The sequence below is a fragment of the Manis pentadactyla genome, chromosome 5 (genome assembly GCF_030020395.1).
Source record: "Manis pentadactyla isolate mManPen7 chromosome 5, mManPen7.hap1, whole genome shotgun sequence".
Lineage (NCBI taxonomy): Eukaryota > Metazoa > Chordata > Mammalia > Pholidota > Manidae > Manis > Manis pentadactyla.
The window spans coordinates 72740356-72884534 of NC_080023.1; the positions used below are offsets into that span (position 1 = coordinate 72740356).

The window sequence follows — 144179 nt, forward strand, 5'->3', positions numbered from 1 at the left end:
TCATTTCCTGTAATTGTAAAATGATAACACTAAAAACTTTGAAATTAATGTTAATAATATGTACAATTTTTTTATTTGTGATTGAGTCAGTCTCATCAGATGTTATTGTCCCTCATTCAGTAAAATCCTGTTGAAAGTAAAACTTAAATAATCCTTTTATATCATGACCATTATTTTAAATCTAGTTCAAAGCCTTCTAAGACAGATTCCATTTCAGTAAGAATGTATTTTCATCCCATTAATGCCAAGTGTAAGCATAAATCTTCAGAGGTGAAATGGACTTAAGAAATCATCCATCTTTACTATTTTATATTCTAGAATATTTATGAAAATAATATATTCTCTATTATTTTATATTCAAAGGCTTCTAAGACAGATTCCATTTCAATAAGAACGCATTTCGTCCCATTAATGCCAGGTATAAGCATAAAACTTTAGTGGTGAAATGGACTTTATAAGTCGTCTATCTTTACTATTTTATATTCTAGAAGAAAGTAAGACTCAAAGGAGTTTAAGAATACTCCAACATATTATATGCCAGGGCTTGCACCCCCAGATTATTTGACTTCAGATGTTTTTCTGCTGGTCTCCTGGGTTTGTTCCCTCCACACAATTAAGGAGATTTTCAGGTTTTGGGTAGGTCAGTATGTTAGAATTGTACGTCAGATGACTCAGACACAAATATCAATGAGTAATAGTCCCCCAAAGAGAATGATAACTGTACTTCTTGGTATTAAATTCCTCTCCAATTAAATGTAAAGAATTTTCAAGTTTTTGTTTTGTGTTCATTTAAATACCTTCTTAAAAGAAACAAGTATAATTACATGATTTGGATCATAAGGAAAAGGAAAAGGAAGAGGAATTGGAATCTACAAAAAGGGGTGAAAAATGAACTGTGACTAAAACAAAATGTGTGCATTTGTCTTCCCATCCATCCATTCATCCTTCATTTAATGAGCAGTTATGTGCCCTCAAGGAATCCCCCTTCTAATTGGTGAGATTGGATTCTAGTGGATTTTAAATCATTTTTTTCTTTGAAGAGGTATGCTAATTTTGTTTAATTAGTCAAACCTTACCTTAAACCCAGGAATCTGTCTCATGTATTGATAATTCTTGTAAATCCATCAGTTTCTCTATAGTAGGAATTCATTCTTTGCCTGCTTTTTAATACTATTCTGCCATCTGGTGGAAGGAAGAGTTCCATTTCAAATACTAGTGATTTTTTAAAATTGCCACATAGATTTACATAATTTTAAACATGTAACAGAAGATTCTTAAATCCTAATTATAAATCAAGACCCAGGATTTTGCATTAATTTAAAACAAATCTTGCTGAATTTCAGCCCCCGAAAAAGTGGTAGGCAATATATCTAGCCCTGACTAGACCCAAAATAATTAGCAACTAATTATGAATGCAGCTACTTAGAAATTTAGTGGCTAAGACTCAAGGGGAGCCTGTGAAAACAAAGAGAATGAATGTTCTATTGAGTACTGTAACTTTAGTGACAAATTTCCAAAAACCTGCAAAGAATTGAGAAATTAACAGTTTGAAATTAAATACAAGCAAGGAGAAGTTATTACACTTAGATATAAAAACAAAATTATGCGAAGTTGTGCTTATATTTCAAAAATATTTAGGTGATAGACAAGAAGTTATGCAAGATGCTATTTTAAAGTGTGAATCAACTTTTCAAGGCATCATTGCTTCAATACTGTCCAAAGTTACCGCATCTTCAATCTGTCCTGCAGCTTCATTGTACTGGTCATTCTTCGCCATAGTGCCCTGTTCTCGGGTCCAGCCCACGCAGTTGCTGTTCCTTGGCCTGGAGTGCCCCACCCACTCCTTATCCTTCTTGACCTAGCTTGGATACCATCTCCTCTGTGAATGAAGTCTTTGACCCACAGCCTAAGGTAGCTTGTATTTGCATCTAGACACACTTATCAAATTACACTGGCTTCTTTTTTCCATTTATGAATCTCTCTTCCTCATCAGATTGTGAACTTATCTCATACTTTTTGTACATCCAGCACTCACTGTGGACCTATTATACTGTCAACCCTCAGTATATATTATTAACAAAGTGAGTTCTGTCTGTAGCAATGAAAGTATTACATATAGATACAGGCAATTCTATTATGTACGTAGCATTGTGCTACATTTGAGAAGGTCTAACAAGAAAAGCAAAATAATTATATTGTTTGACCTGTGAGAAAAAATTAGAGATCTAGAATAAAGGTTTTTAGAGGAAAGAAAGCAGCAAGGTGATTTAGAAAAAGAAAACCGATATTATAGGAAGAAGTTAGTATTCTCTTGATGAAGAGTAACTAGGTTCATCATAGTCATGTAATTCAGCATAAATGCCTTTTTGACGGCAAGTGTAGAGAGACATTAAAGAAGTCACTGAAGATTTGGGGAGAAATTTGCTAGCCCCTTGTGACATTGCACCACAAGCTGGAAGGGGAGTGAGTGTGAATAGCTGATGCCTGGTGACCTCTTCCAGCCTCATGTTTGTGTATCAAAATTTGGAAAATTTAATAACCATCACCCAAATAATACTTTTCACAATCTGAGATTCCCCAAACCTGTATTTACCAGGGGTAGTTGTGGAGGTAGGGGAAATGGGATCTGAGGAAAATAGTGGTCCTTGTAGTGGGTAAAAATTACATGTCTGAAAAAAGAAACATGGTGTCAGTCATTTCAGATAACTGTAAGCTTTTAAAATGAATATGTCATTTGAAAACACAACTAGAAGTTTACCTGTCCACTAGAACTTTCTCCAGATTGAGCTTGTAAAACAATAGCAGCAATAAGGTAAAGCAACCTATGGCAATACATTAGTCATTACAAGGAGATTTTATTCTAAATGGAAAGAGGTAAGCCATTATTGAGCATTATACCTGTGAGTGATGTAGCTTCACCTTGAAAATAAGCAGCTGAGTATCTAATAGGGAAAAGCTGAATTAATTTTTGTCCACTGATTCAGAACATGTCTTTAAATTTATTTCCAATGTTTGTATTTATATTTCTAAAGATTAATTACATGTTATGCCACTTTATGTTCAAATCAACAATGTTCTCAAGTTCTCAGCATTTCTAAGTTCAAAGTGAGTAGGGAAATATAAATTTACACTTTGCATTTTCAAACACTAATTTTGAAGGCTCCATCACTTTGAAAGCTCCTTTGGTACAAAATGTGCAGGGGGCAGAGTTTCTTGCCTATTTGGTGCCCTACATATTCAAACTGTAACAAAATACAGATCAAACTCATGGATCTCATTTGTATAGATATGGAAGGCCTGGCAATTCCGAACATGAGACAGTTTGGGGTAAGGATATTGTAAATGAAATTCAGTGCAAACCGTGTAATGAAGACCTAGGCTGCTGTGAATGCTCATTCTATACTGCTGTTTATTTGAGATCCTCCTATGTTCCAGTCAGGACTCTTCGGGGCTTTAGATGCATCTTATCACCTTCACACAACTCTGAGGTAGTCTTTATAACTCATTTTACAGATTGGGAAGCCATGGGTTGGTTGCCAGCTCAAGGTCATACAACTAACACATGGCGCAAGGAGCAGGGATTTGTACTGGCAGACCATTGGGCTGAGAAAGAGTGGTGAGGCCCTGGTTCTACAGTTTTTCCAGACTCTCCTTTCCTCTTCGGTGTAATGACAAGATACAGGGACTGCTTTCTAGACCAGAAGCACTATGTGTCTAGAATGGAAATGGAATGGCAAGCTGAGGAGTACTCACAAGCCTGGGGAAAGCAGTGGCAGAGCTCAAAGGCCAGCCATGATGGGAAATTTCATTCTGAGGGAAGAGCCTGGAATTGAAGAGTTAGGAGATCATTTTTAGTTTTTTTAAAAAATCTAACTCCTGCTCCCACCATAGATTGTTTAGTTAAGAGTTCTAACTAAAGTTTAGTTCTGCCTCTAAATTCAGTTTTTATATACCTAGTTCAGTGGTTTAAGAAACTTTGATGCCTTTAGAGAGGACATGCCATCTCTGGCTCAGAACATTGCATACATTTCCCACTCTTTCTTACAATCTCACAGTTCAATCTGTACCTGTTTGGTCCCTGACGTTACCTGAATTTGTGACCTCTACTCACAAATCTTCAAATGCCAGTATCATGCGTTAGTACTGGGGATGTATCATCACTGGTTCAAAGGAGATTTCTTTCTTTTTTTTAAAGTATCACTGATATACAATCTTATGTAGGTTTCAAATATACAATACAGTGGTTCAACAGTTACCCATATTATTAAATCCTCACCCCCTCTAGTGCGGTCACTATCTATCAACGTAATAAGATGTTACAGAATCATTAACTGTATGAGATTTCTTATGTAATATACAAATAAATCAACCTTGAGCTTCTACTCCCATGAGAATTACCAGGCCTTCACAGGTCTGTAATTGAAGAAATTACAATTTCTCAAGAAGAAAATGATATGGGAAAAATCTTGTAAGGCATAATGGGTTGGTAGAGAATAAGCACGATATGAGTAAATTAAATGAAGCAAATCAATGTAGTCTTTACTAGCCAGCTGATTCTGAAAGCAAACCTTTTTATGGTCTTAAATCACATTTAATTTCAATTTCACTTACCTTAGGAGTTTCAAACCAATCATTGTACTCTGGAATTGAATTTTGGAGGAAAAACAAAATTCATCATATTCTATTAAGATTTGTTCCCAGCATCTGAAGCATGTATATCTCTTTATATATGTCACTCTTCAACTATTTTATATGTATTTGAAACTCAACTGTGCTTTGTGTTAGTGCTATTTTACTTTGCCTGAATTTAGGCAACTCATCTCCCTTTCCTTTCCTTTTCATGTTTCTTCTTTGTAATTTTTCTTCCTTGTGGATCCAAACCCCTGAATTTCCTTCTTTATTGGATAAGAGGACCTACTAGAAATCATTAAATGATCCAACACAAGACTATCTTATACTCTTTTGCCTAGAGCAATAGAACAAGTCCAAATTAGAGTGTATGTCTTTTTAATTACCTTTGCTTGAAATGGTCCTCGGAGCAGCACATTCAAGAAGCAGTGTGATCTTACAGGATCTCTAGGCTCTTCTAGTATTTAAGCCACATTACTGATGCCTTTACGGTCATGGGCAATATTAGTCAAAACATTCAAAGCTAAACTGGATAATTGGTTCCAGACTAGGAACTCCAACTTCTAAAAGTATCTCGATTACATAGAGATAGGCTTATGGACTGCTTACTGAAAAAATAACTTCATCTCCTTGGTTGGATTAGAGAAATGTTTTTATCACAAACAATCCACAAATAAAAATTGTCACCACCAAGAATATTAAAATGCTTCTGCAATATATGATCCAGGGCAGCTGTATGCAACAGAGCCTTAACTGAAAGAAAAATTTAAGGTTGTAAAATTTCTATTATTAAACATTTTTTTCATTTCAAAATGAAAATTATTTTCAAATAAAACATTTTTAGCAAACATTTAGGTGGTGTCTTTAGTGTTAAAATTATGTTTCACTATTCCAAAACATTTAAAACAGTAATTTAGGTATAATTAATGCCTCCAAATATAACTTGTTCTCAACAAAGTCACAAATTCACAACATCACAAAATTGTAATGAGTTAAGACTGCTCATGGTATTGCTTGGCAGCTACTCATAAAAACATTCTGAATATTGGAATTCTTTCTAAAAATTATTTCCCTACTTGGAAAAATTGTAATAATTCAATTTTGATGAATCAAATTGAATTCACATATTTACAAAGGACATGGTATGAAGTGGTCTGGTTAAGAATAAGTGATTCATATGTTTTTTACCTTTATCTTGCATCAACCTACCACTTCAGCATTTTATTAAAAATAATAATAATAATAATAATAAGGGAGAAATGTGGGATTCACATAGAAATCAAGTATAAAAATCAAACAATCATATCTGACTTGATTGTTCATAGTTCATGATGCGTGATCAAAACCGAAAGTTTATGTGATATGACTGCCCTTGCACTGTTCACCATGTAAGAACTTATTCACTATGTAAGAACTTGTTCACCATGTAAGAACTTGTTCGTTATGCTTCAGAAGATTGGAGACTGTTGAGAATTAGGCTTGGGGTTGATTAATGATTGTGCATTGAGTCCCCTATACAGAATTTTATTGTCATTAACAACCATTTGATCAATAAATATGAGAGATGCCCTCTCAAAAAAAAAATCACACACACAAGAAAGAATAAGTGATTCATTGAGCTAAGAAAAGAGATAAATACAATTCTGAAGTCAATCAGAGGTGATTATTCTGATAAAAAACAAACTCTTCCATAGCATTCTTCAGATGAAATTCCTTGGGGCACATTCTCTCAGAGACCATCACAGATTAAACTCTGAACAACAACAATTTCTTAATTATTTGAAAAAACAATCAAAGATATTTGCATTGATAGTTTCCATCTCAGATAGAAAAATACGTAAAAGAATTTTACCTTCCTTTCAGATATTGTAAGCAGACTATAGTGGGTGCTAGGATCTTTTGTTGCCTTGCACCAGACCTTGGGAAACTCTATGATGGTGTCTTTTATATTTTTGCAACCTAAATTTTACTGTATTAATAGTTAACCAAAGCAAAGTTTGAATGAAAACACACATTTTCTCTTATGACACATTTTCTTGCTATTAATTTACAGTAGTAATACTTACCTGCGACTACATGGGACATCAGGACACTTCAGGGTTCTCCACTGTTATTTTCCTATTACCCTTATTTTGTGGACATGAAATGTGCAGGACTTTTGCAGGGCCTCCCTCTCCCCCAGCCCACCTGCACAGTGGCATGCAAGCTGGAATTAGTCATATTAAGCAGTGTGCAGAATCATCCACATTTTTAACTGAAATTGGTGAAAAGCACTTGAATTCTTTTTTTCTGTTGAAACTTACATTATGACAAAGGATATTAATAAGCAGCTACTATATAACAATTGGATATTTGTTTCCCATAGGAAACATCTCCCTGAACCACTCTCACACTTTTTTTTTTTAAGTAGTAGGGTCTAGGAAGCACAGTGGTGATGTGATATGAAGTGTGAGTCCTGAGTTGGTCTTTCACATATAATTGTGTAAATAAATGATTGAAAATAAACTTGAATAAGCATTTGGATTTTTATGGAGTTTTATTAGGATATTAAGATATTGAAAATGATAGACATTAACAGTAAAAGAGCATTATTCCATTTTCTTCAAGTGCAGATGATCTTATGGACAAATTACTGTATAATTTTTCAAGCTTTATAATTAGTATCATAAATGGATGAAGAGAGTGGTGAGTTAAACTCCTGTTCACAAACAGTATACAGTATTTTGCATATTGATTTTAAAGTTTTATTTCCAAAGTTAATGTTAAATGCTTGATGCACACGCTGTTACCAAGTAATTATTCTCATTGTCTTCTTGGACATGCAAACATTTTGCTAAATATAAATCTATGAGTATCATGCTGCATATATTTCAGAAGTGGTCATAACAGAGGAGATGGCGAAATGTTTGGGTTCTTTCAAATCTTAATTCAAAACAGGAGATTTTCATCTACGTCTTCTGTAAAACACAAAAACAAAACACACTTAGAAAGTAGCCAGAGTACTAATGTAAACAACGCTGGAGCTGGGGGCTAGACAGGCCACCTAATGGCAGTATGCAGGTTTCCCACCCTGGCAGGGCATCAGCATCACCTGTGAAGTTTTAAAAAGATACAACCTCAGGCCTTAGCCTTGGCCTCTGGAACCAGAATCTCCAGGGGCTGCCCAGTGGGCACTAACTTTAGGAAGCTGTGTAGATAGTTCTGATGGAGGGCTGAGAACCACCAATAGAGGAGGTTCAGGGGACGCCCAGCAGAGAAGTACCTATAAGGGTTGCTAAAATAAAATAGAAATAAATAGAAGTAGAGTGCCAATTAACTCACATTTCCAGTCAAGTAATGGTAGAACAACTTGCTGCCACAGCAATGGACGATGAGAGCAGCATCCTCTCAAGGAGGTAAGCCCATCAGTATGGCCTTCCCTCCCTCAGTAACTGTGGAAGAAATACTTAAAGCAGATTGACTTTTGAGCAACGACCTCATTGTACGCTTTCCCAAGTACTTAAAAATTCAACGTGTTAAAAATGGCACTTATCATCTCCCCTAAATCTGCTTCTGTTATTTATGTTTTCTTCCTCTGTGGAAGGATTCTTTGTGTATCCTGTGTGGCCTGGGCCAGGAACCCAGACATCATATTTCTCTTTCTCTGTCTTTCAATTCTGCCCCTACATATTTCCCAGGAAATATTGACTTGTTCTTTCTACATGCTATATAGAATATATATTGAATATGTTTATGTTCTTGAATATATCTTGAATATGTTTCCTTTTTGTTTCCCCACTCTAACTGCCCTAATTCAAGTTCTCATCGACTCTTGCCTGAATTTACCACAACAACCTTTTCATGTACTCTGTCCTCTCTGCAGTGTAACTAAAGAATCTTTTTAAAATACAAATCCAGTGAAGTCACTTCCTTGCTCTAAACACTTTAGTGATCCTCCATCACTATTTTTTTTTTTTAGGTAAATGCCTTGCCATTTTCTTTCTTTTTTTTAAATTTATTTATTTATTTATATTTTTTTGAAGAACATTCTGTTTACTAGGCTCTCCCCTACCCCAAGTCCCCCCACAAACCCCATTAGAGTCACTGTCCATCAGCATAGTAAGATGATGTAGAATCACTACTTGTCTTCTCTGTGTTGCAAAGCCCTCCCCTTTCCCCCACCCCCAACATTATACATGCTAATCATAATACCTCCTTTCTTCTTCCCAGCCCTTTTCCCTCCCTACCCTCCCATTCTCCCCAGTCTCTTTCCCTTTGGTAACTCTTAGTTCATTCTTGGGTTCTGTGATTCTGCTGCTGTTTTGTTCCTTCAGTTTTTCTTTTGTTCTTATACTCCACAGACGAGTGAAATCATTTGGTATTTGTTTTTCTCCGCTTGGCTTATTTCACTGAGCATAATACCCTCTAGCTCGATCCATGTTGTTGCAAATGGTAGGATTTATTTTCTTCTTATGGCTGAATAATATTCCATTGTGTATATGTACCACATCTTCTTTATCCATTCATCTACTGCTGGACACTTAGGTTGCTTCCATTTCTTGGCTATTGTAAATAGTGCTGCGATAAACATAGGGGTGCATCTGTCTTTTTCAAACTGGAGTGCTGCATCCTTAGGGTAAATTCCTAGAAGTGGAATTCCTGGGTCAAATGGTATGTCTATTTTGAGCATTTTGAGGAACCTCCATATTGCTTTCCACAATGGTTGAACGAATTTACATTCCCACCAGCAGTGTAGGAGGGTTCCCCTTTCTCCACAGCCTCGCCAACATTTGTTGTTGTTTGTCTTTTGGATGGTGGCCATCCTTACTAGTGTGAGGTGATATCTCATTGTGGTTTTAATTTGCATTTCTCTGATAACTAGCGATGTGGAGCATCTTTTCATGTGTCTGTTGGCCGTCTGAATTTCTTCTTTGGAGAACTGTCTGTTCAGCTCCTCTGCCCATTTTTTAATTGGATTATTTGCTTTTTGTTTGTTGAGGAGCATGAGCTCTTTATATATTTTGGATGTCACGCCTTTATCAGATCTGTCATTTACGAAAATATTCTCCCATACTGTAGGGTATCTTTTTGTTCTATTGATGGTGTACTTTGCTGTACAGAAGCTTTTCAGCTTGATATAGTCCCACTTGTTCATTTTTGCTTTTGTTTTCCTTGCCCAGGGAGATATATTCATGAAGAAGTAGCTAATGTTCACATACAAGAGATTTTTCCCTATGTTTTTTTCTAAGAGTTTTATGGTTTCATGACTTACATTCAGGTCTTTGATCCATTTTGAATTTACTTCTGTGTATGGGGTTAGACAATGGTCCAGTTTCATTCTCCTACATGTAGCTGTCCAGTTTTGCCAGCACCATCTGTTGAAGAGACTGTCATTTCCCCATTGTATGTCCATGACTCCTTTATTGAATATTAATTGACCATATATGTTTGGGTTAATGTCTGGAGTCTCTAATCTGTTCCACTGGTCTGTGGCTCTCTTCTTGTGCCAGTACCAAATTCTCTTGATTACTATGGCTTTGTACTAGAGCTTGAAGTTGGGGAGTGAGATCCCCACCACTTTATTCTTCTTTCTCAGCATTGCTTTGGCTATTCAGAGTCTTTGGTGTTTCCATATGAATTTTTGAACTATTTGTTCCAGTTCGTTGAAGAATGTTGTTGGTAATTTGATAGGGATTGCATCAAATCTGTATATTGCTTTGGGCAGGATGGCCATTTTGACGGTATTAATTCTTCCTAGCCATGAGCATGGGATGAGTTTCCATTTGTTAGTGTCCTCTTCAACTTCTCTTAAGAGTGTCTTACAGTTTTTAGGGTATAGGTCTTTCACTTCTTTGCTTAGGTTTATTCCTAGGTATTTTATTCTTTTTAATGCCATTGTGAATGGAATTGTTTTCCTGATTTCTCTTTCTATTGGCTCATTGTTAGCGTATAGGAAAGCCACAGATTTCTGTGTGTTAATTTTGTATCCTGCAACTTTGCTGAATTCCAATATCAATTCTAGTAGTTTTGGAGTGGAGTCTTTATGGCTTTTTATGTACAATATCAAGTCATCTGCAAATAGTGACAGTTTAACTTCTTCTTTACCAATCTGGATTCCTTGTATTTCTTGGTGTTGTCTGATTGCCGTGGCTAGGACCTCCAGTACTATGTTAAATAACAGTGGGGAGAGTGGGCATCTCTGTCTTGTTCCCAATCTCAGAGGAAAAGCTTTCAGCTTCTCGCTGTTCTATATGGTGTTGGCTGTGGGTTTATCATATATGGCCTTTATTATGTTGAGGTACTTGCCCTCTATACCCATTTTGCTGAGAGTTTTTATCATGAATGGATGTTGAATTTTGTCGAATGCTTTTTCAGCATCTATGGAGATGATCATGTGGTTTTTGTCCTTCTTTTTGTTGATGTGGTGGATGATGTTGATGGATTTTCGAATGTTGTACCATCCTTTCATCCCTGGGATGAATCCCACTTGGTCGTGGTGTATGATCCTTTTGATGTATTTTTGAATTTGGTTTGCTAATATTTTATTGAGTATTTCTGCATCTACATTCATCAGGGATATTGGTCTGTAATTATCTTTTTTGGTGGGGTCTTTGCCTGGTTTTGGTATTAGGGTGATGTTAGCTTCATAGAATGAGTTTGTGAGTATTCCCTCCTCTTCTATTTTTTGGAACACTTTAAGGAGAATGGATATTATATCTTCTCTGTATGTCTGATAAAATGCCGAGGTAAATCCATCTGGCCCAGGGGTTTTGTTCTTGGGTAGTTTTTTGATTACCGCTTCAATTTCTTTGCTGGTAATTGGTTTGTTTAGATTTTCTGTTTCTTTCTGGGTCAGTCTTGGAAGGGTGTATTTTTCTAGGAAGTTGTCCATTTCTCCTAGGTTTCCCAGCTTGTTAGCATATAGGTTTTCATAGTATTCTCTAATAATTCTTTGTATTTCTGTGGGGCCCGTCGTGATGTTTCCTTTCTCATTTTTGATTCCATTGATGTGTGTTGATTCTCTTTTTCTCTTAATAAGTCTGGCTAGAGGCTTATCTATATTGTTTATTTTCTCAAAGAACCAGCTCTTGGTTTCATTGATTTTTTCTATTGTTTTATTTTTCTCAATTTTCTTTATTTCTTCTCTGATCTTTATTATGTCCCTCCTTCTGCTGACTTTAGGCCTCATTTGTTCTTCTTTTTCCAATTTTGATAACTGTGACATTAGACTATTCATTTGGGTTTGTTCTTCCTTTTTTAAATATGCCTGGATTGCTATATACTTTCCTCTTAAGACTGCTTTCGCTGCGTCCCACAGAAGTTGGGGCTTTGTGTTGTTGTTGTAATTTATTTCTATATATTGCTGGATCTCAATTTTAATTTGGTCATTAATCCATTAGCTATTTAGAAGCGTGTTGTTAAGCCTCCATGTGTTTGTGAGCCTTTTTGCTTTCTTGGTACAATTTATTTCTAGTTTTATACCTTTGTGGTCTGAAAAGTTGGTTGGTAGGATTTCAATATTTTGGAATTTACTGAAGCTCTTTTTGTGGCCTAGTATGTGGTCTATTCTGGAGAATGTTCCATGGGCACTTGAGAAGAATGTGTATCCTGTTGCTTTTGGGTGTAGAGTTCTATAGATGTCTGTTAGGTCCATCTGTTCTAGTGTGTTGTTCAGTGCCTCTATGTCCTTACTTATTTTCTGTCTGGTGGATCTGTCCTTTGGAGTGAATGGTGTGTTGAAGTCTCCTAAAATGAATACATTGCAGTCTATTTCCTCCTTTAGTTCTGTTAGTATTTTTTTCACATATGCTTGTGCTCCTGTGTTGGGTGCATATATATTTATAATGGTTATATCCTCTTGTTGGACTGAGCCCTTTATCATTATGTAATGTCCTTCTTTATCTCTTGTTACTTTCTTTGTTTTGAAGTCTATTTTGTCTTATACTAGTAATGCAACTCCTGCTTTTTTCTCCCTATTGTTTGCATGAAATCTTTTTCCATCCCTTGACTTTTAGTCTGTGCATGTCTTTGGGTTTGAGGTGAGTCACTTGTAAGCAGCATATGGATGGGTCTTGTTTTTTTATCCATTCAATGACTCTATGTCTTTTGATTGGCGCTAAATTAAATCACCCATTTAAATTTAGGGTGATTATCGATAAGTATGTACTTATTGCCATTTCAGGCTTTAGATTCGTGGTTACCAAACGTTCCAGGTTACTTTCCTTACTATCTCAGAGTCTAACTTAACTCACTTAGTATGCTTTTACAAACACAATCTAAAGGTTCTTTTCTATTTCTCCTCCTTTTTCTTCCTCCTTCATTCTTTATATATTAGGTATCAGATTCTATACTTTTTCTCTATCCCTTTATTGGCTTTGGGGATAGTCAATTTAATTTTGCATTTGCCTCGCAATCAGCTGCTCCATCCTTCCTACCATGATTTTACTACCTCTGGTGATAGCTATCCAACCCTAGGAACACTTCCATCTATAGCAGTCCCTCCAAAATAGACTGCAGAGATGGTTTGTGGGAGGTAAACTCTCTCAGCTTTTGCTTATCTGGAAATTGTTTAATCCCTCCTTCAAATTTAAATGATAATCTTGCTGGATAAAGTAATCTTGGTTTCAGGCCCTTCTGCTTCATGGCATTAAATACACCATGCCACTCCCTTCTGGCCTGTAAGGTTTCTGCTGAGAAGTCTGATGTTAGTCTGATGGACTTTCCTTTGTATGTGATCTTATTTCTGCCTCTGGCTGCTTTTAACAGTCTGTCCTTATCCTTGATCTTTCCTGTTTTAATTACTATGTGTCTTGGTGTTGTCTTCCTTGGGCCCCTTGTGTAGGGGGATCTGTGGATCTCCATGGCCTGACAGACTATGTCCTTCCCCAGATTGGGGAAGTTTTCAGCAACTACTTCCTCAAAGACACTTTCTATCCCTTTTTCTCTCTCTTCTTCTTCTGTTATCCCTATAATGCGAATATTGTTCCACTTGGATTGGTCACACAGTTCTCTCAATATTCTTTCATTTTTAGAGATCCTTTTTTCTCTCTGTACCTCAGCTTCTTTGTATTCCTCTTCTCTAGTTTCTATTTCATTTATTGTCTCCTCCACCGTATTCAACCTGCTTTTAATACCCTCCATCATGTTCTTTAATGATTGGATCTCTGACCTGAATTCATTCCTGAGTTCTTGGATGTCTTTCCGTACCTCCATTGGGATGTTGATTATTTTTATTTTGAACTCCCTTTCAGGAAGAGTCATGAGGTCCATATCATTTAAATCTTTCTTGGGAGTTGTACTAACAATTTTACTCTGGACAAGGTTCCTTTGGCGTTTCATGTTTGTATATGGCGCCCTCTAGTGTCCAGAAGCTCTATTCTGGAGCTGCTGAGCCCCTGAAGCAATGTTGGGGGTCGCAGGGGAGCGGTACTGGTGCCTGGGGGGAGGAAGGAGCTGTTCCCCGCCTCCTGGCTGCTTTGCCTGTTTCCACTGCCTGAGCCAGTGGGCCAGGCACACAGGTATAAGTTTTTGTCCCAGAGCAGCCAGATATGGATCCCTGATCCCAGTCTCCCCAGGAACTCTGCCTGTATTAACTTTCCAACCCGGTAGTCATGCGAGTCTCATGAAAGCACCATGAAATGTAGGTTTGTGCTCCCAGAGCAGATCTCCAGAGTTAGGTATTCAGCAGTTTCAAGCCTTCCACTCCCTCTCTGTTCCATTTCTCTTCCTCCCGCTGGTGAGCTGGGGTGGAGGAGGGGCTCGGGTCCTGCGGAGCCACAGCTCTGGTACGTTACCCCGTTTGCTGAGGTCTGCTCTTTTCTCCATGTGTGTGCAGTCTGATGCCCTCCTCTTTCCTGTTGCTCTCAGGATTAGTTGTGCCAATTAAGTTTTCTAATTGTATCCAGTTTTAGGAGGAAGCCTCTGTCTCTCCTCTCACACCGCCATCTTTAATCCTCTCTCTCCATCAGTTTTAAGATGTGTTTTTTAACTAACTTAGTGGGACCTGTATGGTCTCATCTGTTTAACCTGTTAATCTCACTTGGAAGGTTTTTCTAAAGATTGATGTGGATGTATGTTAATACAAGATATGTCAGGGGCACTAAAATAAGACTCCTCCACCTCTTAATTGAGCCCCATTTTTGTATACAAGGAAAATGAGACTTGCTGAAGATCTGTGGCATGCCCTAATTCACATTGCCAGTTAATGACAGAGCTCATTTAGTTCAGATAAACGGCAGTTAAAATTCAGGGAAATACTGGCTAAAATTTATCTTTTTGTCCTGTGAATTTTTCAGCCTTGAAAGAAGGAAAGGTATACTTACAAATAAGATTTTTTTTTCTTTCTCTAGTTTCTTTCCAAAGCAGTAACTTGTTTACTTGTTCTGAATGTTTAATATCTGGTTTATTGGCTTACTATGTGATAATTCTTTCCCTCCTTCAAAACAAGAGAATCATGGCCAAAGCACAGTGAACAAACAAGATCATTAGGAGCTTTTTGAGTCTATGAACTTTAAACCCTTCCTGCTCCTCCTAGACCCACCCAGCACAGAGCCTGAGTGAGCCTACATGCCAAAGAGCTGCCAGAAATTTCGAAAGGGACAGTGAAGCACAACTTAAGTGAATGGCCTCCATTCAGATTTGCCTTATGACCACTCCTTTAAAACTCCTCTGCTATATAAAGGGGCGTACATAAATGTTCCCTGTCCCAGCTCAGTTTTGCCCTCAGTAATGGTGGAGTAGAGGGGATAGGGCATCTGTACTTGGGGATGTTTTTGTCCCGTTAATGAAGGAATTGAAAAGACAGTTCTAGGAACTTTTAGAGATATATTTGAATTTTTAAATTCAAGTTTAGAAAGGAAATTTATATATAGAGAGAGGAAATTGGCATATTTTTATGGTCTGAGTTTTAATGGCTGGTTAACTTCTATCAGTGCTAACAAGGTGTAAACAGTATGTCATAGCCAGCCTCCAAGATTTCCTCCTACCTACATTGTACTGAGATCTGTCTGTGTGACCAACAGTATATGGCAAAAGTGATGGTATGTCACTCCTGAGATTAGGTTATAATACATTGTGGCTACAGTCTTAGATTCTTTCATGCTCTGTTTCTATTTCTCTCTCTCTGATCACTCACTCTGGAGGAAACCAGATGCCATGCTTCGAGCAGTCCTATGGGGAAACCTCATGGTGAGGAACTGAAGCCTCCCAGACAATAGCCATGTGAGTGAGCTCAAAGCAGAGGCTAAGCCAGAATCATCCAGGTAAAGTACTAGATTTACTGACCCCAGATTCCTGACCCTCGGAAACTGAGATTTTAAGCTTCTATGAGTGAGGGTAATTTGTTATGCAGCAATGGACAACTAATACACAGCACTCGTATTGCTTACAGAAAGATGCATTCTTTGCTCATTACAGTTGTGCTTGTTTTACAAAGTAATATTGTAGAGGAAAGGATGAACATTTTCTGCTTGCCCTTTTTATCAATAAACAAATCAATCCTTGTACCTTCAGCTCTTTATTTCTAATTTCAAGGCACTGAACATGTGCATGAAGAATATTTTTAAAGTGAAGATCACACAACTTACCTCTTTTTGGGAAATTCTGACTTGGTGAACTTACTGTTCTTCATTGTTTGGCTGCATATTCATCTTACATGTATGTTGTAAACATCTGTAAAAACTTCTGCTTTAGAGATCTGATGTTCATTGTTCGTTTATATTCTACAAGCAGTTTTGACTGTTCATTTTTTAAACATCTTTCAAATCTTGATTTGGAAAACATGCTTGCTTAGAAAAATCAACTCTAACTTGGGAAAAGTAAAGGAAGTAGAGTGTAGGTTAAGATATAACTTAGTGAAACAAATGTCCAAATTTAAATTCCTCCACTGCAGGGATAAAGAAAGAATCCTCTGATTTTTTTTCCTCTGAAGATGCAGTTAAGGGTCAATTTTGTATTAACGGAGTAATATCTGTACACACAACTTGTGAGGTAAGACCCAACTTTTAGTGAGTTGGTAATGAGTTCTAAGATCCTTCTGACACCTCCCAGGGGCAGAATCCCGCCCGCTGTTTTACTCATGTTCATATGTGATTTTTTAGAAGTTTGGTCCAATACCCGGCTAAGGAAGGACATAGGCTCCTTCCTTCTCACCAGGGTGGCCTTCTGATATTTGGCATGGCTCTCTGTATTCACGTCTTTTTCTTCGGCTTAGCCAACTGCTGAGACTGAACTGCAGGTAAACCCTAACTAGTCACACTTCCCACCCTCTGAAAACAGAGTATCATTGAGGAAGTGAGAAATAACCTCGCAGGACAGCAGGGCACTGGGGAAGCCGTCCAGGCAGCGCTGCCGCCTCACGGTGCGTGGGTTTCACCTGAGCGCAGCAGGACGCTCACGGGGGCCGCGGGGCCGAGGGTGTCTGGAGAACAGGACGCCCGCTCCCTGGGCCGGTGATGAACTTACCTTCTTTAATTCCAAAGCAGTGGCCCCACTCCTTCAGAGTGATGTGCTTGTCCTTGTTGGGGTCGCATTCCTCAAAGAAGCGAGTGATGCAGTGTTCCATGGGCACCAGAGAGGCTCGCAAGGGAGCGAGCTCGGAATGTGTCAAGGCTCTGCAGTGAAGTAAAAGGCAGCCTATCAACTGAGTAGCTCGTTTACGAAAATCAGCTCTTAGGATCACCAAGGGCATTTTTCTTCCACAAGGTTGCTGAGTATGCCGAATAAACACGAAAAGCTGCAAGTGAAATAAACTACTCATGGCAAGATAGACAGCACTAGGGATGTCAATTCACCAGGTTTCCTTCTTCACTGGGAACTGTTCTCCTGCCACCCTAAATTTATAGGGGTGTCCCCCAGCCATCATGTGTGTACAACCTGGTTCTTACCCAGTTGTAGGTGCTTGACCCAAATTGGGCTGATCAACTTATCTTGGGAATTTAGGATTAAGAATGAGAAAGAGCTGAAGGAGTCTCTGAGGGAGGCTGGGCCCTAATGTGTGAACCTGGGGACTCAGGTATGGTCACAGACTGTTATTTTCAAAGCAGTTTGATGTTTAGGCATTTGTTTGACAACTCAGTGCTCCAAAGTGAACTGGGAAATTCCCCTCAATCTGTTTAGGATTCTCTTTGCATCACTAACTAGACATACTGTTAGGGAGATGACCTAGAAATGCGAGGCAAAGTGTTTTCACCTGTCCATTGGATGTTGGTCCAGTTCACTAAACTGCCAGTGCACAGGATACACATACATGTGGTAGTTCTTCTTGAAGTCCCTTAACAGAAGGTCGATGGAATGGTTCCCAGCCAACAGCCTCTTTTCATCCAGGTAAATTTTCTTGACCTGGGATTAGGAAGGAAGAAGATCATCAGAGAATCAGACAAGTGTAATGGAGTTATCCCTTGATGAACTTTACTTGAAAAGAACAGTAACATGACAGAGGAAAACAAGTGCAAGCTCTCATATGAGACCAAATGAAATGCCTTCTCATCAATACTACAGCCTATCTTATTTCTACATAGAATAACAGCTAACATTTTAAAAATCTGTGGCTTTCAGAAGATTTAAGTCTCTTGATCTTTTAGCCAAGTAATACTCATTGCACTCCTTAAAACTATGAGGTTTTAACAAACAAGGCTGAACTGTCCTAGGCAAAATTGTTGATTAGTTGGTGAAAAGTCCTGCTTTTTCCTCTCTTAGCATACCCTAGTCTTAGCTCTCTGTGTGTCCATCCCGTGCCTACAGAGTTCCAGTTTAGCCCTGGTGTGACCCCACTGAAATTTCTCTGTTTTGTGTCTAATGCTCTCAAGGATTTCTGTGATGATATATTAAAGAGAGAGAGGATAGAAATTATTTTGGGGCAATGCATATAAAACTCTCAGCTTGTGACAGTTACCCACTAACTAATTAGAAGCAATCAGAACAGAACTTCTACCCATTCCCTTGACCACATCTACCAACTTCCCACCTTGTTATGGTGGCTGTACTTCTGTGCTCCTAAACTAAGGCCAACCCTACTCTTCTCATCTACTTAAGAATACCTTACGGGGTTGGGCCCCTTCTCTGCTCCTCATTAATTTTTCATTCTCTACTGGGTTATTTCCAGAAGCATACAAACATCCTTTACCATCTCCCACTGGGACTCTTGAACTCACTTTCCCCTCCAGCTGCCACCCCATTTCACTTTTCCCCTTATAGCAAAACACCTTGAAGATACTGCCTATACTTCCTGCTTCCACCTCCTTCCTCCTATTGTCTTTTAAACTCTGCTCAGGCTTCCTCTTCCCTACTCAGCAGAAACAGCTCTTGTGAAGTTCAGCTATGACCACCATATGCCAAGTCAGTGGCCAATTCAGTTCTCAACCTATAAAGAGCATTTCACACAGTCAAAAAAACATACTCCTTCTTGTTTTATTTTTTCTTAGCACATTTTGTCTCACCTGACATAGCTCTACATATATTTGCATGCATGCTCATATGTGCATATATGTATATATGTACAAATATATAATCTACATATATATAAACACTATTTGCTCAGAGTCTGTTTCTTTGTCTAGATGTAAACTCATAAAGATAGAGATTTTCTGTTTGGTTCACGTAAATCAATTCCAGGTATCCAGGATACACTCAGTAGCTATCTGATGAATGAATTTTCTTTGGGACTTTCTGAATCAATACTCTGAACTGTTTAATCTAAATATATTACTGACATTGTAAGGGGTTTCCCTTATATCATAAATCTATGTCTGGCCTAGGGACAAACACATATTTAGATTTTAATAATATGTTTGGGCCTGAATATAAAAATGCTGAATTGGAGTTCACTTTGCTCAACCCATGCCTACTCAAGGTGAGTTGGAGCCCTTGCTCAGGCCACTGCCCTTAGCACAGGAATGAGGTGGTTTGGTCAGGACCCAAGCCTTGTATCATGAACGATGACCATTATTATCCTGTTAATCCACATGTACTGGGCTTTTGCTGATAGACAGAGGGAGATAATCTCCCACCCCACCCCAACATCCTTTTTCCTCAGGCCCTGGAGATAGGTGCTTAGGAAGCTGACCCATGGATAACTTACTTTATTTCTCTGCTTCTCATTTAGATGCCCAGGGTGTTCAGGGTTAGGTTCATAAAGCTGCATGAGGATATTCTTGAGCCAGTCTCTCATCCTTAAAGGAAACTGAGTCACTTCAAAGTCCGTGCAAACAGGAATAGCTGCTCCAAACAGAAAGTGAACAGGTTGTGATCTTTGGATTTTACTCCTTTTCTATGGGAAATCTTCACAACAGGAAGCTTAACAACTTCTGTGTGGACAGCATCCTCCCGGCCCCACAGGTGGCAGTGGTCCCTAACCCTACAGAGCAACAGAATTGCCTGTGGTGCTTTAAAAACACACCAGATGCCAGCTTCTAGTCAAAGAAATTCTGATTTGATTGGTCTGGGGTGGAGCTGGGCATCAGGATGTTTTAAAAGCTCCATAAGCAATTTTGACGTGCAGGCAGAGCTAAGAGCCACTACTCTTGATCAGAGTTGAAATTCAGAGGTGAAGGACACAAAATCTATTTGTTAGGAGAAGAGATAGAAAGGTACAAGTTAGTTTATACTGTGGCAACAAATGGTGTTAAATCTCACTGTCGGTGGGGAACAAATTTTATTTCAGTTTTATTGAGATATAAATGACATAAACACTGTATAAGTTTAGGGTTTACAGCATAATAACTTGACATACATATATTGTGAAGTGATTACCACAGTATGTTTAACTAACACCCATCATCTTGATAGTTACAAAAAAATTTTCCCTTGTGATGAGAACTTTTAGGATTTACTCTCTTAGCAACCTTCAAATACACTACGCAGCAGTGTTAACTATAGTCATCATATTGGACATTATATCAAAAGTCTGTTTCTTGATCTTGCTACACATCCAGTTCAAGCTGGTAGGAGGGCTCTGCTCATCACAGTATCTCTGGGGCTCAGGACGGTGGAGCCACCACCACCTCAACATGAGGTGAACGAAGCATGGAGAACCATACCCCAGCTCTTAAATGCTTCTGCCCAGAATGCATATGGATGATATTTGCTCAAATTTCATTGAACAAAGCAACTCACACAGCCACATCTAGTATCAAGAAGGCTGAGAAGTTTAATACTCTAGTGTGTCCAGAAGAAGAGCAGGACCAGAAATATCAGGAAGCAGTGCTAATGTGTAGAATCCCTTAGCTATGAAGAGACCCAGAACACACTTGAGAGTATCCCAGGGGAGGAAGACAATTTAAAAATCTTTGGGAAGAATATGTTGTCATAAAACTTCCTGGTAGAGGCTTACCTTAAATTGGAAACAAGACAAGTAATTTAGCAAAATTCCAATGATTCATCTCAATTATTAAGTGGATAACATTATCATTGCACTTCTGAACTTTGGCTGCACAGTAGAGTTGTCTAGGTTACTTTGAAAACAAATAAAAAACAGTGCCAAAGTCCCAACCTAGTTAAAAAAATCAGAGTCTCTTACAGTTAAAGCCTGGGCATTTTTATTTTTATTTTTTTCAAGTCTCCCAGTCTATTTTAATGTGCAGCCTGGGTTCAGAAGTAAATCAGCTTTTCCCTTTTTGCATATAAATGAGTACATATATATATTTCTCAGATATGCATCGATTCACCCCAAACCTGCAAAGCAATGGTAGTTGGCAGTAGTGCTGGAATCTTACATTTGCAGGCTCCAAAATAATCCAGCTGCAGTTGGTGCCCCTTTTTGGTGCCCTCCAGTTTGCATTTAGTGGCAAACAGGTGACAGGAGCTAGCATAGGTTTGATTGTCAGTGCCACAAACCTAGAAAAGATGGGCATGAGAAAAAGGGCATGTCTCTGAATGTTCATTGGGAAAACACTCTACTCCTTAAAGCTCATAGGTTGTCTGATAAGCAGTGCTGTGCCAAACATGCGGTCAGGTAGGTGAGGGTATTAAAATCATAACTGTCCCATTTGGTGCAAAAAAAAAATCAACTAAATTATACCAATGGCCATGACAATTTAGTTCTAAGTAAGCTGAGTAGAATGAAAACTGTAGATGTAAGGGTACAATGAATTATAATATGAGTTCTACAGATCAATGTCATTATTACCTCTTTAGGGCACAGTTAAAATTCTTTGATTTTGCTGATGTTTGTTCCTATTCAATATTCTTCATATATTAGATGGTAATTGGGCATTTATCTTTTCTTTATTAACAAAAATTTTCAATTGCAAACTACTTTCACTCAAATCACTAATTATCTGGGTCTCCTTAGAGATCATTTTGTCAGATACTTACTTGGTCAAGGAGCTTTGTAGGAGGACAGGTCACTGGATCTTGGCAAACACAGTGGGGTTTTCCCTGTTGGTCAGCCTTACACATGTGTCCTCTTTTACACTGGAAGTGCAGGCAAGAATCTAATAGAAAAGTTTGGAAAGGAAACACAAGCAAAGCTAAATTGAGTATGTAAACTCAAATTCATCCAGATGGCTAGCTCCATTTTCATTAATAAGAGAAAATTTGGGAAAATATTGGAAATAATCTTAATGAATGTGTTAATTTTCAGGTGGGACCTTCTGGCATCAGACTATTTTACACAATAGACTTTCTGTGCAGTTTAGACTGGGGATTTCAAAAGAACAAAGAGCTCTTCTTGGTCTGACTGTAATGGTCGTAGTCTGAAGTCAATAGTTCAATGTTTTACAAGTTAGTCCAAAGTTAAGTAAGCTGTGAGAACTTTATTGTGTTGAAATTCAAAATGTTTATGATTGGGAATTAGGTCTTAATTAAAGATGGGATCTAAATTTACTAGTAAGTTATAAATTTGAGAATTTATAAGGTAGTATTAATTCTTCTCAGAAGCAAAAGGATTTAGAGAAAAGGAATTCTAGCTCTTGCAGTAGCATTGCAACAGGACTTCCAATGTGTAAACACGTTTACCCATAGTTGAATATCACATGTTACAAGAAAATGCCAACACTTTATGGGAGCATGTCCCTGGGGAGCACTGGGCAGGGAAAAGATGCTATGAAGTGATCCACGAAGGGATGAGGATAACACGATGGGGCCAATTCCATGTTTTCCTTGATAAAGGTGTAAACAGCTTGCCTTGTCCATGCTCACCAGTGCTGTGTACCTTCATGCTGCCTTCACTTGAACTTTCATCTTCATTCAGTGAGCTCTCTACTTTCTTGGCCTTTATAATAACAAGAGGAGAAGATGAAGTCTATTTAGGGGAAAGCTGTTACATAATTTATATCACACTGTGCATACCTTCATAGAGCTTTCCTACCCAGATCATTTCAGATCTCAAAAAGATCTCAACAGCCAAAACTGTGGAAATAGACAGCAACCCTTTGAGATAAGGAGCCAATTCTATCTTGATCAACAGGACTCAGTGTTGTATGTACTCCAGGAATTACTCAATAAAAGTTGGAACTAACATCAGGAGCAAAGCTGGAACCTTCCCATTGGATTAGATAGAACAGTAGAAATGTAGTATTATCATGCAATTCTGTAGTTAAGACAAGGTTACATCAGTAATGTCTATGAAGCTGTTGGTAAAGGTTTCTTACCAGGTTTGAAAAGTGTAAGAAAACTCATACCTTACAATGGCAGCAGAGCTCCTAGTAATTGAAGTTACTATTGACGTTGCCCACCAAATCTGTGTCTAGTCCTTCTGGCGGGTAGCTGCCAGGGTTTTGCATAAAAGCTCCAAATGATTGACAATATGCTCCCCATCCCCTTCCCCCTCCTCCCACTAAAGTTTCCTGATGACCATTTTGGTGTGTGTTCACTTCATAACATTGTGGCTGAAGTCTTTGTCATTAATCGTTAATCATTATAACTGTATCAACAAATCTTGCTGTATCTCTTACTATGTTAGAGGCATTTTGTTAGACACTGGTGACTCAACTTGAATACGACCTGGAACCTGCTGTCAAGGCATTAGAGCCCAGTTACCACTGTCTTGCATCCCCCGTATCTGTCAGAATTTACCATTCCTGTTAGCTCTAGGGACTTCCAGGTGCCTGAGATACAGGTACCTGTATCTCTGTGCCTGAAAACCATGGAAATCTATTTGGCCTGCTCAAAGGGCAGACTGGAAGTGCTGAAGAATGAACACCCCTCCTGGCATTTCTCAGCTGTACAAATGTCCCCCAGCTCCCTCACTCTTCAAATGGGGTAATTCAGAGGAATGTGCTTCACGTGGCTTTAATGATGTACTCTGATGAGCTTCCTTTCCTTCTCAGTATCACTTCTCCATTTCTCTCTGTTCCCTGAACTTCTCAAATAAATTGCACTCAAATCCAGTGTCTGCTTCTAGGGCAACCCAAATAAAACAGGCAGTTTCAGCCTAATGATGGAGATGCAGAGACAAATAATTTCAATATGTTTTAGTAATGTGCTGATGGAGATAAGCACAGTGGACTGTGAGCACAGAGAAGGGTCCTGGCTGTTTCCTGTAAGGCTAACTGCTTCATCAGACAAGTATTATTGTAAATACCCTCACCCCTTGGTAGTCTGCATGTTCAGTGGTTTCTGCATTCTCATTCTGACGTGCTCTTTCTCTTTCCTCCTCATATTTGAGGTGGTAGGAAATGATCTGAGCTCTTTCAGCGTCTCTGAAGGTCTCCCCTGCAGAGAAGTAGTCAGCATCACTTGCATTGTGTCTTGGGTCAGCATCGCCATCATCACCAGCCATGTCATGACCGGGCGTGATGTCACCATCATCAGTAGGTTCCACAAGCAAAGCCTCAGAAACCGCCTTTTTAACCATCTCCTTGTGGTTCCTGATAACTTCAAGGTCAAGTTTTCCCTTTTGGTTCTGCCATTCAGTATCTTGATTGTGCTTACTGATTTTTGATGCAGTTTCCTCTTCCATTTCTGCATTGGAGTTATCCTCTTCTTGTTCTTGGTTACTCTGCTCAAATTCATCTTTCTGCATCTTGCTTACTTGAGTTGGTTGATTGAACTCTTCCAAAATACCATCAGATTTGGTACTGTCTTCCTCCTGGTTGCTGTTAGAATGCTCCTTGGGAAATTCTCTCTCCTTTTCTTGGCTATCACTGTGGGTACCAATGTCACCTGGCTCTTTTTCCTCTTCCTCATCTCCATTGGGAATATTTGCATCCTGCTCTTGGTTTTCTTGATCCTTTAGGTCTTGGCTATGTTTGCTGCTCTGGCTCAACTGAGGATGTGAATCATTTATAGGTTGTTCTTGGTTTTTCTCTGTCTTTGTGATGCTTTCTTGTTGGGTAGAATGTATAGTGGAACTAACATCAGGAGCAAGGAAATCAATGTTCTCTGGAAGCTTTTTCTTTTGAGGCTCGCTCATACCTTCTCTTAGGTCTGATGTACCTGCAGGTGGCGTATACGCCAAGTTCTCACTTAAGTCACTTTCACTTTCTTCTTGATCCTGTAATCCCTGCTCTTGGGTGTAACTCTGGTCCTGATCTGCTGACTGGTCATGGTTTTCCTCCTTTGACTTTAGTATTGAAGATTTTTCAGCCTTCAAAGAAAAAAAACGTTTATTCTTGAAAGAAATGATAATGCAATATCTACATCATATTTATAATTCATAGGCTAACATTCAATATTCATTATTCTTTTTCTTCACATCATGTCAGGCAAACTTATTTATAATGTTCTTCACATTCTATAGCTATAACTTTAATCTGAACTTGAATTTCATAAAGTGAAACAATTGCATAGCACCTTAGCCATAGCAGTAAAACTTATTCTCACCATTCTAGTGATTGAAGGCAGTTGATATGTTTATTGTCTTTAAATTAAAGTGACATGAGAATGAGGTAATATCTTTGTCCATACTTTGAAACTGAGACCTTTGAAGACTTCGGAAGTTATATGAGTATAGTCCTGTTGTTTTACCTTATGATTGGGATGGTCTTCTACAGATATGAGTGTTTCCGTTTCCTTTTCTGCATCTTCAGCCCTGACAACAGGGACTGCAGTGGTGTCCAATGTTACTAACACTTCAGCCTGCTGGATGGAACTCAGGGAATCAGCAGTTGGTTTGGAATGATCAGAAAGGAACCTTGCATTTGTCTAAAAAATTAGGAACTGGTTTGTGTTATTCATGTCCAGACATTAATGTTCAACATTTCTCATTACTCTTCTGTTATCATCATTATTAGTAGCAATATGCTTCATACGTAACATCAATTAAAAGATATTCTCTAGAATTTTTAAGGATAAAAGCAAATATACAGATACTAATCTTAAAGTGAAACAGAATTCCAATCATGTTTGAGAAAATGTTATATATGTAGATATGGGTGAAAACTGGGCAAAATTAATTTCACTAAAAGTGACCTTGGAGTTTTGGAATTGTTTTCTGTGCTTTTCAAAATTTATGAAACACTCATACTTCATTCTTTTGTAAAGTGCTATCAGAAAATTGAAGTCAAATTAAATTAACCATAGGATATAGCACTGTGCATTTTTAAAATTTAATCTTTGTATTATCACTGATAATTAGCAGAAAAGGTTATAGGCATTTTATTCAATATTTGTTTATTAACACTACCAGTTACCTTAACACTTTATACCCATCAAGAAATCTTATGACAAAAAATAGTTTAATCTAGAACTAATCTGAAAACTGTGAAACAAGACACCAAATCTAGTGGAGAAGAACAGCTGTGGAGTATTATTTCCACTAGAGGGATGGTTCTGTTCATTTGCCAACAAGATTGGAGGCATAGATGAAGAGCTGGGCAGTGAGACATGATGGAGAAACTGAACAACTAGATTTAGAGATAAGAGACCTCCCTTCATATCAATTTGTTAATCCCTACTCTGTCATCTCTCAAGGTGAAGTGAGCAGAACTATCAAGATAAGGTTATATATATATATATATATATATATATATATATATATATATATAAAGTGTCTTATACATTTTAAAGTTACTGGAATGAAAAAGTACTACTGCTAGTAGTAATATCTATTAGAGAGATATGGACACTCAGCTGTCAGATGGATCCAGGTGTAAGTACAAAACAGATTCTATGTGAATCGACTTGTCTTTATACCATTAGCAGGTCCTGCATTGCTGACTGGGTAACACAGAGAAAGCCATGGAGTACAGTATTTATATTAGACGTGCTTTGCTGTTTTGCTTCTCATCACCTTTTCAACTAAAGGTAGTAATATATTTGAAAAAAATTTCCAAAGAAGCCATATTTAGGAGGAAAAAGTAGAAAGCATGGTGGCCAGTTTGGCCAAGCTGCTGGCAGAGGCATTGTGGAAGGCAACAGATGGAGGAGGTTTCAGCTGATTGATGGAGAACGGCTCCCCCTTTCTGTTTCTGTCCTCCTCCACTCTCCCTCCCCAAGCTGGAAGAAATGCACAAAACCACAGCAGCTTATCTTTTCTCAGAAATTTTCTGAAAATGAAATTGTTTTATCAATATGCCCACATCTATATTTATAATAACATACCCTCTGGAAATCTGTGGGGGATCTCCTAACTACACAGAATCCACTTATATCTGGAGAATCCAGTCAGGGAGAGAAAATGATACAAGATTTTTAATAGGTAAATCCTATGAGAAAATATTTAGCTTTCTAGCATTTGGGTGTGTATGATAACAAATTGTCCTAGAAAGGAAACATCTGGAATGTATTTATATGCAAATGTGTCACTCAAACATTCAGTTCAAAGGCACTTTTGAGGCCTGTTTACATAGCGGCAACAACTTCAAGGGCAAAATACAGACAGGAGGGAACAATGGTTCTGGTGGGAGCTCCTTTCTGTGCTGCACATCATTTATCCACTTTCATAATTTCAGAGGACAATGTATGATTTTGGCTAGAGTGACTCCACACTACTTAATCAGGATTCTTAGCAATGGCCATAAATTCTGTTTTCTAAGAACTGCTTGGTCTGGGAGGCATGGCTCTTGTCTTTGCTGTCAACCAGAAGCTAGCCATCAGCTATCCAAAAAAGCAAGGACAGGATCTTAGATGTAATGGAGAGGGAAGGAGAGAAGTGACAAAAGAGAAACTGCTTTATCTGTTTAAAAGAGGCTGATTCCTCCATTTGGTGAAAAAGAAAAAAATGGCACAAATCCTTCAGTTTGATTAAGGATGATTTGGATCATTTGGGAGACCTCCAAGTGATCATCTAAGCCGTGGTTCCATTAAAAAAAAAAACACACAAACTGTTGGGATATTTTGAGGCTGCTGACATGGTCTTGAATGATTTGATTTGTGTGTGGCTGATTTATTGCTGTGTGGATGGTGAGGCCAGTATACCTCACCAGGAAGAAAACCATGTTCCAGTTCTATGTACTTTCAGCATGTTTGCCTGGACAGATCCCCAGGGATGAGTTAGGAGCAGATTTTTGCTCACCATACTATTTCCTGCCTCCACAATATTGGTTCCTCTTTTTATTACAGACTCAGAATTTCTCAGCCACTATGTATTTTATTTTGAAACAAATGCTGCTGGAGATTGTGGGCATACACCCTACCATTTCACATACTAATTTCTTAGATATCGCATACTAATGTGATGTGATGAGCTTCTGTAGCAGAACCTCTCTTCCCATTGTTTTTGATATTTGGCCACCTTTCCTTGAGAATAAACTGATAATCAACATCTCAGCTGTATATTTATTGTATCCTGTAGAACAATGGTTTTATTCTTTATACTGAAAGATGTATATATTTTAAGTATCTTATTTCAATTTTTCTAGTCATTCATTCTCTGATTGGGAAAAAATAATCTGATTAAAATGAAAAAGAGAATTTCAAACCACTATTTAAAACCATATTCTTTTAAATGGAGGATTCCTAAACTAAATGTCAGGAGGGAAAGGTGTAATAACAGAAGAAGGGATAGTTACCGGGACTGCAGCTGTGGTTCCCAAAATGGATAGGAGAAAAAGTACAGTCTTCATACCTGTGAACCAACAAAATAATTAGCAGTGGAGGATAAAAGTTTGTGAAAGATTAAAAGATAATCTTCTTAGTAAATATTGAGCTTGATACTATCTTTGGCATTTAAAGGTGATTGTTTTCTTTATGGACTAACATGTCTGAAGACAGATTAATCACAGTTTTTACCCAGTTGTGTCTCTGAGAGAATGACTCCTTGATTTTTGAGCCCAGCTGTATTTGGCAGAACCTTGATTTTTGAACCCAGCTGTATTTGGCAGAACCTATCTCTGTTTATGATTGTGTTTCCTACGCAGATCTTGCGTCTTAAGATTTGTAAGTATTCTCAGTAAAGATAAAAGTCACAGAATGAAGTAATATAGTTTGTCAGGTTTGGATAAAACAAACTGCCTCTTGGTGATGGTTGGAAAAACCCATACACTGGATGCAGATTTTTAGGACCAAGACACTGCACTTCCCCGCAGGTGTCATCACGTGGTGTGGTTTAGAGCTCTCGCACTGGCGATCTGAGCTGGCAGCTGCCTGGAGGTGGACAGGGCTTGGTAGGCACTGTCTATTTTCAATTAGTATTTTTAAATCCAGAGGTTTCATGTAAAAATCCAGATGCAGTTTCTCTTGAGCCATTGGGCCTCTTGGTCACACTAGGCCTTCCTGGCAACAGTTGGCTGTGTCTGAGGAGACCATCCTCTATAGGGACACTGGCATTTGGACCTGGCCTGTCTTATCTGTTATTTGCCTTACCTTTGAGTTTAGTTAGTTCCAAACAAACTTCTCCAGTTTAGAGATGAGATAGTAGGGCTCAGGAGGCTAAGTAAATTGGCCTGTAGATGAACTCTTTTAAAAACAGTGGGCTGTGTTTCCTTGCAGAGGACCCCTAAGCCTGCTAGTCTGAACTCTGACCAGGATTGGGAATACATTTGTTAGTCTTTAATACAGATTCTCTGGATCCCCAGAAAGAGTAGATGACTCTTTTAAATTATTTTTTTGTATCGTTTTATACATAAATGCATCCACAGAGCTTTCAATAACACTTTGAGCTTTATAAAGAGAGAAGTTTCTTCTGCGAGTTATCTATTTCCAAATAAATTCTTAAATGGATATTTAAAAAAATGTCAAACAACTTCTACTGGTTTCTTACTGTAACAGCTATCACTTCATGCACACACACATGTTCACAAACTCTCCTCCTCCCCTCTCCCCTCTCCTCCTAAAATAATTCTCACAATTCTTATTCAAATCATTATTTAATTTTCATGACAATGCAAATAGTCTTCACAGCTATGCCAAGTAGTCATTTTCTGTGTTGAATCATACTTAAATTTCTTTTCTTGAACGATATTTTGTTTTCGTCTGGACCTAGAAATTGCCTCCTTTTTAAATGTACTTTTCCATGTATCCATCATTTATTCTTCCCAAATTTCCCCCCCCAAAATTTAAAATTCCTTTTACTATGGTAACAAAACAAACCCATAAGGCCCCCCCCCCCCTCCAGTCCCATGCCCGTCTTTGAGATGCCCCTCCCGGGGTGTCCATCTCTGGCTCGGTTTGACTGAAGCCCTGGCAGCTGAACTGCTTTTCCCTTGGGATCTCATCACCACCAGCACCACCTTGGCTAAAAGGAATTCCCTTTGCTCTTTTCTTGTGTTTGAGTTCTTTCTTCCTGGGTCCCACAGGGTTTTCTTTTTTGGTGTTCTCACTCATTTTCATGGTGCATAAGCTTCAGACACTTTCTGAGAAACAGTATCTAGGGGACAGCTTTTGAGATTGCATATCAGGAAGTATCTGTATTGTATCCTTCATTTGATATGGAGTTTTGTAAGATATAGAGTTTTAGATAGGACATTTTTTTTCTCAGAATTTTAAAGCATGTTTCATTTCCTTCTAGCTTTCAGTGTTGCTCGTAAGAACTCCAGTGTCTATTTTTTCCAATTAAAAAAAATGATAATTGCTTTTTTTTTTCTTTCTCCAAGCTTTTAAGTTTTAACGTTTATCTCTGGAGTTCTGAAATACTACAATTTCTGCCTTAGTTTGGATCCTTTTAAATTTCCTGTAGGCACTCATGAAGCCCTTTGAATTTGGACACTGATGTATTTCAGTTCTGGGAGATTTATACGTGTTAATTCTTTGACAATTTTTGCCTATTTATTTTTATCACCTTTTCTTTCTGTAATTCATATTACAGAATTTAGTATGTTAGAATTCTTGGGTTGATTCTCTGGTTTACGCACCATTTACTTGTTTTCTATCTTATTTATACAATCCTGGGAAACTTAATTTTATCTTTCATCTCTTCTATTGACTTTTTTAAGCCCCTTTTCTTACACACTTGTAATTTATTTCCCAATGGTCCCCCTTTTTAAATATTATCCTCTTCTTATTCAGTTAGTGTAATATATACTCATCTTTTTGAAGATGATAATCAAATCTTGAGAAAATTTCCTCTGCTCCCTGCATTTTCTGTCTCTGTACTATCCTTTCTTTTCTGGCATGTTTGTTTTGCCCTTTGTTTTTCATGTTGAAAGATTTCCCCAAATGTCTAGTGTCTTCAGTTGTCCAGTAATATTTAGCAGTGAGTCGACAAAAAGCCAACTAGAAGATTCATGGGTAGGACTTGTCACTTCGTAATGCTTCCATGGGGGCGCAGAGGCAGGAATATAATGGATTTGTTGGGGGACCCCAGATGTGATTGTCTGATCTTTTCTCTGGGGGAGGTTTCTTTTTCTGGAGACTTTCATATCTTCTCCCCTGGGGAAGGAGGTAAAGGTCTGGTTGCTAGCATTCTGTGAGACCAACGGGTGAAGGGACTAGAGGTCTCAAAGTGCACATGCTGACTCGCACATAGTCCCCAGGTTTCTGAATGGCACTGCATCCCACCCTCTGCAGTGCCTAGCTCAAGTTGAGGGCCAGGGAATATCCTTCTCTTTCCTGTTTAGGGTGAAAAGGGAGGCACCTGGCTGTGCAGGCATGAGGAAGGATCTTGCAGCTGTTTATCTGATAGGCTTTCAACCAATCCTCCTGATTTTAGCCTCTACCTTCACTTTGCCTTCCAAACAACCTGGTGCCTCTAGTTCTTGAAACTTCTCTGGTTTTTGTGGTATGAACTGACTTCTTTGTCTGTAGTACCCCTCTCTGAAGTTCTGATCTTACTTCTAATCTTTGCCTGTCCTTCCAACAGTTTTTCATCTTCTAAACATTTTTTGCTGTCTTGTATCTTCTTAATCCATGTTTTCTTTGTCATTCTGAATTTATATTATCATTATTTTTTTCTATCATACTGGAATTTTAGCAGGGAGTGACAATATATGTACATTTTTTTCTACTCCATTTAATCAACAATTTCCATGTCTTCATCTGGTTTATATCCCTCTTATTATTATTATTTTATTTTTTTAGGACATAGGAATTACTATGGGACTTCAGTTCTAATTTCATTAGCATATGAAGTTTTTATTGAAGAAAAGGAGGCTATAGGTGCTAGCATAGACTTCCTCATCATGTTAGAAACAAATAACATATTTCCACCTATCCACTATGTAAACCCCAAAGAATGGGTCACCTGGACTAGGGAACGGTGTGTTGAAAGGATGAGCTGAATGTGGAAGGTGATTTAGAATTGAGGATGGGAGGAAACTGCAAACTATTTATAACCTTAAATAAGCTAATCTATTCCAGCTTTAATGAAAATAACATGTACTCATCTTGGAGAAATTTAATTCCTCTAAGGGATCCCTCTGAAAATCACTATACATAACTTAAGTAGAAATTCAGAGTATGACAGTGGAATGTGTATTGTTATGTCTTTAAATAAACATATTTAGAACTAGTAATGGTGTAGAGCAGATAGTGGAAGTTTATATTATTGTAGTGCCTCAGGTTTACCAAATAGATTTCAAATGGAATATTATCTTATTTGACCTTTGCAGCAACCCCATGATATGACAGATGAGAATGAGCTTAGAAAGGCTATGACAAGACATGCCTATGGTCACAGAGTGGTTAAGAAAGGGAACTGGACTTGAATCCTGCTTTCCTGGCTCTTGCTCCAGTGCTTTCCCAGGTCTGCTGCAAATAAACATCTCCATTTACCTCTTGAACAAAAAAGTAGGGAAGAACAGAAAAAACCCCAAAAAACCAAAAGCAGTATTGGGAACAATTCAGAATCTGCCTTGAGTTTTTAAAGAGTTCCAAACATTTTAAGGTTTAAAATTTTGCATACGTGGCAAATACATTTTCCGATGTTGGGGAAAAAAGGCTTATCATAGAAAGCAGGTTGAATTATTTGATATAAAAAGTCTCTTTAAATAGTGCTTTTTATAGTCTAACCAAGGCAAAAGTATATAAAGTCAATTTCCCCTGAATGAAGAATATGTTTAAATAAAAGAATGTAGCAACCTCTCACCCCCACACCGCAAAATCTAACCCTTCAGTTACATTAGAAAACACCTTAGAATTAAGAAAGCACCACACTGCCAGGAGAGCTGCATTCTGGCTCCAGCAAGGTCCTTAACTGGCCAAGAGACCTTGGGCAAATCACTTACCCCTTCTTGATATAGTTTTCTTAAGTGATAAACAAAGAAGAGGATGACCTAGATGATTCTCTAGCTCTACTATTTTATAATTCTAAAATTGGAAATAATTCTATGAATCTTATGGACCATGAACTGATGCTACCTTTTTTCCTTAAATTACTAAACTCACTAAAAATATACTCTAAGATTTTATCGTATTAAAATACAATATTTTAAATATAGTATTTAATGTTTTGAGTAAATACGTAGAATCTATTTCCTAACTTGATAGAATCTATTTCCATTATTGATGATGATTTAACATATTTTATTCTCTTAGTGAATGTTAATTGTAAAGAGTCATTGAAAAATGCAGTTTAATTCCTCTATAATCCAGAATTTAATTCATTCATTTCACCAATGTTTATAAATTTAATGGAACTATAGACATTTATATTTTAGATCATCATGTTATTACTATTCTATTGTTTCAGAAAATTGTAAAAATACAAAATAATGTATTTCGTGTAGGGTTTCTTTACCTTGGCACTATTAACATTTTGGGCTGGATAATTTTTTGTTGTGGGGGGGGCTCTTTAGCAGCAGCCCTGACCTCTACCCACTAGATGGCAGTAGCAAGTCCTCTTTCCCCAACCAGTTAGGACAATCAAAAATGTCTCCAATCGTTGCCGAGTGCTCCCTGAAAGGCAAAATCACCCTGACTGAGAATTACTGGTTTAGTAGAAGGAGAATGGGATTTTGGACTGAAAGATGTGTATCTGAACTTGGGCCAACACTGGCCTATCCATGTAGTCTTTGGCAAGTTTAACCCTCTGAGCCTTTTATTCCCCATCTGAAAATGAGGATGACATCTGTGATGATTTATTTTTATGTGACTAATTGACTGGGCTGCAAGATGCCCAGCTATCTGGTTAAACACTATTTCTGAGTATGACTCCCAGGGCATTTCCAGAAGAGATTAGCATTTGAACCAGTATACTGTGTAAAGCAGACTGCCCTTCCCAGTGTGGGTGGGCTTCATCCAGTCTGTTGAAGACCTGAATAGAACAAAAAAGTGGAGGAAGGAAGAATTTGCTCCCTCAGCCTCATTGTTTGAGCTCTGACATTGGTCTCCTGCCCTTGGTGTGGGACTTACACGATCAGTGCTCCTGTTGCACAGGCCTTCAGACTAGGACCAGAGAGTCTATAAGGCCACCACGTTTCCTGAGCCTCCAGCTTGCAGAAAGCAGCTCATGGGATTTATCAGCATTCATAATTGCATGAGCCAGTTCCTTATAAGAAATTAATCTCTCCCTCTGTCGCTGTTTCTTTGGAGAACCCTGACTAATATAATACCGAATTCAGCTTTGGGAAGACTAGAAGCAATTTTTCAAAAAATGCCTGATACCTAAGAGGTGCTCATTAATGCTTATTCTTTCTTCTCTTACCTTCCACAAAATTGAATTGTGATTCTTGAATAAATAACTTAGAGTCTCAGAAAATAATATGTTTTGTTGTGAGGTAAGAATAATTTTCCAGGGAACATTTAAAGTCTCTTTTACCCATACATTTACCAAAGCTCCCTTTCATCCTGGAATCTTTCCTACATTCATCACCAATAACTATGTAATGAGGCTAAGAAACTGCTACTGCAGACCAGTCTGCAGTACATGGGGTAACATGAAGGGGAAGCAAGAATCATCAAAAATGCTGTCAGTTTTAAGACTGATTTCCTTTTGATTTTAGTTCTTATTGCGATATGTATAGCTAATGAAACCTGAAAAAAAAATTCCCTTTAATTTGATAACATGATCACAAATTCCCTTCACCTTCTTACATTGTATGCAGCAATGAGTCAAAAAGAAATAATGCGTCCAGTTGGCCAGAGCTTGTATCACTCATCACACTTCTATTTATTTACTGAGTGCTTTCTAGGCACTGTCTATGCACAGGGCTACATATGTCCTGACTGAAGAGTTACAAAGGAGGAAGTCAAGTAAATCAATGATTTATATAATGTAATGAATATGTACATTATGCAATGGAAACACAGATAAAAGGCATTTAAAATTAGGAAGTTAATATTACTAACATTTACTAAGTCCTAAGTGCTTAAGTTACAGGCACTGTTCTGAGTGCCTTGCATGTACTAATTCTAAATCTTCCCAGAGATCCTACAAGGTAGCACTTTATTTTAATCATTTTACTAGTAAGGAAACTTAGTAAGAAACTACAGTTAAGTAATGAGCTCACGGTTACACAGCTAAGTGGCAGATCTGATATTTGAGACCTGGCTGTTTGATTTTAAGTTTGTGTTCTTAGCCACTATGCTCTACTGCCCCTATATAGACAGGACTTTCAGAGAAGGTAATTCTTGACCTTAGCTTTGAAAAGAAAATCAGTAGTAGTAGTCAGATGTATGAAAGATGGAAGGGCAGTGTAGAGGGTGAAGCAACAAAGGTGACGGTTCAGAGATTTATAAAACTGCAAATGTTTGAGTTACCAGGGTGTTAATGGGGGAAGTAGTAGGAGATGCAGCTCAAAAAACAAAGCGAGTCCTTGTAGTTTAACTAGGAACTTTAAGAGCCAGCTGAAAAGCTATAGAGACTCAATGAACGATTGTAAGTGGGGGAGTGATATAATCAGATTTCTGTATTAGAAAGGGTCCTTGGGACAGACCAGTAGAAAGACTAATTAGGAGGAAATTGCACTATCATGGTGAGAAGTGAGAGTCTTAAATTTTGGCTGTGGTCTTGGAAATGGAGAAGAGAAGGAGAGCTCCAGCTTATACAGGCTTGTGAGAACCAATTGTTCAATTTCCAGGAATTTTGTGAGCTGGCTATTAAACAAAAACATCATTAAAAGTTAAATTATTTACACTTATAATTAAATCAACTTATTAAAAATAAAGGAAAATATTCAAAATCAAATACTTCATATTTATTTTGTTACAAAAATGCTTTTACTACTCTCTTGAGGTTATTTACCTCTTGCATCTGTAGGTGGAAATACTATAAAATGTGTGCTACTGTGCATCTCTTCCTAATTCTGTTCAGTGATGTCATGTTAGCAGCTTGAAATCAGCCATTAGTGGAAGGATTACACCATGGAAATCATGAAATTCTACCCAGCCTTCCTCTTACCCCCCCTCCAAAGCTGGTCATTAAACACTTGCCAGTATACCACTGGAGAGTTCTGAGAGATATTTAAAGGTAGAACAGATAAAACTTGAGTATCAGTTGGTTATTGTTGGAAGAAAAGAAGGAAGAATCTTGGGTTACTGCATTTCTAATCTGGGCAACTGGGTAAATAGTGATGTTAATCACCAAGATAAGGGATTTTGAAACGAAGATCTGGTTTTAGCAGAAGGATGATGAATTAGTTTTGGACCTGTTGAATTTGAGTGAGATATACTCGGATAAATGGGTCTGGAGGTAAGTGGAGAGTTTGGAGCTAAAGATATTCGGGTGCTCTCAGCATGAGGAGCTGTGCAGTGGGTAGAGCGGAGGGCAGGAGCCGGAATCCTGGTAAGTGCCGGCCATCACGTCCTTAGAGGATGGGAGGGGCTCCAGACACGTAAGGCGGGAGAAAGGAGAATCCCTTAAGAAAAAGAAAGTGTTGAATGTCACGGAGAGGGCAAGGCAGACAAAGCCAGGGACTCATCCGCTGCTCTTGGGATCACAGAGGCTATTGGAGCGTCGCGAGAGGGTAGTTCTGGTGTGCTGATGTCGGTGGGGACCAGTCTGCAGGGACTGGGCAGCAGGCGGATAGACAGTGATGCAGTAAGACAGGCAGTGTGGACCGCTCACTTAAGATGCGTGGCTGTGAAAGAAAGGAGAGCAAGCAGGTAGCCAAAGGGGGAAGTATAGTCATGGGGAATTTTTATTTGTATTCAAGTGTGGTTATCCAGCATTTTCTATGCTAAGGAGAAAGTATAAGTAACTAATGAGAAGATACAGGGGAGGAGAGGAGATGTGGTGAACAATGAAGGTCCCCGTGAACAACGACTGTTGGGCTTCATTGCCTGTGACTCTAGCGTTGGCCTGAGGCTCATTTTGGCCAAAGGGACATTAGTAAATGTGATGCCAGCAGAGGCTTGGAAAGCACTTCCACAAAGGGCTGTGTCTTCCCATGAAAGCCACCACACTGTGAAAAAGCCAGGCCTGAAGTCTAGTTTGGACTGCTGAGTGATAACCAGCCACACTGAGAGAACCCTGGAGGATGAGAGACCATCGGGGATGGCTCAGCCTCAGCTGAGCTCCCAGCTTGCTGGAGCCACATGAGTGACTCCAGACAAAGTCAACAGAAGACCACCGGGTTGGGCCCAGTAGAGACTACATGACCATGTCTGAATTAGGAGGCTGGTTTTAAACCATTTAATTTGAGGGTGGACTGTTATGCAGTAATAGATAACTGAAATGGGGGAAAACAGAGAAGTTGCCTGAGTCATTAGGAAGGTAATATTGCACAGCAATTAAAGGTATAGGATCTGAAGCAGGACTTCCTGGACTCTAATACTTAATTTGCATAAATCTTGGGTAAATTATTTAGCTTTTTTGAGCCTGATTCTTTATCTGCAAAATGATGATGAAGATGAAATGAGATGATAGAATTTCAGTAAGCCCTTGATAAGTATTTGCTGGTTTTTATATTAAAGCACAGGTAGAAGGTTTAACTTTGAAGAGGAGGGGTTCATTATTCTTTCAGACAAAAGAGAGAAAAGCTTAACTCTAGGGATGTGTTGAGGCAAGTCTCCCCAGAATATCAGTTCAAGTTGGACTTAGTCACACCTTCTTTACATTTATATGGCATTTCACAGTTTATAAAATATTTTCTTGTATACTGTCTCATTTGATCCAATAAGGAAAGGAGAACACATAACATTTAACTATAAAGAAATACAAGCTTGAAGAATCTAAATTATTTGGCTAAATGTGCAAGGCTTAAAAGATGAGTGAGGAGTAGAATGCTGTGCTTTGGACTCAGAAGCCAAGGTTCTCACATGGTCCAGCAGAACAGGCTGCAGATGAGAAATCAGAGGTTATGGTTTGGGGCGCTGGTCCTCAGTCAGCACGAAGCATTCCTTTGAGCAGATTACTTAATCTCTCCAAACTTCATCTGTAGAATGGGAATAACAGCTCCACCTAACGCCACAGGGAGCCCTTGAGGTGGGGAGCTCTTTGCCGGCTCCCAAGTGACACACACGTGTGAGTGACCATTATTCCCACTGCCTTGGCCTTGCACTTTTCATCAATAGTACCACTACATTAATTTGTGTCTTGCATTATGGGTGATATTGGGAAATTAATCTAGTATTCCCCTATATTTTCTCCTCCTTCCTTCTATGTCTTCCTTCCATGGTGATTTCAAGCTGCCAAGGAGTCCAGTTTCAGAACATTTTTACATTTAGTTCACTCATTAAAAAAAAATTCACTGGTCTCATATTCCATACATTTAAATTCTGGTTTACTATATGCATTGAATCCATGTTTAGGAGATAAGAATATTCCTGAATTAATGTCTTTCTAGTTTCAGGTCAGAGGTATTTTCACATTGGCCTTAACCCAAAAGAGCTAGAAGGCTGAGAATCTTGGCACAGCTGTGGGGAGGATATATTAACACATGGAGTAAGTATAATAAGTACAGGGTTTGTCATATGACATCTGGTGGCCACTTGTGCAGGCTTTGTGAGAGCTCACCCCAACATTTTCTGCATGGTCCCTGATTATTTACTGTGTCTGAGTTTGGAAGTATTTCTTAGGGATGTCATGTTTATTTCTATTGTGAAACTGAAAACAAAATTTACAGGCAGAATAAAGCTGTTATTTAGAATGATCCAAAAGAGAAACCACATTGAGTTTTCAATTATAAAGCAGATGCCTGTGTTGCATTTTTAAAGACAGGATTTTGCAGAACAATCCAGCACCAAGGATGTATAAGGTTTTGAGTTCTGCTGTGTCCCACTTTGTCCTTCAGACCAGTCACCGAGCATTTTTTTCTTGCTGAGCATTTGTCACACACATTGATCAGGATAGTTTCACAGCCTTTAACTTCTTATTTTAAGAACTGAACAAATGTGCTGATTTGTATAAATAAGACAGAGTGGAGAAGTTTCCTGGGAAATGAGAGATATTTTGAAAACAACCATCATACTAGACTCCAGGGAGGTTTAATTAGCTGATGCTCTAAAAGTACTTTGAAAATGAAATCCATGATATCCTTGCTAAGTATGATGAATACCATTGATTCTTGGGTAAGTAAAAAGTCACATATTTTGAGTCAAATTTGGTGTGTACTCTGTACAAAATGCAAATGGCTATTTTTGCTGAAAGAGCAAGTAAAACTTTAGGTGAACTCGATAATAAGGGTGAATGTAATAACCATATTGTTTTTCTTGTGAAACCTTTATAAGAGTGTATATCAATGATACCTTAATAAAAAAAGAAAAAAAGCTTTAGGTGAAAAATGCAGAAATTAGACACACTTTTGAATATACACATTATTTCTGAAGACTTAAATAGGCAGTGTTGATAGGAAATTAGATAACTTATTTTGCCCACACATATGGGTTTATGCAAAGGCAGCAGTATAGGTATGTGAAAGAACACTGAATAGAGCTGGAAGACCTAAGTTTCTGATCTGCACTGCCTTTTGCCCAGCCAGGACACTTTGGGCAAGTCACTGGCTTCTTCCTCTACAAAACAGGAAAAATAATAGTTCCTTTCCTATTTATCTTCTATGGTTGTTTTGAGACTCAAATGTGATCAAACGGTCATTTGGTAATTTCACCAACTGTAAATGTGAAGAGAAAGATATCATTTCTTTGAAACACTCATAAGGCAAAAAAAACAACAAAAAAAACCCCCGGCTTACTACCCCAATAATTAATATTCACAGAGATTTAAATTCACCCTTTTACTTAGAGTTCTTAAGACTTTTCTTTCTTTCCTCTGTACCATTGTTTCTATTTTTTAATTTTAATTTTGGTATCATTAATATACAATTACATGAGCAACATTGGGGTTACTAGATTCCCCCCATCATCAAGTCCTCACGATTGTTTCTTCGGACTCATCTGGAAAGGTTAAAGATGATAGATGAAGGGGAACTTTGAAGCAAGTCTCTGCCTCTGATAGGAACAGAATGTCTCAGTAGATTCTCAACAGAACCTCATCTGGAATTTTAAAGTTGATGGCTAGACTGCATTTTATAGGTTTAACCTTTCTGAGGAAACCCAGGATTTGGAATTTCAAATGTATCATCAACACAGATACACAGATGAGACATTTGGCATGGCAGAAACAGGTCTCCCCATTAAGAACCAAACATCCACAAAGGTCAACTCTGTTCTGACTCACGTGGGTAGCTGTCGTGAGATAATGTCTAACATTTTTTATGTAATATGTATAAACATTGTGGATAGAGAAGACGGCTGTAAGTTCTTTGCTGCTCTTCCCATTGACAGGTAAAGTCAAGATCTCCTCCCCTTCTATCTGGCCTCAGTGACTTATTTGACCAAATAATTGAGGTAGAAGTGATATTCTGGGACTTTGGTGGGTAGTTCATAAGAAGCCTTGGAGTTTTGACTTGCATCTCCTGGAAAATAAGTTTGGAAGCCCTGAGCGCCTTTGTAAGCGATTGTCATGTCAGTGAAGACACTGTTCAGCAGTCCCTGCCAATCCCATCTTTCCATCTGTCCTTGCAAAGGCACAGGGCATGTGAGTGGAGCCATCATGGACCCTTCAGAGCAGCTCAGCACCTCTGAATGACCTGCTCAAACTCCTTACTCATAAACTCTTGAGACATCATAAAATAGCTGTTGTTTGGCTCCTAAATTTGTAAGCAGCAACAGATAATTGGAACAATGTAATGGCTTATATTTTTTGAGATTTTACTCTATGCCAGGTATATCCTAAGAAGTTCACCTATGCACCACCCATGTCACCTCACCTCCACTTCATAGCGTTTCCATCCAGTGAGAGCTTCTGGAACATCTCTCTGCGCTCCTGTGCCCAGTCACGAATGAGTAGCACGGAAGCCAAAGGATGTGAGAATTTCAAAAGGAAGGCTTTTCAGGGACATTTTCAAAGATCTCTTTCTAGCTCAGGCGAAATTGGTACATTCTTCCTCTTCTATAACATGTAATTGAGAAATTGCTTTAATTACATTTAGAGGACCCCACAGGCTTAGGCAAAACTGGTAGAAACACTTTTCTGCACCTCTTCATTATTCCGTTCAGAGTTCCTAGCCTCCTGTGTCACTCACCTCACACTAACCTCACCGGGTCTCATTTCACGACTCCATTCGGGGTGGGCCCATGCAGGCAGTGCTCTGTTCTTTTCCTCGGGTGTTTGCCAGCCCTTCAGAAAGTCTCCACCACTCCCTACCCTGTGGTATAGTGGGAGAAACTATTGTGGCCATGTTAATTTTTCTTTGCTCAAATCATTTTATGATACATCCTTTTACTTCCCCTTTTTCTGTGATTGCAGGGTTTTCTCATATTTTACATTTATTTATTCCTCCCTCCACCTTTTTGCATATTCTTTGGGGTACAGACATTTGAGTTCAGCCACACGTGGATGTGCCACGAACCTAAGATTAAGCTTTAGGGCTCCTCACTTGTACAAGTTCCTTAACAAAGCCCTGTACCTGATTTTGATTTTTATATTTTTATAAGAGAAGGCCTCACACATTGTGTAAACTTCTGGCTCCTAGATTCTGAAGTCATTCAAGTATGGCTCACCTAAAGGCCTGTGACATTTGTCGTGTCTCAATGACAGGCACTTGATAACTGAATGATTTGCATCATGTAGTTAATCACATGACAATTCACCTTTTGGAAGCTAGCTCCTAACGTGATCAGGTAGATTAATCCTATTTTTTTTCTGCCATTGGCTCTTCTCTCTCCTTCTAATTAAGTTTATTCTCTATTTCCCTGGAATTTCTTCCCCTTGAATGCCAGGTTCTTAGCTTTCTCCTTTGAGTGCCCTTATTTGAATTCCCTTATTAGTTAAATTCTACCAGCATAATACGAAGCCTCTTTGGATTCAGTGGTATTGTCTCTCTTCTTCTGTTTCTAGAATAACTTGGTTGTCAAGTTATGCTAGTTGGGAGAGGAATTTCAAGTGCTTTCAGCTCTGTGAATGTATGAAGAACTATTCACTGAGGTAGTTCTCTTCCAGGATTAAGAAAAACAGCAATGCATACCTAAGAACAGTTCCAAATAGTCTGATTCTCATGGTGTGGGGACCACTGGGGAACAATGATGGGCTTTGATGAGCAGTTCTTGTGTGAACCACTAATGAAAGCACTCAGTCCAAGCAGAAGTCCCTCCAGCACTCAGTGTGTGGGAGAAGCTTCTCATGTGCTTTGGTGGGCGCCAGCACACTGTAGAGGGGAAATAATAGTTTGCCCCAGTGGTGCAATGTTTCCCATTACCTGTCTTCTCTGAAAAAAGATACAATAAACCTTATGGCTGAGGTTTGAGGAGTTTTTGATAACAGGAGGAGAAACCTAAGCATATGCTTCCAGAGGAAAGGCTCTGGAAGATTTATTCAAGAAGCAGAGGACACAGCTGGTCTACAGCTGTTAATCCTACTTCTCCCATACTGGGATGGGATTTTTGTCCCCCGAATATCTAGGTATCTTCCATTTGCTCCTCCAACCCCTCTCCACAGGCACTCTGCAGCATCCTCCACCCCGAGCTGTCCCAGGGCCTGTGTGAACTGCAGCAGGTTCCTTGCCCAGTGGTTCTTTTGGGTTCAGCCAATGGAGTGCACAGGTGGGGAAATCTGAGGGAAGGAGGAGAGTAAAATTAGGGCATTTATTTTCTCAGCTCCTTCTCTGTGACTGGGTCTCTCTCCTAAGGGTCACAGCCCCCATCAGTGACCCTCTCCACACAGGATTTTCTGTCTGGGTTCAGAAAATGCTCCCTCGCTTGGCACAGACAAGCTTAGCTCTTACTAGTTTGTTCCTACAACCCCTTGTAGCTTCTCTATACCCTGGCCACACCTTGGTAGACAATCCCTTAATTACACTCCCTCAAATCCCCAGATTCAATGCTTCTGCCTGGATCTATAGTTCCCTTGCTGGGACCTTGACCAATACAACCTTTGATTCAAAATATAGGATTCATGGGTTGGAATATTTCCAGATCATCTGCAAACAAAGCTGCCTCCTGCTCCCAGTGCTGTCCTGTTGGAAGTCTGCCCAGTGGTTGCTGTGAAGACCCACTTGGGACTTTGGAGTTGGTATGAAGATTACGTTGAGATGAAGACATTAGAAGTTGAACAGATGCAGAAAGAACCCTTCTTGGAATGTGCCTTAGCTGACTGAACGCAGAAACTTCTGAGAAATGAAACCTGCCATAAATCCCCTCTTCAGGGCAGCTCCTACGCCAGGAGAGACACCAAGAGGTAAACATGTTGTAAATCGCTCTCCAGGAAAGAGTTATGACCCTGAAGAAGACAGAAAGACCACGTACAGCTATATAGACAAACATTATCACACACTCTTTTATCTCCAGTTCATTTTAAAACCCATCCATCTTTCCTAAAGACATCTTTTTGTTGTTCTCACAGAAGCCATCTCTGCCCGCTGTCCTCCTCTATTCCCCTCCTCAGTTAGGCGTATGAGCCTTTAACCAGTTAAGGAGCCAGCTACCTTTGTGGATTCCCATGTGTGTATGAATAAAGCTTTTTCTCCCATTAACCTATCTTTGGTCAGTTTAATTTGCTGGTCCCAATTACTGAAAATAAGAGGGGAAGAGGAAAAAGTTGTTCTTTCCCTACATTGCCCTAGGGGCTGCATATTTTTCTTTTTAAATGGAGCATAACAGTTCTCATCTTTGGAGAGAATCAAAAGCTACAAGACATTCAAATGTGATTAACACTCAAAGGATGATTTTGCTAATATAGTCATAAGATTTGAAGGTGTCATGGAATGGAAGAGTTTTTAAAAGAAATACGGGCAATAGTTTTGGGAGCATTTCGTGTTGTAACATGGAAATTTTCACTTTACAGTAAGTACTCTCGCATTTCTATGTTCCTGCCGTCTCTAGAATGTTATAACAAGGTTCAATCTGGAACCTTGGGAAGTAAATTAGTCCCTCTGCTCTTTTCCCTTCCCTTTAGGCCTTTCCTCTAACAAGGGAAACCCAACTCATTAGCTCGGTCTGACTGAACATTTTAAACACTGTTCTAAAAACACTGAACTAAAAATTCCCATGTGGTTTTTGGGTGGTTAGTCCCAGAAGATGTAAAAATTTGCCTCATAGGAGTGGTCTAACTAGCTAAATTGAAACAAAGTTGTGTTTTGCGTGAATAATACTTTCCAAAGGAATCTGGTACTAATTTTCTTGGACAGTGATGATTTCGGTTTCATGGCACTAAAATGTACACACCTCATTCAATAACTAGGATATGGATGTCTAGATATATTGGCCCTATTACCAAGATGCTGAGGACTGTGAAATAGTCAGCCACCTCCAGCCATACCTATAGTCTCAGACCTTACTGTGGCCACCATCCATGCACAAAGGATTTGAGCAAAATAAAATAACAAAGAACTAAATGTAGAGTAAACATGTGCTGTATTTTTGTGTGTCACCTTTTCATCAAAAAAGAAGTCAGTTATATCCAGAGCTCAGGCTATAGTAACTTTCTGCTTTCCTGTCCAGAATATTTTTCCAACTAAAGAAAACATTTTCTTTTAAAATCAATCACTTTCAATTGTTTTCAGATCACAAGAGAGCATGAATCAAGTATTTTTGTCTGTTAGCTAATGCTGGTCCTCTCGCTTCAACTCCCCCCATGCATATCTAGGAGGCTACTAAATGCAGGATCACTGCATGTATCAAGGTTTAAACCAAAAGTTTTCCCAGTTTAACAAAAGCTTCTAGTATCTTCCTCTATCTATGTTCTAGGGGCAAATTCCAAAAAGTTTCCTAGAAAGAACTTAATCTGCACTCTACTGTGAGGCCCCCAGAGTCTATGCTATGTGCTGGAATTGGGGACCAGGGAAGAAAAACAAGGAAAGAAGACATTTGGGGCTCAGTATTTGTGTTTGTGTCTTCTGAATATCAACAGAATGCTGTGCCGATTCAGAGTTAGCTCTAAAGGGTTTGGTGCCCAAAAAAGTTTGAGAGAATACACTGAACTAATGGCTTAAGAGTTAAAAATATTCCCATGTGCTAAGAGAGCATGAGGATCTCAGCAAGCATAGTGTCTTGAAACCAGTTATCATGATCTATAATCAAGGTCAATTCTTCTGACATTTGTGAGCCTCAGGCTACAGTCCCACGGGGTCCTAACATGTTATACAGATGATTCTCCAGTTGAGTCAAGTACAGTAAAAATTTGTGCCTTTGGAGCTACTTGAGAGTCTCTCAATGGTGGATCTATATTATCTTTGCTTATTTACTTTTATTCATGTTATGAGCTCAGTACTTTCATTTGAACCTAGGATAAGTTTTATTCTCTTAAAACCATACTCCACTCATATTCAATTAAAATCCTGTTGGTTAACTGGATGCTCCTTCTAAAATTGTGCCCATTTTTTGGGCTAAGCTGAAAATCTGTATTTATTTTATTTATCCAGTAGACTACAGTGATTAAGTAGGAGTGATAGATATTTGATTAGAATGTGGTTAGTAATTTTATTGCTTCAGCAATTATAAACATATGCCAGATACATATAAAATACATATTTCCATTAAGTAGCTATTTTGAGAACTGCCTCCATTTATCTCAATTAGGTTTTAGGAATTAGGGGTGTGTGTGGAGAGAGGTTCAAAATTTGTTTTGCCCAACTAATGGATTCTTGAGGAAACCCCCAGGAACTCCTAGTATCAGATATGAAAATGTTTTCCTTTCTTTTGGGAATGGTTATTGCAGTAGATTATGACCATTGTTCCTAAGCAAGGCAAGCCAAGGTTCCTGCAGTCTTTCAGTATAGTTGCCTAAGAAAGAAGGCAGAGTATAGGGACATCTGCTCGAAACCCTTTGTTCAGCTTCCTTTTCTATCAAAAAGATTGGCTTTCACTCCACGGTGAGGCTGGTTGTAATTGGATTTCACCATGAAAGGAGGTTGTAATTAGATTTCTCAGCAGGTCCACAAGCTCTGTCCCTGGAAAAACAAGGAAAAGGGCCTGGATGCCCTTTCCTCGAGCTGGAAATATAGCCCAACCCCACCGGCAGAAATGGGCCCAAAAGGCATGGGAGGAATGGGCCATGGGTGGCGCGTGTCAGCTGCCCTGATTGATGGAGAGTATCAGCTCCGGCCTCCAAGCCCCAGTTCGTGATCCTTAAGGCTCACGGTGGAAAGCAGGGCATGTGATCACTCAGTATTGCTTGCTGTTGCATTGGTAGGAAACATTTCTGAATGAAAAGCCCTGACCCTTAAGTGTCCCCAAATTTCTACCTCGTAGACAAGGGGTGTATGCCTAAGGTTTGGCACACCCTAGAACATCATTCTCTACCTAGATTTTGGAGTGAACTTACACAACAACCAGAATATATTTCAGGTACTCTGGTTCATTTCGAGATCTTATTTGTAATTGGTTACATTTAAGTTTCTGTAATATTTTCTAGAACTTTAAATTAGAATAAGATTAGGTCAGAAGAGATGTTTGTATTTCAGTTCTTTTCAGTTCCTATAGACTTTTTTAGAACACTAATTAATGCATTCATTTAGAATGGTAATTTAAATTTCAACTTAAAAGAGGCAAATTTTATTTTTAAGGTTCTGCATGTTGCCCTGTCACTTTAATGTACTCTCTTGACCATCTGTCTCCACCGGATACTTCTTATCTCACTATCCCTCATCTCTTTTTTATCTCTTTCTCTTTTCTTTTCTCCTAAGCATTAATATGCTGTCTGCCTGCTGAACCAGGGCAAACACTGCCATCCACACCTCCGAAGGGAGGAGCAGGCTTGGAGTCTCTTCTTTCCCATCTCATATTGGCTATGTCATTGATTCCTTGGAAGTTTTAGTGCTGGTACTTCAAGTTTAAAGTCTTTCTAACTGGATGTTCCTCATGTTTCCTTGTATTCCCCAGGCAGCTGAGCCCCCCTCCCTCCCCCGAGCTGTTGGCAGCCTCAGCTAAACTTACAAGTCTTGTTCCTTCCGTGCTAGGCCAAGGAAACTGGCTTTCGCATTTTTGGTTTTCAAGGCACACGATGACTGCTTGATCTGTTCATCTTACTTTGTCTAAAGTCAAACACTGAGAAAGACATACTACATACCCTAGAAAAAGGAGAGGTTTGCATTAACTGTTTTCTCTCTGATTTTATTTTTCTTCTTACTACTGGTGTATCATTTCTTGGAGCTGTACATCGTACTTCCAAATAAGGCCAGGTATCTTTTATTGGGTTTGTTTATATAAGAGCATGACTGTAGGCTGCTATTTTTAGTAATTATTATAACTTAGGAAAGATTTCCTTTTAGGGAAATGTAGTAAACAAAATTATTGTTGTAGGTACTTCATAATCAGACTCAAACAGAGCATTTTCTTCTGCCTTGTCTATACATGATAGCCAAAATCCTTGTTATCAGAGAGCATATATCTTAGTCATATTTTGGCTAATGTATATGTGTTTGCTGATCAGAGTTAACACTGATGCTTTAGGGCTTTTAAAGTTTTAATGAGTCTCTTAGGAGAGCACTAAAACTTGGTGTTAAAGTCAGCTGAAGGATTTAAAAGATGCTCTTCTATTTAGAGTTCTCTGATGTGTCACCATCTGACATCAAGGTGTCTCAGCCCTGTGAGTATATATGATATACTCAGACTTAGTGATACAGACTTTTCTTGGGTTCTGACCTTCAACTGCCCATCATCCTTGCTAACTGGACCTATCACCATGTGGGTCTAAGCAAGGGATAGACATGGTTTACTTTTATGGAACTTTGAGTCTAATTGGAATTCAATGGAGACATTAAAGATACACATTAAAGCAAATCAAGTAGAGGACAAAAACACTGAGTGCTCAGGAAATAGGGCATGTATGGGGAGTTGCTAAGGATTTACATCTCCCACTGTTCTGTGCTTTGTGCTCAGAGGAGCTGACTTTCTCTCTGTTCCTCAAGTAGGGTCTCTGCACAAGACACTCACACTCTCAGAATTCTCTTGCTAGCACCCACTTGTCCCAACCACCACCACCCTACACACACACACACACACACACACACACACACACACACACACACACAGAATTAGCCTTTAGTAAGTCTTCAGATCAAGGAAAGCCAGCACTGACCTTGAACAGAGGTCAGCCTCTTTACATATTTTCTTAGAACAAAGATGCCTTCTTAACACTTATTTCAGCTTATAATTATGTACAATACACATTGAAATTTAGTGTGGATTTTTTCACTCCCTGAAATTATGCAATAAAAAAGAGATCTGAATTATATTCTCATGCTTCTGAAAGCCCTCACCTTAAAGGCCTTTGTTTCAGTTACTTAATTTTGAACAGCAAAATACGATTTCAAGAAAACAGCCTGAAATCTCAAGCAATGCTTATTTGTTGTGAAGAAGGTCAACCTGGACAATAAAAAAGGAGATAAAGATATCTAAACAAGATTCAGTAATAATTCTTGAGGCATGACTTCATTGCAAGGTTAGAATTACGCATTTTTAGAAAACCACACTTTACAGACTCAAGTGGTTTTAAATAAGCTTTTAAAGAGCACTGGGAAAATAAATATAGTAAGTAATAAATACGGAGACATCACCACCATAGAATGAAAATTTATGCTTGGGGAGCAAATTTACAACATCAGCTGATTTTTAAGAAGTGTGTTATAAACAACTTGCAGAGGATTGGTTATGCACTCCTCTGTATTAGATCATTAAAAAGTGGATCCAGTGAACACAGACACTGATGTTAAAGATGCTTACAGAGAGTTTTAACAAAATGTTTCATGAAATATGAGAATGCGAAAAGTCATTTTTATAAGTATAAAATGTTCAAAATTAATTGAGATTTTAAAATATGCATGTGTTATAATAGGATACATATCCTGAGTATACAATATATTAACCATTTGTGCATTAGGTTGGCCAAAAACTCAGCTGAGTATCTGTTCATTAGAAAAATAAAAAGGGCTTTGTATTCCAGGTCACCTTAGGTTTGAGCATATGCACTTTTCTACTAATGTGATGATCTGATTACGACCATTTCCCTTACTACACAGTAAGCTCCACAAGAGCTTAGCTCCTCTCTGTATTTGCTCCTGCAGCATCTGGGGCATTTCGCATGGTATAGAATGCTGAATATGTTAATTGTTTGAGACATAAGATTAATTATTTGATTAACTGTATGACATAGGAAACACTGGAAAACTAAAACAGAAATTTTAATAAAAAGCATTGTAATGAAAGATGCTTTAATATCTTTTGTTCTAGTGTTAATCAAGATGAGAAGAGTCTTCTTTACTCTTTATAAAAGTAAAAACCCTTAATTATGTTTTCTCTTTAAAAATTAATTTTCACATTTATACAATGACAATTCTGAGGGCTGTATACATTAATTTATTCACAAGGAAATTCCAAGTTCATAAAAGCCATTCCTATCAGTGTAGACCTAACCATGAAAAGTATCAAAAGAACTGAGGCAGGGCAGGGACGTGACACAAGCATCATGATTAATTTTTCCTGCCTATGATGAAAAATGCTGAGTATAGTATAGTAAGTATAGTAAGAACAGGAATATACTATATATAAATAGTATAGTAAGAACAGGAGGGACCCCATCTTAATGTTAAGATTCCATTTTAAAAACCAGGTGTTAGGAGGTAAGATTCCTAACATATTTTATGGTGATTAGCCAATAACTGACTCTATCTTAAGGCAGGACAAGCAGTCCTAAATTGTATGCTCACACTGCTTGAGGGTAATCACTATCTTGGAGAAGAACAGGATCAAGGAATTCCTTGTGTTAAGTTTATCTTGCCGAATATCTAGAGGACAGACTATTGATGGTGACATAATGTCTCTCATCAGAGATAAACATCATGAGACCACATGCCAAACCTGCGCACTCCCCACAGCCTCTGTCCCATTCCTGAAAGCCTTAAAAGAGAGAATCCTAAGCCTTTAAACACACCTCCTCTCTGAGGTTGCCCACACTTCCCTTTCTTTGAGTGTGTACTTTGCCTTAAATAAAGACTTCTCACTGCTCAACTTACTGCGTTTTGTCTCTGTGCTTTTCAAAGTGGTAAGCATCTTTGTTACTTCACTATTTCATTTAATTTTCTAGGCTTAAGCAGAAGTCCTCACTCTGTCCTACTTCAGACAAACAGGGAAGGGCTACTAAGATCTCTGACTTGGGCTTGCAAGTTCCTGTCGCCTGGGTGACCTGGACAGGACTGCAGCTGTACAATGCTCTTCAGTAGCCTGCCCGAAAATCTTTCTTTGCTTTGGGAAGTTGTCAGAACATAATCTCACTCCATCCAATGCTCTGCAACTCCACCAAATCCTGGGGTGGCAGGGGCTTCATTCCCACGCCATGCAGATTCAAGTGAACACTGGACACCAGGTGACCCTGGCTTCAGGAGTTGGCAAGGGATCTGCCCAACACTGGCAAGGGATCTTCCCTTTGCTCCCTAGGCTCCTCCTTGCTCTCTACAGCCTGCTTGGCTGCTGCCATTTGCTACTACTCTCACTTTAATGAATTCCTTCCTTATCTACACTCACCAAACTGTTCAGGAATTCTTTCTTATTCAGAGTCAAGAACCCTCCCCCGTCTAGGCTGAGGTGTCACCTAGTGTGCAGGGAGAGGCCTCCCCAGAGGCAACTGCCCAACAAAGGAACTATTTTTTATTGAGCATTTATATCCGTTATTTCAATCCTACAACAATCTTATGAATCAGTTGTTATATCTGCATTTGACAAGTAGGAGAAACTGAGGCTGGGTGAACTTAGCAGCAAATTTTTAACATTGGTCAGATACTATTATAAAATCCTTATGTGCATTATCTCATTCAATTCCCACAGCATGTTATGACCATTATTATCTCTATTTTGCAGATGAGAAGATGGAGGCAAAGAGAGTATAAGATAAACTAGAGGGGGTCAGGATTTGAGTCCTGGCAGCCTGCCCCAGAATCCCCCTGTGTAACCACTACAGTACAGCACACTGTGAATGTGGGAGGAGGTAGTGGGAACCTGGAAAATGGATTTACTACAGGGTGCACATATGTGCTTATGAAGTGAGATCATTTCTATTTCTCTTCTTCTGCCTTCCTAGTTTTTCCTCTGCACTCCACAGTCAACTGGTCACTGTTTTAGTAGCTTTCTTGTTAATTTTCTTAATCCCTATTAATTGAATCTTTGAAGGAAACTTTTAGCTATTGCAATTGATGTACATAAGTTGGTTGCATAATAGGAAGGAAACACGCCAGGACTGGATACCTCATTTCCAAAGAAGGATTTTAAGACTAAGAGTTATTTCACAGAGTGGGCCATGAAACTCGAGTCTCTCTACACCCTTTCATTGCTATGACGACAGGCTGCTCCTGCTACTTGTGGCCAGAAAAGCAGCTGGCATTTCAGTGGTAGGAACATAGTGGAGAGGTTTACAAAAAACAAAATTCAAAATCAAATCCTTTGTTTCAATTTCAGTTAGTGAGGAAAAAATACACCCTAGGGCAAGTCAAAACCCCCATTCTGGCCTTTAGAAACATAAGAAAGGAGAAACCTTGGGGGCCTTCTCTGTCCAAGCAGGCCAGTGAAATAACTGACTGCAAAGCAGTGCTTTGTCTCACTTTTCTTAATGGCAATCTGAAACAGAAAACTTGCTTTGTTTTTATCTGCCTTGGCTATTAAGAAGCAATTAATTAATGAGCAGTAAAGACTCAAAGTAAGAAATACTTCATGTTGAGGCCCGCCAGAGGAATATAGTAGAGTAATATTTATTTTTCCACTTCTTTGGTAAGAAGAGACTATTCAATGAACATGTCCTTTTTGATTTCCAATTTCACTACCAGAAAAATTCTTCTATGTATAAAACAGAATACTTTCTCATTGTGTGTCTAGTACTCTGCTGGGTGCAATGGTTGACACTTAAAACACATTTCACTTAATTCCTACAACACCACCATTTGTGAACATTATTATCACTATTTGTTTAATACATGGGTAAACTGAGTCCTGGAGTGTGAAATGACTTCTCAAAAGCACACAGCCTGTAAGAAGAAAAGTCAGGATTCAAACCCAGGTGTGTTAGACTGAAACATACGCTCTATCCATTCTGCCATGCTGACTCTGAGGCATAAACCTGGCATTGACATTTTATGATACAGCAAAGTGTGCGAGTACCCATTGCACTCAGCAGAGTACTAGACACACAATGAGAAAGTGTTCAGTTTTATACCTAGAAGAATTTTTGTGGTAGTAAAATTGGAAATCAAAAAGGACATATTCATTGAATAATCTCTTCTCATCAAAGAAGTGGAAAAATAAATCTGACAGTACTATATTCCTCTGGTGGGCCTCAACATGAAGTATTTATTACTTTGAGTCTTTACTGCTCATTAATTAATTGCTTCTTAATGGGAAGAAAGCCTGAGGGAAAAGGTAGAGTATAAATTCCCTTTCTACACTCTTCCAGTTGTGACATACAGGTAGGCTAGTGCTTTAATATTAGCTATGATCAAGTGATTGGTTTATATGCAGCCAGTGTAGCAGTTTTCTTCACTTAATTATCACAACAAATCTCTGAGGCAGCAGCTAGTTTTATGACCCCCATTTTCCCAAATGAGGGGACTGAAGCTCAAAGAGTCATTTGCCCAAAGTCAGAGTCTGGTAAAACCCATAAGTAAACTAGGTCTATATGTTTCCAGACCCCATGATCTCATTCATTTTATGACACTGTCTACCTACAATAACTCAAGACCACACACTCTATTCCTCAGAGTTCAGTTCGCCTTTGTCCATGACAAAACCATGCTAGCTCCAGCGCAGGTTCAACCTTTGGCAGCAGACGCCATTGGACCCTGCATGAACTAGACCCTGGTGGAGTTTGGGCACTTCTTAGACAGACAGCCTACTGGGGAAATTCTCTTGGATTTATGGGTCCCTTTCTCCTTCACTGAAGGTTGTTCTAGCATGATGTATGAGGGAAAATGGCACCCGAAGCGTTTTAACAACAGTTGTATATATTCTTCTTGGAAAAATATTTCCAACATGTTCTGGACATTGTGTTAAACTTAAGTAAAATAACAATGTTTGTGTACTTTAACAAATCAATGGAATAAAAATAACATGCAGTCAAGAGGAAACTGAATGAATGACATTTTGGAGATGTCCAGATACATCATGATTCATTTCTGTCAACACTATTATTTTTACTTAGTTGGTAAGTCAAACTGCTCATGAGGGATCACTGGCGATTAAATCCCAAAGCACTTGAAAAGGAAACCCCAGTACTCTAACTGCTAAATGGCTGTATAAAAATGCTCTCAAGGAAAACAAGGCAGAATTCATTAATAACATGTACAATAGTCTTCTCCAAAATGTGGGAAGCAGCATTAGTTGATTGGATGATGAGCAGATGAAATAGATTGCTCTCCTTTGCTGGAACTTGTTGAATGAACAGAAATATAAATTTAAAACTTTCTTAAGAGGGGTGTCCTTTTTTAAAAAATAGTCAGAGTTAACAATAATCATAACCAGCAAAGTTCAGCTAAATAAGCTGTGTACTGAAAAAAGCTGGAATCCATGTGAAAGGGGAGAATTTAAGAAAAGATATCTACTGAGTTGGATTGAGTGAACATTTCAACTCAGTGTACGTAGGCCCTGGACCAGAGGAGAGCTCAGATACAGAGCCAAGGTGACTTATTTAACCTCTTTGCAGATTAAAGGCAGTGCAAGTGAGATCCCCTTTCTGCAGCACCTCTTGGTTATCATATCAACAGTATCGATCTGTAGTTGAAAGCAAGGTTTTCTCTTGCAGGGTGACCTCCAATTCATAGGAGGAATGAGTGAGCATGACCTGCATTATTGTCTTGTTTTAGAAGATAGAGGCAGAAAGGAAAGTACCTTACAATACAGGAGTTATCATAATATCTTAAGTTATTTGATTCCCCCTCTCCTTTTTCCCTTTCTAAATAAGACATCATTAGGAATTAGAGAAATTTTATGTATTTTTTGTGCATCTTGAAAAATTATAGCAGATGAGAGACAATTGGTCACAAAACCATGAAAGGGAATCAAGAAAGGAATAATTGTCACAGTAACTAAAAATAAAGAAGAATATAGTATTAAAGGGATTTTCCTACCTTTTGGAATGTCAAAATGTTCCAATCCTATACTGTTGTTACATACAGACTGGGACAATGATGGTGACTGAAAAACTTCAGGTAATTTAAACATGGAAAACACAGATTACTTTGATCTGAAAGTTTTTTATAAACTACTTGTCTTATGATTTAATATATTTAGTAAATATTTCTGTAACACATTTCAGGAATCAGACTACACCAAGATCTGATGCCAATCTTACAGTTCTACATTTGGGTTCTTGGACTATACTGAAGCTATCATTTATTAGTACTTACTATTTAATCTTGGAGAAGAAAAGGAAACACGAATACAAGTGTTAAAATTTCCTATGAAGTAGCTTTCCTGTAAATCATGCAAAAAATTTTTTTGTGAATAAATGGCTTTGCATTACTCAAAAATATTAAACACGTGCAAATCACTTTAACAAATACCGTTAGATAATACAGTAAAATTATTAAAATTTACCTTTAGATAGGTGGCTGGACCCGGCACCTTGACAGAAAATTGAAGTTGAGTTTCCTCTTTGCACACAGTCAGGAAATAGAAGTTTGATAAATACCCAGTGCTTTTGGATCTCCTCCCTCGTTAGCTTTGCTTCTCTGCCCAGAAACACATTCAAATCTGTCGGAGCTGAAATTCTGCTGCTCTATCAAGTAGTCAGGTCTGAGGTGATAGCCGAAGCTGGAGGCGGGCGCTGGCGCCTGTTTCAGACCGTCATCGTTTTTGCTGCAGATGTCTGCAGTCCCCTCAGGCTGGCCGCTCACTCCGAGGGGCGATGAGCTTTGCAGGCACCGCCAGCCAGCAGCGACCCAGCTCACTGCTCCCGAGAGGAGGGGTTTAACAGTCGTCCCTTCAGGCTCTTGCTCTCAGAAGCTCATAACTTGGCCAGAATATCAGCACTTGGCTCTTCATGCATTTTTTTTCCCAAACAACTCTAAAAGCGGGATCCCTTTTGGGGGGATTTTTATTTTAAGACTGAAAAGAAACTCCATTCTGTTGTTTCTTCCTAAAGGAAATGCGGGAAGGGGGTGGGGGCGGAGAAGGAAAGAGAACTGTAGCACATGCGTTATTACATTGCTTAATTGGGAATTTTTCTCACGAACACTGTCTGCATTTTAGCAATAGCGCGGTGCTTCAGATACTTCAACATCTCTTTAAATGACCTTCAGAAATTTATGTATACGTGAAGCATGGCTCATTCATGTTATAGATAACTTGTATACTGATTCAGAAATGTTGCAGTTCACAGACTATTTTCCCCAACGCAACTCCTTACTATAACCCCTGTATAACGATTGGTCTAAAATAAGGAGTTTACCCATAAAATATTCTGGAGGTAGGCATTTATTTTCGACGTGGCATTCTGGTTATTTATATATGTGTCTGATCTCTTCTACTACTACTTCTACACATTTATTGCACATTTATTATATGTCGGGTACTGTGCTAATAGTTTTTATGCCCAGTTGCAGTTGCTCCTCACAAGTCTGTCAGAGGTGAGTTCTGTCTTCCTGTTTGAGGGCAGTGTAGTGGTGAAGTCTGCATGCTTTGAGGTCACACAGCAAGGGTGTGCATCCCGGCTTTACCACTTCCTAACTGTATGACCTGGGATAAATTATGTAACGTCTCTAAGCTTCAGTATTCTTATCTAAAAGATAGAGATACAAATACGGGGATGATAATCCTATCTCAGGGAGCTGCTCTGAGTTATAAGTAGGTAAATACAAGAACACCTCCTGCCACCCAGCAGATGCTCAAATGTTAGCTATTGTGGTTTGCATGAGGACACTGAAGCTTGGTAAAACTGGGTGATCTTTCCAGGGTCTCCAGCTGGGAAGCTGTAGAGTAGGATTCCAACCCAGCTGCCTTGGCTGACTGCTACGCTGGTGTTACTTAACCTCTAGGCTATTATACCTCCTCCTGAGGGAGCTGTGAGCTCTTTGACGGGAGGAATGTGCCTTCTCTGTGTTCTCCAGGTACCTAGCACACTGGAAATGCTCCATTAACATTAGATGAATGGTTATAATTTTATTTAATTTAGATTTTCTACCTTTATGCCAAAGTCAGGCCAAAAGCAAAACTAACACAAAAATTAAACCCTACCTATGGTTCTAGGCAAATATGCCCTAGACAACTGTCTCCAAGCACTTTAGAAACATCTGTCCTGTTTATTTTTCAGAACACCACAAGAGAAAGGTAACAAGAATTATCTTGACTTTGCAGCTGGGGAAATTCAGGAGCAGAGGAAACTGGGCAATTTGCCTAGGAGCCAAAAACAAGTCACAGTGCAGCTGGGAACCAGCTCATGTCTCTAGAAGCAGGGTTACTTGTTCCCAACTGCCTTCCAAGGCACAGAACGAAATGACGTGACATCCTTTGCAGCAGACAATGGGATGTATTTCCTTAGCCAGGTCTAGGGTGTGAGCCAACTCCTCGGAGGAAGGATCAAAGGGCTGGGCTGTGTTCAACTTCGCTTGGTCTCTGCCCTGTGCACATCTGCGTCTGAGAGTATGGGAGATACAGGCACCCTTTCTGCAACAGCTGCTGAGGGCCACGGGCATGATGGGACTATTGCAGGGTATGTAGGACAAACATTTCTGATGATTTTGCCTGGTTTGGCTATAAGAAATTTTCTCTGGCACCCCAAATGGACTTTTTATTCTTTAACCACATTCCCCTTTTATCTGAGACAGTTGTATGAGACTGATTTCAGGTACCTACACCAATTCAATGAGAATGTACACAAAGCTTTGGCTAGAGGTCTATGGAAAAAAGATTTGACCAATAAAAAACATTTTTTCTAATACTAAAATTGGTATTTTATGTTTCTGTGACATGTTCAAAATAAAATTTCTTACAGAAACCTATGTTAACATAAAGATAATTTGCTTAAAGCAAACTGGAATTTTTGCTTAGATGTAAATATACTTCTAAGCAATATGTACCTAGAGAGTTCATTTGTCATTGGCAAAGCTTGAGAACTCTGACTCTCAGTTATACAGGATATTTTCTCGAGGTCTTATTAATCTATAACAAGGTTAAAAAATCCACTGTATTTCTTAGATAACAGAGGAAAAAATTGTTTTAAATAAAAGTGCCTTGAATACACAATGTCTTTTAAGTATGGCTTTATTTTTGGAAGGTTTATGGGCAGACACCAAAACTTTTATGGTTTTTGAAGCTGTCATTTCTAAAATAATTTACAGCTCATGAAGCTGAGGATAATAAACCTATAATACCCACCTAACAGATGGGGCTGTAGATAAGATTCAGAAACTTACCCAGTGTCTAAATGTGATAGGAGAACTTTGGCAAATAAAGAGCTTATTACATTACTGCATATGAACTGCCCCACGTAACATCAGCATTGGTCAGAAGGGTCTAACAAAAGCCAGTATCAACTTGAAGTATTTTTGTAAACCTTTTAGTGTTAGGATTCCCTTTGAGAATCTGATGAAAGCTGTGGCCAAGCTCCTAAAGTTCATCTGTAAACACCCTCCACCCCTCAGGAGTTCCATGAAGTTAAGAATCACTGATTTAGGTGAAGGACTACAGAACACATTAATCAAACTTTAGGCGTCAAATGAGCCTGTGTGGTATACATAGCACAAGTGTCCCAGTGATGTGAGAGAAACATCATAGTTCTTGCCTGTTATAAGTCTAAGAGACAGGACATAAGCTTGTTGCCAGAAAGGGGTGTGAGTCCCACAGAGGTGTGGAGAACCCCAGGTAGGCAGTGAGTACGAATGAAGGAAAGTTGCAGTGAAAATCACTATTTTGTCCAGGATGGCCTGTAGGACCCTCCCCCTTGCTTACACCATGTATTAGTTTGCTAGGGCTGCCATAACAAAATATCATGGACTGGTGGCTTATGTAACAGAAGTTAATTTCCTCACATTTCTAGAGGCTGGAAGTTCAAGATCAAGGTGCCAGCTGGGTTGGTTTCCCTGAGGCCTCTCTCTTTGGCTTGCAGAAGGCTGTCTTCTCACTGTGTGCTTACATGGCCTTTCCTCTGTGCTCACACTACCCTAGTGTCTCTTCCTCTTCTTACAAGGGTTTAGGGCTTCAATATATGAATTTGTGGGGGGAGACAGTTCAGTCCATAGCACCTCATGTATCTTTCAGGACTTAACATTTCATTCTCTGTGGGTCCTACTTCTGGGGTCCACACTCATTTTTCAATTCTAGCTTAATTAATGACCTCTACCTTTGCAATCTCCCCTTCCCCCAGCACCACCATCATGTCCTGGCACTGAACCACTTCAGATCTCTGCCCTGGTCATCAACCTACTGGATCAATTTCTGATTTGAGTTCTTGCAGTTTACGTTACCCATCCTTTCCCAGCCCAGCTCTTCCATGGGTTTAGTCATACACTGTGGTCTTAAGCAGAGGCTTGACTCACAGAATCCATTAATAGGAGTAGCAAAATATGCATAATGTTTTATGCATAATGTACAAATATGGATAATATATATATATATATATTGAACAGTTTGGCCTTAATTCATTAGGTGGAAGATGGCTTCTTCAAGGTTTTCCCATTGAAGGTTAGGAAGAATAGGAATCAAAGAACACAAAATTCTGTGTCTATTAGGATAGGTTACACTGCAATAACAAACAATCCCCAAACCTTGGGGCTTGCAACCAAGATTTATTTTTCATTTATGTTTCATGTTTATTGTAGGTCTACTGCCATTCTGCTATACGTTACTTCACTCTGGGATCTAGGCTGACCAACCAGTTCCCTTGGGCAGAAGAAAAGAAATATAGCAAACTATGCTTAGTTCTTAAAACTTCTTGGGTTTGATACATCACTCCTGCCCACCCTCCACTGACCAAAGGTCATATGGCCACTTCTGGGTTCAACAGTGTAGGCAGGTACATTCCTCCTACAAAGAAGAGGAACAACAGGCGAGAGAATCAGAAAATAGATTCAATCATAATGGAAGGACAGGACAGCCTATTGAAAAAGGTATTAGGAAAAATGAAGATAAGAAAATGAAGGGCAAAAGCGAAGTTTTTAGAAAAATATATGGGGGTAGAAGAGAGAGGAAATATGTAAACACACCAGGCAGCTCTATAATAGAAGATACAAAAAAATAACTGAGAAAACTGGGACAACAGCAGGACTAGAAGGGGTTAGGTTAGGTTAGAGGAACACCAATCAAATGGTTTATACAGTTATAAGAGTCATGTACTAGTTGCCTGGGGCTGTCATAACAAATTAGCACCAACTGGGTGGCTTTAAACAACAGAAATTAATTTTCTTGACGTTTTAGGGGCTAGAAGTCTGAAATCAAGGTATCAGCAGGCACATACCCTTAGGAAGGCTTTAGGGAAGAATACTTTTTGCCTCTTTCTTGCTTCTGACGGTTCCCAGAAATCGTGGCATTGCTTGGCGAGCATCAGCATCAGACTCTGAGTCCATCTCCATGTGACCGTCTTCCCCAGCATGTCTCCTCTGAACCTTTGTAGGAACTTTCCTGTTCTTGTAAGGACACGAGGCATTGGATTTAGGGTCTGGCCTAATCCAGTATGACCTCATCTTAACTTGGTTACATCTGCAAAGACTCTCTTTTCAAATAAGGCCCATTTGCAGGTACCAGGGTTTGACATTTCCTGCAGGATAGACATTTCCATTCTGAAAGGGATAAAATGGAAGAAACAGAGGTATCACTTGTTCTAAGCATATTCAAAACTCAGCAGGGCAAATTGTATTAAGTTTCAAGCCTGGAGAATAATCCTTTGTGGCTCAAACCTCTTCCCTCTGGTCCACAGGGCTCTACTCTTTAGGCCTGTGGAGGTGCCGCCCGCCCCTGAGCCACCTTTAGAGTTGTATTATTTTGCCAGGGATATAATAAAATACCACAGACTGGGTGGCTTAAGCAACAGGAATGTTATTTTCTCATAGTTCTGGAGGCTAGAAGTCTGAGATCAAGGTGTTGGTAGGGTTGGTTTCTTCTGAGGCCTTTCTCCTTGGTTTGCACAAGGCTGTCTTCTGCATGTATTTTCACAGGGTCCCTCCATGTGTCTATGTCGTAATCTCTTCTTATAGGGACATCAGTCATATTGGATGAGGCCCCACCCATTTGACCTCATTTATACTTTATTTAAAATGACCTAGCTCCAAATATGGTCACATTCTGAAACTAGGGGTTAGGACTTCAATATATGAATTTTTGTGGGGGACACAATTCAGCCCAAAGCAAGAGTTATTCTTCCTTTTTCTCTTGAAGGTAATACATGTTCATGGCCACGCAGAATTCTAGAAGTCTGACAGCCTTCATTTCATCCTGTCTCTCTCCCTTTCAGCCCAGGGTGGAAGTATTTCTCCTGGTATAACATTCTCAAGAACCTTGTTTGTCCCCTTTGCAATTATCAGGGTTCAAGCCATCAGACAGAAGAGTCCTCCACAGATATTTCTTGGATAAATTAATCTATATTCCTGACTTCTGTTGGGAAAGTTGATTGGCTCCAGGGGTCATTGACATGCCTAATTTCTGTAGCAAAAGGCTATCCTGATACGCCCTTGATGTTCTTTCCAGAACATACTTTTTCATCTTTTGCTACTTAGAGGCTCAGAATTTTCAAAATCATTAAGTGTTGGTTCCTTTTTGCTTAATAGCTTCTTCCTTCATTTATGTTTTTCCTCTCACATTTTACCATAAGCAGCAGGAGAAAACCAGGCCATACCTTCCAATCTTTGTTTGGAAAGCTCCTCAGTTCAACATCCAAGCTCATCAATTACAAATTCTGCTTTCCACCCAATAGAAGAAGATAATTCAGCACAGTTCCTGATACTTTGTAACAAGGGCCTTTTCTCTGGTGCCCAATAACATGTTTACTTTCTTCTGAGATGTCAACATAATTGCCTTTAACATTTACATTTCTACCAATATTCTGTTGATGATAATATATGTATTCTCTAAGAGATGAAGATTTATAGTTCTCCTTCTTTCTAAGCCCATACCAGAATCTCCTTTAATGTCCATAGTTCTACCAACAAACTCTCCAAGGCAACCTAGACTTTTTCTATCATCTGCCTCAAAATTCCTCAAACCAGTACCCATTATCCAATTCTAAAGCCACTTCCACACTTTTTTGCTATAATAGAACCCCATTGTCAGTACCAAAATTTCTATTTGTTTCCAATAGTTGCCATAATAAATTAACAAAAATTGGATGGCTTAAAACAACAGGAATTTATTTGCTCAAATTCTGGAGGCTGGAAGTCTGAAATCAGTAATGATAGGCTACCTAAGAAGGTGTTAGGGAAGAAACCTTCCTTACCTCTTCCTAGCTTCTGGTGGCCTCCAACAATCTTTGGCATTTCTTGGTTTGTAGCTGTATCATTCCAATCTTTACCTCTTTTGTCACATGGCCATCTTCCCTTGTGTGTCTCCTTTGAATTTCGATGTGTCCTATTTACTTATAAGGATAATGTCACTGAGTCTAAGGCCCATCCTAATTAAGTATGACTTCATCTTAACTTAATTATATTTGAAAAGACCCTATTTCCAAAAAAAGGGCTCATTCCTAGGTGCCAGAGGTTGAGTCTTGAACATATATTTCTGAGGGACACAATTCAACGCACTACAAGGTGGGTTGCAGATTTTACTCTAAACTTCTGGTGGACCAAAGAAATGAGGAAAATATGATGAGTGGTAGAATTCAAAATAAATTTCAGAAAAAAAACATTTAAGACACTATGCAAAGCATCAAATGGTACCCTTACAGCATCCTTGCAATATCACATTCCTTTTTGCTGTTTCATATAACGTCCCTTGGTGGACAAGTAATGGAAAAAGGCTGAAGTCCAGTTAAGTAAAAGAAATTCTGTGAGATAGTAACAAGTAATCTGTAATAGTCTAGTTTTTATTGATCAATGTTGAGATTGGCAAAACTCCAAACAAACAAACAGGTAACTTCTATTTGCAATTAAGTTCTGATTTCTGTTCTGTGGGTTCAGTCTGAACCAAGTTTATGCACTGCAGAATAAATTTGGATATATCTTAGGGATGAGTGGGGTGGGTCCTCTAGGAGGAGCCAAGGATTTCTTGGAAAAGACTCATTCTAAGGCAACAGGAAGCCAGGCAGATAATATTAGCTAAACAATACAGCCAGTGGAGTGGTGTAATAGTTTATTTCCCTTAGACTTGATCCTCGATCAGCCCTCAATGGACTCAAGTGCACCCCGGAAAGAGGGGGACTCTGGGTTTAATGGAACCAGCCGTTTAGTTGAATCTTGAAAAACCAGGGCATAAGCAGCCCTGCTTTCATGCACATGTGACTCAGTGAAGTGAAAGCACAACATGCTTGGGTATATGGATGACTCCAGGGCACACAGAGCTACTCTGGCATCTCAGTGCCCAGCCACAGGCAAGAGTGCCCAGTGAAGACCCTTGGGGTGATGGCAGTACTGGTGACAGGGCTCAGCTGAGGCAGAGTGATGGGTGAGGTTGGTGGCATTGGGCAAGGTCATGGTATCTGGCAAACATAGTGCAACTCAAGAGGCGGGCCCATGGCTGGTGAGGGGTTACCCAACCATGGGCCTCAGGGCAGGGCTGACCTCATGAAGCTTCCCAGGCTGTGGATAATCCCGGGGGAGCCGTGCCAAACATTTATGAAAGGGGAGACATTATGTGACAACTGGGAATCCAGGGACACATGAGAACTCTGACGACATCAGGATAATGACTGATCATAACTTTGAGGTGGAGGGCTAGGTTTAAAAAGTTGAAAGGCAAAGAAAGCTGCAGTGGCCTGAGGAAGGAAATAGGAAATTTTAATACATATTTTTTCTTCTGGAATTGCTTAAGGTCATTCTCAGTTTAATCAAAATCTATAGCTGTTTTTATGTGACCCAGTTCATGATGATACTTTTGCATCTGTGTGTGAGCAGCAAATTTCCATTTAGTAGGTAAGAGTTCTGCCTTCTTTTTGTATTCCTGAAGTCCTCCATCACAAAAGGAGGAAATCGATTTTTCTTTTTCTTTTTTTTTTGTCCTGTGAGAAGTTTAATCACCATTGAAACTTTCCAAAAAAACCTAGTCTGATGGTATCTGGCTATGAACATGGACTGTCAAATCCACTACCAAGGTGCAAGACACATACATCTGAGTCCAGACCAAAAAGTTCATAATTGGCAAATTCCAACTTGAAGGATGTTAGAAGTTGAAGTTCAATGCCTGCTGTTTTCTCATATCTTCAATCTTGTATGCCTACCTCCCTATTAAGTGCCAGATTACCAAAGGACCTCAGAGAGACGTGACAGGATCTTGGTAATCACTGATGCCATTGACTACTACCAGAAATAAATCCTACTATCAAGCCCTCAGGGGATGGAGCACGTGTTCAAAAATCCTTCTCCCTGGAGGAAGTATAGTAGAGAAATGTAGAGTCACACCCACCTGAATTCAAGTCCCAGCTCTGGTGTGTGACCTTGGGCAAGTTACTTAACCTCTCTGAGTTCCTATATCCTTATCTGTCAAATGAGGATGATAAAAAAACCTACTTCATAGGGTAGTTTCAAGCAAAATAGATGGTGTTTGCCCAGTGCTTTTCCTGTGCATGACTGCACTAGGAATCAAATGATAGTAATAATAATAATAAAGATGAAGGCCAACAATAAAGAAGCTGAACATTGCTGGAAATTGTCATGGAGCCTTCTGTAATAAGAATTAGAATGCCTCCTCTTTTCACATAAACTGCTAATATACTCTGTGAGGCATGATGACTTTCAGGCAGAGGGATGAAACACATCCTTTTAGTCAAGCTCTGCAAACACAGCAGCTGCTCACATCAATCCCTGGAGTCCTATGTGGTTGTCTTTTCTCAGACAGAACCCTCATTGAGCTTAGGGGGATTTGGGTTGGCCAAACACTAGTAATGTGAGCTATGTAGCTGCTCTCTTGTTCTCACTTCACCTTGGGATAGACACAGATCCCATCTGTAAAACTGCCTGGTGTTTGGATCTTTTGTCCAAGTGAGGTGCAGCTGGACTTGTTTGCATTTCTGGGCATTTGACTTGCAGGATGGGTCTTGTTCACCAAGAGTGGAGTTTATGCTCAGGCTTTCTCATGAGTGAGGTCACTGTGCTGTTATTAGCCAAAAGCTGCCTTCCTCTAAATCTGTCTGATGTTTTTTTGGCTGTAGTGTTAAGTTCCCAGAGATGATGTTTTAGACTAAGAAGCACTGTTTGTGTAATGAAGCAATCCTATTCTGGAAATTTGTTTCAGTGGTTGTGTTTTCTTCTTGCTTTTGAGCAAAGAGCATTTGTATTTTTGTCAATATTTCAGCTGTGAAAGAGCCCTGGGTTTGTTATAAAGATTTCATGTACACATGAGCTCTGTTGGTACTACAACTAAGGTTGATCTCTATCAAATGGAGAGACAGCTAGATTAGGACTGCTTAGCCGTCTACACTGGTGTTAACTGGCTGGTAACTCAAATGGAGACAAAACAAGTGATTTGCACACTGCCTGTTCATTCTAGTTTAGTATTTCTCAAATTTTCTTCTCATTGTCACTCTCCTTTGAACATCTTTTTCCTGTGTCTGCCCTTCCTGCAGTGAAGTTGTAATGCCACAGATACACTGCATATCTATTTATGCACTATATCTATAGCTATGTTCTATATATACAAAAAGCATAGGGTTCTTTTGCCCCTCCCAAGAAACAATTTTGCTCCCTTGACTAATGAACCTAATTGACTGAAACACATCTCATGCTTAAAAATGCACAATTTGCTGTTGTGTGATCAACTGACTCATTTATGGTTGGAGAAACTGAGTCCTTCATGTCTTCCTGTTGAATTTTATACAATATTTATAACCATGCTCATCACTCTAAAAACTTTTATAAAACAACAAGGCAGCATACCTTTTTGAAAACATTACAGTTGCTTTTCTGAGAAAATGTTGTCAACATTTTCACAATTACAAATCGTTTTCCACCTATTGGCACTTCTGTTGTATGTCTGTAGTTGGTTGAGGTTCAGCAAAAGGAGCAGGACAAATCTCTCCTGCCCATGCCCTTCTGCACTCCTGTGATCACATTCCTGATGGAAGCCCTGCCCATTTCACAGCCAATTGTTTTCTCCCTCTGGACTCACATGCCCAAGTGCAATTGCCCCCCAGGGCCAGGGAAGCACTGGAATTAAGAAAGAGGGTCAGAGCAAGAAAACAACACAACTCAGGCAGTGATGACTGGCAGCTGACACCGGGCCTTTGTCCCAGGAAGACAAGAGGGAGCTCTTGGGACTTGGGGACTGAAAATACTTGGTCTATCTAAAGATGGCAGCTACCACTCAACTCTTGTGGCCTTATGATCAGGAGAAAGGACAGCTTGGTGTTGCCAGATCATTCTATTGTTCTAAAGAGAAGCCAGAAACCTGAAACTTTACATGACTATTAAATATTGACCGACTCTTTAGGCCAAATAAAATAGGTCTGTGAGTTGGATTGAGCCACTGAATACTAATTTTTGAACTTAGTTTTAGATACTTCTTTCCTCCCCAAACCAATCCCTTTTGAACAGTGTTTTTTTTAAAAACTTAATCCTCTCAAAGCACAACTCACATCATGTCCTTTTCCTGCATAAAAGTTTTCAATAATTTCTCATGGCCTATCAAGTCAATTCTAAATTTGTGAGCCAGACATGTAAAGACATCTGCTGCACTATGTGCTGTCTTCCATTCATTTTCCTAAAGGCCAACATTTCCTCTTTTTCCTTGCTTCATCATTTTCTGCACCTATGCTTTTGCTTAGGTGGCTTCTTCTGCCTGAAACCTTCCTTCATGCTTAAATCCTACTAATCTTTCAAAGTCCAGCTTGGGTGCTTTGTTCCCAAGAAGCATTTTCTGCTACCTCTGTTAGGAAGTTACTCTTTCTATGAACTTCAACAGCATTTTAAAAAAAATTAAGGTATCATTGATATACAATCTAATCAAGGTTTCACATGAGCAACATTGTGCTTACAACATTCACCCATATTATCAACTTCCTTCCCAACCCCATTGCAGTCACTGTCCATCAGTGTAGTAAGATGCTACTGTCATTACTTGTCTTCTCTGTGCTATACTGCCTTCCCTGTGACCCCCTACAATTATGTGTGCTAATCATAACACCCCTTAATCCCCTTCTCCCTTCCCACCCACTCTCCCGTATCCCTCCCCTTTGGTAACTGCTAGTCCCTCCTTGGAATCTGTGAGTTGGCTGCTGTTTTGTTCCTTCAGTTTTCCTTTGTTGTTACACTCCACAAATGAGTGAAATCATTTGGCACTTGCCTTTCTCTGCTTGGCTTATTTCACTGAGCATAATACCCTACAGCTCCATTCATGTTGCTGCAAATGGTAGGATTTGTTTTCTTCTTATGGCTGAATAATATTCCATTGTGTACATGTACCACATCTTCTTTATCCACTCATCTACTGATGGACACTTAGGTTGCTTTCATGTCTTGGCTATTGTAAATAGTGCTGTAGTAAACATAGGGGTGCATGTCTTTTTGAATCAGGGATCTTGTTTTCTTTGGGTAAACTCCTAGGAGTGGAATTACTGGGTCAAATGGTATTTCTATTTTAGTTTTTTGAGGAACCTCCATATTGCTTCCCACAATGGTTGAATTAATTTACATTCCCACCAGCAGTGTAGGAGGGTTCCCCTTGCTCTGCATCCTCGCCAGCATTTGCTGTTTTTTGTCTTTTGGATGTTGGCCATCCTAACTGGTGTGAGGTGATATCTCATTGAGGTTTTAATTTGCATTTCCCTGATGATTAGCGATGTGGAGCATCTTTTCATGTGTCTGTTGGCCATCTGAATTTCTTCTTTGCAGAAGTGTCTGTTCAGATCCTCTGCTCATTTTTTAATTGGGTTATTTGCATTTTGGGTGTTGAGGCATGTGAGTTTTTTTATATATCTTGGATGTTAACCCCTTCTTAGATATATCATTTATGAATATATTCTCCCATACTGTAGGATGCCCTTTTCTTCTACTGATGGTGTCCTTTGCTGTACAGAAGCTCTTTAGCTTGATGTAGCCCCATTTGTTCATTTTTGCTTTTGTTTCCCTTGCCTGAGGAGATGTGTTCAGGAAAAAGTTGCTCATGGTTATATTTAAGCAATTTTTGCCTATGCTTTCTTCTAAGAGTTTTATGGTTTCATGACTTACATTCAGGTCTTTGATCCATTTTGAGTTTACTTTTGTGTACGGAGTTAGACAATAATCCAGTTTCATTCTCTTACATGTAGCTGTCCAATTTCGGCAACACCAGTTGTTGAAGAGGCTGTCATTTTCCCATTATATATCCATGGCTCCTTTATCGTATGTTAATTGGCCATGTATGTTTGGGTTTATATCTGGGATCCCTATTCTGTTCCATTGATTTATGGGTCTGTTCTTGTGCCAGTACCATATTGTTTTAATTACTGTGGCTTTGTAGTAGAGCTTGATGTTAGGGAGCATAATTCCCCCAGCTTACTCTTCTTTCTCAGGATTGCTTTGGCTACTCAGGGTCTTTTGTGGTTTCATATGAGTTTTATAACTATTCTAGTTCATTAAAGAATGCTGTTGGTATTTTGATACAGATTGCATTGAATCTATAGATTGCTTTAGGCAGGATGGCCATTTTGACAATAATAATTCTTCCTATCCATAAGCATGGGAAGTGTTTCCATTTATTGGTGTCCTCTTTAATTTCTCTCATGAGTGTGTCGTAGTTTTCAGATGGGTCTTTCACCTCCTTGGTTAGGTTTATTCCTAGGTATTTTATTCTTTTTGATATAATTGTGAATGGAATTGTTTTCCTGATTTGTCTTTTAGCTAGTTCATCATCAATATACAGTAATGCCACAGATTTCTGTTTGTTGATTTTGCATCCTGCAACTTTGCTGAGTTCAGTTATTAGTTCTAGTAGTTTTGGAGTGGATTCTTCAGGGTTTTTATGTACAATATCATGTCATCTGCAAACAGTGACAATTTAACTTCTTCCTTACCAATCTGGATGCCTTTTATTTCTTTGTGTAGTCTGATTGCCATGGCTATGATCTCCAGAGATATGCTGAATAAAAGTGGAGAGAATGGGCATTCTTGTCTTGTTCCCATTCTTAAAGGAAAAGCTTTCAGCTTCTCGCTGTTCAGTATGATGTGGCTGTGGGTTTGTCATATATGGCCTTTATTATGTTGAGGTACTTGCCCTCTATATCCATTTTGTTGAGAGGTTTCATCATGAAGGGATGTTGAATTTTGTCAAATGCTTTTTCAGCATCTATGGAGATGATCATGTGGTTTTTGTCCTTCTTTTTGTTGATGTGGTGGATGATGTTGGTGGATTTTTGAATATTGTACCATCCTTGTATCCCTGGAATAAATTCTACTTGGTCATGATGGATGATCTTTTTGATGTACTTCTGAATTCAGTTTGCTAATATGTTGTTGAGTATTTTTGCATCTATGTTCATCAGGGATATTGGTCTATAATTTTCTTTTTTTGTGGTATCTTTGTCTGGTTTTGGTATTAGAGTGATGCTGGCCTTGTAGAATGAATTTGGAAGTATTCCGTCCTCTTCTACTTTTTGAAAAACTTTAGGGAGGATGGGTATTAGGTCTTCACCAAATGTTTGATAAAATTCAGCGGTGAAGCCATCTGGTCCAGGCATTTTGTTCTTAGGTAGTTTTTTGATTACCAATTCAATTTCATTGCTGATAATTGGTCTGTTCAGAATCTCTGTTTCTTTCTGGGTCAGTCTTGGAAGCTTGTATTTTTCTATAAAGATGTCTATTCTTCTAGGTTATCCAATTTGTTAGCATATAATTTTTCATGGTATTCTCTAATAATTCTTTATATTTCTGTGGTGTCCATAATGACTTTTCCTTTCTCATTTCCAATTCTGTTTTTGTGTGTACACACTCTTTTTTTCTTGATATGTCTGGCTAGGGGTTTACCTATTTTGTTTATTTTCTCAAAGAACTAGCTCCTGGTTTCATTAATTCTTTCAATTGTTTTATTTTTCTGAATTTTATTTATTTATTTTCTGATCTTTATTATGACCCTCCTACTGACTTTGGGTCTCATTTGTTCTTCTTTTTCTTGTTTCATTAATTGTGAGTTTAGACTCTTCATTTGGATTATTATTCTTTCTTGAGGTACGCCTGTATTGCAATATACTTTCCTCTTAGAACTGTCTTCACTGCATCCCACAGTTTTTTGGGTGTTGAGTTATTGTTTTCATTTGTCTCCATATATTGCTTGATCTCTGTTTTTTTATGGTCATTGATCCATTGATTATTTAGTAGCATGTTGTTAAGCGTCCATGTGTTTGTGGGCTTTTTTGTTTTCTTTGCATAATTTTCAATAGCATATTTTTTGAAGAATTTTTTATTTTGGTAAAACACACATAAGATAAAATATACCATCTAAACAATTAAGTGTACAGTTCAGTAGTATTAAATACATTCTTAATGTTGTGCAACCATCACCACCATCTGTCTCCATAACTCATTTCCTCTTGCAAAACTGAAATTCCACACCCATTAAACAACCCCCTCCATTCCTTGTTTCCCCTCAAAGCTCCAGCAACCACCATTTTATTTTCTGTCTCTATGATTTTCAGTCTGCCTACATCATACAATTTTTGTCTTTTTGTGACTGGCTTATTTCACTTAGCATAATTTCCTCAAGGTTCATTAATGTTGTGCAGCATGTGTCAGAATTTCCTTAGTTTTTAGGACTGAATAATATTCCATTGTATGACTATACCACAGTTTGCTTACCCATGCATCTGTCAATAGACACTTGTGTTGCTTCCATTTTAGCCATTGTAAATAATGCTCCCATGAACATGGGTGTACAAATATCTCTTTGAGACCCTACTTTCAATTGTCTTGGCTATATACCCAAAAGTAGAATTGCTGGGTCATATGGTAGTTTTATTTTAAATTTTTTGAGGAATGGCCATACTGTTTTCCATAACAGTGGTACCATTTTACATTCCCAAAACTGCACAAGGGTTCGGATTTCCCCATATCCTTGCCAACATATGTTATTTTCTTGTTTCTTACTAATCATCCAGTGGGTGTGAGGTTTACCCCATATTATTTTAATGAGGTGCTTAGAATACCTAATGCAGACTAAGTGATGTATCCATATTTGTCCTGCACTAGAATGTGTTGGTTCAGAAAAAGAAGCTCATTAACTGTCCCCCTTTATTTCCTTCTCTGGCTTTGTCCTGTGTTCTAAGGGAATAGCATATTAAATACATTTAGGCATTTATCACTTTTTATTATGTAATATAGCTATATATACATAGCTCTCCTCTCCCCTACTAGGTAATATTTTAAGGCAGGGAATAGTTTTTATATAATCTTGATTCCCCATAATTGGAAGTACTCAGTAAGTATGTGTAAAATGAGCATTTGTGACACTATTGATTGCTTCACCCACCAGGTTATTCCTTCCCACATTCCCTAAAAGTTCCAAATCTTCTGATGTGCTACTTGAAGGGGATCAAATTGAGATAAGGCAATATAATTAAGGAAGGGTGGTAATTGTAAAGAATTACCAGGCCTCTCTGAATTTGCATTAAACCCTTTACCAGCTTTAACTCAGATGTTGAGCTTTTTAAACATTGATCCTTAAAGATGTAATATGAAGTCTATTGACACTTGTTTTGTTAATATGCTGTTAATAATCTTACCAATTTTAAAAAGTTGGTCTGACATTCTAGAAGGACTAAAGAAAGAGTGATTTCCAGGTTACCTGACTTGAACTGAGGAATTTCATTTCTCACTTGCCTTACCAGGCTGGTATGTATAAGTCAGTGTACTTGAAAGTGCCACAAGGGGGAGTATGAACTACGGTCATCTTTCACAAATGCACAGCCCGGGAGACTCCCTTCTCCAGCTGAATGAATGATGGGTTCTGAACAACAGTCAATTGAATAATCCTCCTTTTCCCAGATTATTGTCAACGAATGAAAATGGCTTTGCTCTTTCTGTGTTCACAGAGATATAACTTTCAACTCTCAGCTGTCCAATCATACTATAATTCTGAATAGAAGAAATCTTTATGGAGGAGGACTTGAAGGACATGCATCCTCTCTCCCTCAATTTCACGCACGTTATTTTACCTTTGTGTTAAAACAGAACCCTGAGAAAACTGAGTCCTCAGATCACCTTGTTTTGTTCCCTTTAGAACTGTTTATATTGAATCGTGATTTGGCATATTGTTGTGGGCCTGTATTGAGGGATGCTTTAAGAAACAGCTGTTTAAAATGTATTGTTATATCAACATAAGGATATTGTCTGTAAATAATAATAATGACATAAGTAACTGTCTAATCTTTGTGAAATACTTTATATTCATTCATTCACTCATTCAACAAATAGTTATTGAAGACCTGCCATGCACTTTGCAGGCCACATTGACCCTCAACTCAACTGATGTAGGACAAAATTGGCCATAGTTAAGACAATGTTCTGTTTCTGAGGACCCATGGGAGAAATTCTGCTGAAAACTCAGAATGCAGGAAATGTTGTGCTTTCTGGAAAACTTGTTTGACTTCACTTATTACTTTGTAAATATTTTAACTTATCATGCTTCTGTCTTTCCTTTGACTGCTGGGAGGCTTCTTTTATTCAACAAATATTTATGAAGTATCTGCTGTCTGTGAGGCACTGCTGGCTGCTGGAGATGCACTAGGGAGCACAGAGGATTTCTGTCCTCATGAAGCCTCCATGTTAGTGAAAGAGGGAGATGTTCATTAATCACTGATGAATGTGTAAACTACAAACTGAATAGTGCTGTTAAGGAAAGGACCCTTTATAGCATGAGAGAGCATAACAGGAGGACTGGACTGAATTTGAAGAAGTGCCCTTTGAACCCAAGGATGAGTAAGAGTTACCTGAGTGACAAGGGTGGGGCACTGACCTTCCTGACCAGAGGGGGACAACACCATACATTCTGGTGACTGGGAGAATAATTCAAGGGGGGCTGAGAGCAGGTAACGGTGGGGAAGGTAGGCAGCAAGGCTTGACAGGACAGTGAGGTTTTGGCAACCTTATCCAGGTTTTTGTTTTATTCTCTACCTCTATGTTATCCTTTCAGAAGAAACATATTTTTGGAACAAGATGGGATATCAATTAAAAGTTATTATGCCACATGGCTTTACAAGCTGACTCCATCATACATCACATGAAAAACAATTTCACACACATATCACCACCACCAAGGCTTGGTCACATCCCTGGTTTACAGACACAGGTGTACTGGCCCACTGTGGGTGACCCTGTGGACTTGACAGTACAGACGGGCTTTGCTCTGCTGGCAACTGGAGGCCCAGGCTGTTTTTCCTTCACAGCACATCAGGATCCAGAGTGAGAGAGCTCTTAGAAGATAGGTTTATTGACAATTTAGAAATACCAGCCCTGTCTTCTGGTTCTGTGAACTATAACCATCAGCTGCCTTTTTGTTTTTGAATTACAGTTGATATACAATCTTTTACTGATTTCAAGTGTACAACACAGTGATTCAGCAGTTATGCATATTAATAAATCCTCACCCCCTCTAGTGTGGTTATTCTCTGTCAACATAGGAAGATGTTATAGAATCACTGGCTATGTTCTCCATGCTGTACTACCATCCCTAAGACGTACTTATATTATGACTGAGAATTTTTGTGCCCCTTTATCTCCCTTGATACCCACCCACCCCAACCCCTCCCCCATGGTAACCACCAGTTACTCCTCTGTGTCTATAAGTCTACTGCTATTTGTTCATTAAAAATAAGGAACACTTCATGAATTTGCCTGTCATCCTTGCACAGGGGCCGTAATAATCTTCCCTGTATCATGCCAACTTAACATATGTGTAGTTGAAGCGAGCACCCATCAGTTGCCTTTTAAAAACACTTCAGGAATAAATGGGCCAAATGAATAAAGAGGCAACATTTTATAGTTGATTTTTTATCATAAACCTTCATTCTGTTAGTGTTGCTGAGGTTTAGAATGCTGGTAAAAGATCCCTAGAGGAAACCTCCGTGGTTACACATTTTGCCTTCAATTCTTACCCCTGCTCTTGGTATTAAGTTGAAACAAGGCTTTAATGGGGACAAAATAAAATATATTAGTGCTGCTTACCTTTCCTAGGTCAAGAAAAGCCTATTTCTGAGCCTTTACTTACTGTAGTAAATCATGTTTCATTTAACAGAAAGGGCTGCGGGGAAAGAAGAGGAAAATCAATTGGAGATACCATTTGAGAGTGGTTATAAATAGTGTTACACACTCATTCTAACTTATCCAGACAGAGCTCCTTCCTGAGCTTTAAAACACATTAGACACACTGCCACAGGACTTTAGCACTGGCTGCTCCCTCTACTTGGAGCATCCTATTTAAAATTGGTGACTTCTTTGAACTTTTGATTTCTTTTACCCTTTTTCAGGATTGACAAACTACAGCCCCCAATTTTTGTAAATAAAGTTTTACTGAAACACACCCATATTCATTTTTTAATATCTTGACTATGGTCAATTTTGCCCATACAGCAGAGCTGAGAATCAATGTGGCTTGCAAAGTGCATGGCGGGTCTTCAATAACCACTTGCTGAATGAATGAATATAAAGTGTTCACAAAGATTAGACAGTTAGTTATGATCATTATCATTATTTCAATATATCCACAACTTTTCAAAAGGGAGAGATACATATTTCATGAGCATATATTCTTAATCTAACATGTAGAAAGTTGTGACTATCACAAGACTCCCTCACCTACCGCAGGAAGCATACTCTTAAATGTTTGCCTCTAAGCCCTATATACCTGCTTACCTCTACCAGAACACCTACATGATCCCAAAATAAGCACTAGAGGAAAAGGCTTTTTTATAAAAGTAAACAGCTTTTGCAGCTCTAAGATGTTTGGCTTTTATTGGGGAAGTACTATTTTCATGTTCAGACAGAGGGATGTCTATTTTTACACTACAGCCAGACAAGACTTAACTACTGAGCCAAATGGGTAGGTGCACTTTCAAACTATGTTTTTATTTCACTTAAAAGAAACGGGGAAGGTAAAAGCTCACTTTTTGACTATGGAAATATGATTTGGCTCCTTCAGGAATTGATAACATTTTTCATGAGGGTTACATTTCTTGATCACGTCAGCAAGCACCAATTTATAAAACAGTCTTTTGTCCATGCAAAATATCCACATAGTAAGAGCAAAGGCATTAAGGTTGGATCCCATCTAAACAGAATTCTGGTTATTTTTTTTTCTGCTACCTTTTTAATTGCTACTTCAACTGTAGTTTCAAAAGTATGGATATATCAGCCTCCTTGTTGCTTTTAGATAGTTTTTGAGGGTGAGCATGAGCTAGAGTTATGTATAGATAACTGGATCACTCCATGGCACCCAGTCTCAACTGGGGGTGATCTACATTTAGCATTTTAGCATTTACCAAAATCTGGAGGCGTTTTTGATTGTCGTGACTGGGAAGGTGCTACTGGCATCTCAGTGTTACCTAGCATCAGCCAAGGATGCTGCTAAACATTCTTCAATGCCAGGATGGGCACCCCGAAACCCCAACAAAGAATTATCTGCACAAAACATCAGTAGTGCTGGGTTTGAGAAACCTTGCCCCATAATATAGTTATCATTTTCCCTTTTCTAATCCATTTACTTCCTCATTGCCTTGGTGATGTCATCACAGGCAACCTAGGGTTAATAATAGGTGCCCCCATTTCCTCCTGCACTCGGGGGAGATAATGACCACAAGGCACTGTAAACTGTTCAAGTATTAAAAATACCTACAGAAGAGAATTATTATTATTTATTAAGAGAGAATTATTTCTCCAGATGTCATGGTTGTTTTGTGTCAGGGCTGTTTTTTAAAGTTAAATAGTTTAGGGAAACTTAAAACCTCTGTGTTAGCTGTCCCTTCCCTTTGTAGGGTCATAGAGAGAAGGTCATGGAAAACAGGGTGCAGAAATCCACATAAAAACACCCACAGCTGATGTGTAGTTCTTGGTGTCTCCATGGCTTCCTGTTCCAGAATGTTTTTCTCTCTCTCTGTCCTAGTTTCTGGCCTCCCTGGCTGCTTTCTCTTCCTGAAGGAAGCTTTGCTGCAGCCTCTCATTCCTTCTCCCTTAATTTGCTGGATATTTCATGGCAGTATCCATGGTATTGAGTATCTTTTGTTACTCAAGCTTTCCCATGGGGGTGTCTCCCTTCTCCCAGGTAGCTTATTGGCATTTTTTTCTGAACAAATTACAGTGCCCTTAGAAGGTGAATTTAGATGAATAAAATACTCTCTGTCTAAATTTGAGTATTTCCCCTTGAATGTTTAATAACTTCCCCCCACCTAGCCCTTTTCAATTAAATAATGGGTAAATGATAATTAGCATAAAAAGGAAAACCAGGGAAAAGTATCACTTCACTTACTTATTAATTTGAAAAGAGGACTTTGTGGCTTTAAACTAGTTCCTAATGTCTAAGACACCTATCCTCAAATCTTTATTGGAAGAAACTGTGTTTTTAATTTTATTGAAGTCTTGGGTTCATGGCAACACGGTGCTGGCAAGGACACTCACTGTGGCTGCCACATAAATGAAGGACCCAATTGGTAAGCTTCAAGGGCCAGAACTTCTTATCCCCAACATACAGGTAATGTTCTCACAAGAGTTAATGCAAACAAAAAGAATATATCTTAGGATGGGATTATGTGCATTTCTATAGTAGTCTGTAATAGACTTTAAAGGGGAGGTTACTGATTAGGATATAGCATAAGGCATTTCCATTCAACAAGCAGCAAATGCTTTAGATGTAGAAAATTGAGTTGAGTAGGTTATCTGGTCCTTCCCATTATGTTATTTCTTAGGTTTTTTATTCTTTCTTAAAAGAGAAGAAATATTTTATCTATATCAATTAAATTCAAGAGAAAATGTAATTTACTTTCCACGCGCACTCAGTTTAACATCCGAAGTCCCTACATTGGTCTACAAGGTGGAGAACTATACCTGCTTTGACCTCACCGACCCCATCGCCTACTGCTCTCCCTCACCTCACATGGGTCCAGAATGAGGGCCTCCTTGCTGCTCTCCAAACCTTCAGACACACTCTGGCCCCAGGCCTTTGCACTTGCTTTCTTATTCCTGACATTTTTTTTTCTAGTTTATCCACTTTGCTCACTCTCTCCCAACCTTGAATCTTTGCTCCAATTTCTTCTCAATTAGACCTCTTCTGATCACACTATTTAATATTGCTTCTTTCCTCAGCTGTCTTAATCCTTCTTCCCTTTTCAACTTGTTTCTCTTTTTTTTTTGAAAAATATTAATGATCTCTTAACAAACTAAGTAATTTACTCCCTTATAACACAACATGTTTATTTTGTGCCTTCCTCTCCTAGAATGTAAGCTTCTCAAGGGCAGGGATTTTTGTTCACTAATGTATCTCGAGATCCTAAAACAGTGCCTGGCTGATAGTAGCCATTCCATACATATTTGTTGAATAAATGAATGGGTTGATTAAGCATAAGCAGGAACAGAGAGCTGTAGTTAGGGTAGGGGCCTTTATAAGGAATTTGTGATTGTTAAGAGAGCAGCTTGAAGACACCACAAAAGAAGGACAGAAGGAAGACAGAAATGGGGGAGAAAGGGTGATATGTATTGCAGCTTACAATTTTTCCTAGGGTTGATTTTGCTGCCAAGTATCTGAGGTGTAGGCAAATGAATGGATATAGGTACTCGTAAGCAGCTTTTTCCAGTGGATTTTCAGTGTGTGTGTGTGTGTGTGTGTGTGTGTGTGTGTGTGTGTGTGACACAGAGAGAGAGAGAGAGAGAGAGAGAGAGAGAGGAGAGAAGAGGGAAGGCATTGAGCTGCTGTCGCTAAGAAACTTCCAAACTCTCATACCTTCCACCTCTTTGCACTCAACCTTAATGTTCATACCTGTAGCCTGCCATCTGGTTTTATTTTTATAGTCAAAGATAACAAACTCAAGATATCTCTGGGCATAACTGTAAATATCTCTCAGGGCCACAATGAGACAAAACTTCATTTTTACCAGATACAAGACTAAGATGACTCCTCAGAAAAAACAAAGCTTGTTTTGCAAACCCACCTGTTCACCAGAAAGACTGTTTTAACCTGACATTCCAGTGTACTCTGGCTGAATTAGAAGGCAGAATGGAAAGGTTATTAGAAGATGATAAAGTCAAATTAGTTTATACTTTCTTCTCCAGGATGAGGATGCTGCTGGTGAACGCAGCTCTGAGCCTGAGCTCTGACTGCCTGGGTTTAAAATCTTGGCTCCATTACTTAATAGCTGTGAGACTTAAGGAAAGTTATCTAATCATTTGAATTCTCAGTTTTCCCATGTCTAAGTAGCACCATGAGATGCTTCTGAGGCTAAAATGAGCTAATGTACCTGTAAACTGTCCAGCACAGTGGCTGAAGAAGGGGCATCTCTTAGGCATGCTGCATAACTGAGGCTGTCAGACTTTATTGCAATTCTGGCTCTACTATGTATTTGCTATGCGATTTGGGCTGAGATACTTTATTCACTTTGCTTCAGCTTCATTTTCAAGAAGCAGATCCCTTACCACAAAGGATTGTTATAAGGATCTAACAAAATAGTTTAGGCAAATAATGCAGGAGAGACCCAACAATGTGCCTTACTGCCTTACTCTTACTTAGCACCACAATTACCACTGCTGCTATTACTGTCACTGCAGCCACAGCTCCTGCTGCTACCACATCACTAGGCTATGTGAGAACATTGGGAGAAAACCCTGTACACTTTGCTCTCAAAGAGACTTCTGTTTACAGGTTTAAAAACGCTTTCCCTCACCTTCCTATCCATATTCCTTTATCACTGAGGTACAATCACTTTTCAATAAAAATTGGTGAATGTCTATCAAGATACTAGAGTAAGGGGATGTACTTCAGATTCTTTCTTCTGAAGCAGGCATGGAGCTCCTTGGGTTATAATTTTATGAGGCATCTTTGAGTGCAGACGTCCCTGTGTTGCAGTTCATTTCATTTGGATGTGAACCTGGTGACATACTGAAAATGATGGAAGGGCTGAGGAGTTGGCTATAACTGAGGAATGCCTGGTCACTGTGGAAGAGATTGTGAGCTGTCTACCTATAACTATTTTGTCCTTCTTTCTCTAATATTAAAACTCATGGGTCACAGCTGGGCATTCTGCTTTTCAGCTAGAGACTCTATTTTCTAGATTCACCTACAGCTAGCTGTGCACTTATGACTACGTTCTTGACAACAGAATGGCAATGGAAGTGATGTGTGCCACTTCCAGGTCACAGCCTTAAAATAAATGGGTAATGTGCACTTCATTTCGTTTCTTTTTTCTGACTACCTGGGATAGAGATCTGGTGGAGGGTCCTGGAGCAGTTTAGACTTACAGATGGAAGGTTCAAAATGAGGATGGCAGAGATGTTCTACCAACTTGGATCGTCTATCTCTGGACTTCTACATGTGTCAAAAGCATCTATCACTAGATGAATGGATTAATAAGATGTGATACATATGCCATGAAAATATTATTCAGCCATGAAAAAAGAAATATATCCTGCCATTTGCAACAAAATGGATGGATTTAGAGGGTATTAAGCTAATTGGAATTAGCCACCTGAAGCCAGGTGGAAAAAGACAAATACCATATGGTTTCACTTCTGTGTGGAATCTAAAAACAAAACAGAATGAGAATTGTCTGTTCATATCCTCTGCCTATTTTTTAATCAGGTTACTTGCTTTTTGGGTGTTGAGTCGTGTGAGTTCTTTATATATTTTGGATGTTAACCCCTTGTCGGATATGTCATTTACAAATATATTCTCTCATACTGTAGGATGCCTTTTTGTTCGGCTGATGGTGTCCTTAGCTGTACAGAAGCTTTTTACCTTGATGTAGTCCCATTTGTTCATTTTTGCTTTTGTTTCCCTTGCCTGAAGAAATGCGTTCAGGAAAAGTTGCTCATGTTTATTATATTCAAGAGATTTTTGCCTATGTTGTCTTCTAAGAGTTTTATGGTTTCATGACTTACATTCATGTCTTTGATCCATTTCGAGTTTACTTCTGTGCATGGAATTAGACAATAATCCAGTTTCAGTCTCTTGCATGTAGCTGTCCAGTTTTGCCAACATCAGTCGTTGAAGAGGCTGTCATTTCCCCATTGCATACCCGTGGCTCCTTTATCTTTTATTAATCGACCATATATTCTTAAGTTTATATCTGGGGTCATTAGTCTGTTCCATTGGTCTATGGGTCTGTTCCTGTGTCAGTACCAAATTGTCTTGATTACTGTGGCTTTATAAGAGAGCTTGAAGTCAGGGATCATAATCCCCCAGCTTTATTCTTCCTTTTCAGGATTGCTTTGGCTATTCGGGGTCTTTTGCGGTTCCATATGAATTTTAGATCTATTTGCTATAGTTTACTGAAGAATGCTGTTGGTATTTTGATAGGGATTGCACTGAATCTGTAGATTGCTTTAGGCAGGATGGCCATTTTGACAATATTAATTCTTCTTATCCATGAACATGGGATCTATTTCCATTCATTAGTATCTTCTTTAATTTCTCTCATGAGTGTTTTGTAGTTTTCAGGGTATAGGTCTTTCTCTTCCTTCATCAGGTTTATTCCTAGGTATTTTATTCTTTTTGATGCAATTGTGAATGGAATTGTTTTCCTGATTTCTCTTTCTGCTAGTTCATAGTTAGTGTATAGGAGTCCCAACAGATTTCTGTGTATTAATTTTGTATCCTGCAACTTCCCTGAATTCAGATATTAGATCTAGTAGTTTTGGAGTGGATTCTTTACATTTTTTTATGTACAGTATCATGTCATCTACAAACAGTGACAGTTTAACTTCTTCCTTACCAATCTGGATGCCTTTTATTTCTTTGTGTTGTCTTATTGCCATGGCTACAACTACCAGTAATATGCTGAATAAAAGTGGGGAGAGTGGGCATTCTTGTCTTCTTCCTGACCTTAAAGGAAAAGTTTTCAGCTTCTTGCTGTTAAGTGTGATGTTGGCTGTGGGTTTGTCATATATGGCCTTTACTGTGTTGAGGTACTTGCCCTCTATACCCATTTTGTTGAGAGTTTTTATCATGAATGGATGTTGAATTTTGTTGAATGCTTTTTTGGCATCTATGGAGATGATCATGTGGGTTTTGTCTTTCTATTTGTTGAAGTGGTGGATGATGTTGATGGATTTTTGAATATTATATCATCCTGGTACCCCTGGAATAAATCCCACTTGATTATGATGGATGTTCTTTTTGATGTATTTTTAAATTTGGTTTGCTAATATGTTGTTGAGTATTTTTGCATCTATGTTCATCAGGGATATTGTTGTGTAATTTTCTTTTTTGTGTGGTGTCTTTGCCTGGTTTTGGTATTAGAGTGATGTTGGCCTCATAGAATGGAAATATTCCCTCTTCTTCTACTTTTTGGAAAACTTTAAGGAGGATGGGCATTAGGTCTTCACTAAATGTTTGATAAAATTCAGCAGTGAAGCCATCTAGTCCAGGTATTTTGTTCTTAGGTAGTTTTTTGATTAACAATTCAATTTCGCTGCTGGTAATTGGCCTGTTCAGATTTTCTTTTCTTCCTGGGTCATTCTTATAAAGCTGTATTTTTCTAGAAAGTTGTCCATTTCTTCTAGGTTATCCAATTCATTAGCATATAATTTTTCATAGTATTCACTAATAATTCTTTGTATATCTGTGGTGTCCATAATGATTTTTCTTTTCTCATTTCTGATTGTGTTTATGTGTGTAGACTCTCTTTTTTTCTTGATAAGTCTGGCTAGGAGTTTGCCTGTTTTGTTTATTTTCCCAAAGAACCAGCTCGTGGTTTCATTAATTCTTTCTATTGTTTTATTTTTCTCAATTTTCTTTATTTCTTTCTTGATCTTTATTATGCCCCTCTTTCTACTGAGTTGGGCCTCATTTGTTCTTCTTTTTCTAGTTTCATTAATTGTGATTTTAGACTGTTCACTTGAGATTGTTCTTCTTTCTTGAGATAGGCCTGGATTGCTATATACCTTCCTCATAGAACTGCCTTTGCTGCATCCCAAAGAAGTTCAGGTGTTGAGTTGTTGTTTTCATTTGTCTCCATATATTGCTTGATCTCTGTTTTAATTTGGTCATTGATCCATTGATTATTTAGGAGTATGTTGTTAATCCTCCATGTGTTTGTGGGCTTTTTTGTTTTCTTTGCACAATTTATTTCTACTTTCATACCTTTGTGGGCTGAGAAGTTGGTTGGTACAATTTCAATCTTTCTGAATTTACTGAGGCTGTTTTAGCAGCCTAGTATGTGATCTATTCTGGAAAATGTTTCACGTGCACTTGAGAAGAATATGTATCCTGCTGCTTTTGGGTGCAGTGCTCTGTAGATGTCTGTTAGGTCCATCTGTTCTAATTTATTGTTCAGTGCCTCTGTGTCCTTACTTATTTTCTGACTGGTTGATCTGTCTTTTGGAGTGAGTGGTGTGTCGAATCTCCTAAAATGAATGCATTGCATCCTATTTTCCCCTTTAATTCTGTATTTGTTTCACCTATTTGAGTGCTCCTATGTTGGGTGCAGAGTTATTTACAAGGGTTATATACTCTTGTTGGACTGACACCTTTGTCATTGTGCAATGCCCTTCTTTTTCTCTTGTCTCTTTGTTTTGAGGGCTATTTTGTCTGTTACAAGTACTGCAACTCTTGCTTTTTTCTCTCTTTTAGTTGCATGAAGTATCTTTTTCCATCCCTTCACTTTTAGTCTGTGAATGTCATTGGGTTTGAAGTGAGTCTCTTTTAGGCAGCATATAGACAGGTCTTGTTTTTTTATCCATTCAGTGACTCTATGTCTTTTGATTGGTGCATTCAGTCCATTTACATTTAGGGTAATTATCGATAGATATGTACTTATTGCCATTGCAGGCTTTGGATTCATGGTTACCAAAGGTTCAAGGGCAGCTTCTTTACTATCTAACAGTCTAAGTTATATCTAGCTTAACTTGCTTATTATGCTATTACAAACACATTCTAAAGTGTTTTTCTTTCTCTTCTACTCTTTATATGTTAGGTGTTATATTCTGTATTCTTTGTGTGTCCCTTCACTGACTTTGTGGGTAGCTGATTTAATTTGGCATTTGGTCAGTAATTAATTGGTCCACTTCCTTTACTGTGGTTTTATTTTCTCAGGTGACAGATATTTAGCCTTAGGAGCACTTCCATCTAGAGCAGTCCCTTTAAAATATACTGTAGAAACAGTTTGTGGGAGGTAAATTCCCTCAACTTTTGCTTATCTGGAAATTATTTAATCCCTCCTTCAAATTTAAGAGATAATATTGGTGGGTAGAGAGAGTATTCTTGGTTCAAGGCCCTTCCGTTTCATTGCATTGAATATATCATGCCACTCCCTTCTGGCCTGTAAGGTTTCTGTTAAGAAATTTAATGATAGCCTGATAGGTTTTCCTTTATAGGTGATCTTTTTTCTCTCTGGCTGCTTTTAATACTCTGTCCTTATTCTTGATCTTTGCCATTTTAATTATTATATGTCTTGGTGTTGTCTTCCTTGGGTCCCTTGTGTTGGGAGATCTGTGCACCTCCATGGCCTGAGCGACTATCTTCTTCTCCAGATTGGGGATGTTTTCAGCAATTACTTCCTCAAAGACACTTTCTATGCCTTTTTCTCTCTTTTCTACTTCTGGTACCTCTATAATGCAAATATTGTTTCTTTTCAATTGGTTAGACAGTTCTCTCAATATTCTTTCATTCCTAGGGTTCCTTTTTTCTCTTTGTGCCTCAGCTTCTTTGTAGTCCTGTTCTCTAATTTCTATGTCATCTACCATCTCCTCTACTTCATCTAATCTGCCTTTAAATCCTTCCATTGTATGTTTCATTTTGGATACTGTATTTTTCAAAATTTCTCTCTCATTCTTGAATTCCTCCCTTAGTTCTTGAATATTTTTCTGTAGCTCCATGAGCATGTTTATGATTTTCATTTTGAAATCTCTTTCAGGAAGTGGTGCTGGTGCTTGCTGGGAGGCTAGAGCTCTTTTTTTGCTTCCCAGCTGCAGTGCCTGGCTCCACTGCCAGGGCCAATGGGCCAAGTGCACAGGGAGGAGCCTCGATGCTATGCACTTGTAGATGCTGTAGGTGGGGCCACCCTCTCACTGGCCTGGCACAATGGCAGAGTCAGCCAGTTTGCAAGCCACTGCCAGCCTAGAGGAAGGAGTGGCAGGCTGCATATCATGGTGGGGGCCCTCATAACTGCATTGCCAGCCAGAGGGATGGAGTACCTGGAGCTCTTGAAAGTTCCCAACCTGCTGCACTGAGTGTGCCAGGACAGTTTTGTCCACTTGTTCTTTTTCCAGAGCAGCAAGCTCTGTGCAGTCCTTGCCCCTTTAGCATCCCTCTTGCCATTAGGAAGTCTCTCAGACTGCCTGCCTTTCTTTTGTCCCAGAGTGGCCAGTTGTGGGTACCTGTTGTTCACAGGCAGTTAGAATCTCAGTCTCTCCAAGTGTTCTGTCTGTGTTAGCTGTCCAACCCCACTAATCTCTAGAGCATCATGTAATGTAGGTTCATGCTCCCAGAGCAGATTTCCAGGGCTGGGTATTCAGCAGTTCTAGGCCTCCACCCCCTTCTTGCTCTGTTTCTCTTCCACACACCAGTGATCTGGGGTGGGGGAAGGGCTTGGGTCCCACTGGATCAGGGCTTTGGTACTTTACCCTTTTCCAGTGAGGTCTGCTCTATCCCCCAGGTGTAGGCAGTCTGCAGCAGCCTTCTTTCCTGTTACTCTTTCAGGACTAGTTGTGTTTGCTATATTTTCATAATATATATTGTTTTGGGAGGAGGTTTCTGTTTCACCTCTCACACCACCATCTTTAAACCAGAATCAGAGGAGTGAATTTTTGATACACACATCAACAACTTGGACAGATCTTGAGGCATTATGCTAAGTGAAAAAAGCCAATTTCAAAAGGTTACCCACCTCATGATTTCATGTATATCACAGTCTTGAAACAGCAAAATTATAAGGATCAAGTCAGAGAAGAACAAAGCCATGGTTTCCAGAGGTTCATAATGGGGATACAGGGAAGGTGTGACTGTAAAGAAGACCCACAAGGGAGTCTTGTGGTGATGGAATCTATACACGTGATAATATTTCCTAGAGTCATGCAAAGGGAGTATATGTGAAAAGCAGTGAAATTTGAGTAAAGCCTATGTCCAGTTGATATTCCTGGTTTTGATAATGCACTATAGTTATATAAAATGTTATTTTTTGGAGAAGCTAGGAGAAGCGTTCACAGGACTTCTCTGTATTATTTTTGCAACTTCCTGTGAGTCCAAAATTATTCCAAAATAAAGAAAAAATTCAAATAATGATTAAATTAACTCACCAACTATTACAGTTTATTTTTTGTCAATTTATTTTATTTTATGGGAGGTAATACAAGGAGGGGAGACAATGCCAAACTTCTTTAATCAAAACAGTTCTGTTTTTATCTGTTTAACCTTCTGGGAAGATTTCTTATGAAGAGACAGTATCTGGGATAAAGTTTGAAAACAACTTATAAAAGGTTATAGAAAATTATGGAGACAATAAAAATGAAATGTGCAATAATTTAATTTTTAATTAAGAAAAATAGGTGTTCTTTTAGAAGGTAATTTGCTTCTTGTTTATACTAACAAAAGATTATAGCTTCCAAGGGAAATTATTACAAGTAGACTTGTATCTTAGATATAGTATCAGAATTGGTTTGTTTGCCATGAAAGTACAGATGCTGATATTAACCATAGCTAATATACTGCTTGTTGCATTGCAGGGAAATGAAATTGTTGGCAGACTCTTCCTAGAGGTTATTTAAAGCCAGTTGTTAGCTGGTAGAATGGCGATTTTTCAATCTGAGATCCAGTTAGGCAAGACAAGACAGTTAGAAAACAGCTTAGCCTAATACAGGATTTGTTGCCAGTAAACATCATCTCTAAATATTCAAGAAATCTTTATTTGTGTCCCTATGCAGATATTTTGGAAGCACAGCAGTTTGAGGTAGTCATCAACCACCTCATGTAGAAATGTTTCTTGCAGCATCTGTAGAGGCAAAGCTTTCCTGGTAGGATCTGACCAGATGTGGTTTGGACTCTTTACTCTCCATATACAACTTACCTACCCAGAGCTCCAGTAACTTCTTCCAGTGGCTAGTGCCTGATTATGGCTATGGTGCTTAGACAGAGCCTCTGAGTAATTACAGAGTTGGCCTTGTGGTTGTCTTCCAGGAAATGGCAAGTGCCACTTGCCTTCATATATCCTGACAGACTTCACTCGGGACAACAGGAAACAGATGCCATGTAAGGGCATCTTGCAGCTGCTGCTGCCTTTCGGAGGACAGCCGGAAGGCAGACATGTTCTCCTTAACCATCTCTGTTTTCCCTTCCTAAATCAGTCTGAGGTTTGTCGTTAAGAAAATTTGTGCATACACAGTGATCTTCAAAAGGACCTACATGAACTTTCACACCAGACTTTTGGATTCTTACTTTTAACCCTCTTCTATGCACAGTGACTCTGACAATGTTTTTGCAGCTTTCAACACTATTATCTTACTGCCAAGTCTCCCAGAAAGTTCTTCAAAGAGTTTCTCTGTTTTCATCATTTATTTCAGAGGAGAACAGTAGCTTTATTAGCTATGGCCAAAAGTGGATTTTAAAAATATAACCCAGTTCCCAGAATTAAACTTATAAGCTGCAGAAATATAATTCTTCTCTGTACTGTTAAATTTGGATGTGTAGTGTGAAATTGGAATTGGGGGAGAAGAAGCATATTATCTGATAGGGGGACAAGTCAGACAGGACCTTCTCAGGTGTCCTTACCACCTGTTGTTCTTGGCTTCTTATCCCATTTTCACAGCACAAGAGAAATTTAATAGGATGCTATAATGTGGAAAGGGGCCATAGCCAGAAAAGTCTTGGAATGTCATGAAGTATTATGTGACCATTAAAAATAACGAGTTAGAGCTAATCCAAATGCTTTTCAGCATTTCCACAAATTATTGCCAAGCGAGGAAAACAAGATGTGAACTGTGTGATGTTATACAGAACACTCAGCTCTGGTCTCTCTTGCTTGCATATGTCCCACTATATGCCTGTTTCCTAGACTTTCTTTTTCCTGATAGTTCAGTCTTTTTCCTCTTAGGCCCCTTTAGTGGGTTTAACAATGCCCCCCAAAACTCATGTCTACTGAAAATTTCGGAATGTTACCTATTTGGAAACAGCAACTTTGTAGATGTACTTAGTCAAAAATCTTGAGATGAAATCATCCTGAATTTAGGGTAGGCCCTAAATCCAATGACTGGTGCTCTTATAACAAGACAAGAACACTGAAAAATACCTAAAGAAGACAGTGTGACAGTAGAGGCAGAGATGAAGCTACAAGCCAAGGAATGCCAAGGACTGCTGGTAATTCTACCAGAAATTAGGAGGGAGATTGGGAGGGTACTTCCTCAGAGCCTCCAGAAGAAGCAACCCTGCCAACACCTTGATTTCAAACTTCTAGTCTCCTTGAACTAGAGGAAATGAATTTAAGCCACCCAATTTGCAGCAATTTGTGTGGTAGCTCTAGGAAATGAGCACTGTCCTTGACCAGCTGGCCAAGTATTTGCCACTGTCCACAAGTCCATGTAGATTTGAACCTTGAACTGCTTCTGCCTTCACACAAAGTGGACAATCAGTTACACAGCCTGAAGCTCTACTTATCAGGGGAAATTTCCTAATCACTGTCTTTCAAGGCTACACCTTGAACATTTATAATACCAGATTTCTCTCATTCAATAAATCTGACACATTAAACTAAAAATTCCTGCATACTGAAAGGTATCTTTAAGAAAAATTTAAAAAGTAGATGAACAGAGTTAAGATATTTACAACACCTTGGCAAAGACTTGATGACAAGTACATATAAAGGACCTGAAGACCACAAGTAGATATTACTTTAAACCCAATCAATTACTTAATTGAAGAAGTCTAATATCATCAAACATTGGAGAGGATGTGAATCATTAGACAAGCTTATACTTTGCTGGTAGGAGTACAAGTTGGCTCAACTATGTTGGAAAATATTTTGGCATTATCTTTTAGGGTTGGAGATTCCCATACCGAATGATAAGTAATTTTACTCTCAGATATACAATTGAAATTCTTGCAGATGTACCTTAGGAGACATACACAAGAGACTTCACAGAAGCACTCCAACTGGAAATAGCAAAACTCAGGAAAAATCAACATGACCAGCAACACGAGAACAGATAAATTGTGGTACATTCATACAACAAAATATTTTACTGCAAAGAAAAGTAAATCTGAGGAAAAAGTAACCCCCAAACATTAGATATACCAGAATACACTCTCACCTTGAAAAAGTTACAAACAACTATAATTCCTCATGATAATTTTAAGAAATATTTATATTGCTCTAAAAAGCAGAGGGAATGGTAGTAGAAGTTGCAGGGTAGAGGTTACTTCCAGTGGAGGGAGGCAGGGTATAGGATAGGGAGGAGAATGTAGGTTAAAAAAAGTTAGAAATAATAAATGTTTGCATTTCATGCTGGGTAGTGCATGTATAGGTATTTATTGCTTAACAAACAAATATGGAAGTAAGTACAACAAAATAAACAAGTAAAGGCCTTGCCTGCACCAAGGTTGAGACTGTGTCATGGACCCAGGATAATGATTAATCAAATTTTAAGCACCTACAATTGTAAACACAACAACTGTACGTTTGATTGTCCAGAAATGTTCCTGGTTGAATCAGCACTGGGAGCATGAAGAGCCCTGGACCTGGGACAGGCGGAGAGACAAGATGGTTTTTTAGAGAGAAGGGGAAAGAAGCCCAAGAAGGTTACAAACATGGTGTAAGGGGAAACGTTTGTGAGAAATTCTCTGTGGAGAGTGGTCCAGGAGCTGGGAAAAGAGATGTTTAGGGATCCATTTAAAATTGTTTCCTGTTCTGAGCTCTGGTATAAGTAGCCTCTGTTATCCAAAACCCACAGTAAAAATATGCAGCATAGATAAAATAAATAATTATAATACAAGTCTTCATTCAATCACTTGCGCATTATACACATATTTATGGAGTTCCTACCACATGGGGGACAGCACTAGGGATAGCGGCAAACAAAACAGACTGTCTCTGTCCTCATGGACTTGATACATTATTCTCCAGAGGATCATGAGTCTTAGGGCAAAAAATGAAGCAAAGCAGGAGAGGGAGAGCCAGGAGTGGTGATTTATATTAGTGGCATTTGGGGTGAATGAGGAGGAGACAGCAAGCGCAGGTTGGCACCTGCACAGTGGGACAAAGAGGGAACAAGGTGGGAGACAAGTGCATGGGATTCAGCTTTCTGCAGAAGCAGGAATTTGCAGTGACACAGGTCTAGGAGAACATTAGTCCTCTTCAAATCATAGGATCATTGAAGAGGCTCTGGATTTCCCATTATATGCAGATTGTATCTTGCTTAGTTTATAAATTAAAGGGTAAGTTAATTACTAAGTTTGGAGAACTTGGGGCCGCTGCCATTGTACTTCCAACACTTTAGCTATGGAGCTGTTTTTCTACCTTCTTTTGTATCACTGGTATTTAACCTAGAGGAGCAGTAGAGACAGGCATGGGCATTTGTATTGTGAAAAAAATTTTCCAAGTATTTCTGTCTCCTGACATCTTCCTCCCCCAGTAATATCTATCTCCATTGGGGAACATTTCTTATGGACAATGGTGATTTCTAATTTGGTTATCCTAGGGTAGCTCAAATAACCTCAGGTTATAAAATTTTAACAAAAAAATTTTGAGTAGAAAGAACTTGGTCTTTGTGCCTACAAAATGTGACACCATTCGCTTTCAGACCATGTTCTTTTGTGTGTGGTAATTACTTCCTTCTAAAAAGGACACAGATAGAAACTTTTGCTTGTATGGAGAAAACTTTTCCAAACTTCTACTTCCTTTCACCACCACATTCCATAGTAAAACAATTTATTAAAAAACCCTCAAGTTGTCTTTTCTCCTTCTACAGCTTATTTTAGTATTTCCAGGATTCAAAAGCACACACACAGAACACCCCTCCTCCCCCACCATCACTTTAAAGCTCCTTTAAAAAAACGTTTGTGAACTTATAATTTCTCCATTCTGAAGTTTTCCTGTCAAGTCCTGTAACAAAGTTATTCTTAAAGGCATAAGCAAGATAGACTGTTTACAATTAAACTCCATGTCATTCTTTTTTGACTTGAACAGTTTATGGTATTCCTGAAATTGATGCTGTAAAACTTCTAAAAGCCATGGCATTAAGAACAGGACCCCTCAAGGCAATATAGATATTGTAGATATTATAGTTTTATGTTGTTTTGAAACAAAAGTTTGACCCAAACCACTAACCTTGTGATGCATGCCCATCTCATTCCATCCTACTAGAACAATGCTGATTGAGACCCATTAAACTGATGTCATAGCCCATAAGGAGAGATGACTCATCCTTTGCAAACCAAGTGCCCCAAAGCGTGGCATCCCCAGAATTGCAACCTGGGCCAAATATCAGAACTACTTGCAGAACTTTGAACAGTAGATATGCCCAGGTCTCACACAGGATCGATTAACTCAGAACACCTAGAGTTATAAGGGAAGTTTTGGACACTTTCCACTTGACAGATTTCACTTGGCAGTTGGACTGGGAGAGTGACAAGACAGGTTCCTGTGTCACTGAGAAGTGAGGTATGTGAAGTGTTGGGGTGGGAGAGGGAAAATCTAGGTTTTGTGGAGCCTATAGCTTGAACAATTTTGGAGTTCTTTTTAAGAGATATCATATAAAATTAGGTAAGAAAATAAACTCTTCTGTAGAATGAGAAAATAAAGCACATCAAACTACAAATTTAAAAAATCTGGCAGATCTCACAAACATAAAAAACCCATAAAAATATTTTTATTAATTAACTGCCTTGCTTCTTTTATACTTTCTATTTAACATTTATTGACAATCTACATTCTTCTGGTGCCTATTGCAGTTTGAGAGGTTCAGTTCTTGAACTGGCTTTATTGCTCCAAGTTCATGATGCAGGTGAGTTGACACAGTGGTTGTTGGGAGTATTCGTGGAAGCTGATTCTACACTGGGACAACTGGCTGTGACTGACTTCACTAGACATGGGAAGGACTGTGACCACATAAACATATTCCACTCAACTCAAACAGAATGTATCTCCATTTCACCCTTCACTTTAGCTGGACCCCAAAAGTGTCTGTGTCCACTCCAGTATTAGTGGATGTAAGGTGAAGTCAGAATGGAAAGAGATGGAGGTCTTCACTGATGGTGGTTAAATTTTTGTGCTTTTGCAGATTTCACAGAGTCCTATGTCCATGTGGCTCTATGGCTTGGGTCCCTCCCAGAGTTCTGGGAGGGGCCGTAAAAATGATGGCTCTGAACCTTGAGTTTCACTGTCTTCATGGAAATCTGACCCTGGTGAAACGTCCAGGAGCTCTGTAGTCCCCATACCATAAATATCACTTGAGATTTTCCCCTAGTACAGTGCTTCCCCAGTGCTTGTCTTCAACCGAGTGCCAGTCCCTGACAAAGGTTTCAATAATACAAGATGAAATGCAAAGGATAAAGACAGTGTGGAATGTACATATCACATTGGATTGTCAACTGTTCTCTCTTGAGGACTGTCATTTTTTAATGAGAGCATATCCTTCCTATTAACTTGGTGTTAAAATAGCCTTATTTGAAATACTGGTGACAATAGAGAGTAAAATAGAAAGTCTGCAAACTTATGTCATTCCCTCTACCTTCTGGCTCTGATTTCATAGATTCCTTCACTGACAACAGGGGGCGATAGAGACAGTGGGAGACTGCATGCAACAACTGATGACCAGGCTTAGAAGCTCATTTGCCTGTTTGGCCCACATTCCTTTGACCAGAACTCTAGCTCATGATTTCACCCTAGATGCATTAACAACTAGGAAGTGTGTGCACAGGAAGAGAATGCATGGGTGAATCATAGCATTTCTCTTATCATACTGTCTTTTGCTGGATTCTAATACAGTTTTAAGCAGTAGGAGTAAGATATGATCATGTTTTTAGGCCTCTAGTCTATACCATTATCTTCTACTACATAAGATGGCAACTTCAATACCTAGGGTATTTGTTTTCTACTGTTGTGTAGCAAACTATCACAAATTTAGTGGCTTAAAACAACATACCCTTATTATCTCAGAGTGCTATGGGTGTAGCTGGATTCTCTGCTCAGGGTCTTACAAGCCAAAATCAAGGTGTTGGATACGTTTCTGGAGACTCTGAGGAAGAATTCACTCCCAAGCTCTTTCAGGAGTCGGCAGAAATCAGTACCTTGTAGCTGTGGGACTGAGTTCCAATTTCCTTGATAAGTGACTTCCTCCATCTTCTAGCCATCAGTGGTGCATCGCATGCTTCTTGTTTTTCAAATCTTTCTGCACTGCCTTTCTACTTCTAAGAGCTCAGGTGGTTACTTTGGAGCCAGCCAAGCTGTCCAAGATATCTCCCTATTTTAAGGTTGACTGATTCATAATCTTAATTATACATGCAAAGTCCCTTTTGCCATGTAGGGTGACATAGTCATGGATGTGCCACCAAGTGGCAAAGGTCACAGAAACCAACATGTCGCCTGCTGCCCCAGGAGGATCCTACAGGGAGAATCTTCCATCTCTTGTTATTCATTTTCCAAATTCATTAGGCCCCAAGAGACCTCCAGCACCTTGCCAGTCTTGCAGCCTGAGTACCAAATATCATCAGATTTTCTCCACTGCTCAGCTCCAGAGAGCTGGGCTGCTGTGTTTCACCACTGGCAGGATGGGTGTAGAGAGGACTAGAGGGGTGCAGAGGGGTCTGGCACTATAGACGGTAGTGTGACACTACTGAGCTTGATTCTTGTCTATTTTAAAACACAGACACATTGTGCTATGGAGCTGATACATTTTCAATTCCACACTCTTATCCTCACTCCTAGAACTGTGAAATTAAATGAAAAGAAAAGTTCCAAAAATAAAAACCCTTTAGATAATACTAGAAAAGACTATTTCAGGAATTCTTTTATGAAAACTCATCTTCCACATACATTCAGATCCCAGGAAGTGTCCAGTAACTTGCAAACTTCACAGTCCATGACAATGAGTACCACTGGCATTTTCCTCTGCCAAGCCCAGGTGTATGTAGAAGAGGCATCAGGTACACATTCTGCATATTTCAAAGCAAGCTGACTAACCAATTCACAGGACTCACAGGCAAGAACAATGTGTTACATGCTTCTTTGTAACTCTCAAGGAGCTTTCCAAGTTGCTACAAACATATTAGCAATTCACTGAATTCTTGTTGAGTGAAAGGATGAGTGAATAAATGAAGGAATGAATAAAATTCCATAAACTGTAGTCCCACTACTACAACATTATGAGCAAATATTATTGAAAAAGAGATCATATAATCATATAATAAGGCCAATGTGTATCAGAAAAGCTAATGATGTTAGAAACAGCAGGTTCACATCATATATTTTGACAGTGGTTTTACTTGTTATGTCTGAACTCCGGAGTGACATGTTATAGAGGGGTCTTCTCTGTGTTCAATGCCACAAGTTTACTTGTTTTAAGATGGCATCATGCAAACTGCTTCCCATAAAAATAGTATTTTCATAGAAAAACAGTGTTTTCATAGATAATTACAAGTTTTGCATTGTCTTTCAAACTAGACACATTTGGCCCAAAGTTAGAGATTCATGTCAAGAGGTAAATAAACAAAATTAAATCTAACTCGCTGTCACTTTCTGTGACAGGAAGCAAGTGTCCAAATGTCACTGATCACTCTAGCAGAAAAACATTTGTTACAATAGTGTGTATGGAAATGTAACTAGTTGAATTTTTTGCTTTTAATAAAATTGTCTTAAGATTCTATGAATATAACAAAGATGCTTACATTTAAAAATTTAAATAATCTATTGTGAAATAATCACCAAATTACAGGACAGTTGCCAGAACAGATAAAAGAACTGCTGTAGCTCTTTCACCTAGATTCCTCAAACGTACTATTTTACTGCATTTGCTGTGTCACCCACATTCCATTATCATTATTAATTGGTTTCTGAACCTTTGGAGAGTAAGTTGGAGAAATGAGTCCCATTATTCCAAGATATTCCAGAGTGTATCTCTTTAAATTAGTGATACTTTCATATAAACACAGTCCACAGCTTTCTAAATAAACATCAACATTGGTAGAACACATGGTCTAATCTAACGACTGTTCAAATTTTGACAAATGTCTCTTTTTCCTTTTTGATTCCAGATACTTTCTAGGAAAATGATTTACATTTAACTGTCTTGTCTGTTAAGACACCTTCACTTTGAAGCAGTTCTCACTCTTTATCTGTCTTTCATGTGCCTGTTTTAAAGAACCGAAGCCTTGCATCAGCAGGGACCAGGTGGTGTGTTCTTGAGATGAGGCTCCTGGGCACCACTAAAATAATGCTGTGCTCTTTTCAGTGGCTCGCACCGGGGACATGAACTTACCCCACCCTACTCCTAGTGGCACTAACCTTACCACCTGACCTGTTGCTCTCTCTACCTTAAAGTCTTCATTTTCTCCTTTGCAGTTGATCAGTATCGGGGTGTATATATATGAGAGGAGTTATTCTGATATTTTGCTAATATCCTGTACCTCATCTAATCTCTGCTCATCAGCTTCAGCATCCATTGTTGGTTTCTGTCTCAATCAATCTTTTTTATGATGATTGCACAGTAGTTATTCTCTATTTTCTACATTTAATAGTTGACATATTAGTAAGGAAATTTAGTTGATAAAGTAAGGAAGAACTTTGTCTTCTACTCCATTTATTTACTTATTCTTTTTCTTATTTATACCTGTATGGACTCATGGATTGTTATTTTATTATTGGTTTTCACCTGTTACTACCATTATTTATTTTGATGTTCTAATTGTCCTCAAGTTGGCCAATGGGAGCCTCTTCAAACTGGCTCCCATGCTCTTGTGACAATATGTCCATAATTTTTTAAGTATTTATGTGCTTTCTGATATAAAAAGACATTCCAGGCTCCTCTTATACTTTATTTGACTCAGTCCTAAAATCAGCTATTTCTCCAAGGAGCTCTGATTTCTTTCAGAGGAGAATGGTATTTAGAAACCAAAGTCTGGGTGCTTGGTGTACTCATTACTCCTGTGGTATTGTTGCTTCTAGGCTTTCTTAGTAGAGACAGTTAAGATATATAAGCATGCATATAAATACACACATATACATCTATAACTATTTCAATATCTATCTGTGTACATGTATTATAAAACCATGAGTTGACATTGTTACCCTCGATTCTAATTCCAAATCTCAAATTTTTAGCCTTCCCCTTTTCCATGGTTCAAACATCTTTTCTGGCAACAAAAAACTTGGTTATCATTTTTCCCAATTTATTTACTCATTTGCTCAGTGTAACCAATTCCCAACTATTCTAGTCATTTCCTCTTATTGCCACCTCCATCTCTCTACTCTATTATCCCATGTCCTTGGCCAATTCATCTCCTAGCCTGTGCCTCCCCATAGTGCCCAAAACCTTTGCTGTCCTGACATCTGCAGCCACCTTGCTGACTTCTAGCACTAGGAAGGGAAAGGGAAGGGGCAAGATATTTACTTTTAAATTTCATTTAATGACAGTACTTTCAGTTTTACATGTACAAATCTGACCAAATCCCATTCAATTTCTATTGACTAGATTTTGCTGCTTTTCAGTTAGAGTCTAGGATATCACAAACAAATATACATGCTTCATTTTATTGATAATGATGATATAGTTAGTCACAAATAACAATATTTTGGAAAAAATCCCAATTGGCATTTTATTTATTTATGAACTCCCTTGATTAAGGAGAAAGAATTGAGGGAGCATATAAAAACACATACAATCAAGATGTTGGAGGTAGTTGATTAAAGAGAATAAAACAAGACTAGCAACATAAAATCAAACTTAAAGTTGAGAGTAAAAAAGTGAGTTTCATACACCCCTTTGGACTGAGATAGAAATGTGATTCTAGGGTTTATTTTGACTCCACTATTTACTAGATTAGGTCTAGGCAAGGCACTTAACCTCCCTGTGTCCTAGTTTGTGAAACAGGGATAAAATAAGTATTACCTTATAAGATTGTTGTGAGGATTAAATAAATTAATCCATTTAATCCATGTAAAGCTCTTGGTGCTCAGCACATATTAGATTCTTATTAAAGTCTAGCTGTTATTATTAGTTGAGGTAAGATTATTTTCTGCAGTTCATACAAGGATAAAACAACCCAGAGGCTGGGAAATTTAGCATGCTCCTTAGACTTTCTCAATTAGACATTAGTCAGGTACCTGGTCACAGTTATTTCTAAATTGAGGCTTCTTTCTAGGGTTTGAAGTATAACTATTGTCTGTAATTGATTAATGATCCATATCCTTTAGTTATCAAGTAAGAGGGAGCAAAGTTAAAATAATTCCTGAGAAAATTAAGAATCTGGACAGTTGTTCATCAGCAGATACTACAGAAAGTCTATTCAGAGGACAGTTTATAGATATGCAGTAAGTGTCTAGACAAAAACTTGATGCAGAGAGTCCTGGAGTCCCATGTCCTAAAGTGACAAATCCACAAGAAAGGGTCTAAGGATCAAAGAAACAATGACTCAGAGACTGAGAAGAGAGTCTGAATGAATGCCAGCTTGATTTTCTGCCAAGATGTGTCCCAAGTAGCTGAATGAAATGGCCTACTGCATAGGGTCTTTTGGTATCATTCACTTCTACATTGAATGATGTCTATCTAAATTCTCTTTTAACCTTTTCATCTTGACAGTGGCTAATTATTGAATCTGGTCATATCTTAAAACTGCTCCTATTTCATTATATGTATCAGATATACAATATACATAATATACACAGAAAAGTTTTCTAATTTTTATGAAGATATTTTTGTCATTAAATATGCAATTCAAACTTAGTTTAAAAAACATTTTAAAGAATGTTATTTTCTGCTATTTTGTAGTGTGCCTGTTTAAACCTTTTTTTCTGATTTGCCAGTAAAAGTACAAATTAGAACCATTTTAGAAATGTGATTTTTATGTTGTGCTGATTAAGTCAAAGTTTGAACTGTGATCTTGTGTCCCTGTGATTTGATGTTATTGATGAAATCAATAGCCCTGCTGAAACAACATCAACATTTCTGAAAAATGAATCAATCCTTTCTAGATTTGTAACTTGGGCATGTTGGTGACATTAGTTATCATATATCTTCAAACTTTGAAGATAACTGTGATACAGCTTTCTGCCCTCTCAAACACAGAAGCTATCAATTTAGACAAAATACAGACATAATTATAGCACTGGACATTTCCTTTATGACTGAGTACCTTGGCAATACTCCAAGTGAAGACCTAGGCCTACCAGAGTTAACCAGCTCTCTCTTGTAGGGGCTGAGCCTTGCGCCATTCTGTCTTTCCCAGAGAGATCACACCCTTTGATATCAGTGAGAGGGTACTCTATTGCAAAGAGGTCCAAGAATCAGCTTAGCTTGTGTGAAATAATACCTTCCTCAACTGTATGCATTACTGAGATATTGATTTATGTTTTATAACTTTGACAGTGTTTTAATTTCAGAGAGAAGTAATTTACTTTGCCATGTTGTTTGGTATAGTACAGTCTCATATAAACATCTTGCATGTGTACGCATGTTAATTTGCTGTAGTTTTCCCTGTCCACTGATTTGGTGTCTGTAACTATTCTCTCTGCCAACCTGCTTTTGTTGCAACCTCCAGCACAGAGGAGGGCTGCAGTCCCAGCAGAGGTGGACAATTCACTAATGCTCTGAAGGTGGTAGCAAAGGGAGTGGCAGCAGGAGGTGGAGGTTGGAGGAGGGAGCATGGAACCAGCAGATGAAAACACTGCCAAGGGTTTTCACTCTGCAGTATCAGACTTTAGGACATTTATATGTAATTACCTTTTCTGTAGGGAAAGGGAGAGAATTCTATCCATAGTTCTTTTCTGTTTATAAAGTGTTTTCACAAGCATAATTTTGTTTTATTCTTATAATAACCCTGTGAAGTAGGCATAAAATACATTATTGTTCTTCACACCTTTGCAAATAAACAACTGAGGTTCAAAAAGGTCACTTGATTTACTAGAATTTACAAAACTATGAAACCTCATCATCATCAACATCATCATAGCAGCAAACATTTGTCTCATACTTATATGTGCCAGACACTGTATTAAGTGCTTTATATAGATAGTTTAAGATAGCAAATTGCTGAGCCAAAGACAAAAATAACCAATGTCTCCTCCATTGCTTGTATATTAAACTGCCTTTCTCAACAATAAATCTCAGACATTCAAAGCAACTCTTCAGTTTGTGAGAAAGTCTAAGAGATATTTTTCCTGAAAGCAAAGTTCCCATAACATTTACCGTTAAGCCTACTTGAAAAAAGCTTTTGAGAAAAATTCATTTAAATTAATTATCCTATTTCTTTCATTCACCTTTCAATTAAATTGATGAATCTTATGACTTCACATAGAGTTTGTGGAAAAAATGTAGCACATAGATATTTTCATTTAAGGTTGCCTCAGTCTTTTAGTGACATAAAAATGGTTCAATCACTGAAAGATGCCCAAAGAGTAATTTTATAGTTGAGTATATGAAGGCTTGTTCTCTCTGTGGAAGTAAATATATCTACCTAAACATATGTTGGACCTGCTTATATAATTTCCCGATGAAGAGAGAACTTTTTGCCCTTTCTTTGTATCTTGGTATGTTAAAACATTTACAATACATTTTAAAAAGCAGATACATTATGCATCACTAAGCACTAGCTCTAAATGTTTAATTCAAACATTTTGTTTATTTACTTCAGAATCAGCCCATTAGTACTCTCCCACTTCTGAGCCAATGGCAGACATTGCTGAGTATTCCGGATATTTGTTACCTGTAAGTCAGGACGTAGGGCAACTTCAAGCCTGCATTTCAATTAGCCATTGCTAATCAGTCTCAGATGGCACTTGCAAAGAAACCTGAGTAAGGTCAAGGGACTGTAACAGAGTCAATACCATGCTTGAGATATTGTATTATAGTTTTACAAGATGCTACCATTTTTCCATAGCTATTTTTACTCACAAAACTTCTGATGCCAAGTATGTGGGGTTTTCCCCCACACCAACCAATAATCCTATACTAGCTGGGTGTCCTGCAATTCAATTCAATTCTGACATTATCTACCTGAAGTTAGTGCCAGATCCCACAGGTTAAGGACCCAATCCATAAGACTGCTCCTACCTTAAACACCATTGGTAAGTTCCAGTACTTCTGGATGACTGACTATAAATCAGGGGTGCTCATGACCCATTCCCCAGGTTTGACAATTTGCTAGAACTGCTCACAGAACTTAGGAAGCAGTTTACTTAACTGGTTTATTATAAAGGATACAACTCAGAAACAGCCAAACAAAAGAGATGCAAAGGGCAAGGTATGAGGGAGGGGAGCTGGAGCTCCCACGCTCTCTCTGTGTGCACCACTCTCCCAGCACACTGATTTAGTCACTAGCCTGGAACCTCTCCAAACTCTGTCATTTTGTGGTATCTATGGAGGTTCCATTATGTAGGCATTATTAATTAAATCATTGGTCATTGTTGATTAAATCAACTTCTGGCTCCTCTTCCCTCTTTGAAGGTCAGGGTCTGGAGCCGCAAGTTCTGACCCTCAAATGATGCCCTGGTCTTTCTGGTGACCAGCACACATCCCTCAGCCATCTAGGAGCCCCCAGCCCCCAGTCATCTCTCAGCATACAAAGGACAGTCTTGTCACTCTGGAGAGTCCAAAGGCTTTAGGTGCTGTATGTTAGGAACCAGGGAGAAAGACCAAATACAGATTTCTTATTACCATAGGTACATAAGATTTCTCTATTATTTTTGCAATTGCATGTGATCTCCAAACACAAAGCTTAATTAAGAAAAGAAAGAGATCTCTTTATCACTTGAGATTTACAATATATGTCAATGAGAATCTGTCTGATGTGATAACAGAATGACCATTTAATTAAATCATACAACTGTAGAGCAGACAAAGCACTAGTTTATCTAGTTCAGCTCTTTTATTTCAGAATGAAGAAACTGAGGCCACAGGAAATTAAATGACTGTTACTGTGGTACCTGAATCTATTTATATGCATAATACCTGAAGTGGAAAGGAGAAGGAAACTGACATTTATTAGGTGACTGTTTTGTGACAGACACTGTGCTAAAGAGTTTTATATACATGATCCCATTTTACCTCCCAAGAATTCTTGTATGTATTATACTCATTTTACATATGAGCAAACTGAAGCCTGCCACAAGTCATAAAACTAACAAGTAGTAGAGCCTGGATTCAAAGTCCCTCTGATTCCAGAGCAGTTAGCTTTCTGCTATACATTTTCAAACTTATCCCACTAAAATCCACTATAAAAAATACATACTATGTCTTAACACAAATATACATATAAAGTGAAACAAATCATTTTCAAATATTCTTACTATGTGGGATTCCCTGTTCTATTCTATTCTTCCATTAGAAAATACACTAACATTGGTTTTATGATTCATTAAGGGGTTGTGACCTACAGTTTGAAAAACACAGCATGCCATTTTCCCTTTCTTATGATCATCCCATTAATATTTTGGAAGAATCTTTCTTTTCAATGTTAACCACTGTCTTCTTTTTAGTTTTGCTCAGATCTTACATATCAAAGTTAAAAGGGATCCTTTGCTTATTTAAATTCATAATAGCTCACAAAACACATGGTAGCATGATTCTTCCTGCAGCCTTAGGCACTTTAGGTCTTCCCTTCCCTCCTTTCTCTCTCCCTCTCTTTTTCTCTTTCTCTCTTCCTGACCACATCCCTGGGAGGAGGCAGATAGACCCATTGAAACTGAATCCTGTCATTTTCTGAACTGATGGATGGTTTGCTGTTTGAGGAGACTCAAAGGCCATGTCTATAAAAGGCAAATGTAGGCAAGTTATCCACTGATTTACATTTGGCTTAAAACCTTCTCTGAGTGGGTGTGTTGGGTGGTAGTCATGGTGGAGTTGGGCTGTGTATCATTTACCCTGGCAGGACTCCACGGGACAGGGTGCAGCTGGGTGGCTGGCATCCCTAACTCATTTCCTGGTGTACACCACGATGTGTCATGAGGGTCACCTGTGTCATCCATTCACAACCTTTCCTTGGGTAATGGAATAACAGAGCCTTCAATTTCTTGGCCCATCGTGGGACTGTTTAGAGCTCAGAAAGGCCATTGGACTGTCAGCAGTTATGTTAGATTTTGATAATTACTGGTGTTGATTTAACCTTCTGGGTGTCAAGTACTGAGTTAAATACTTAACACATGTTATCTTTTTGAATCTTCAGAGCAGCCTGTGATGTGGATGTTACTATAAAATATCAAATTAGCAAGAAGGATAGGTTGGCAGGTGACTTTTTTTCAGCACTTAGAAAAGCCTAGGACTTGCTTTCTTCTTTTTCTGGTCTTGATCATCTGGGCTCTGTCATCTGTTTCAGCCAACATTATGACAATTTAAATCTTAGAATTTTCTATCCTTGGCTTTTCTCATTTAGAAAAGAAGATTGGTATTGGCTCTCATATCTGAGTTTATTTGTAATCACAGGCAGACTCTGCTTTCAAATGTAAGATATTTTAGTTCTCTTCTTGGGCAGTGGTTCTCAAATACTAGTACACACAAATATCATCAAAGAGGCATCTTAAAATGCAGATTTCTGAGCTCCACCAAGACAGATCCTGATTTAACAGAGCAGACATAGTTCCTGAAATCTACATTTTTAACAAATTTAGATTTAAAAGTTTGAATCAAGGTGACTCAGATTTGAGTTGTCTAGGAAGTAATTATGAAAAATGCTAATTCCTGCTAGTATAAGATGTATGCAGGAGTAATTCACATTATGGGCCTGCCTCCTTCTGAGTATCATCTTTAAAACAGTCTTAGAACAGGACATTAAAAATAGTTTTACTAAAGACAGTAACAGTAATATTTATTAATAGCAACCATGGATGAAGAGAGTTAAATAAGGCATTAGAGCCATCTAGAAGTGTCCTGAGTCTTTCTAATCAACCAAGATACAGGCCCCCTGCACAAATGTGGGGCCCAGCATGGAGGGTGGAGGACCTTCCCCACCGGCAGCAGAGACAACTATGCTCTCCTGTGTCTGAGCGCCCCTCCACAGTCCCCAGGCCCCTGGAGTTGGGTTGGCCCTGTGACTGGGTCCTAGCCAACAGAATGTGGATGAATGTAAAGGGCTACTTCCAGAAATGATCCCTAAAACATCCAGAATAGTCTTCTATGCTTTTTGTCTTCCCTTCCCCCCCTACAGATGGTAATGCCAGTGTGACCTTGAAAGTACAAGATGGCAGAACAGGATGGCAATAGTCTGGTTCCTAAGTCACTGCCTACAGGAGTGCTGTGGCCAGTACTGAACTGTGACTTGAACAAATAAGCCACTGAAATTTTGGGGTTTACTTATTTTGGCAGCATAGTTTCTTCTAACCTGACTTAGACACTGCTGTGTTATTAACACCTAATCAATAATCATGATGCAAATTCTTCTTTTACTATAGCAGAACTGGTTAATTTGGACTGAATCCCCCGTTGGGCCAATAATTTAGCAGAACAAAGGCTGTGCAATGTTGCCATTGTCCCTTCAAACCAATAGCCTACACAGAACTATTCCAACTGAATATTTACTGAAAAGAATAAGTCAGTTTTATCTAGCATGTAAAGAATAACTACCCATTTCTTCATCTATGAAAATTTTCTGGCTCTATGCTTCAAACTAGTGTTTCTTTACTGCTGCACTGATAGAAGATTATGAACCCCCTCAAATGTCAGAAAGAGAAATGGTGCTTACACTTAAATGGTTCTTACACTTAACAACTGCTACACACCCAGTGGGAAAATGGAAACTAACACGGCATCTAAAAAGAGGGAAAAATAATGAAAACCTAAGAAGCTACTGCTACCAGTCTTTAAATTTCTTAGCAGTCATTTAACTTGGTCCATTGTCTTTCTCATCAACTTCAAATACTGACTTTATTTACTAATCTGAGAAAAATTGCTTTTCTGTGTGTGCTGGAACAGTGTTTTCCAACTGCCCATCACAGCCTATTACTGGGTTATAAATCTGTTCAGGAAGTTGAAACCATTATAAGCTATATTAAAAAAAGAAACATAAGAGATTATCAGTGTGTCACACATAGTAAGGTAAGTGTATTTCATGAAAATTGTTTCTGATATGAACACACACACACACACACACAGAGTTGATTCTTGTTATCAAGTTAGTTACATTCTATTTAGTTGCCTTAAACACTTAATTAGCAATACAAAACTACTACTTCTAGGGGAAATACAGGGTTAGGTTCCTATGAGCTTCTGGTCACATTTTCATCCACTGATCAATACATGCCCTTGTTGTATGTGTGTTTCTGTTTAAAGACACCTTATTAATACATATTGTTGATTACATGGACTCACGACCAATGACACTATAACTCATGCCTTAATGAAGCTCATCTACATACTTTCTCCACATGATTATCACAGCCTTCTTGCACTTTGGAACATTGGATAGCACTTCAGCACTATACCTGGGGGTCATTTTAAACAGCAAAATCACCAACAAAAAGCAAAAATAAAAGGATGTAGTACTAAATAGACCACCCAAAGGACATGTATTTACAGTATGAGAGCTGAATGAAAGGGCTGTTTCCCTGTTTGACCCCAGCTAGGAACTTGCACATAAGGCAACTCAAATTTTTTGCTCCTCTGTTGCATGTGCTTGTGCTTGATTGACCATGAAATGACAGAATGTAAATACTGAGTTTGCGATTACACATAAATGTTAGTGAGTTGGCAAGTCAGCAAAGAATCTTTGAATAATAGGGATTGAATATTAAAGTTGTTGGATATTGAGAGATTGACTTAGTAAAAAGCAGAATTATTTATGAATATATTTGTATTGAGGAATATATTTGTATTGATGAATACATGCAGAAAATTTACATATAAAGAATATGTAAATAAAATGAAAAGATACTATAGGTGTGACATAATAGGTGATTAGTAGAAATGCCAGTGATGGTTCAAAGAATGGAGGTTCCAGGGGTCAATTTACCTGTGTCCTTTATGGCTTAGCCCAATGCCTTTCTCTACAAATTTGCAAACTAAATGGATGGTACCCAAAAGTGGTACAATGTGTCTTAGAAGAGATGTAATACCTGGAGTATGCTTGTAGCAGAGTGTGAGGCCACTGATTGTCTTCAGATATGACTCTTTCCCACAAAAAGAAAATCAAAACATGATCACCTGGAGATCAGCCTTATATTAGCTGATAGAATCCAGTCTAGGGTAGCTGGATTTATAAAATAAAAACACAGAATGCCCAGTTAAACTCAAGTGATGTCAAATTACCTATGCTTATGTACAATTTAAAAGAAAAATATTGCATGGGACATGTTTATACTAAAGTATTTCTTGTTTACCTGAAATAAAGTATAAAGGTATCTAAAGGGACATATTTATACTAAAGTATTTGTTGTTCATCTGAAATCTTTATAAAGATATCCAAATTACAGGCCTCTTTCTTTTTCTTTAATTATATGTCCCTTAAGATTTGACTGTCCTTACAGTTATTTATTTTGCAGGATTTACTTAAATCTTATCTTACAGTTAGAGTCTATATTTTATTTACATTATGACATAGCTTCTATAGCAATCCCATGGAACTCTTTTGTCTCATATTTTGTCCACTGAACATTCATTCATGAAAAAATACACTCAATATTTGTATTATATGCCAGTATGTACTGGCATAAATTCTTAAGAATTGCTCTTCAAATCTGGTTTACTGAAGCACAAAATGCCATCTCTCATTGTATAACTAACTTTTCCATTCTTTAGGATGCTATTCCATCTCTTGGTCAATGACTTTTAAAAATGTTGTCCACTGACAAAAGCATTGTTGTCAATGTTTATTCTCTTATTCAACTGTACACATGATAGTTCCACTTGTTCCCATGCTGGAACAGTATTTAGAAAAATTCATATAAAAGAATCAAATCCTTCAAGGGATGAAATTATTTCACAAAATAGTCATTACAAGTGCCATGGTAACTATCCATTTCAAGTCAGAATTTCTTTTCCTGTTCAAAAGTAACATCCTTTTTAAGAACAGTCTTGACACTTAAACATATAAATTTTTCTGTAATCCTTAGCGCATTTCACAGTTTCCTTTAAGAACTGGAGTACTTCAATAATATTATTTGCTCTTTCAATTTACATAATCTTATTACTAAAGAGATATTGAAATGTATCATCAATAAATAAGTAGAATTCACTCAATGGATTATTTAAAAAGTCAGCAAAAAGTTTAGAAGCCTTTTTTTCAGAATTAAAGTACGATTTAAGTGCTTCAGATTAACTGAGGTCTTTCTCAAATGACTTTGTTCAAGAAAGCCAAAGGTCCTGAATGCAAAAGAGTTGAAAAACTGCTGAATGATGACATCACAAAAATATTTTTTTAAAATCTTGCCCAAACTCTATTGAACTGTTTTAGAGCAGTGTTTACATACATGACAGCCCAATACAAAATTAGGCAAAATATTTGAACATAAAAACGGACTGCTGATATTTACAACAATATGGATGAATCTCAAATGCATTAAGTTAAGTGAAAGAGTCCAAACTCAAAAGACTACATACTATATGATTTCATTAATACAATATTTGGAATAAGGTGAAACTGTAAGCACAGAAAACATATCAGTGGTTGTTAGTTGCTTTTTATTCAACTATTTTAGATCCATGTTGATATGCAGAGTTCTAGTTCATTCTTTTTTAATTGCTATATAGTTATTCCATCACAGAAATATATTATTCCTCATTTATCTAGTCCCCTACTGAGGGACATTTAGGTTGTTTCCAATTTTTTGCTAACTTAACAAAGAGCAATGAATATCATTGTGCACATCTTTTTTAATGGGAAATTTTAAGGGCTACTCTCTTTGCAACTTTAAATTATACAATACAGTGTTATTAACAATAGCTAACATGCTGTACGTTACATCCCCATGACACTTATTTTATAACATTTGACCCTCTTCATCCATTTTGCCTACCTCTCACACCTTGCTTCTGGCAACCACCAATCTGTCCTTCTGTGAGCTTGTATTTGTTTGTTTTTGTTGTTGCTGTTTTTAGATTCCACATACATATCAGATCATATAGTACTTTTCTTTCTCTCTGACTTATTTCACTTAGCATAATACCCTCAAGGTCCACCCATGTTGTTGCAAATGGCAAGATTTCTTTGTGTTTTTTTTTTGTTGTTGTTATGACTGAATAATACTACAGAGGTGGAATTGCTGGACTGTATGGTAGTTTTATTTTTAATTTTTAAAGGAACTTCCATAGTGTTTTTTCATTGTGGTTGCACAAAACTTAAATTCCCACCAGCAATGCACAAGGGTTCCCTTTTTTCCATATCCTCACCAAAACTTGTTTCTTGTCTTTTCAGAATAGCCATTCTAACAGATGTGAGGTGGTTTTGATTTGCATTTCCCTGGTGATTAGTGATGTCAAACAACTTTTCATGCACCTGGTGGCCATGTGAATGTTTTCTTTGGAAAATGTCTATTCAGATCCTCTGCATATGTTTTAAATGGGTTGTTTTGTTTCTTTTTTTGCTATTGAGTTGTAAGAACTCTTTATATGTTTTGGATATTAACCCCTTATTGGATATATGATTTCTCTCATTCAGTAGGTTGTCTTTTCATTTTGCTGATGGTTTTCTTTGCTGTGTGGAAGCTTTTTAGTTTGATGTGGTCCCTCTAGTTTATTTTTGCTTTTGTTGCCTTTGTTTTTAGGTCAGAACCAAAAACTCATCATCAAGACCAATGTCAATGATGTTACTGTCTATATTGTCTTCTAGGAGTTTTATGATTTCAGGTCTTACATTCAAGTCTTTAATCTATTTTGGGTTAGTTTTGTGTATGTGTAAGATAGTCTTTTGCATGTGGTTGTTCAATGTTCTCATCATCATTTATTGGAGACTGTCCCTCCATTATATATTCTTGCTCCATTGTCATAAATTAATTGACCATATATATGTGGGTTTATTTCTTGGCTCTCTATTCTATTTCATTGATCTATGTGTCTATTTTTATGCCAATACCATACTGTTTTGACTATGTTAGATGTGTAATATAGTTTGAAATCAGGGAGCAGATGCCTTCAGCTTTGTTCTTCTTTCTTAAGATTGTTTTGGCTAACTGAAGGAACAAAACAGCAGCAGACTCACAGAACCCAAGAATGGACTAACAGTTACCAAAGGGAAAGGGACTGGGGAGAATGGGTGGGAAGGGAGGGATAAGGGGAATAAGGGCCACTGTGATTAGTACACATAATGTAGGAGGGGTACAGGGAAGGCAGTATAGCACAAAGACAAGTAGTGACTCTATAGCATCTTACTATGCTGATGGATAATGACTGTAATGGGGTATGTGGTGGAGACTTGATAATGGGGGGAATCTAGTAACCACAATGTTGCCCATGTAATTGTATATTAATGACCCCCAAAATTTTAGAAGTATATATAAAAAAAAGATTGTTTTGGCTAGTCAAGGTCTTTTGCTGTTCCATACAAATTTTAGGATTGTTTGTTATATTTCTGTGAAAATGCCATTGGGATTTTGATAGGGATTGCAATGAATTTGTAGATTGCTTTGAGCATTATGGACGTTTTCACAATGTTAATTCTCCCAATCCATGAGCACAGAATATCTTTCCATTTATTTGTGTCCTTTTCAATTTCTTTCACCAGTCTTTTTATTTGCAGTGTATAGGTCTTTCATCTCCTTGGTAAATTTATTCTTAGGTATTTTATTCTTTCTGATGCAATTGGAAATGGGATTGTTTTCTTAATTTCTCTTTCTGACAGTTCTCACAAAAATCTTTTAATTGCTCAGCTTGAAAAGTATAAATGCTGAAGTAGGAGAACAATTACATGACAATGACTTCAATGTCAACAGAAAGGACATTTAATGCTGTTGGAGCACCCTTATGCAGAATACAGCAGGACAGCCAACACCTTCCAATCATGTTTGCTTCAATTTTGAATTGACATTTTCTGCACTTTCATAAAAATATCCACAAAAATTGTATTCATATTATTGCCACTAAAAGGAATATAACTGTTTTCTCATTAACTCCTACCTCAATAATATATCCTCTCTGAAGTGTTATTTAGAAGAAATTTTACTCACAGTAGTCTTAGAAGTAACATTTTTCATGAGAAAATATTATACAAGCAAAGGGAATATAATTTCCATATTATAATTACTTGCATCTGTAGCTATGTAAAAAAGTAAGGCACTAGATCTTCAATAAACTCTGTAACAATAAATGAACTATTATATTATTTATTAACTTATTATTTTTTAAATTGAAGTATAGTTGATACACAATATCATATTGGTTTCAAGTATACAACAGAGTAGTTTGACTATTATATACATTATTAAATCCTCACCCCAACTAGTGTAGTTACTGTCTGTCAACATAGAAAGATGTCACAGAACTACTGACTTAATTCTCTATGTACTTTCATCCCCATGACTATTTATATCATGATTGAGGTTTTGTGCTTCTATATCCCTTTCACCTATTTTACCCACCCACTCCAACCATTTCCCCATGGTAACCACCAGTCACTTCTCAGTGTCTTATGAGTCTGTTCCTGTTATCTTCATTCTGTTTTGTTTTTAGATTCCACAAGTAAGTGAAATCATATGGTATTTTTCTTTCTCTGTCTGGCTTATTTCACTTAGCATAATACCCTCTAAGTCCATCCATGTTGTTACCAATGGCAGGATTTCTTTCTTTTTTTTTCCATTAAAGTACCATCCCCACCACACACCCCATTACAGTCGCTGTCTGTCAGCGTAGTAAGATGCTATAGAATCACTACTTGTCTTCTTTGTGTTATACTGCCTTCCCTGTGCCCACCCCCCCTACAGTATGTGTGCTAATCATAATGCCCCTTTTTTCCCCCTATCCCTCCCTTCCTACTCATCCTTCCCAGTCCCTTTCCCTCTGGTAACTGTTAGTCCATTCTGCTGCTGTTTTGTTCCTTCAATTTTGCTTCACTGTTACACTCCACAAATGAGGGAAATCATTTGGTACTTGCCTTTCACCACCTGGCTTATTTCACTGAGGATAATATCTTCCAGCTCCATCCATGTTGTTGCAAATGGTAGGATTTGTTTTCTTCTTATGGCTGAATAATATTCCATTGTGTATATGTACCACATCTTCTTTATCCATTCATCTATTGATGGACACTTTGGCTGCTTGCATAACTTGGTTATTGTAAATAATGTGACAATAGACATAAGGGTGCATGTATCTTTTAGAATCAGAGATTTTGTTTTCTTTGGGTACATTCCTAGAAGTACACCTACCCGATTGGATGGTATTTCTATTTTGAGTTTTTTCAGGAACCTCCCTACTGCTTTCCACAGCAGCTGTAGCAATCTACGTTCCCACTAACAGTGTAGGAAGGTTCCCTTTTCTCCACATCCTCACCAACACTTGTTATTTCCTGTGTTTTGGATAGTGGCCATTCTGACTGGTATGAGGTGATATTTCATTGTGGACATCTTTTATTATTACAGTAAATTTCATTCCGGTAATTTGCTTGTAATTTTGGGATCAGAAAATACTTCTGGTAGTAGCACATTCTAACAGTCATTTGAGCTGAAGACAGACTGGTGGTGATATCCAGTGTGGAAAGCCATTGCAACTTCTGCTGTGATTATTTAATCTTCCTTATCTGACTGTCTTATGAGCATTTATTATTTTACCACATTTTGGCACTAATTGAAAAAATTACATATTTCATGTTTAGTTATTATTATATTAGTTATTATATACTGGCTTATATCTGACTTTCTACCAATTTTTATATTTAATGGACAATTGAGAACTGCAGAGTATTTCCAAAGGATTTTTTCCTCATTTAATAAATGCTCACTGTTAAGAAAACTTATCACAAAACATACACTTATGTTTTGGCATTTTGGGGTTCAAATACTCACACAGTAAAAGCAAGCCCTGCAAGAACGGAAAGCATTGAATTTAGAAACACTATGTAGTGATGGTGAGTTTGTCACTCAGAGGTCAGTAATTATAACTAACTGTAAACCAGGGCTGGACTGTTGAAAGAGTTGCAAACTTGTGAACTAACAATAAATTGAACTCAGTATCTGATGAAAAAAAGATGAATTTCCTCTCTGCTTACAAAGAAAAGCTGTACTTGTAAAGCACAGTAGTACTGAATTACTGTTTTGGGAACCTGGCTTTCCAGCATTGGTGGACTTTCAGGAATGAGAGCGTTCAGGGATTGGTGGGCTTGCAGTTATGCTAGTGTGGTCACTGGAGTGAGGCTCTTACTGGTTGGCTGCTGTCTAGAAGGCTGGGTTGTCACTGATTGGCTGACTTTCCTTGGCTCACACCGTCATTGATTTATTGACTTTCAGAAGCATAATTACTGACGTGAAGATGTCACTGACTAGTTGATTTTCAGAGCATGCGTATTGATGTGTTATCACCAATTCATGGTGGTTGCTTGTTCATGACTTGTAACTTTGACTAATGAACAGCCTTGTCTTTACATATAGATGGAAAAATATGTATTTTAACTCTAATATTTCCCTCTTGGTCTTTCTTCAGCCAAATGTGCAGGAGAGAACATACTGGCTTGTACAGATTTTTATTTGTGGAGCAACGATTTTGGCTAGTGTTGTCATCTAAGAGACCAATTACTCTGGTGGAAAACTAGCACAAATGACCAACTTTTTGTAATTATTGAGGAAAGCTGAATACAGGACATTTAGGTAGTCCTGAAAGAGTCAATACAGGAAGCAGGAAAAGTCATTAAAATACAGGACACATCCTGTGTATTCAGGATGTCTGGCAGCCCTATCCCAAACACATTTCCAGCCCTGCTTCTCTGTGATTTTCCCAGCACAGTTTATGCTCCAGGGTCTCAGGGTTTCTCCAAGGGGAATGGCCCAAGATGAGGCAGGATAGTTTGAGAAGTTCCAAATTAAAGAAACACTGGAAAGTTTGAATCAAAGTAGTGACATGATTAGATTCCCATTTTAGAAATCACTCTGGCATCTGTGGAGAGTTTTGGGAGTAGGGCCAGAGATTAGAAGCAGGAGAGCCTGTTAGGAGGCTCAGCACTTTGTAGTAGTAAAGAATGAGGACCATTAGAATTTTTGTTTTCACAAAGATTAGTGATTTACTTATAGTACTGGATAAAATAAAGTTTTGGGGTCTTATTTGAAAGGCATCACTTTGCCAATAATCTTAGGAAAACCTGGTCAGTGACAAGTAAAGGACTTGGACTTGGTGAAGAGCCATGAAATTCATAATAGCTCCTCTTGTTAGCAGCTATGCGTGTGTGCTGCGCACTGAGAGGTTTTGCTTACATTATCTGCACAGTGTCATTATGAAGTAGGCAATTAATTTAGTGAGGTGTCTAAAAGCCAGGTTCTAAGGTCAGTATTCTAGGGTTCACATCTGAATTCTGTCATTTATTACTTGTGCCACTTTAGGACCCACTTAAGGACTACATGAGATAATGGGCTTAGGCTATTGTGTATGGGGAGTGTCCTACTATAAGTGCTCTGGAAGTACTGCCTATTATTATAACATAGTTTTACAGACAAGAAAGCTGAATCTTAGAGAGATAAGGTTATTTTTCAAGGTCACACAGTAAGTGACAAGCAGGTTTTTGATGGAAATATAGCTGACTTCAAAGCCTCTGATTAATCATTACTCTCTACTAACTCTCAGTATCTGAGGCAAAGGTCGGCGAAATAAAATATATGCCCATGAAAGGTGAAAAACAATTTTTTTTTCATGAGAAGAAAACATATGTGGGCTAGCAATTGTTGTGTTTTCTGTCATAATAAGACAGTAAAAGCTAAGACCAGCCAATAGACACATCTGTTACCTGAGGCTCCATTCTTCTTTAATTAAGATATTCCAGAGAACATTATGCCAACTGTAGACTCAGATTCTAGAAGTAATGTTTACCACTTTTAAAAAAAGTATGATTGTTTTAAAAAATTAATGTTATATGTTTTCTCAGTTGGACTGGTGTTAATTCAATATTGGCAATTGATTTGAAGGTTTTTGCCCTTTAAACTTCCACCATGCACAATTGCCCAGCAAGGTTTTTAAATATCTGTCCATGCAGAGAACCACTACTTGAGTACCTTCTGGTGGCTTGTAAATCAGGTTGAGTCAACTTAAACAAATTTGAGTTGGAACCATTCTCTCTGTGTCTATATTGTTATTGCTATTCTTGCCTTATTTTTGACATTTGGCTCAGCTTCTCTTATCCAAATTTAAGAAAACAGGAAGGCAGACAGTTTGAAGTCATGGAAATAGAGTAGCCGCTAGGTTAAGAGTTCCATTCCAAACTCTTTTGTCAGAATAACAATCCCAATTAAGGGTTTTTTGATAACTTGCTTAGTTACTAGATTGATGTAGACTTCTGAGCTCAGTTCTTAAATTTTAGTTAATTGTTTAGTTTCTGTAATAAATTGGGATTTATATTTCCTTTTGGGGAGCCCTTATTAAAGCCATAGTTTTAACTGTTCAATTTACAGGATTTGAAATGAGTTAATTTCTTTTTCTCTAGGAGCTTTATTGAGGTAAACATACACACACACACATTCATGCACAATAAACTGCAAATATTTAAAGAGTGCAATATGATAAGCTTTGATATAAGTATACACCTATGAAAACATCATCACAATTAAGACAATGAAAAGTATCCGTCAAAATTTCCTCAAGACCCTTTATAATCCCTTCCCTCCACCCTTCCTTCCTGGCTCCATGAAGCTATTGATCTATTTTCATTCACTGTGGATTAAATGCATGGTAGGCAGAATTTTAAGATGACCTACAATGATTCTTGCCTTTTTATATATAATTCTCTCTCCTATGAGTATGAGGAGAACATATAAATATGATACAGTACCATTTCCATGATTATGTCCCATTATGTAGCAAAAGATATTTGGCAAATGTAATTAAGTTGATTAATCAGTTGACCTTAAGATAAAGAAATTATTTGGATGAGGCTAATCTAGACAAATGAGCCATCTAAAAGCAGAGCTATACTTGGCAACTTGTTAGGCAGCAATAGAAAACTAATACAGATTTGGGTACATGAAAGTGAGGGGGTACCATAAGAAATTCCTAAATGTGGGTGTTGCTTTGGAATCAGGTAGTGAGTGGACACTGGAAGGTTAGTAGAAACATAGATGTAAAGGATGCTGCTAGGTGAGGTCAGTTACTAGTAACAAGTGCAGTTACTGTTGATCAACATAGGAAGATGATAGAGTCATGACTATATTTTCCATGCTGTACTACTATCCCCATGGCCAACATATTATGATTGACAATTTTTGTGCCCCTTTATCACTCTCACCCTCCCCACTATCCATCCCAGCCCTTCTCCCATGGTAACCACTAGTGACTTCTCATTGTCTATAAGTCTACTGCTATTTTATTCATCTAATTTTGTTTTGTTTTTGGATTCCACACAGAAGTGAAATCATATGGTATTTATCTTCCTCTGCCAGGCTAATTTCAGTTGGCATAACACCCTCTAGGTCCTTCCATGTTGTCACAAATGGCAGGATTTCTTTCTTTCTTATGGCTGAATAATATTCCATTGTGGACACTTTGGTTGCTTCCGTAACTTGGCTATTGTGAATAATGAAGCAATAAACATGGTGGTAGGGCATGTATCTTTTAGAATCAGAGGTTTTGTTTTCTTTGGGTACATTCCTAGAAGGGCACTTACTGGATGGTATGGTATTTCTATTTTTAGTGTTTTGAGGACCTCCACACTGCTTTCCACAGTGACTGCACCAATTTACATTTCCATCAACAGTGCAGGAGGGTTCACTTTTCTCCACATTCTCGCCAACATTTGTTTTATCTTGTCTTTTGGATACTGGCCATTCTGATTGGTGTGAGGTGATGGCTCATGTGGTTTTGATTTGCATTTCCCTGATTATTAGCAATGTGGAGCATCTTTTAATGTACCTGTTAGCCATCTGTATTTCTTCTTTCAAAAAATGTCTGTTTAGGTCCTCTGCCCATTTTTTAATTGGGTTATTTGATATTTTGGTGTTCAAGTGTATGAATTTTTTATATATATTGAATGTTAACCCCTTATCAGATAACTTGTTTACAAATGTATTCTCCCATACTGTAGATTGCCGTTTTGTTCAGTTGATAGTGTCCTTTGCTGTACAGAAATTTTTTAGTTTGATGTAATTCCTTAATATGGAAGTTGAATCTTGTCTTGAGATCTTTTTCTTTTGTAATATAAACATATAGTGCTATAAATTTCCCCCTAAGAACTGCTTTAGTGACATCCCGCAAATTTTGATAAATTGCTATGTTTTTATATTTGCTTAATTCAATATACTTTGACTCTCCCTTTGGTTTCTTCTTCTACCCACTGGTTATTTAAAAGTGTACTATTTATGTGATTCAGAATTTAAAAAGGAAAAAATAGTTTCCAAAGTGGATTTAGAGATTTTTATTTTGATAGCCTTGTTATAACCACAGAAAATATGTTCTGTTGAGAAAAAAATAATATTGAATTGTAGAATACTTTTTCCCATCTTTTCCTTTCCTGAATTTAATAATAAAACCTGAAATCATAAAAATTAATAAACAAAAGTGTACTGTTTAGCTCCAAATATTTGGGTCTTCCAGAGATCTTTCTGTTACTGATTTTTAATTTCATTCTGTTATGGTCAGTAACATTCTTTGTATGATTCAAATCTTTTTAAGTTTATTAGGATTTGTTTTGGGATCTAGAATATGATCTATCTTAGTAAATGTTCTACCTGCCCTTGAAAAGAATATTTATTTTGCTGTAGTTGGATGAAGTGCTCAATAAATGTCAAGCTAGTTGATATTTCTCCTTAACTCTTGTTATTTGCCCTGATTTTCTATTAGTTGTAGCAATTATTGAAGTCTCTATTACTCATCTTAATTCAAATTAAAGGAAAAGGATGGCAGGTTCAGTTTACTAACTTTCCCTGGTGTCTGAGTGTGAGGGTGCTGTGTGGCTCCCAGTAGTGACTTAAGACTCCTTATAATTTGGTTAGGCCCTTTAAGCCACCCACGTAAACATGCTGTCTAAATAAAAACAAAGTGCTTGCTCTGAAAACACAACTTCAAGGCAAATCCTCTTCCACTCCCTGTACCCTCTTTCAACCTTACTGCTTCCCCTGTAATAGTCCTCTAGGTAAATTCTGCAGTTACCACTTTTGGGTCATAGTATAGTGTATTCTTACTAAGTTCACATGCTTTGATATAACAAAAAGGAAGATTAGAATATTCCTGAAAATCCTGAACCAGTACATGGAGTGACATAGGTTGTCATGTTTCTGAACTCACAAATCAAAGAAATGGTTTAGTGATTCCCTACATTAGCATGTATCTAGGGTTCAAGAGGATGGTGAGTTCAGGGTACCAAAGTTTTCTATTTTGCCCTCAGCAGCTAACACAAATAACTGAGATAGTTAAGAGCTAAAACTATTGTCTCTATGTACTTTTGTATATATAGCTCCCTTAGGATGTATTGGTGTTTTGAATATATACTTTTAAAATTTAGTTTAAATACTACAAATGGTTACACTTTTAAACATTACATCACTGTTTATTTAGGTCAGAGAGATTTGTAGGGGAGTTTCCATTTATAGATTGTTAAAGGCCCCTCAGGCAATGTCAAAGCTGTTGCATATAGACAGTTTCTTGAATTATAGCACAGAAACTTCAACATCTACTTCAGGAATGACAGGGGTCTTAAATAGGCAGTCATATTTACTAAAGAAACCTAGAGCTTTCTTAGTTTGCCAACTTTACTAAGACAAGAAATGTCAGGATGACAGAGTTTAAGTGGCTCTTTTCAGATATGTTACACTAATTCTCAATATTTAAGATGCAAAACAGCCTCCCAAGAGCTATTTAATTAAATGGAAGTAAGTCTAGTCCCTTCGGAACTGAATGGTTCAGTGAACAAATACACATCAGCAATGAAGGAAGTGGGGGAAGTTACCATGTGCTTTATAGACATGGTGACACTTAATAACCCCACATCAGGGATTGTAAACAGTGATTGGTTGAGGAACTTATCAAACTGATCAAACTATTAAAATTATTAAATTTTGGCAGATACAAAATTGTCATGCAAAAGTCCAGGACAGTGTGCCACATTCAGTCTTCAAAGAGAAAGGTAAGAAATACTGGATTTTCAAAGTCCTTTTGATGGCTTTTAAGGTAAGACGGAACATCCTCTTTACTCAGAACCATCTGATTCCTTTGAAAAGAAATTTGAATTTCAGAGAAGCCAACTTGGTTTTAAGAAGTGAATAACCTTTATGATTTGATTTTTTCCTTCCCTTTTGAATTATCAAATCAAGACTATATATTAAAAGACAATGGGAAATTATTTGGTAAGGGATGCTAAGTCCATTTAGCAACATATTGCATCACTGAAGAACAGGGTTTTTTTCACAGCCAGTATGTTAACGTATCAGCAGCTAATAGTCAGAAGAAGTGTATGTAAGATGAAACAAATATTTTAAACCTAAAATATTAACAACAAACTGAGTGATTAGAGTATTTTATGCATAATTCCCTAAAACTCCATGACTGTTATTTTTACTTAGAAAAATCATTTTGAAGAACCTTGAATCTATGTAAAGCTTTTTTTTTTAGCTTTGCCATTGCAATGTAATGTGACAGGATTTAATGAAAAAGGGAAGAAACAGTCTTTCTCTTTCAAATAGTGACAATAGTGACATTTAAATACTGACTCTGCTAAGAAATAAACATGAATTTGGGACTTTGATTTAACAGACTTTGTTACATTTATTCAAAGTTTGGCTAATCTGTTCCATGATAAACTCCATGAGGGTAGGATACATATTTATTAACAGGGCTCAGTATCTGGCCCACATTAGGCCTTCAAATGTTTGTTAAATGAATGAACATATCACAGTTTACATTTAATTTTTTAGTTCCTGAAAAGTCAACATTTGGCCTATGAAATTAATTTTTTTTTTTTTTTGCCAACTGACAGAGTTTTTAAAGCCAAATCTCTTTCATGATATCATAATAAGTTTGGAAAATAAAAGACATGCTACTAAAAAATTGGCAAACTGAGGTGGCGATTTGATAACTATCTCATTGTTTTGATTAGTTTTGAAAAAAACATTGGATGACTCACATTTAAAATACCCACCTTGGGCTTTCAAACAGGGCTTTAATTAAGCTTTGCTTTTCACTGTTTTATTAACTTGATCAAATTAACTAGGTAATTACTAAATTTCACTTAATTTGTGACAATACATGAAATAATCTAAAGGGGGCTCACACAATTGTGAAGCCTTTGATTTCAGGCTGACAAAATTGAGGCCTTTTCTATAGTAGTTTTAGCCATTTACCAACCTGTGGATATAAAGGCCAGCATCATAGTGCATCGTGCAGTTGTTCCAGAGTGGATCTGAAAGGGAGTGAAAGTGGTCTGCAGTTAAGAAATGGGATGCCTGTAACCTAACCCTCGCCTTCACGACAGGTACCTTTCCAGGATACCATGGCTCCTCCAACTCACTGTGCAGACCGGCCTTCTGCAGACCTATTCACTAATTAGGTTTGGGACTGTATAGTACAGTATAATCCCTATTTACTAAACAGCTGTCCTTCAATGTCTATGCCCCAGAGGTCTGGATTATACTTGTTCTGGGATCACCTCAGAGTAAACTATGGCATTTTTGAAGGTCTAGCTATTTTTGGTTTCCTGCTAAACAGCTGTAAGAGTAGCATTCTTTTTTTTTTAATCTCAGTATCTCTGAAGTTGTGCTCTCTTTTCACAAATTGAGGTAAAGTCAATAATTCAATGACAGTTGATATCTCCTGAGGTTTTATTATGTTCCCACCATCAACATTAAATTCAATCAAGGCTATTTTATGATAAACAGTATTATAATCTCTAAACCTGTGGGACTTCATGAAGTAGGAGTAAAACTCCTCCTTCCTTTCTATATTAATAGCATCATAACATCAAGAAATCCAATTTGCGGTGAATAGTAATTTAAATTTTTGATTCACATGAGCTATGCAAATGTCTATTCCAATGTATCAAAAATACATATTAGATCATTTCTGAATGTGAATTCCAATAGGAATGAAAGATCATATTTTTAGAAGTCCTACATAATGATTGGTGTTGTTTAAGATATTGCTAAATATTCAGAACAGTGCTAAGTCTTGCTTATACTAATAAGTTTATTTATCAGCAGCACTCACAAAATGTCTTTTTTCTGGACTTCGTATTGGAGTACAATTATTGCCAAAATACTCTTGTGGCCCTCAGGAGCTCACAGTAAGGCAGAGGAACATATAAGTAACCAGATTATTTTAAAACAGTACACTGTGCTACCAGTGAGGTGTGCAGAAGTTTCTGGGTATAAAAAGGATACAGACACTAAATGCTCTTTCAAATGGAGTTGAAGAATGCTTCTCACAGAAGATTCTTCTGCTAAAATAATTAGGCTAATCCTGAAGTTCAGGTATTATTATTAGCTCAGATGGAGGAAACAAAGGCTTAATAAAGCTACTTAAATTTCTCAAGCTCACACATCAAATAGCAAAGGTAGAATTTGAACCCAGGTCTCTGAATCAAAATTCCATGTTCTTTCCACTAGCCTGGGCCCTTTCATTCTTGTAATTTCTTTTGCTTAGAACAGTGCCTTGCCTCCAGTAGCCACTTTCCAAATATATTAATGAATAAATGAATATGTGAATGAAGGGCTCTTGTTGGGGTGGTGGCTCATTGTTTGAACTTATGTTCAGAAGGCTGTTAAGTGAAATCCGTTATTTGTCTCACCAAGTCACACTTGGTTCACCTTTCCCTTTCAAACCCTTATGTGTCTGAACTTCCAAATCAGACCCTGAGACACCCTTCTCATTATTAGTCTCTTTAATAAAGCCAATGTGGCTGATGGGTAATGCCTTGGAAACTATTCTTTTTTTATTTGAGAGTCATATATGCAGCTAACATCTGGAGTGTGGATTGTTCAGGGTTTGCATGAATGAAGGTAATTGTTAGTTTTTAGATACAGCCCAAACCCTAGAACATGAGAATCTCAAAGTTGTATCTGACCAGAGAGTGATATTTACTAGGGTGGAGATATAACTTATCACCCAAACTAGAATACTTTTGAGAGTGAACAGGGATGCTATCAATAATTACTTGGGGACAGGAAGTATAAAATGGGATTGTCCTTGGGCACTGGCAGGTACAATGACCATAGCCATACATCTTTAAGGTATTTTTCAAGACTTAGAAGTGATGATTTGTAATTTCCCTCTTTCCCATTTACGCAATATTTTAGATGCTCTAATTCAAAAGCAAAAATCTATATACAGAAGTTCTGAATGTAACTTCTTTAATGTTAATTTTCAACCAGTTATTAGTTGACAATTTATGTTCTAATATAGGCATATTTTACACAAAGAGTTTCAGTAGGTTTTTTTCCCGACTGCTTCCTCCTTTATACAAGAATTTCTTAGTTAAGAGGTCATCACTATTGCAAGGAATATTCCTGAAAGCTTTAAAAATATTGCTATTCATAAACTACTTGTTAATTCATAATACTATAAAATTTCAGGTTTCTAACATATAACAATCATGTAAATGACTCCAAACTTCTTTCCTTAAAATAGGCTCTGGATTTTAAACTCCTTTAGATTTCAGGGCTTTTTTTAACTTGTAAAGTGTGGTGTCTAGTACCTGTCCCACCTGTTTCAAAAGGTTGTTATGAGCATTACATCAGGCAATGGGTGTGAAACTGTAAATTGCACAAGATAGGGAAATGAAAGAGATAATGAATTTTGGTATTGTAATAAATATCTGTTTATATGACTGTTTACAAAGGGAACTGCCTTCATCTTAATGAGTGTGCAAGTATTCACTTCCTTCATCATATATTTAAAAGTTAGCTATTTTTAATTGAAAAAATAATGCATGTATATACACAAAACAAATTATTGGAAACACTATGAAAAGGTATATAAAATAGTATACCTCTATCAGCCAAGACTCCCAGCCCTCTATTTCTCTTTCCTAGAGAAAGTTCACATTACTAATATTTTGTGGAACTTTCCAGAAATATTCTATGCACATATAAGTACATATATCCCCCTTTTAAAAGCACATGGAAATCTACTACACAAGTGTTCTTATCTTACTCTGTTTACCCTAAGAATATACCTTGAATATTGGTTCATAGCACACAGACTGACACTTTTTTCACAGTGGTATTATATTTCATCTTATGACCTGTACCTATTTTTTTAAATTTTATTTTATCTGTCCTTATTTTTCCATCACTTTCTAAGCCAATGAGGGTCTCTGCAGGTGTCACCTGCCTCAACAGCCCAAAATGGATAAATTTCCAGCCACTTATTATGAAGACTTCCCCATAAGAAGTGTTTAGGGAATGAAGAAGATCTTCAGAATCTAGGACTGATGTCAGAAACAATGTAGGAAGACTATGATCCTGAGTTACTTCTATGATAATACCTGCATTGATCTCTGGACCTTTTGAGGTCAAAATGAAGGTGAAGCTCCAAAATAACATTTCAGGAACAGATCCTTCAAACACAAGAAGTCTGGAGCTAGAAAACAAAATTGGTTTTGAGTTATTTTCTGGACTAAAGATGAGTAAGCTATTTGCTAACATTGCCAATGAGCACAGTATTTTCTAAACAACAGGATGGCACTCATTTAGTAGGTCATGTTAACAACTTAGTGACTCATGACCAATATTCAGTAAAATAAAAGAATAAAAAAGAAAAATCTTGCTGGAGCCAAGATGGCAGCATGAGTAAGAGCAGCAGAAATCTCCTCCTAAAACCACATATATTAATGAAAATATAACAAAGACAACTCTTCCTAGAATAGAGACCAGAGGACACAGGAAAACGTCCAGACCACATCCACACCTGTGAGAACCCAGCGCCTCATGAAGGGGGTAAGATACAAGCCCCGGCCCAGTGGGACCAAGAGCCCCTCCCCCCAGCTCCCGGCGGGAGGAGAGGAGTCAGAGTGGGAGGGAGAGGGAGCCCAGGACTGCTGAACACCCAGCCTCAGTCATCCGGACCAGAGAACAGACACAGTGCATGCGTGGGGTGCTGGATACTAGGGAAACAGGGTAGCAAGACCGGTGAGCGGGTCCCTGAGGCCGGCGCACGAGGATAAAGAAAAGCGAGCGACTTTTTTTTAAAATAATTTATTTAATTTAATTTTTTTTTTTTTGGCGAGTGCTTTTTGGAAGTCTTAAAGGGACAGGGACCCCAAAACTGGATGGAAGTGTCCCGGGACACTTAGTACAGAGGCAGGGAATCTGGGGATCTCTGGGCACTCTAACCCCCTGGGCAGCAGGGAGCACGGAGGCCTCTCACGAAGATAAATAGCCTCCCTGCCGCTCCCCCTCCAACTCGGATACACCATTTTGGAGCAGCAGTCCTAGGCAGGCCACGCCCACAGCAACAGCGGAGATAAACTCCATAGCAGCCGGGCAGGAATCAGAAGCCCTGTCTGCGCACAGCTGCCCAGCACAAGCCACTAGAGGTCGCTGTTCTCCCAGGAGAGGAAGGCCACAAACCAACAAGAAGGGAAGTTCTTCCAGCCGTCACTCGTCCCAGCTCTGCAAACTATTTCTATCACCAGGAAAAGGCAAAATTACAGGCAAACCAAGATCACAGAGACAACACCAGAGAAAGAGACAGACCTAACCAGTCTTCCTGGAAAAGAATTCAAAATAAAAATCATAAACATGCTGACAGAGATGCAGAGAAATATGCAAGAGCTAAGGGATGTAGTCTGGAGGGAGATCACAGATGCCAGGAAGGAGATTACAGAAGTGAAACAAACTCTGGAAGGATTTATAAGCAGAATGGATAAGATGAAAGAGGCCATTGATGGAATAGAAACCAGAGAACAGGAACACATAGAAGCTGACATAGAGAGAGATAAAAGGATCTCCAGGAATGAAACAATATTAAGAGAACTGTGTGACCAATCCAAAAGGAACAATATCCGTATTATAGGGGTACCAGAAGAAGAAGAGAGAGGAAAAGGGATGGATAGTATCTTGGAAGAAATAATTGCTGAAAACTTCCCCAAACTGGGGTAGGAAATAATCGAACAGACCACGGAAATACACAGAACTCCCAACAGAAAGGACCTAAGGAGGACAACACCAAGACACATAATAATTAAAATGGCAAAGATCAAGGACAAGAAAAGAGTTTTAAAGGCAGCTAGAGAGAAAAAGGTCACCTATAAAGGAAAACCCATCAGGCTAACATCAGACTTCTCGACAGAAACCTTACAGGCCAGAAGAGAATGGCATGATATATTTAATGCAATGAAACAGAAGGGCCTTGAACCAAGGATACTGTATTCAGCACGATTATCATTTAAATATGATGGAGGAATTAAACAATTCCCAGACAAGCAAAAGTTGAGGGAATTTGCCTCCCACAAACCACCTCTACAGGGCATCTTACAGGGACTGCTCTAGATGGGAGCACTCCTAGAAAGAGCACAGCACAAAACACCCAACATATGAAGAATCGAGGAGGAGGAATAAGAAGGGAGAGAAGAAAAGAATCTCCAGACAGTGTATATAACAGCTCAATAAGCGAGCTAAGTTAGGCAGTAAGATACTAAAGAGGCTAACCTTGAACCTTTGGTAACCACGAATTTAAAGCCTGCAATGGCAATAAGTACATATCTTTCAATAGTCACACTAAATGTAAATGGACTTAATGCACCAATCAAAAGACACAGAGTAATAGAATGGATAAAAAAGCATGATACATCTATATGCTGCTTACAAGAAACTCACCTCAAACCCAAACACATGCACAGACTAAAAGTCAGGGGATGGAAAAACATATTTCAGGCAAACAACAGAGAGAAGAAAGCAGGGGTTGCAGTACTAATATCAGACAAAATAGACTTCAAAACAAAGAAAGTAACAAGAGATAAAGAAGGACACTACATAATGATAAAGGGCTCAGTCCAACGAGAGGATATAACCATTCTAAATATATATGCACCCAACACAGGAGCACCAGCATATGTGAAACAAATACTAACAGAACTAAAGGGGGAATAGACTGCAATGCATTTATTTTAGGAGAATTCAACATGCCACTCACCCCAAAGGATAGATCCACCGGGCAGAAAATAAGTAAGGACATGGAGGCACTGAACAGCACAGTAGAACAGATGGACCTAATAGACATCTATAGAACTCTACGTCCAAAAGCAACAGGATATACATTCTTCTCAAGTGCACATGGAACATTCTCCAGAATAGACCACATACTAGCCCACAAAAAGAGCCTCAGTAAATTCCAAAATATTGAAATTCTACCAACCAACTTTTCAGACCACAAAGGTATAAAACTAGAAATAAATTCTACAAAGAAAACAAAAAGGCTCACAAACACATGGAGGCTTAACAACATGCTCCAAAATAATCAATAGATCAACGAACAAATTAAAATAGAGATCAAGGAATATATGGAAACAAATGACAACAACAACACAAAGCCCCAATTTCTGTGGGATGCAGCGAAAGCAGTCTTAAGAGGAAAGTATATAGAAATCCAGGCACACTTGAAGAAGGAAGAACAATCCCAAATGAATAGTCTAACATCACAATTATTGAAACTGGAAAAGAAAAGCAAATGAGGCCTAAAGTCAGCAGAAGGAGGGACATAATAAAGATCAGAGAAGAAATAAACAAAATTGAGAAGAATAAAACAATAGCAAAAATCCATGAAACCAAGAGCTGGTTCTTTGAGAAAATAAACAAAATAGATAAGCCTCTAGCCAATCTTATTAAGAGAAAAAGAGAATCAACACAAATCAACAGAATAAGAAATGAGAACGGAAAAATCACGACAGACTCCACAGAAATACAAAGAAATATTAAAGACTACTATGAAAACCTATATGCCAACAAGGTGGAAAACCTAGATATGGACAACTTCCTAGAAAAATACAACCTTCCAAGACTGACCAAGGAAGAAACACAAAAGTTAAACAAACCAGTTACGAGCAAAGGAATTGAAACAGTAATCAAAAAACTACCAAAGAACAAAACCCCCAGGGCCGGATGGATTTACCTCAGAATTTAATCAGACACACAGAGAAGACATAATACCCATTCTCCTTAAAGTTTTCCAAAAAATAGAAGAGGAGGGACTACTCCCAAACTCATTCTATGAAGTCAACATTACCCTAATACCAAAACCAGGCAAAGACCCCACCAAAAAAGAAAATTACAGACCAATATCCCTGATGAATGTAGATGCAAAAATACTCAATAAAATATTAGCAAACCGAATTCAAAAATATATCAAAAGGATCATACACCATGACCAAGTGGGATTCATCACAGGGATGCAAGGATGGTACAACATTCGAAAATCCACCAACATCATCTACCACATCAATAAAAAGAAAGACAAAAACCACATGATCATCTCCATAGATGCTGAAAAAGCATTCGACAAAATTCAACATCCATTCATGATAAAAACTCTCAGGAAAATGTGTATAGAGGGCAAGTACCTCAACATAATAAAGGCCATATATAATAAACCCACAGCCAACATTATACTGAACAGCGAGAAGCTGAAAGCATTTCCTCTGAGATCAGGAACAAGACAGGGATGCCCACTCTCCCCACTGTTATTTAACATAGTACTGGAGGTCCTAGCCATGGCAATCAGACAAAACAAAGAAATACAAGGAATCCAGATTGGTAAAGAAGAAGTTAAACTGTCACTATTTGCAGATGACATGATATTGTACATAAAAAACCCAAAAAACTCCACTGCAAAACTACTAGAACTGATATCAGAATATAGCAAAGTTGCAGGATACAAAATTAACACACGGAAATTTGTGGCTTTCCTATATACTAACAATGAACCAATAGGAAGAAAAATCAGGAAAACAACTCCATTCACAATTGCATCAAAAAGAATAAAATACCTAAGAATGAACCTGACCAAAGAAGTGAAAGACCTATACCCTGAAAACTACAAGTCACTCTTAAGATAAATTAAAGGGGACAGTAACAAATGGAAACTCATCCCATGCTCTTGGCTAGGAAGAATAAATATCGTCAAAATGGCCATCCTGCCCAAAGCAATATACAGATTTGATGCAATCCCTATCAAATTACCAGCAACATTCTTCAACGAACTGGAACAAATAGTTCAAAAATTCATATGGAAACACCAAAGACCCCGAATAGCCAAAGCAATCCTGAGAAAGAAGAATAAAGTAGGGGGATCTCACTCCCCAACTTCAAGCTCTACTACAAAGCCATAGTAATCAAGACAATTTGGTACTGGCACAAGAACAGAGCCACAGACCAGTGGAACAGATTAGAGACTCCAGACATTAATCCAAACATATATGGTCAATTAATATTTGATAAAGGAGCCATGGACATACAATGGCAAAATGACAGTCTCTTCAACAGATGGTGCTGGCAAAACTGGACAGCTACATGTAGGAGAATGAAATTGGAACATTATCTAACCCCAAACACAAAAGTATTTCAAAATGGATCAAAGACCTGAATATAAGTCATGAAACCATAAAACTCTTAGAAAAAAACATAGGCAAAACCCTCTTAGACATAAACATGAGTGACCTCTTCTTGAACATATCTCCCTGGGCAAGTAAAACAACAGCAAAAATGAACAAGTGGGACTATATTAAGCTGAAAAGCTTCTATACAGCAAAAGACACCATCAATAGAACAAAAAGGTACCATACTGTATGGGAGAATATATTTGTAAATGACAGATCCAATAAAGGCTTGATGTCCAAAATATATAAAGAGCTCACCCACCTCAACAAACAAAAAACAAATAATCCAATTAACAAATGGGCAGAGGAACTGAATAGACAGTTCTCCAAAAAAGAAATACAGATGGCTAACAGACACATGAAAAGATGCTCCACATCACTAATTATGAGAGAAATGCAAATTAAAACTACAATGAGGTATCACCTCACACCAGTAAGGATGGCTACCATCCAAAAGACAAACAACAACAAATGTTGGCGAGGTTGCAGAGAAAGGGGAACCCTCCTACACTGCTGGTGGGAATGTAAATTAGTTCAACCATTGTGGAAAGCAGTATGGAGTTTCCTCAAAATGCTCAAAATAGACTTACCATTTGACCCAGGAATTCCACTCCTAGGAATTTACCCTAAGAATGCAGCACTCCAGTTTGAAAAAGACAGATGCACCCCTATGTTTATCGCAGCACTATTTACAATAGCCAAGAAATGGAAGCAACCTAAGTGTCCATCAGTAGATGAATGGATAAAGAAGATGTGGTACATATACAAGATGGAATATTATTCAGCCATAAGAAGAAAACAAATCCTACCATTTGCAACAACATGGATGGAGCTAGAGGGTATTATGCTCAGTGAAATAAGCCAAGCGAAGAAAGAGAAATACCAAATGATTTCACTCATCTGTGGAGTATAAGAACAAAGGACAAACTGAAGGAACAAAACAGCAGCAGAATCACAGAACCCAAGAATGGACTAACAGGTACCAAACGGAAATTGACTGGGGAGGATGGGTGGGTAGGAGGGATAAAGGGGGGGAAAAAGAAAGGGGGTATTATGATTAGCATATATAATGGGGGTGGGTGGGAGAAAGGGGAGGGCTGTACAAAACAGAGAAGACAAGTAGTTATTCTACAACATTTTGCTATGCTGATGGACAGTGACTGTAAAGGGGTTTTTAGGGGGGACCTGGTATAGGGGAGAGCCTAGTAAACATAATATTCTTCATGTAATTGTAGATTAATGATAACAAAAAAGAAAAAGGAAAGAAAAGGGGGATTATTCCCTGATAGGATAAAACTAACTGTAAATCAATGATTAATGCATGCTTTAAATATCCTTACTTTTGATCATTTAAAGTGTGTCAGAAGATTAGCTATGGAAATACATTTTTCTGATAATATTCCTTTCTCTTAAAAAAAAAAAAAGCAGTTTCTGTGTGGTGATCTCCAATAAAGATTCTTCAGAATGGTATAAAGGGTGTATCAAATGGTGGGCAAAGGGTTTGTTTGTGTTTATACAGAGGAGCAAAGCCTAATTTGGCTACCCAGAAAACGAATTAAGATATGATATGAAGAAGAACTTCCAACATCAACATTCTCTGGAAGAGTCATACCAGAAGATGATCATCAAAAAACTTCAACAAAGATCCTGGCGCTGTTGCGGTTGTAGCTGCATTCATCCCACCGGTTCCTGGACTTGCCATTGGAATGAAGAAGGAGATATCTAAGCTGGCCTGTGCATACAGTAAAACAACAAATTTGACTGGATCTATACTGTCAGAACTCAACCAAGAATTAGGAGAAGTGCAAGTTGCAGTGCTCCAAAATCTTGCGACTATAGACTATCTACTGTTAAAAGAACATATGGGATGTGAACAGTTCCCAGGAATGTGTTGTTTTAATTTGTCTGATTTTTCTCAAACTATTCAAATTCAGTTAGACAATATCCATCATATCATTGATAAGTTTTCACAAATGCCTAGGGTGCCTAACTGGTTTTCTTGGTTTCACTGGAGATGGCTGGTAATTGTAAGTCTGTTTTCGTTATGTAGCTGTATTCCTATTATGTTAATGTGTGTACGCAATTTAATTAGTAGTTTAAAACTTATACATGCTTATGTTACTCTACAAGAAGATATGTCAAAAAAATAATCAATCTTCCCATGTTTTCTTCCATCTGCTACTTCTATAGCTTTTCTTCTTCCTTCCTAATTACAACCCTTAAGTAGAATTCGTGCCTCATATCGAAATTACAGAGTATCGTAATTCTTCCAAGTGGTAAAGATACCTCAAGACAAATGCTGGGCATAGAAGCCACAGGGCGTAAATCTGCAAAGAAGTAAAAAGCTAACCTTTCCAAACAATATTGCTTCTCTCTCACTTACCAACTTTACATTTCCCTGTATGGCCCCGGAAGACAGCTGGTTAGCCAGAGACGGGTAAGATTCCTCAAGGGAGGAACAACCTGAGACAGGCACAGTTGCAGGGGGGCCATCAGGTGAGAAATTGGGGATCAACAGAGGTGAGGCTTAGAACCTCACCCCCCCTGTTTTGAGAGAAATCTTCTGCATCCGTGGATGTTTTGTTGCCCTTGTCTAGCTTGGATTAATACTGTCTGTAGGCACACACCTGATCATCTACATTTGCCCTCTTACAGCACCAAACTATGTTTTCTACCTTTATCTTGCATCTACCTACCACTTCAGCATTTTATTAAAAAAAATAATAATAATAATGATAAGGGAGAAATGTGGGATTCACATGTACATTGGGTATAAAAATCAAACGAATATTCATATTTGACCTGATTGTTCATAGTTCATAATGCGTGATCAAAACCGAAAGTTTCTGTGATGACTGCCCTTGTAATGTTCACCATGTAACTTATTCACTATGTAAGAATTTGTTCACCATGTAAGAACTTGTTCGTTATGCTTCAGAAGATTGGAGACTGTTGAGAATCAGGCTTGGGGTGGATTAATGATTGTGCATTGAGTCCCCTGTACAGAATTTTATTGTTGTTAACAACCATTTGATCAATAAATATGAGAGATGCCCTCTCAAAAAAAAAAAAGGAAGAAAAATCTTAGTGCATTATATGTATTGTTTTGTGAAACTTGATTTTTTACACACACATATATATATACACACAGATATTCAAAGTATGCATATACTAGAAAATGATGTAAAATGCCATTTTGATTGTTTTGCAGTAAAAAAGCTTTGAAAGCCATTGGTTTAGAAAAGCATTATAAAACATTATACTGCTAGTAATCATTTAATGTTTACTTTTCCTATTCACTTTCTCTTCACAAACTTCTATGTTTCTTTCCCATTTCTGAAGTGGTGGTTAAGGAGAAACAAAGAGAGTGGCATATGTGTAGAGGGGTGGGGAAGAGTGGTGGGGGGAATGGGTTTCTGGCTTTATTTGTGCTATAGTAAAAAAGGCAAGGTGACAGTGTCATCTTTTGAACAAGAGGCTACCCTGATGGTGTTGGTGGGGCTGTTGGGAATTCAGAATTCAAGATGTCTTTTTGGTTGCATAGGTTACTCCATATATGGCTGAAGATGCACGATCTTGAAACTGGCTCTTAGGGTCGTCTCGCCCTTCCACCTGCCCCAGGAATTCCTCCCGCACTTACTCATAGCACAATCAGGATATGCAGTAAGGGGTTTTTACTGTTGTTATAAAGTCTAGTTCTTAAAACAGGTTATAAAAAGTTAATCTTTAGAAGTTATACCTCATCATATAAATACATTTAAGATTATTAACTGGAAGGGAATTTCCCAGAAGCCAAACTTGCTTTATGGTGTGTAATGGAAGTTTTGAAAATCTTTAGACCAAAATAACTGGGGACAATTTTCCTCTCCCTAAAAGGAGCAAGAACAGAACAGAATAGTTCAGTCACAGATGAAAATATCATTGTGTTCTCACAGTGACCCATCACTGCTGTTACAAAGCAAATCCCCTAGAGAATGCAACAAATCAACAACCCAATGTTCCCAACCTTTCCCCTCTGAACAGGGATCTTGGGTTCTTATGCTAAAAAAAAGGAAAAGAGTAATTTCTTACAAGGCCCTCATGTAACTCCAAAAAAAGGTATAAAGCCTGAAGATCACCAATACACTAGACTCAATGTGTTTTCCCTTGTTTGCACAGTCCCAGCTCTAGCACGACACACTGCATTCACAGAAAGCTTTGTCATAAGGGCTTCCCTTACTCCTAAGGCCATTATTTTGGGCTTTGCCCCTGGCTGTACCCCTCCTTCCTTTACTCTCTCCTGCTTTTGCTCCCTTGTACTTTTCCCTTCAAAGGGATTAAATGTGTGTGGGGAGAAAACACTTTGTCCCTTGCAGATTTAATTCCCAGGCGTCTTCCTGTGTGAGGTCCCACACAAGCCCCCTGCACAAGGAGTGCAGTGCTTGAGCTTATTGTCACTGGCCCTTTTTCCTGCTCCCAAATTTCAGTCACAACCAGCTGGGGCCAGGCTCTACATCTGTAGTGATTTCCTTAGTTGAAACCATTGAATCTCTCCTTGCTATCCAAATGCCACCTCCCTATTTTCAGACCAATCTGAAATGAAGGCAGGGGATACTCAGGCTGTAAGAGGACTACATTTAGGTTTGGCACCAAAGCACATTTACTTTTCTAATACCCTAATTCTTATAAGTGGACTCCTAACCTTGTCCCCAAGTAGCGATCCCCTTTGATGGCTGTAACTGGGCTTCTGCATAGCAGCTCCCTCACCTTGTTCCAGTGGACTGATTAGAACTGGCACAGTCCAATCAGCCTAAGACCACCAGGAACAAAACTGTTGCCTGACACAATCAAAATAACCGGCCTAATTCAAGGAAGAAGACTGCATGCCAGACCAACCTTGGTGTCTCAGCATACACGGGAGGAGAGAGCAGGACTAGATTTTGGGAAAGGGTGAACTTCGGGATATTTAAATGAACCAGTGTTGAGGGGTGCGTGCTCAGAGCAAACAGGCTTGGCTACAGGAGTAAGCATAAGGGTTTGGACTGTGAGGTAGGCCCAGGCTCCTCTGTCCTTGGAAAGTGCAAAGTTAAGATGGATGTGGACTGCTATACCCAGAACCCTTTATCTGAATCTGTACCTGGACTGTAAATTGAGACATTCTCTGTGTCAAAGTGCCTTAGACCCTCCAGGCAAGAATGGGCTGTTTTATTTTTACTATATGATTGTAAACAGCGGAATCTCTGATAATGTGGGTTTTAGAGAATAAAGTTTCTCCGTAATTAATAAAGCAGGAGTCATTCAAAGTAAGAGGTTGTTGTGACACTTTATACCTCCAGTGTCCTTGTGAAATAAAGTTTGCATTTGGCTTTATTTGTGCCTGTTAATCCAGTCTGATAAATGGTGGATAGATTTTTACTCTCTTAGTTGGAGCTAAATTTTAGTTTCTCAGGAGTTATGTTTCTGAAAAGCCAAGACTCTGTTTATCTTGCTAGCCTTTTTCCTAAATTCTGAACTCCCAGATGACTGCCTCGTCTTTAAATATTGCCCATTCTAGACTATCCCGTTGGACTTTGCATCACTCCCATGACTTCTGTTTCTGCTTTGCTGATTACTCTCAGTACCCTGAACACACATTGCAATTTCCTCTTTGTCTCAATATTTTGCACACTGATTTCCCTGTGTAAACCCTGCAGTAATGCCTAACTTCTATACTGTTATTTCTCACTTGCCTCATGTAGACAGGGTGGTCCATGCTCTGTCTCCTTTCTGTCTACTCCACTCTGCTATAAGGAGTCCATCATAATTGGTCAATTCCAGAGTTTAATAGTTCCCATCTCCAAACTGAACTCAGGTCATCTTCTAGAATTCAGGTGGTTGAGCACTAATTTTATAGGTGTTTTCTTTCTCAGGAGTCTCTCTTACACTGGGTTTCTGAAGTTTGATTCTTAATTTTGACATATTGCTCCTCACCTTTTTTGGTTTTTCCAAAGGACAGTTAAGAGCCTGATGTTTATAACTGACTCTTGGTTTTATCTTTTGGTAAAGCTCAGATCTTGACCCATCATTAATTGCCAGTGTTGTGACAGAATTTCAGTTTAAAGAATGTAGCCATTTTGCTCAACCAAGAAAACTTCTCACAGTCCTCTTTCTGACCAGATTTTTTTTTTCATCCAGGAAATAAGTGAAACCCCACAAGAACAATGAAAAATAAATCCGTAATGTTTCTCAAAACTCTATACTTTAGAAAGAGAAAGGCTGTCATCTTGAAACAAGATGGCCATTGATGAGTAAACTTAACCTAGACTTATCAGATAGGTGAACAACAGTTCAACAATATTAGGGCTGTGTTTAGGCAAATTTGGTCACGTTTTTTTCCTTGCTTCACTTACCTATCTTCGGAGGAGTGTCTGATGGAGAAATGTCCCAACCAGAATGTCTATGGCTAGAGCTTTGGCAATATCACTGCCAATTTTAACTTCTTAGTTAATAACAACTTTAGCAATCTACAGCAATCTACTGATGTTTACAGTATGTGTACCAGTGCTAACCAAAGTGTGACCAGTGGAGTAGTTGCAGCTTTAAATGGAGTTCAGAGGCACAGAAATTCAGAGTAAGCTTTTATAACCTTTATAGCAACTTGACATTACCAGGAAATCCAAGTGTGACCATTTCTCTAGTAATTGATTTTCATTGTATTTATAAAAGCAGAAATCCAGGAAATGTGTGAGAATGGATATTAAGGGTGTGGGATAATGGTGGAAGGAACATAAGGTTGGATCAGGCCAAATTTATCGATATGGACTCACTAGGCAGAGTTTCTGCACTTAATGTTACAGCTCAGGGAGTCAGAAAGGGCTCTGAGAGTTTGGCTGGTTGACTGAAATGTGGACCAAGAGGCGGCTCACAGTGAGTGAACTGGAAATGCCCGACCTCCTTTGGTTTTAAGTAGATGGAGGGATTCAGAGACTTAGGGAGAATAGAATGTTGGAGTGGATTTATAATTTAAGACCTGCTCATCTGCACTGGAAGGGCCCAGAAAACATACCTTTCATTAATACTTTGAGAAATGAATTTGTAAGGGGAGCCCTCATGTCAGTGAAGAGCTAGCCCATGATCAGTGTTCTGTGCAGGCCAGACTGTAGAGCGGGGACCACAGCTGTTCAGGGTGAAAACGTAAATGCAGTGGGGTAAGTGGATCCTGAGGGCATGGCCAAGAGGGGGCCAACCCCAAAGACGAGGCGGGTGTGGTCGCCGTGATGGATAGCAGAGCCAAAACAATGATCAAGAGAATCTGACTTGTGTGGATCTATGGCGCTGGCTAGTTAACTAGTGTTCCTAGAAGTGAAATAGACCGTGATCTTACTAAATTCTTTTTTTGTATAAATGGAAAAGTGCTCCATCAAGTGAACACAAATCTAACAACAATAATATAACAAATAGTTTCAGTCCCTCAATCAATTACCAGACCTGAATCAGTTTACAGACCCAGAACCCCTGAATGAAGTGGAGTCTGGGTCCCTCTGCGGAAGGATCTCAGTATACTATCGAAAATTTATACCGCTTTCTCGTAGCCTTCCCAAAACGGGCCTATAACCTTCTACCAGGGTAACTGCACATCACTAGGGAAAAGGAGGAAATCAGGCCTCATGGGGACTACTGGACACTGGCCCTGAACTGACACTAATGCCAGGAAACTCAAAATGTTGCTGTGGCCCACCAGTCAGAGTGGGGCCTTATGGAGGTCAGGTAGTCAACGCAGTTCTAGTCAGGACCATCACACAGCAGGTTCAGGGGGTCCTTAAGCCTATCCTGTGTTTATCCTTAGTTTCCCAGTTGTATAATGCATAACTGAAGCAGACATATTTAGTAGCTGCCAGAGTTCCCACACTTGTTTCCTGACCTGTGGGATGAGGGCTCTTATGGTGAGAAAGGCTAAGTGGAAGCATTAGAATTGACTTTACCTGGGAAAATAGCCAATCAAAAGTGACACTGCCTTCCTGGAGGGTTTACAGAGATTAGTGCCATGATCATGAACCCTGATTAATACAGTAGAAGGCAAGGAGAGAATTCTGAGTAAGATTAACCACTGTTCAGAAGCAGAATGTATTAAGGGGTAGAAAGAATGGATGAGTATTTCTTAAGTGCACAATTCTTTGAGAGATAATGAAAAAGAAGATGAGATAGGGAGATAAGAAGGAAGTAATATAGGAAAGTTGCTTCACTTTGACTGTCTTTTTAACTTAAAAACAGCAATTTCAAATGGTTTGACCTAAGTAATAATAAATATGATGTGGCACAAAGCTATTCATTCCTTTAAATTATGCAAATAAATATCTTTTTTATGCACATGAATTTGGTTCATTTATATATTTATTTTTATTGAATAAATAAATATGCTGTGTAATATTGTATAAGTTAAAGGTGTACAGCATGTTACTTTGATATACTTATATATTGTACCATGATTGTTGATGTAATGATATAACAATACATAATTATAGTACAATATTATTGTCTATATTCATTATACTGTATATTCTATCTCTGTGGCTTTTCTACTCATTACATGTTTGTAGCCTTAAATATCATCACTCTTACCCCACTTCCCCTCACTCCATCCTGTGGTAACCACCATTTTACTGTCTTTTACAGGTTTAACTCTTTTAGATTCTCTAAATAAATGATATCATACAGTACTTGTCTTTCTCTGTCTGACTTATTTTGCTTAACATAATGTGCTCAAAGTCCATCCATGTTGTTGCAAATGGGAAATATCTTCCTTTCTCATGGCTGAGTAATATTTCATTGTATATATGCTCCACATCTTTTTTTATTAATTCATCTGTTGATGGGCATTCGGGTTGTTTCTATCTTTGGCTACTGTGAATATTATGATAAACATGCGAGTGCATCTATCTCTTTGAAATCCTGTTTTCATTTCCTTTGGGTATACCCAGAAATGTAATTGCTGGATTATTTTGTAGATCAATTTTAATTTTTGAGGAATCTCCATATTGTCTTCCATACTGGTTGGACCAATTTACTTACACTCTCACCAACAATCTATAAGGGCTCCTTTTTACCACATCCTCACCAGGCCTGTGGTCTCTTGTTTTATTAGATGGTGTCAAGGAAAGTTTTCATACATCTCTGTCATGATTGCCAGTGGTCTGTCATTGACAGTAAGATGCATCTTAAAAGACTTTTACTTTTAGATCAAGCTACTTTTTTCCAGGCCAATCTTTTTCCTGTCACAAATTAGGACTTGACTCTTTTGGAACCCTTTCACTGGCCCACAGAGTGTTGTAGAAAGGATGTCCCAAGTACATCTTGGGGAACTGACACTGTAATCTATTTTAAGCATTATTTGAAATTGAAAAGAAAAATGAGAGACATTATGTGCTCGGTGTTATCAATTTTTATTCTAATAGCAATTTCTCTAAGTTCAGAACATCCTGAGGTCACTCAGTTGGAAAAGAATCGATTTCTATGGCAGACTGAAATCAACCTTTTACAAATAATTAAGTTGCAATATTGTAAATTCCCACTTTCTAAGTAGGCAGATACAATTTCCAAATGTTATCACAAGTAGGAAGACAAAAAAAAAATTTTTTTAAGCCACTCCCAAGGTGCAAAAACAAAGAACTAATTTAACTACCATTATGGAGAAGAGATAGAAATGTTTTCAAAAACTCAAAATATTCTGATAAAAAAATTACAAGCACTTGTTTATTTAAGATTAGAATGATAAAATTGTACCATAGGCTCACAGAAAAGTCCTTTTTCATGATCATATTCAATATTAATTTTCTAAAAACAGAGGACTCATCTTAAATAACTTTTACTATGAAGTATAATATGCTTACCTAGAAGCATAAAACAAGTGTACCACTTTAATAAACCTTACAAAGCACGTGCAGCCACCAGCCAAGTGACAAAACAATACTGTTAACACCCCAGGAACCACTTCCGTACCCTTCCCCACCCTGTCTCCTCCTTATTCCCAATGGCAACTTACCTTGCCTGTGTAATCTTTCCTTGCTTTTCTTTTTATGTTTGCCACATGAATATGCGTTCTAAAATACTACCATTTTAGTTTTGCCAATTTTTGAACTTAACATAAATGATATTATGCAATATGGTTTCTTCTGTTTTTGTATCAACTCAGCATTATGTTTTTTATTATATATATTGCTATATATTTGGGGTTTTTAAAATTTTCATTGATGTATGCTTTCTGTTATATAAAATACATGACAATTTGTTTATCCATTTTACTGCTGATGGACATTCTGGTTGTTTCCATTTTTGGGCTATTAAAATACCATTAAGAGCATTTTTGTACATGTCTTCTGGTGCACAAAAACATAATTTCTCAAGGGTGTACACCTAGGAATGAAATTGCTAGATTATACTTGTGCATACAAATTAGCATTCTGTCCACCCGTCATTACTTTTTGGAAGGTTTCTGTGGTCCCACTTCTTCCTGTACTCAGTCTGAGCTAAATGTCTCTCCTCTTTGCCCTGTGGCATACCTGTCTCACTCCTCTTATCTCAGAGAATCAAACAGTTGCCAACTCTCACTATAAATCTATGTTGCCTCATATGGTAGCCACTAGCTATGGGTGGCCATTTCAGTTTACATTAATTAAAATTTAAAAAGATTAAACACTCAAGTTCCATAGTTTGCCAGGCCACACTGTAAGACTCAGTGGCCACAAATGGCTACCATGTTGAACCATCCAAAATAGAAAATTTCCATGATCACAAAAGTTCTATTGGACATACTGCTGTACAATGTGTGAGGCTATGACTTATTCATCTTGTATCTCCAAACCCATCATAGTGCCAGATACAGCAAGTTCTTGACAAATGTTTGTTGAACTAGACTACACTGCAAGGAGGTTTACAACAATTCAATGGTGAAAATAGAAAATACGAGATATTAAATGAGGTCCAAAGGCTGAGGAAACTACAATAGGGGCCATTACAATAGTTCCCTAACATCCTAAAGAGGTGAGGAGGCAGCTCATGTATGCAAGGCAGACCTAGAGACTGAAACAAATATTATAGATCCCTCACTTCCTGCTATAGAGGAGAGAAGTTGGGGGAGAGATTAGAAAGGAGATTTCAGAGAGAGTTGCAGTACACGTGAATTACTCCAACTCCCTGTTCACTATGTAAAGGTGGATAAAGAGAGGGTTGCTTTCTCCTCAATATAAGCAAGTGAGAAATGTATTAAGGAGACCATTCAAAGAGCTTGCATGTGTAACCTGGAGCTTGGGAAATGTAAAGACTTTAAAAGTTTAAATTTTGGAATCCCTTGCTATCACTTGCTCGCTGGGTGATATTGGCAAGTTATACAACCTCTTGAGGTTTCAGTTTTTTCATCTGTAATTTTGAGTAATGACAGTACCTATGTCATAGAGTTAATGTAAGAATTAAATGAGAAAACCAATGCATGGTACCCAAAATGCAACTTACTTAACTTTATTTGATCTGGATCTAATGGTTGGCAAATTCCTCTTACTATAAATCTTTGACCATGTTCTTAAGCTCATCAGCCTTTAGCAGGCAAACAAGAAATTTAACTATTCACCAAACAGGTGGCTCTTTATTCTACAGTGTAGAGAGTTGTCCCTGGGAGACACCTGTCCAATTCAGGGCTACATCCCCTCCCCCTTCACATTCAAATATGGCCGTATCAAAAGTTATCATCAATGGTATATGTGTAGAAATGATAAGTGATACTCATAGTCAGGGTTTTCCTTTTTACTTTCTTCAGGCATTCTACCTTATCCACCACCATTCTGTGTTAAGCAGCAGTTATTAACTTATTTCATCTTATAAAACACTATTATTTTATGTTTTCTTCTTAGCTTCAAGATCCACTTTTTTTCTTCTTCCCCATTCCTCTTATTCCAAAGGCAGCTGAACAATATTTGGTATATGTCTTTAGATACATGTGTAACTTAGAAAACTCTATTCTGTTGTATAGTGTATTTTAAATTCATACAAATAATATGGTGCCACAGGTCTTATTAAATACATAGGTATGGATTAAGGAATTATATTATCTATCACAGCCTACTAATATTTGAAGATGTGAGGTTATGCTGTACTAATATATTACTATTGGTAGATTCTAAAGTAGATAGGCTGTGTCTGTTACCAGTGCCTGTAATAGTTCCTAACCTGAGGAATATACAAAAATCAACTGTACAAAAATCAACTTTCAAATAAATTTATAAAAATGAAAATTTTTAATGTTTCATTTTTTTTCCAGAAAATAACCTTATTTTGCTTAAATTATATGTGTTTTAAAATGAAACTGAGATACCAGTTCATAAGAATATTGCCTAGAGAAGAATGCTGTGTCTGATGTGTCTTATTTCACCCACTTAAATCCAAAGCTATAATATTACATGAATAAGGAAGGAAATTATAGTTGTAATTAACTCTGAATTATATTTACGTATCTTTTCAAATGCATTTTATTGCTTATAATTGTGTTAAGTTTGCATCTTAAAGTATATATTCATATATATGGATATGATCCTTCCTTCACATTTTCTTATCTTGAATGTCTTAAATATTATTTTCTTCTGGCATAAAGCACTGCTGTCAAGGTTTTATGATAATCTGCTTTTTATACCTTATAAGTCATTTACAGCTTTTGCCTAGAAACCCAAAGGACTTTTTTCTTTATCTTTGGAGTCTAGTAATTTTATTAGAATATGACTGAGTGCTCATCATTCTGGGCTGATATCCTCAGGTACATAGTGTACTCTTTAAATATGAGTTTTAAGTATTTTTTAATTCAGAGGAATTTCCTTGAATTACAAATGTTACTATTTATTTACTTATTTATTTTTAGTATTTCTGCTTTCCTTCACTTTTGCTAGCTTCTTCAGAGCTCCTATTAAGTGTAATTTGGATCTTCTTTGCTCTTGCTTAATATAAGTCACTTGCTACCAAATAGCTTTTCTCACTTCCTCCATTTCTTTTAAATTAAAAGTTTTTTTCCTTCTAGTTCTCTTAAGGAATTATCTGCTGTTTATTCCCCTCTTGTGTTCCTTCTAGTTCAGTCTTCATTTCTGAAATAGTTTTTTCTTTAAAGTTGTCTTCCTGACTTCTGATACTTCATTTCTGAGTTATTCTAATTTTTATTTATGTTTTTTTCATCTATTGTGTCATATTCTTAATGTCTTTTTGCTCTTTTTTAAAATAGGTTATGGTTTTGATGTACTCTCAGCATGCTTCCATTGTCTATAAGATCATTTTCCTGCTTTTATGGGATTTAAACTTCATACATTTTTTGATATTTATCTTATAAAAGATAGGTTTCTGTGAACTTTTAGAAGGTGCCGTAGCTCATCAGGGCTTTCACCCAGCTCCCTCTTTCGTTGTTTCCAAGTTGGGTTGAAAAAAATGTATCAGCTTGCATTCCAAGATTTGCTGGATTTACTCCCCTCTCCCATACGTATTTGTGCCTGCTCTATTGTAGCAATTTTGTGAAATTTTTAATCCAATCCCAGCAGTTTTTCTTCTATGTGGGTCTGTCCTGGAAGGCAGCTGTGATGGCTGCTTTGAGAATTCTCAGGGGCTAGACATTTCTGATCCTTCAGATTTATTATGTGTCACTGGCACCTACCAGCAATAATTATTGACTGTTTTGGAGTATCAGATGTCCTGTAGCTTCTCTCTGCTTACTGGTGTATAACTGAGATAGGTCTTGTGGCAGTTGGTGGTTTGTCCTCAGCCACTTTGGAGTCTGTGAATATAAGCTGCCATGGAGTGTGGTGACCAGTCTTCAAAATGGCCTCAACATTTCCTCTGTTCCCTGTACTTTCATTCTGCTCCTCACATCAAAAGGTAGAGACTATGTTTCCTTCTGAATCTGGGGTGACCCTGTGACTGATTTGACTGATAGACTGTGGAGAAAGTAACATTTTGGGCAGCTCTTGGACCTCAGCCACCATGTGAAAAGGCCAGCCACAAGGAGAGGCCATATAAAGGAGAGCTGATGTGTTCAGAATACAGTTCTAGTTGAACTCCCAGACAAGAACCGTGCTACCTTGAATATTCTATTCTAATTGAGTCCCCAGATGACTGCAGTCTCAGCTATAAGAGATAATAAAATGGTTGTAATTTTAAGATGCAGAGTGGTTTATGGTGGTTTGAGGTGGTTTTAATGCAACAATAAGTAACTTTTAAAACATTTAGTTTTGTTGTAGACTAAATTGTTGTCCATGGTTTTTGGTTTTGTTATCTAATTGCTCTGTTTTTATGTGGATATTTAGAGATTTTCTAGAACACTTTCTGCCAAAAATCTTCCCAGAATTCACTCTGACATGAGATTATAAGGTTCTTCTAGGACAGACCTCAGTCAGGCCCATGAAACCACCAGGGAGTGTAATTCAGAACCAGAACGGAACATAGGGAATTTATAGCTTCCTCATTTGAACTTTAGTCTTCTAATGAGCTTTATATGAAAACAGACTCTTCTTTCCTCATTTTCTGGCTCTTATCCCATTGCATTTCATAGCTGAGAATCCACATATGTTATAATAGTTTCCTAGATAAAGTTGGGTACCCCAGTTCTCTAGAACCAGGTTGACAGGAGTATATCACTAAAATTTCCATCAAGCATACACTTCCAAAAAAAATGTCAGAGTAAGTCATGTGGGTACTACAGGCAAGATAGTAACTTGGCCTATTTTAAAACCAATCCATTAATTCATAAAAATCTTGAGTGTTTATTATGACTCAGGAACCTAGGTATTAGGGCCCTGGGTATACACTAGTAAACAAAGTCAAATCCCTACTCTTGAAGAAGATAAGCTCTGGTGACTTATATTCTTTAAATACTTTTTCAGTGGCTGTTCTGCTGTTACTTGAGTGTGCTACTTGGGAGGTAAGCAGCCCCACTTCCTACTCTCTATAGCACCTTCAGTACACTCCCTGAAGAGTCCTGACAAATACCATTTTACCCATTTCATTACACTTTCAGTGATGGCAGAGAGACTCTTTGAAATCAGAATTTCAGGGGGAAGACTAGTTGGGTACCATCCAGAGAAACCAATTTCTAAGAGTCACCAGAAGTAAAACAAAAACATGGCAAGATGTAGGGGGGTGGGGGGAATAATTGTTAGATTTGAACTATTTTTGATTAAAAACAAAAGTTACTTATCGTGGTGCTTTAATATTTCCAACCACCATAGAATTCTATAAGTGGAGGCTTCATTAAATTAGCAAAAGTTTTGGACCTTTGTGTATTTATGAGGGTGGGGAGAAGAGAGGAAAGGGAGATGAGTGGTAGAGGTTGTTAAAAGATGAATAAGAAGGAAAGAATAAAAGCCCACATTCTCAACACCAACAATTCAGGCAAATCTATATTTTAGTAGGTTCTTCATGCACAACCTGGAAGTATACATTACCAGGAAACTTTCTACCTATCTGTTGACTCTCCTTTTCCCATCCTAGTGTCTGCTGGGATCTATCAGTAGGTGGAAGATACTGTAATTGTTTATAATGCTTATAAGCGTGTATGGATATGAATGATATATATTTAGAAATCAAAACAAAACTTTAGGAAGATCTTCAATTTAACGGAAACTAGTCTAGTCATTTGGGAACCACAAGAGCTTTTTAGGGAAAATCTGCCTCTGCAAGCTGGAGGAAGTGTGGGTGTACTGGAGTCCTGGTGATACCTTGTGATGTCAGTCACCCCAAGCCCGAGGTTGATTGGCTATGAAGAGCTGAAGCAGAGTTTAAATTCCTGCACCATCAGAGAAGTGTTTAGGACATCAATCCAACAGTGGCTTCACTTGGCATAGATTTCCTCTGTGAGGATTTCAGCCTGACTGTTGAGACTTTCTGGGAGAAATCTTTGTGAACTGAAGAGGGTAAGACATTTACATGATTTAATCTTTGAAAATGACTGCTGTGTTGTTTGGGAAATATTAAATATGTATACACGTTGAGAGGTATTATGCAATGCAGAGAAAGATGGAGAGGGCTGCACATTGGGTAAAAACGATCCCATTTTTTGTGTCTGCTTTTTATGCCACAGTAAGTAATGATATTAGGATATGCTAAGTCAATGAGAGTCAGGTGTTCTCTCAGTAATACTTTAGTTATATCTGTGCACAGTACTTCTGAAAGAGAACTTTTACTTAACAGGAGCAGGTGGAAGGTAATTTTGAAGTTTGGCTTTAATTAGCAAAACAAATAGAACTTTTACATTTAGGCTTCATAGATATAGTGATCATGGCCTACAAGACATTATGAAAGAATCTAAAGTAGACTGGCAAGACTTTCAAAATATGGTCTTTTAAACTAAGAACCTTTCATCTAGACAGCATCCAGTAATAGTCATTATGGACTGAGTAACTGAAAGAAGATGCTAAGACCACTGAAATAAAGCAAGGGTGTGATAATTATAATGCTTTTGTATTGCTTAGCTGATTCATATTAGAACGATGCTCTGCATACAGTCAGCATTCAATAAATTTTGAATACAATTGTCTTTTAAAATATTCTCTAGTGTAGAAGAATTAGGAGTATATATGCTCCTGTCCATGTGCATTTGTATTTGCTGCATTTATTCCACTTCTTCATCTATATCAGAAGTGTCTGTCATCCAAAGCAGAGAATGGGAGCTGTGGTTAGGCAATGCATCCTGTATGATATCTAAAAGATCCCAAGTGTAGTAGTAACACTTCAAGCAACCCACCTTCTTCATGAGCAATAACTTATCATGAACCATACTTTCTGTCTAACTGAGAGTGAAGTAGAATATCTTACTTTGATCTGGTTGGTTAAAACATGTAAACAAACAATTTTCTTAGTCTACTTTACCTAACCCGAAATGGTGATGTCAACCAATGGCTCAGAGGCTTTCCAAATCTATATTTAATGTTTGGGCACCTTGGAGTTATTATACTGTGGTTGAAGGTATGTGACATGGAATTCATTGTAGTTGGCCTTAAGACAATTACAGTTGGAAGGATTGGACATTTTTATTAGTTTATATCCCTGAATTCCTGATAGAATTCATATCCTGACCAAATTCCACTTTATTTTCAAAGAGTAATAATGAAACAAATTCTAGCTAGTGGAGGTTCTGGGTAATTTTACTTTTGTAGGACCAGCTTATTATCATTATTACACACTACTGCACACTCAGCACACAGAACAGTGCCTGGCACCTAAGATATTATCAATGAATATTTGGTGACTGCTAATGAATACATACATTGTTCTGTATTATTGAGGATAACAGCCCTAAGTCAAAAGTAGCAAATTAGGCATAAAGGATTAAGCCTCTGATTTTCAAGCTTTATTTTCTTCTTTTGGCTTATCCCTTTCATTTCAGTTTACATAGAAGAAGATACACACATTACAAGTGAATCTTAACTTGGAGGAAATTCCCGAACAAGTTTCCTTACTTGAGAGCACAAAGGGTAGCTAGAGAGATGGGGCTGCAGTTCCCTTCTCCAGATCCTGAACACTCTGGATCCTTTCAACTTTGGGATCACAATTCAGAAAGGCTGAATGTCTGTAATAAACACACTGCCTTCAAAACAACTAGAACACAAATTAAAGTTGTTGGTTTCCTTTTGTTACCTGCTATCACTGTAGAATGATAGCATGTACCAAGTACCATGTAGAAGTGACATTTACTAAATGTCAAAGAGGAATGAATTAATTTGGGAGTCCTGGATGCATATCTTTCAGGCTTGAGCTATTTTGCTAATTTATTATTCAGAATAATGCCATTGCATATTTGCTTCTACTCTTTTTCAGGACAGTAGCTAAAATTTTTATAAAAGTTTGGACCTCTCATTTAGAATACACTTCACAAAAACATGCTTATTAAAAATACTAACTGAAAACCTAATATAAAGTGTTTAAAATCTGACTTTAATGTTTGATGGCAGACTATAATCTTTGGAAGTCAACATCAGGTCTCTCAAGACCATACGGTATATTTTAGTTAATCAGATTTCCATTTGGGAGTTCATTTGCTTTAGGCCAGGGTGCTACATGGCATTTCTAGAAGCATGAGCCTTAGTGTATCTTTCTATGTTTCATAATACCCCATCCTCCACCGACCTTTTATTAAGGCTGGAATATTGCTAGTTTTTAGAGCATGATGAAATTATCACCCTATTCAAGTTTCACTCTGAAAATTAAAATGGTGAGTGGTCTAATTTTCATTTGACCTATGAAGCCAAAACATTGGCAAGAGTTATTTTCCTAGTATCATATTTGGGAGAAACTTTCTTTAAGAAATGAACCTAAGGACTTAAAAAATAATGTTTTGATTATGGGAACTCGAGAGAAGTATAAGGGGAGAGAAATTTTCCTCTAACCTCTTCGGTTTTCTGGCTGGTTTAAGATTTCATTTGACAGAAGACAGGCTGACAGGGGAAAAGCAAACAGGTTTCATTAAAATTGTACATGTACAAGGAAGCCCTCAGAAGATAATGAAGACCTAAAGAAGTGACCAGAGCCAGAGCATAAAGCATAATTGCTCACCATTTAGACAAAGAAAAGTACAGTGGTGAAGAACTGACAAGAGAAAAGGGTTTGGCCTATGGGCTGTAGGCTGCAGAGAAGTGAGCAAGAAGAGACGGTTAGTTTAACAAGGTTCACGTGAATTGCTTTCTCTCAGCCTCAGTTGTGGTGCTAGAATGTCGTCCTTCTTCCTGGGACTTCTCACATGCGAATTTTATCTCCTGCTTTCAGAAAGTAAAAGGCAGATCAGAGGGCTCTCCCTGCATCTGCCGTTTCTCACGTGCCTTCTGCTCAAAATAATTTTTACATCAAAGAGGCATATTGAGGGATGCGATATTCTGGTTTCCTTCAGAAGTAGTATTGTGTTGAATGCAGCTTGTTTTAGGTGCAGCTGAGCATCTTCATGT

At 38.1% G+C, this 144179-nt stretch overlaps 1 protein-coding gene and 1 non-coding gene across 5 annotated transcripts; both read right to left on the reverse strand.

Moving 5' to 3' along the window:
• Window positions 1-7146: 7146 nt before the first annotated feature.
• Window positions 7147-98293, reverse strand: SPARCL1 (SPARC like 1). 4 transcript variants are annotated; one of them, XM_036895799.2, is made up of 11 exons: window positions 98270-98293; window positions 28497-28552; window positions 25513-25689; window positions 24134-25132; window positions 22729-22816; window positions 21919-22037; window positions 21318-21438; window positions 19685-19821; window positions 17798-17946; window positions 17071-17219; window positions 7147-7586 (listed from the first exon to the last, which is right to left on the reverse strand). In XM_036895799.2, exons 2-11 carry the CDS (start codon window positions 28548-28550, stop codon window positions 7558-7560), a joined length of 2022 nt encoding a protein of 673 aa, XP_036751694.2. In that variant the 5' UTR covers window positions 28551-28552; window positions 98270-98293; the 3' UTR covers window positions 7147-7557. The 4 variants fall into 4 exon arrangements, with proteins under 4 accessions (XP_036751694.2, XP_036751692.2, XP_036751695.2 ...); XM_036895797.2 differs by lacking the exon at window positions 98270-98293 and adding an exon at window positions 54805-55316; XM_036895800.2 differs by lacking the exon at window positions 98270-98293 and adding an exon at window positions 54805-55314 and having other exon boundaries at window positions 22744-22816.
• On the reverse strand, window positions 73115-73220 carry LOC118917922 (U6 spliceosomal RNA). Its single transcript, XR_005026935.1, has one exon. It is a non-coding gene; the product is annotated as a U6 spliceosomal RNA (small nuclear RNA).
• Window positions 98294-144179: the final 45886 nt, after the last annotated feature.

Bases quoted from the DNA above. Each gene is read 5' to 3' on its own strand.
- SPARCL1 (XM_036895799.2), bottom strand. From the start codon at position 28,550: ATGAAGACTGTACTTTTTCTCCTATCCATTTTGGGAACCACAGCTGCA. The intron at 25,133-25,512 runs GTAAAACAACAG...TTTTCTTTGAAG, and splicing joins AAGACCATCCCAATCATAAG to GCTGAAAAATCTTCAATACT. The intron at 22,817-24,133 runs GTGAGGGTATTT...GTTATTATAAAG, and splicing joins AACATGCAGACTACCAAGGG to GCCAAGAAAGTAGAGAGCTC.